Genomic DNA, 144,179 nt, shown 5'->3' on the forward strand with positions numbered 1-144,179 from the left:
TGCCCGGTATCTAAAGTGAAATTTATAGCTAATTTTAAGGTGACTTATTCAGTACAGATATTAAATGAATAAAATATTTAATTGATGTTACGAAAAGTGGAAATATCTAAGTTTTAGATAATAAGTTAAGGAAGGACCCCAAACCTCTAAGACAAAATTTGAATAGGCGTAATGTTAGCATATCTCGCGGTTAACTGAAACGATGACGATTTGACTGAAATAAAGTAGTCATAGTTGGGGCGCTGTGTAAGTGTTATTTCATATTTGTTTTTTTTTTTTAATTGAAATTTATTCGAACTGGGCATGAATAATTCCTGGCCGGACGGAGTAGCCGTGCGGTTCTAGGCGCTGCAGTCCGGAGCCGAGCGACCGCTACGGTCGCAGGTTTGAATCCTGCCTCGGGCATGGATGTGTGTGATGCCCTTAGGTTAGTAAGGTTTAATTAGTTCTAAGTTCTAGGTGACTGATGACCTCAGAAGTAAAGTCGCATAGTGCTCAGAGCCATTTGAACCATTTGAACCAATAATTCCCGAATTTCTTAAAAAATCATGAATTCCCGTTTTAAAGTAGGAAAATTTAAATGCAAGCATATTAAGAGCCAATGGAATAGAGTAATACACGCAAACTAACAAAGGATTTATTCAAAGAGTTTTTTACGAACGTTCCGTTTGTTTCACAACTTATATATGAAAACAATGAACGAATTCTTAACGTCTTTAGCATCTGGAAGTCTTTAGAGTCTTTAACATATGGGAGTCTTTGTGTCCGAGATTTTAGTGTCGGAGATTTTAGAATATGGGTCCTGAGTATTCGTGTCTCTTAAGTTCATGTGCCTGTCACTGCTTGAAATAGTAAACATCATTGGAAGCCAGGCTACTGAAAAGTAAGCCTCTGTTAGTTTAACTGTCAAATGTTAGAAAACTGATAGAACTGGGACAACGCTAGCACCCAGCGAAAATTTCAATCGATAAATGATCGGTATCATTAATTCCAATTTAAGAACTTGGGTTGTTAGAGAACCTACTATTCAAATTCGCGTCGCAACTTGACATTCGATTATAGACCTGTTTGGACATTTATTATCGAGCTAAGGTGTGACCATTCACAGTAGTGAATCATATAAAAGAAACTGCGTTAATGAAAACCGAGTTAAGGAAAAACTATAATGTCCTACGATTTTGAACAGAGTATCAGAAGAAGTGAGCCGTGTATCGGATTATCTCTGGACAATAATAATAATAATAATAGTAATAATAGTAGTAGTAAAAATAGTTGAAAAGGGAATAATTTCCAAGGGACAAAGTGTTTTGCTGTGTTAAATGAACCCAGAGTCTTTTGAAGAACTAAATCTGTGTACATGTGCTATGCTAATCAAAGATATCAATTCATTTAGAAACGCGAATCGGCCGCCTAGTACCTCTTAATGAGTATCTTTGGTGCAACCGCTAACCAATGCGGCTAGCCGATAGTAATAATCTGAAGCTTAACTTAGCAACGGAAGAGACTTGAAAAAATTTGCGTAAACTCGGATATAGACTCAAATTACACAAAAGAGAGGACATTATCAACAAATACTGACTGCAATAACAAATATTGTTGCGTCGCCTCGCTTTCACATTTCTCGACGAGCTGAAGAATATCGGATGGGCATGGAAAAAGGTCGTCACACTTTCGCTGATCGTGGAAGTGCCAGTAGGTAGCAATAGGAGACGTCATAGTATTATTTTGCCAAACATACTGTGACAATTCGTTACACGGTAATGGCTGTCCGATTTGCCTCAAGAAGTACATTCCGATTGAGGAAATATACTAAACGCACCCTGTGTCACGAGCTTAGAGAACGCTTGACAGAGGAACGATTTGTACTTCGATAACATTCCCGTACCTATTTTAGAGTACCATATGTAAAATATACTTCACATTCTCTTTCCAGTAGACTTTCTGCCAAACACAAAAATTTATGTTATAAATCGCAGAATTTTAGATCCGACAAGAATGGATTTCTTAATGCACATACTTTTTGTCAGGAGGTTTTATTAGTAATTTAGACTTTCTGTATAACGAAAATTCATTTGTATACTCTCTAAAAGTTTCCATTTAAAATTTATTTTAAAATACGTCGTTAGACTTTTTAAAATTTCTTATTGGCATGAAGGAGAATTTTTTGGATTACATACTCCCATAGGAAATGAGATGAATATTAGGTAAACACCTTACCACTGAATCGCTTCCATAGGCATCCATTTCCAAAATTTATATGTTGCTTACGCCAACTTGAAATAATTCGTTTTGTGACTGGACTGATTGTTAATGGGTGTATTTGTGATTGTGGGTTCAAGTATATTTAATAACTACGTATGCTGTTCTTTCTGTATGCTTCGATGTGCAGATGATTGAATTCTGTGTCTGCTACTATGTCACTGATCACCTGCAATAGCTAGGCACGTGTTACATCTAGCAAAATCATGAGAAATCTACATAGCTCCACAAGTATACAGATTTGTACTGTTTTGATTTACACTTTCATTAAATATTCTGTTTTCAATGTATTTAAGAAATATATTGGCAAGTAGGGCACTGATGAGTGCGCGCATTGCTAGCACTTCCTTTGTAAATAGAATTGTTTGTCAAACAAGAAGTCATGCCATTACTTTTAGAATGGCTATAAATTCTTATGTGTGTGCAGCTATGGTCTTCCCTTGTTTCTGCATCTGATCATCAATGATGTTATCTGTTTCTCCAGTTTGCACATTTGTTTAGATAGATGTGCAGTCAGATGGTGTTAAGTATGATGCTGATGGCTTAATTACATTTACCTTTGCCATTAGTTTGTTGGTGTTCTATTGGTTCCTATTGTTTGCAAGTGTGTAACAGTCATGTAGCATCGAATGGTTGGTTATTTGAGTTTTTAGTGGGGGGGGGGTTGCATGTTTGAGCAGTTTTTAATGCATTTACAGTACTAACTGAAGTGCTGTGTTTGTTTATCTTTGATGGGCAGTTAAGGTTGTGTGATTTGGAGTTTTTAGGTGTTTCTGCGACACCTCGTTGTGCTGCACTGTTCTCATATAACTAATCTTAGCATTGTTGATGTATTCTGTATCACTCACATGAGTTAGTGTGTTTCTTTTATCTGTTTTGGTGCCATCTGTAGGGAACGAGAGAGCTTTAAGACGCTTAGGGTACAGCGGGGCTATTCCGCCCATTTCAGCTGTAAGCCCTATACAATATTACATAAAAATGTCCAAATAATCTATCAGTGTGATACAGCTATCGTATTGTCATTGTGAATACATTCCAGTGCATAAATGGTCAAAATTCCTTAACAGGAACAAACTATTATACGAACAAATCTCATTATATAACAATGGTGAGGCTGTTCCGCCCAGCCAAGAGGCTATTCCACCCTGTGTATTTCAGTGTCAATATTACAAGCGCTTACCACAAGTAAAAATGTTTTGTCCTTTGGCACTTACACACTACGAAAAATCAGATAGCACATTGCTGGTACTTTTTGCAGAGGAACAGCCTATAACAGTTGTTATTGCTTGTTTCATATCTTCCTTGGACCATGAAGCACCTTGCTTTTTCCTTTTGTATTCATGTACCATTTCAAAAGAAACCAAGAAAACGTATTGTCTACAACATTGCAGTAAAACATCAATTACACTAATAATTTGACTGAGCAGAAATATCGCCAGGTGCAGACGTTTCGAGAAACGTCTCAAATCAGACCTTTGTGGAAAAAGTCAGCAATATTTGTTGATACACACACTGCATAACCTGTGCTTTTATACAAGTATAAACAAAAGTTTAAAATCACACTTTATTGTGCATGGCATATGTAAATTTTAATGTTATAATAAAAAATCCATCACAATTCGCTTACCTCTAGAGATTGTTCTTGTGTTCTGTCAATAAAGTAACAGAAAAAACCCGTACTACACCCACATGCAGCGACACAAGGGTACTGGCTCACACTGAAGGCAAAACGACCTTGACTCTGTGACGAACTGGGGCACAGTTGTAAAATTTGTTATTTTAGGCGGGTCATCCCTGTTAGCGGAATAGCCCCACTGTTCCCTAAGAGCACTTTCTGAGAGTCTAAGCCTGTGGTTATCAGACTTTTTGAGCTTCGAGCGCATTTAAAAGGCCGGAAAAAATTGTGGGCGCACTATATATACATTTATGAGGAATAGTTTTTACAATATATCAAATAAGTTACTGTGTTGGCCACACCGAACTTTACCATGGATAAAGTGTTACATTTATAAATACAGTTACATTCATTATTAAATGAATTTATCACTCTCAGCACTGCATATTGTTATGACTGTAATAATGTGACAATTATCTGACAATTCTGTTTCTCCAGACCGCAGCATTCTGCCATCCGACAAATCATTTTTCTCGCCACACTGAGAATTACACTTTCAATAGAATTTTAAACTTCTCGGTGGTGTAAGGGGTGACCTCTATGGGCCAGCAATGGCTTTATCATCTCTCATTATTTTGAAGTATCTTTGCCCAGCTCCCAAACATCTGCTACTGTTAGACAACTAAGATTAGTAGCAATGGAGGAGAGAAGACAGTTGGCATAAACTTTCCGAATACTGCGACAGTACAAGGAGAAAAAACCACCTTCTTTCCTTAACCAAGCTGAACTATTCGACAACAGTTAAGGACTTGTTCCGTATTATCTGTCGTGAAAGAGATAAAATTGAGTAGCTATATGTTCTTTTATACGGCCATATGTTTGGCCATATGTTTTGCTAAAATACTACAGGGCGCACCCGTAAATGTTGTAGAGTGCACAAGTGCGCCCTGGCTCTCAGCCAAGTACTCTGGCTGTAGCTTACGACAGACTCTAATGCTGCCGACAGGATAGGCGACTCTGGAGACAGCGGATGCATAGTAGAAACTAGTTTTTAAATGTAGTTGCCTGTGTACGAATAAAATAATGACTTCATTAATGTAAAACTAATCATGTGTACACGTCCTGTAAAGTGACTCGTTCAATACCATTTCGATAAAAGAACCGTTCAAATGATCTACAGAACATATAACTTACTAACTAAATGGCAAATAATTCTGAACACCAGCAACCGACAAGTACGTAGACACAATACACCATAAATAGCAGAAAGCACGAGGTCCTAGTACAACTTGAAGTCAAAGTACAATTTACACGTGATCAGAAAGTGCTGTGGAACATTCTCGAGGAGCCACAAATATGTGGAGTTTTAGATGTGACACAGGAAACGCACGTGATTAGAGGGTATTTATACTGGGCGTTGCAACGACCCAGACAACCTTAAAGTCCACTCTTCAGTGTCTGCAGTAACTGTAAGTATTAGGGAGCTGTCTCCGTGTCGCTTTGTTTGATGGTGTGGGAATAGGTGATAGACGCAGTTCGTAGCGAGCCTCAGATGGTCTTCCTGTTAACACTTCACCTTCTCCACCCATTTGACCTCCATCCCGTGCATGTAACCTGCCGAGTTCCTTAACTTACAATACCTATCAGTAGTTGCTTGTTGTCTTCGTCGTTCAGTGTTTTAGCAACCTGTGACGGAAACAGGAATTCTCCACACAAATCTGGTGTTGGAGGTGACTAAAGTTTTCAGCTCCCTCTACAGGACGCGATGTTGGTGTTCATTACCCATTCCCTTTTGGGTTCTTATTTATTTTTACAACTTTTTTACTTATCTTATGAAGTACGGCAGTTCTAATCCCCATCTGGACTTCCTGATTTACTTTTCCTGTGATTGTCATAAACTGCTGAAGAAAAATTCCATTGGAATAATGGCTCTCAGCACAATGGGACTTAACAGCTATGGTCATCAGTCCCCTAGAACTTAGAACTACTTAAACCTAACTAACCTAAGGACATCACACAACACCCAGGCATCACGAGGTAGAGAAAATCCCTGACCCCGCCGGGAATCGAACCCGGGAACCCGGGCGCGGGAAGCGAGAACGCTACCGCACGACCACGAGCTGCGGCCCCATTGGAATAGCTCATCCAATTGCCTTTCTCATGTTCTTCAGTTCAAACTTGTGCCCCATCTTCAAAGACTTCGTTATCGTCGAGAAATTGAATACAAATCATTCTTTACTTTTGTTGTGCTATATTTGTTTGGAAATTGATGTGTCTCATGTTTTCTAAGGTTACATAGTTTATCTATTTTAACGCCAGATCCGTTGTTAAATTGGTATTGTAGGTTTCCGAAGACTTCTGTTGTTTTATTGTGTGTTCTCTTTCTGTGATGAAGTTCTCTGTTGTTTTATGTGACGTTTTTGTCTTCATGATTGTGGTAGGTCGCTTTCAAGCATTATTTGAACTAGTAATTAAATGTTTGTTTTATGCGACTGGACATGGAGCAACTGTATTTCAGAGTATAAAGTGTGAATTCCTGCTTCAGCCAGTGAATTTCTGAGCTTTGTTTTACTCCATGGATAAAAAAAGGAACATTATGAACATTACGTTCAGCAGCAGGCGAAGTTCCTACAATCCAAATATTCACATTTTTTGATTTTATAAAGTCGTTTATATATCTACATGCACATCTACATACGTACTCAGCAAGCAATCATACGATGTGTGGCGAGGGTATCCTATACCACTAATACTTATTTCATTTTCTGTTCCACTCACAAATATTGGGAGGAAAAGACGACTTTGTAAGAGCCCTAATCTATCTGATCTTATCTTCATGCTCCTTATGCGAAATGTAAGTTGGCGGCAGTTGAATCGTTCTGCAGCCAGCTCTCTTATGTTTTCTCAATACTGCTCCTCAAAAAGATTGTCACGTTCCCTCAAACGGTTCCCGACGGAGTTTCAGAAGCACCTCAGTAATAATTGCATGTTGCTCTAATGCACCAGTAACAAACCTAGCGGGTCGCCTCTGAATTGCTTCAACGTCTCCCCTTAATCCGACCTGGCGCAGATACCAAGCATTCGAACAGCACCCAACAAAGGGTCGCACTAGTATTCTATAAGCGGTCCTCTTTACACATGAACCGCAATTTTATAAAATTCTCCCAATAAACCAAACTTGACAATTCGCCTTCCCTACTACAATCCTTACATGCTCATTCAATTTCATATTGCTTTCCAAAGTTACGCCTAGATATTTAATCGACGTGGCTGCCAAACGTCACATTAATAATGCCTTATTCGAATATTATGGATTTGTTTCTCCTATTCACCTGCATTCTCTACATTTATGGCTAACTGCCAATCATCACACCAGCTATAAAGTTTTTTTCTAAGTGCTCTTGTATCCTCCAACACTCACTCAACTTTGACACAAGCCCGTACATCTACATCTACATGACTACTCTGCAATTCACATTTAAGTGCTTGGCAGAGGGTTCGTCGAACCACAATCATACTACCTCTCTACCATTCCACTCCCGAACAGCGCGCGGGAAAAACGAACACCTAAACCTTTCTGTTCGAGCTCTGAATTCTCTTATTTTATTTTGATGATCATTCCTACCTATGTAGGTTGGGCTCAACAAAATATTTTCGCATTCGGAAGAGAAAGTTGGTGACAGAAATTTCGTAAGTAGATCTCGCCGCGACGAAAAACGTCTTTGCTTTAATGACTTCCATCCCAATTCGCGTATCATATCTGCCACACTCTCTCCCCTACTACGTGATAATACAAAACGAGCAGACCTTTTTTGCACCCTTTCGATGTCCTCCGTCAATCCCACCTGGTAAGGATCCCACACCGCGCAGCAGTATTCTAACAGAGGACGAACGAGTGTAGTGTAGTGTAGTGTAAGCTGTCTCTTTAGTGGACTTGTTGCATCTTCTAAGTGTCCTGCCAATGAAACGCAACCTTTGGCTCGCCTTGCCCACAATATTATCTACATGGTCTTTCCAACTGAAGTTGTTCGTAATCTCAACACCCAGGTACTTAGCTGAATTGACAGCCTTGAGAATTGTACTATTTATCGAGTAATCGCATTCCAACGCATTTCTTTTGGAACTCATGTGGGTCACCTCACACTTTTCGTTATTTAGCGTCAACTGCCACCTGCCACACCATACAGCAATCTTTTCTAAATCGCTTTGCAACTGATACTGGTCTTCGGATGACCTTACTAGACGGTAAATTACAGCATCAACTGCGAACAACCTAAGAGAACTGCTCAGATTGTCACCCAGGTCATTTATATAGATCAGGAACAGCAGAGGTCCCAGGACGCTTCCCTGGGGAACACGTGATATCACTTCAGTTTTACCCGATGATTTGCCGTCTATTACTACGAACTGCGACCTTCTTGACAGGAAATCACGAATCCAGTCGCACAACTGAGACGATACCCCACAGGCCCGCAGCTTGATTAGAAGTCACTTGTGAGGAACGGTGTCAAAAGCTTTCCGGAAATCTAGAAATACGGAATCAATTTGAGATCCCCTGTCGATAGTGGCCATTACTTCGTGCGAATAAAGAGCTAGCTGCGTTGCACAAGAACGATGTTTTCTGAAACCATGCTGATTACGAATCAATAGATCGTTCCCTTCGAGGTGATTCATAACGTTTGAATACAGTATACGCTCCAAAACCCTACTGCAAACCGACGTCAATGATATAGGTCTGTAGTTAGATGGATTACTCCTACTACCCTTCTTAAACACTGGTGCGACCTGCGCAATTTTCCAATCTGTAGGTACAGATCTATCGGTGAGCGAGAGGTTGTATATGAGTGCTAAGTAGGGAGCTATTGTATCAGCGTAATCTGAAAGGAACCTAATCGGTATACAATCTGGACCTGAAGACTTGCCCGTATCAAGCGATTTGAGTTGCTTCGCAACCCCTAAGGTATCTACTTCTAAGAAACTCATGGTAGCAGCTGTTCGTGTTTCAAATTCTGGAATATTCCATTCATCTTCCCTGGTGAAGGAATTTCGGAAAACTGCGTTCAATAACTCCGCTTTAGCGGCACAGTCGTCGGTAACAGTACCATCGGCACTGCGCAGCGAAGGTATTGACTGCGTCTTGCCGCTTGTGTACTTTACATACGACCAGAATTTCTTCGGATTTTCTACCAAATTTCGAGACAATGTTTCGTTGTGGAACCTATTAAAGGCATCTCGCATTGAAGTCCGTGCCAAATTTCGCGCGTCTGTAAATTTTAGCCAATCTTCGGGATTTCGCGTTCTTCCGAACTTCGCATGCTTTTTCCGTTGCCTCTGCAACAGCGTTCGGACCTGTTTTGTGTACCATTGGGGATCAGTTCCATCTCTTACCAATTTATGAGGTATGAATCTCTCAATTGCTGTTGCTACTATATCTTTGAATTAGAGCCACATCTCGTCTACATTTGCATAGTCAGTTCGGAAGGAATGGAGATTGTCTCTTAGGAAGGCTTCTAGTGACACTTTATCCCCTTTTTTTAAATAAAATTATTTTGCGTTTGTACGCCACAGAGTCATCAGCAAGACCTACCGCTCTGATTTTCCAAGTCATTTTCAGTTTCTGACAGGATTAAACGAAGTGACAAAACCCTAAGAATTAATTTCTTCTCCCTGATGTTTAATTCTCATTTCTCCTGGATTTATATTATTGCTTGCTCAGTGTACAGATTGAAGAACATGGCGAATAATCTATAACCTTGTTTCTCTCCATTGTCAGTTACTAGCTCCCATTCTTGGCCTTCAATGTGCAATGTCCACGGCTTTCGCTGAGATCGTAACAAACTTCATCACTGCCATGGTCGACAATTTGCCTGCATACCAGCTCCTCTGGGACACTTACTCTTGTAGACCTCATAACAACAGTACCACAAGCCCAGCGTATGTACCATAACAAGCTATAGGGTGTGGCAAATAAAAGTGGTCAGGAGAAGAGAATTCCAGGTTGCAAAGAAACAGCAGAGGACAGGAAATACAGTAATAACCTGACTATAGCAGATGTTGAAAGTCATCACCATTCATCTCTTGGCACTTCTGGGCTGCACTCAGCAAGTTACTGAAGGCGTATCAAAGCTGGACTGCTGGAATTGCTGCAGTTTCATCCGAAATGTTCTGCTGCAGTTCTCGAAGTCCATGAGGGTGGTTGAAATATACCTCAGACTTCAGAGCTCCCCACTGAGAGTAATCGCTCCCTGACAGTTCTGATGACCTGGGTGGCCAGCTACTGCCGCGAGCCGACTGACCTCTGCTAACAAACAGGTCAGTCGTGAAGACTGAGTAAATGTGCCCTAAGGTTCAGTAGGCTGTATGGAGAGTTGCTCCATTCTGTTGGATGGACTGTAGGTCTTTTCTTCGTCCGTTAATCTTGCCACAAATGGTTTCAAAATGTTGGCAATGTCAGCGTCTGATGAATGATGGTGGGGCCAGTAATGTAACTTGCAGACACTGTAAACCAAAGCCCAACGTTCTGATCATGCAATGGTGTTTTTTTCCAAAATGCTGAGGATATTTCGACTGCGACATACGTCTTACAATCAGGTAATAACCATGGACTGATGTGCCAAAACATTATGACCACCTGCTTGATAGCCGGCCGGAGTGGCCGAGCGGTTCTAGGCGCTACAGTCTGACTCGGGCATGGATGTGTGTGACGTCCTTAGGTTAGTTAGGTTTACGTAGTTCTAAGTTCTAGGGGACTGATGACCGCAGCAGTTAAGTGCCATAGTACTCAGAGCCATTTGAACCATTTTTGAACCACCTGCTTGATAGCTTGTTTTTCCGTCTTTGGAACGAAATACGTCACTGATTCTGCATATCAGGGATCTGACAATTTGTTGGTAGGTCTCTGGAGGTATATGGCATTAGATTTCTACGCACAGGTCATGTAATTTCCGTAAATAACCTGCTGTGGGTTTGTGTCCAAAAGCAACCCAAGTGGATTCCTTAAGAAGGCACCCGTGGTCTAGGAGTAGCGTCTTTCATTAGTAATTAATACGTCCTTGATCCGGCGTTCTAATCCTTCAGCATTAAATTTTTGATTAATAAATAACATTGGTGGTCGAACACTTCCGGCATAAGAAGTCACCCTCATTCCCAACGTCCTTGTCAGAGCACTCTCTTGCTCTTGGAGTGGGAAACTGCCCCTAAAGACGTAAGAATCAGCAATGATCAACGGCATGAGGATGCAGAAGGCAATGGAAACCATTGCATTAAGGACACATAACCTATATCCACAGGATATGTGGCCTGCAGTTGAAAAAGTGTCATGATGATCTCTCCATTGGCAAAATATTCCAGAATAGTCCCTCATTCGGATCTTCGGGATGGAACTACTAAAGGGGAGGTGATCATGAGAGACAGATTGAATGACCGAAGAAAGGATAATGTTCTGCAAGTCAGGGCGTGGAATGTCAGAAGCTTGAACGTGGTAGGGAAGCTAGAAAATTTGAAAAGGGAAATGCAGAGGTCCAATCTAGATATGGTAGGGGTCAGTGAAGCTGAAGGGAAAGATAATAACGATTTCTGCTCAGCTCAGAAAATTGTATAACAGGAATAGGATTCGTTATGAGTAGGAAGATATGGCAGAGTGTGTGTTACTGTGAACAGTTCAGTGATAGGCTTGTTCTTATGAGAATCGACAGCAAATTAACACCGACAACGGTATTTCAGGTACACATGCCGACGTCAGACGCTGAAGACGAAGTCATAAATTACGTGAGGATACTGAGAGGGTAATACAGTACGTAAGGGAAGATGAATGTGTAGCAGACATGGGGGACTGGAATGCAGTTGTAGGGGAAAGAGTAACAGAAAAGGTTACAGGAGAATAACGGCTTGGGTCAAGGAATGAGAGAGGCGCAATACTAGTTGAGTTCTGTAATAAATTTCAGATAGTAATAGTGAACAGTCAGTTCAAGAATCACAAGAGGAGGAGATATACTAGGAAATGGCTGAATGACACAGGAACATTTTAGTTAGCTTACATCATGGTCAGACAGATTCGAAGTTAGATACTGGATTTTAAGGCGTACCTAGGAGCATATATAGACTCAGACCACAATGAAGAATTAATGCAGAGTAGGCTGAAGTTTAAGAGGTTACTCAGGAAGAATCAATATGCAAAGAAGTGGGATACAGAAGTGCAAAGGAACGACGAGATAAGCTTCAAGTTCACTAAGGCTATAGATATAGTAATAAGGGATAGGTCAGTAGGAACTACAGTTGAAGAGGGATGGACATATCTGAGAAGGGCGATAACAGAAGTTGGAAAGGTAAACGTAGGTACAAAGAAAGTAACTGCGAAGAAACCATGGATAACGGAAAAAATACTTCAGTTGATCCATGAAAGAAGGAAGTACTAAAATGTTCAGGGAAATTCAGGAGTAGAGAAGTACAAGTCACTGGGGAATGAAATAAACGGAAGTGCAGGGAAGCTAAGGCGAAATGGTAGCATAAAAATGTTAAGAAATCTAAAAAGAAATGACTGATGGAAGGACTGACTCAGCATATAGCAAAGTCAAAATAATCTCCGGTGAAATTCAAAGCAAGGGTGGTATCATTAACAGTGCAACGGGAATTCCACTGTTAAATACAGTGGAGAGAGCGCATACGTGGAGAGACTACTTTGAAGGCCTGTATGAAGGGTAAGACTTGTCTGATCTGATAGAGGAAGAAAAAGGAGTTGATTTAGGAGAGATAAGGGATCCAGTATTAGAATCAAAATTTAAGAGAGCTTTGGAGGACCTAAGATCAAATAAGGCAGAAAGGACAGATATCATTCCATCGGAATTTTTAAAGTCATTGAGTGAAGTGGCAACAAAACTATTCATGTTGGTGTGTAGATTGTATGAGTCTGCCGACATACGATCTGAGTTTCAGAAAAATATCATCCACACAATTCCGAAGACTGGATTGCAAGAGCTGAAAAGTGCAAGAATTGTCGCACAATCAGCTTAAAAGCTAATGCATCCAAATTTCTGACAAGAACAATGTACAGAAGAGTGGGAAAGAAAATTGGTGCTGTGTTAGTTGACGACTAGTTTAGCTTTAGTAAAGGTAAAGGCACGAGACAGGCAATTCTGACGTTGCGGTTGGTAATGGAAAGAAGACTAAAGAAAAATAAACACATGTTCATAGGATTTGTCGATCTGGAATAAGCGTTCGTGTATGTAAAATGGTGAAAGATATTCGAAATTCTGAGAAACGTAGGGTTAGCTATAGGGAGAGACGGCTAATATACAATATGCACAAGAGCCAAGAGGGAATAATAATAGTGGACGACCAGGAACGAAGTGCTCGGATAAAAAAGGGTGTGAGGCAAGGATGCATTCTTTTGCCCCTATTGTTCAATCTTTACATCGAAGAAGCAACGATGGAAATAAAAGGAAGGTTCAGGAGCGGAATTAAAATTCAAGGTGAAAGGATATTATTGATACGATTCGCTGATGACATTGCTATTCTGAGTGATAGTGAAAAAGAATTACATGATCATGATCTGTTGAATGGAATGAACAATCTGATGCGTACAGTATACGGATTGAGAGTAGATCGAAGAAAGACGTAGGTAATGAGAGGTAGCAGAAATGAGAACAGCGAGAAACTTAACATCAGGATTGATGGTCACGAAATAGATGACACAGAAGAATTCTGCTACCTAGGCAGCAAAATAACCTATGACGGACGGGGGAAGGAGGACATCAAAATCATACCACGACTGGAAAAAGGGTATTCCCGGCAAAGAGAAGTCTACTAATATCAAAAGTAGGGCTTCAATTGAGGAAGAAATTTTTGAGAATGTACCTTTGGAGCACATCGTTATATGATACTGAAACGTGGACTGTGGGAAAACGGGAACAGAAGAGAATCGAAGCATTTGAGAAATGGTGCAACAGACGAATGCTGGAAATTAAGCGGGCTGGTAAGGTAATAAATGAGGAGGTATTGCTCAGAATGGGAGAGGAAAGGAATATGAGGAAAACACAGACATAGAGAAGGGACAGGGTGATAAGACATCTTTTGAGTCATCATGGAATGACTTCCATAGTACCAGAAGAAGCTGCAGACGCCAAAAAGTGTAGAGGAAGACAGAGACTGGAATACAACGAGCAAATAATTGAGGATGTAGGTTGGAAGTGCTACTCTGAGATGAAGAGGTTGGCACAGGGGAGAGGGATTCCTAGCGGCCGCATCAAACCAGTCATAAGAATGACGACTCAACATCAACGGAAGGTAACCATGTTGTTGTTGTCGTGGTCTTCAGTCCAGAGACTGGTTTGATGCAGCTCTCCATGCTACTCTATCCTGTGCAAGCTTCTTCATTTCCCAGTACCTACTGCAACCTACATCCTTCTGAATCTGTTTAGTGTATTCATCTCTTGGTCTCCCTCTACGATTTTTACCGTCCACGCTGCCCTCCAATACTAAATTGGTGATCCCTTGATGCCTCAGAATATGCCCTACCAATTCTATTCAATACCTCAAGGTAACCATAAGCTCCTCGAATCATTGTAGCACGGTTCTGGCTCCGAGACACAGACAAGCACAGTTCTGAAAGATGAAATAGTCGTCGGGGAAGACATTAAGGATAAAGGGATGCAGGTGGTTCGCAGTTCTCAGCGTGTCTTCAGTTGCTATCACAGGTCCCACGTAAGCGCAGGAGAATTTCTCTCAAAGTTTAATACTGCTCCCACCAGTTCGCGCCCGTGGCGCGCTGCACGTTTCGAGCCACCGTGTACCTTGATGGCGGCGTTTTTGGAGACGACCATCGACCTAGTGTAGCAAAAGCGTGATTCATCTGAAGAGCCGACACGTTTCCACTGACGGACTGTCGAATCCCAATTGTTCCATGCAATAGTAAGTTGCGATGTCGCTGGGTCAACAAGTGAACCCGTAAGGGTGGTGTGCTGCAGAGCTCCATATTCAACAATTTATGATGCACGGTGTGCTCCGAAACACTTTTGCTTACAGCAGCGTTGTGCTCTTCCGACAGAAATGCCGCAGATCAAATGGTTCAAATGGCTCTGAGCACTGTGCGACTTAACACCTGGGGTAATCTGTCCCATAGAACTTAGAACTACTTAAACCTAATTAACCTAGGGACTTCACACACATCCATGCCCGAGGTAGGATTCGAACCTGCGACCGTAGCGGATGCAGGGTTTCAGACTGAAGCGCCTAGAACCACTGGGCCGCACCGGCCGCCTGCCACAGATCATCATCCATCGTACTTTACATAGCAGGCAAGCCTCAAAACCCCAAGTTCTGTGAAGAGTTGAGGACGCGCAATCATTTAGCGCCTAGTGGAAGTCTCAGTCTCTTTCCTCTTTCCGTAGATGCTCACGACAGAAGCACGTCAACATTCGGTCCGATTCATCGTTTTCGAGATACACGTTCACGGGTTCAGCGTAATAATAATCTGGTTTTTGTCAAAGTCGCTTATCTCGATGGATTTACCCAGTTGCGGCCCGTCTGTGTCAGCTCTGCTTACATATTTTTGATAACGCGTCACGTGCCCGCAACTCCACCATGCGGCAGCCAACGTCACGGTGGGCGGTGGTCGTAATATATTGGCCTATGATTGTATGGGTCTCTAGTGGAAAGAATGAAACCGTATTGCACATCACATCACCTTATTTAATTTGTCCATAAACGGGGATTCAGCGAGAACAGTGGTTGTGTGACGGATACACTTGCGATTTATCTAGTGTGGTCAGTGCCAGGCGTGTTGCCGCTACTCCCAGCGCCGGCTGCGGCTGCTGCTGGAGCTGCTGCTGTAGGACTCGTACTCGGAGTCGCTGTAGTCGGTCTGGGCGGCCTCGCCCGTGTAGAAGAGCACGGCGCGCGGCACCAGGCTGCTCTGCAGGTGCAGCCCCACGTCCACGTCGCGCTCCCACGCGTCCAGCTCGTCGTCGTCGCTGGTGCCCGCAGGCGCGTCCCTGCCACCAGGGCACAGGGCATACCGTGAGCCACATACTTACCCTCATGGTCCTCGACGCACAACGCTACCAAGCATACATACCAGGTAGTTATACACCACTGGCCATTAAAATTGCTACACCAAGAAGAAATAGAGACGATAAACGGGTAGTCATTGCATAAATATATTATACCAGAACTGACATGTGATTACATTTTCACGCAATTTGGGTGCATAGGTCCTGAAAATCAGTACCCAGAACAACCACCTCTGGCCGTAACAACGGCCTTGATACGCCTGGGCAATGAGTCAAACAGGGCTTGGGTGGCGTGTACACGTACAGCTGCCCATACAGCTTCAACACGATGCTACAGTTCATCAAGAGCAATGACTTTCGTATTGTGACGAGCCAGTTGCTCAGACAACACTGACCAGACGTTTTCAATTTGTGAGACGTCTGGAGAATGTGCTGGTCAGGACAGCAGTCGAACATTTTCTGTATCCAGAAAGGCCCGTACAGGACCTGCAACATGTGGTCGTGCATTATCCTACTGAAATTTAGGGTTTCGTAGAGATCGAATGAAGGGTAGAGCCACAGGTCGTAACACATCTGAAATGTAACGTCCACTGTTCAAAGTGCCCTCAATGCGAATAAGAGGTGACCGAGACGTGTTACCAATGGCATGGTCGGGTGATACGCCAGTACGGCGATGACGAATACACGCTTCCAATGTGCGTCGGTCACCGCGATGCCGCCAAACACGGATGCGACCATCATGATGCAGTAAACAGAACCTGGATTCATCCGAAAAAATGACGTTTTGCCATTCGTGGATTCACGATCCGTTACAGCCATGCGGATAAGATGCCTGTCATCTCGACTCGTAGTGATACGAGGCCGTTGGCATCCAGCACGGCGTTCCGTATTACCCTCCTGAACCCACCTATTCCATATTCTGCTAACAGTCATTGCATCTTGACCAACGCGAGCAGCAATAACGCGATACGATAAACCACAATCGCGATTGACTACAATCCGACCTTTATCAAAGTCGGAAACGTGATGGTACGCATTTCTCCTCCTTACACGAGGCATCACAACAACGTTTCACCAGACAACGCCGGTCAACTGCTGCTTGTGCATGAGAAATCGATTGGAAACTTTCCTCATGTCAGCACGTTGTAGGTGTCACCACCGGCGCCAACCTTGTGTGAATGCTCTGAAAAGCTAATCATTTGCATATTACAGCATCTTCTTCCTGCCGGTTAAATTTCACGTCTGTAGCACGTCATCTTCGCGGTGTAGCAATTTTAATGGCCAGTAGTGTACAACCACCCAATAAATAAATGCAAAGTCGGTTCCATTCACATTAGAACTGTGGCTATGAATAATGAAAGTCATAGATTACGTTAAAAAAATCATTATATTTATTCAAAAAAGTCTCCTCCTGAATCAGAACACAGCTGAAATCGTTTTAAAAAGTCTTGAAGTAGACCCCATAGTCTTTTTTTGGAGTCGTGTTTAGTACTGCAGTACAGTTTTCTTGCATGTCCTTAACTACGTCATAGCAGTGTATCTTCTTTGCCAACCTCGATTTGGGGAACAGCCAAAAGACGTGTGGTTGCCACATCCGACGAATGCGGTGTGTGATACAGGACTATGGTTCCATTTTCTGGGCAAAAACTCGTGTACAATCTTCGCTTGGGGGCTGGAGTATGGCCGTAGAAGAGCAACCATGAACCTGGCTAGCGGTATTCGGGTCGAATTCGACGAATTATCACCCACAAACGCTGGCGAACTCAAAAATCGTGATGTTGTCTCACTGCTCCAGTACCAATATCCGACGAATGTCAGACACATAGTATTACAATTGCGACTAAGATTCCTGCTACACTAGATAGCATTGCGGTTAGGAATTTCACACAAGAAGTCAAAGCGGTCTAGGACACACTGTGTACATTTTAAAAACATACTGATACATACACAAAGACTCACATACATGCATATATGTGTATGCTCTTGCACCAACATACGTATGTACAAGCACATAATCAAAATTTAATTTCGGTCTATGACTATGAACAATAATGTCTCACAAATGAAGTAGAAAACATTTTTGGGTCTGACCAGTGTTTTCTGGAGGTTTCCCTTGGATGTAAGGCAAATCCCCGAACAGGAAAACTCCTTCCTCTTTGATTCACTTCCAGTTAGCCTGGTACTTCACTGAAATGTCCCTGACGGTATAATGGGCCATTATTTGAACAGCCCGCTCTGGCTACAGAGTGAAAAAAAAAAAAAAGAATGAAGGTCCTCTTAGGGTCAATTGCATCACCTGCGTTTGGCAGCGGCAGACGCACATCACAAGTCGTCGACCTCACACGAACGTGGTGTACTGTCTCAGCGGAACGGAACTACTAAATTTTATTTTATACTAGGATCTCGATTGTATGGTCTGCAGAAAGTCTGTTTTTGTTTGTTTTTCTTTAACAAATTTTTCCGTTGTTTACGAACTGCATCACCTAAACTTTTAACGCTAACTAAGGCCATAGAAGCATGATTTTTTTTCCAAATGTACTTCTGACCCAAAAAGCGAATCTCGTAGTCGGAGGTTTTTGTTAATGCTGCCTTTTGAGTTCTTGTGGTGATATTTCCACGGACACTTTCGCCACTTAACAATTATTTCCTTATTTCTAGCCGAGAAATGAAATGCCAGTTTTGACAGATTAAGCTTTAAAAATATTTTAATGCGACGAAATATTTTTTATCCCCTATGTCACTCATTCAGGAGTAGAATTTGGAAAAACAAAACCATATTTTTTTAATTTCCAACCTACCACTGAAATAAAAATATTCCTAGGTGCACCTTTAAAAATGCTTTCATAATAATATCTTCATATAAATTTTCATTCTCTTTTTGACCTCCTTAAGGGTTGAATTTCCTACAGTTCAAACACCATTTTCCATAAACGTAGCTTTAAAATGTTTAATAGTTCTTTAATAATAATTTATTTAAGAAATTAACTCACTATTTCACTTCTCTAGGCGTTAACTTTCTAAAAATGCTGACCCAGAGAGCAAATATAGATTATCACTGTTCTAACTTCAAAATTTCCTTAATAGTGTCATTTTTCGAAAAGCCTTTGCTCTCGTATTTCACCACCTTAGGGGTGGAAATTCTAAAAATCCATTCGTAAACGAAGCCTACAGTCTAATATCAACACCCCCTCCAAGCGTCAAGGTTGGCCTCTGCGGTGATCGAGGCAGCCAGTCAAGACATTTTATTTCATGTATAGAGATTTCATCCTCGGCTTATACAAACAGTCGGAAAACGTTTCGATTTATTATCAAGTCACCATCAGATCTCTGTTCAAAAAGAATGAAAGTGATCTACAGAGCTACGGCATCATGGTTTTGTGGAGACAGCACAGTGATCTCCTTATTCAAATCGTCAGAATAACTAAGACTAGCCCACGGTTTATTTTTTCCTCGGTTATTGGTTTCGGACAGTACAGGTAATCTTCGGATTTCTAAATAAATGATAAAAATTGAAATTATCTATGTGCTACATACATTAAATGTATCGTTCAATAAATTAAATGAAGCATACTTTGGCTGAACGTATCTGCTTCCCTTCGTCAAAGCAACCATCGGACACCATCAGCTTTGCTATTAATGGCACCTGAATGCATAAATGACGATACTGCAAGGTGTCACTCGCATCGCAGAAACAGTGAATGCAAAGCTGTGTCTCTATTGAAATCTTCTTCTTTACCACCGGTACACAGTTAAACGTGGAAGATTGAGACAATTATGACTTGTAGGGTTAAAAATTTGTATGTAAATAAAACACACAAAGTTCTTGCACTTCGGAAGGTTTGTAGCGTAGACTAAAATATTAAAATTATGAAAAACAGATAACACCCTTGCCACGTTAGAAATACCGGTTCTCACGCGATGCGCGAAATTAAACAACGTCGTGTGCGGTTAACATTAGGCTGGCTGGCTGCCCGCATGTCAACGCGTCTGTGCTCCGAGCACACGCCGCGCGAAAGAGTTTTTTACTTCGACACTCGCAATCGTATGGCTTTGCGGCGACTTCACTAAACGCAGCTTCGAAATTTTACACTATAATGAACTTTCAACAGAAGTTTTGACTCCAACAGGACTTGATTCGTTACGTTTTGCGTTTGCCGAGAGATGAAGTACTCAGCATGTAGTTAGGCTTCTTCCTGTGTTCGTGCTTTCTCAAACCACGATATCTGTGGAAGGCTAGCGTCGGAAAGAAAGGTAATCTGAAACTTCAAGCACAGTGACAGCAGTACAAGTAACACTACTGTGCAACACGCAGTATGTGGCATTGGAACTGGGTAGGTTTGAACACACCTTTCGAATACCCCAACTAGAAAAAAATTAATGCCTTACATTTGTACGGATATGTTCTTAGTGTATCAAATGAAAAATGATATAGTGTATGGTACTATCAAGTACATAGCGATGTTAGATCTGTCCTAACTGACTTACACAAGCACATCCCGGCGTAGATGTTCATCGGCGGATTTCGGTGATTATATCATACAGCGGAAAACTGCATACATGCGGGATTTGTAAGTTGGTGGTCCACCTCCGTAATGACCGTCCCAATAAAGTCGGCTCCATTTAAACCTACCAAGAAAGAGCTCGGATGTCGACAGAAAAACGTCCCCTGTTAGGTGAAGCAGTCAAAGGTATTGCTGCAAAAACTTCACAACCACCAGTTGTTCCGCTGGTGGAAGTACACTACTGGCCATTAAAATTGCTACACCAAGAAGAATTGCAGATGATAAATGGGTATTCATTGGACATATATATTACACTAGAGTTGCCATGTGATTACACTTTCACGCAGTTTGGGTGCATGGATCCTGAGAAATCAGTACCCAGAACAACTACCTCTGGCCGTAATAACGGTCTTGATACGCCTGGGCATTGAGTCAAACAGAGCTTGGATGGCGTGTACAGGTACAGCTGCCCATGCAGCTACAACACGATACCACAGTTCATCAACAGTAGTGACTGGCGCATTGTGACGAGCCAATTGCTCGGCCACCATTGACTAGACGTTTTCAGTTGGTGAGATATCTGGAGAATGTGCTGGCCAGGGCAGCAGTCGAACATTTTCTGTATCCAGAAAGGCCCGTACAGGACCTGCAACATGCGATCGTGCATTATCCTGCTAAAATGTAGGGTTTCGCTGGGATCGAATCAAGGGTAGAGCCACGGGTCGCAACACATCTGAAATGTAACGTCCACTGTTCAAAGCGCCGTCAATGCGAACAAGAGGTGACCGAGACGTGTAACCAATGGCACCCCATACCATCACACCGGGTGATACGCCAGTATGGCGATGACGAATACACGTTTCCAATGTGCGTTCACCGCGATGTTGCCAAACACGGATGCGACCATCATGATGCTGTAAATACAACCAGGATTCATCCGAAAAAATGACGTTTTGCCATTCGTGCACCCAGGGTCGTCGTTGAGTACACCATCGCAAACGCTCCTGTCTGTGATGCAGCGTCAAGGGTAACCGCAGCCATGGTCTCCGAGCTGATAGTCCATGCTGCTGCAAACGTCGTCGAACTGTTCGTGCAGATGGTTGTTGTCTTGCAAACATCCCCATCTGTTCACTCAGGGATCGAAACGTTGCTGCACCATCCGTTACAGCCATGCGGATAAGACGCCTGTCATCTCGACTGCTAGTGATACGACGCTGTTGGGATCCACCAGGGGGTCCTGTATTACCCTCCTGAACCCACCGGTTCCATATTCTGCCAACAGTCATTGGATCTCGACCAACGCGACCAGTAATGTCGCGGTAAGATAAACCGCAATCGCGATAGGCTACAATCCGACCTGCCCGCATCTCGTGGTCGTGCGGTAGCGTTCTCGCTTCCCACGCCCGGGTTCCCGGGTTCGATTCCCGGCGGGGTCAGGGATTTTCTCTGCCTCGTGATGGCTGGGTGTTGTGTGCTGTCCTTAGGTTAGTTAGGTTTAAGTAGTTCTAAGTTCTAGGGGACTTATGACCACAGCAGTTGAGTCCCATAGTGCTCAGAGCCATTTGAACCATACAATCCGACCTCTATCGAAGTCGGAAACGTGATGGTACGCATTTCTCCTCCTTACACGAGGCATGTCAACAACATTTCACCAGGCAACGCTGTCAACTGCTGTTTGTGTATGAGAAATCGGTTGGAAACATTCCTCATGTCAGCACGTTGTAGGTGTCGCCACCGGCGTTCAGGAATCACTGTTGGGCTTTGCCCCCCAGCAGATGTTTCGGGTGACATCAAACAAAAATCTCGAAAACTAAAAATGATTCCCCAGAGTAAAGCCAATAAGCACATTGAAGGCTGTAGGAATGAGAGCGACCAACATTCCTCTTGCCCTACACAGTTTACAAAACCAGTGGACCAACAGTTCAGGCGCGAACAAATGGAACAGCAAATCTTGCAGAAAGCCCCATGCGAGGAAAAGCTACATCTATAAAGCAGAGACTGCGCGGCGGTCCACGCCAGCGCTTGCGCCGTTACTCGCACTGCGATGGACCGCAGGAAACCCTGCTGGCTGCTGCAATCCCCAAACTACACTGACGGGAAAAGAATCGCAGCACCAAAAAGCAGTTAATGTACACTAATGAAATTTATCGAATACATTGGTCCAAGTAGGATGTTTAAGTGATAAAATTCGCAAAATCACAGGTTAATGTAAGCGCGACGTAAGTAACTGCAAATGTGAATGTCTGGTACATTTATAACCGGTGTAACCGGCAGGATGTTGAATGCAATCATGGAAACGTGCATATGTTGTCTTGTACATGTGCCAGATGTAAGTTTGCGGTAGGGATGTCCATGCCTGTTGCACTTGGTAGATCAATACAGGGACGGTTAATGCTGTTTGTGGATGACACTGGAGTTGTCGTCCGATGATTTCCCATATGAGTTCTAATGGAGGCAGATCTGGTAATCGAGCAACCCAAGCAACATATCGACACTCTGCAGAGCAAGTTGGGTAACAACAGCGATTTGTGGGCGAGCGTTATCGTGCTGGAAAACACTCCTTTCAATGCCGTTCACGAATGGCAGCTCAGCAGGTAGAATCGCCAGATTGAGGCATAAATTAACAGTTAAGGTGTTTGAGAGTATCACGAGAGTGCACCTGCTGTCAAATACAATCGCAGCCCAGACCGTAACTCCAGGTGTCGGTCCAGTGCTTCCAGCACGAAGACAGGTTGGTTGCAGGCCTTCAACCAGCCTCCTTCTAAAGAGCTCACAGGCATCATTGACACCGATGCACAACCAGCTTTCATCATAAAGCAAAACAGACCTCCACGTAGTTCTCCAATGAACTCTTGCTTGACACCACCGAAGTAGCATGTCACTGCTTTGCGGTCAGTGGAAGGGCGTTTGCCTCTGAGATGTCCTTGAAGTAACCGATTTGTAACAGCTAGTTCTGTCACTGCGGTGCCAACTGCTGCTCAAATTGCTGCTGTAGATTCCGTACGACGTGTCAGAGCCATACGCCGAACACAATGGTCGTCCCTTTCGGTAGTGCCACGTGGCCACACAGAATCCGGTCTTCTTGTGAACGTACGTTCTCATGACGACTGCTGCCAGCAATCATGTACAGTGGCTACATTCCTGCCAAGTCCTTACGCAGTATCGCCGAAGAAATGTCCAACTTACCTTAGCCCCGTTACACAACGTCGTCCAAACTCAGTGGCGTGTTGATAACCGCGCGTTTGTCTCCTTAAAGGCATTCTTGACTAACATCAACTCACCACGTCCAGTTTTACAGGTAACTAACGCTCAAGATCGTTATAGCATGAGAGTGAAGCAAACCTGATTTGCATATTCGTCGTGGCGCTGATGCTGAACAGACTTCATCGTTGAGATGTACACTCCTAGCAAGTTTCGTCTATATGCCTAACAGCTCGTTCTTGGTGTTGCTTTTTATTAACGTCGGTGTAGAAAACCTCACTACCGCAGATTCGGTGGAAGAAGTGGAGAAGTTTCTTTGGAGGGGGAGGGTTGTGGCGCTGCGGGGTGGGGGGGGGGGGGGGGGGAATGGCGGTTTCGAGGAGCAGATATTGAATTTTAACATCATTTTGTCAGCTTGTTTTACTTATATTTTCCATCGTACATCGAATCCATTTATTGTTGAGGCTCTGACCATCAGCAAAATTGAATATTCCATTAAATTAAGGTATTTGAGAGCTTTATTTTAAATAATAATAAAACAGATGTAGCCCTCCTGCAAGACATCCGCAACAATAAAATCGGGTACAGGCCAGGTTTTCAGATACTTTTAAATGTCGACTCGCAATACAAGTGCAGCATCGCAATTTTTGTCACTCACTCATTAGTTTTTAAAAATGTCTCAGGATTACCGAATGGAAACGTCTGCCTGTATGATGGAAGACGTTTTCTTTGTTGGTGTTTACACTTCTTCAGGAAAGACAGCAGAAGTATGCGTCGTCACTTACTTATTACTGCTTCAGTTCTGTAACAGACGACGCAGACCAACAGCAGAGATCGTAACAGGTGCCAAGGACTAAAGACGTTAATAGGTAGCCTCCATTTAGCAGACACTTGGAGGTATCTCAATCCCAACCAACGATATTTACTCATCACTACGCGACAGGGCAGAGTAGAATTGACCGAATCTACCTGACAAGAAATTGCGCACGTGATATCGTGAGAATTAAGAAGAACATCTCACATTCTCCTATTGCTGTGCTTACACGTGCTCCCTAAGACAGCCGCACATAGCGAAACAGAAGTACACCTAAAACTGGAGAGAAAATATCCAACATCTGCAGGCCGTTGCACTACGATTCTAACTCCAGCAGACCAAGAAACAGTCTCTCGACCAACGCGTTAACTTCCCAAGCGCCATAAAATGGTGGATCACTAGAGGGCTTGGAAATCGGTCCTGGAAACGTACAGTGCAAAGATAGCGTTTTCGCGTAAATCTATGGCTGAATTCTTTCTCTAGCGCATACACAATGCCGTAAAATCCTATCTCAGACGCTCATCCGCCGTTTGCGGCATTTCTCGAGACTGAAACGCCTTTAGGTGGAGTGTCTCACTGTTCAAAGTGCTCAAGCGGAAGGCAAGATTGTTAGAAGCCAACCAATGTGCTATATTCACAATATATTATGCTAGAACACAAGCGCCGCCGCCAACGTAGCCTCGAAGAACTAAAAGGGGAAAACGGACATCTTACCGGCCAAGCTGCGATGTTTTCGGAAGCATATATATACTTCACCAACTTATTTGAGCAAAAGGAAATAGATAACGTAGTCGTGAACAGTCTTGTTCAAGGAATACCAAACACTTTCTTCAGAACGTGTTTGGCACATCTTTACCAAAGTTTCACGAAAGTTCAAGTTCTCGATGGTATATATACAGGGTGTAGCGGGTATAAATGCAGATATTTTTGTATGTTGTATCTTAATGGCTATACACATCAGTCTGTTACTTGGTTTTCCTTTTTGTCGAGTAATCTTCCCATAAATATGTCACAAACTTTGTAAACTGATGCTTTCTGCACAGATGTAACTACATTAGTAAGTGGACTACGCTCTCAGTTTACACTAACCGTTCTGGCTGCACTCGTCCACACAACACCTGAACTGCTGCCCAGGGAAAAATAAACATTAATGGCGTGCTCTAGCCACATGTGCTTGGAGGTGCTAACCAACCTCAAAACATAATACTTGTAGTAGCTATGATTATTAGTCTGCAAACGACGTAAGTACCACTGACGTTCTGTTGTAAGTCGCTACGGACTATAAGACGCACCTTAATTTTTAAAAACTTAAAAAAATATTTCAACTCTTTTTGCCAACCCAGACTAGAAAAAAAATTCTAAGTTTATAAAACCGATCTGACTATTAAAATCTCTGAAAATAGGCATCCGAACTTTCTTCTTCTTCTTCTTCTTCTTTTCTGCTTCCCATTCGTTCGCATCGTTGCCTCTTCGTATGTAGGATGGTCTTTGTTGCCATCGAGAGCGTTTTTTTACGCCGCACTTCTTGAAAGATTTAACAATGTCTGCTCTTACTCTAGAACGGTGCTCTTACTCTAGACCAGGACTGTTTTATTCACTGCCACACTTGATTGCAGGTCTCTTTAAAACTGCCTTTGGTGTGAATTCACGTTCGATTTCATCTACCGACCATTTGTTTCATTTTTCTTTCATATACATGTTGAATGGTTTATTTATCGAGACATCAAGAGTTTAAATTGTGGAGTAAGTCCTCTCAAAATAAAAGTAAGCTCTGTATTTCCCTGTCTCAATTTCAGTTTCACAGAATGTTTTAAATGACTACCAAATTGATCAAGCACACGAATAAAGCACCTTTCCTTCTCTCCCTCACTTTATTACTACACAATTTCATAGCAGCATCGTCTATCCAACCCTTGTCATGTACGTGAACGACACCTGACGGTATTTCAGAAAATTTTGGCATTGTTTTATGCTTAAAAATGATGATTGGATTAAGTTTAGGACCTTCGGCACAATATGAAAAGACAGCACTGAAGCGCATTTTTGTATGTTCACTTCTTACTTACAGAGTTAGCACCTTTCATGGCAGCAATTCTGTTACTAGGCACATCAAACGTCACAGGAGTTTCTTCAATATTCGCTGTTTGGCTTAGTTGCACAATGGTTTTCTTTCGATATTGAATAATAAAGCGAAGGAAAGATAATATTTTCTCTTCGTACCCTTGTGGCATTTTCTGAGATATTTTGGTTTTGACGTAAGTCCATGACGCTTCATAAACCTGTAGAACCAAGCAACTTAACCTTTAAGGTCTGATAAGTTCCATTGTAGGGCTAGCTTGCGAGCGTGTATTTGAATCATTTTTGTACTAATTCCAATGCCATTTTGAAGGTGTCCTTAAGCCTATTTCAACACGTCCTCCTAGTTTTGGCCATTTTGCATTCATTCCTCTGTTTCCACGTTTAGTCTTCGTCTATTTTTCAGTTCCTCTTTACTTGCCCGCCAATCGCCAACGATTTTTTACTGTTGGTGGAGGGCCGAAATGCCTTTCAGCGGCTCTGTTTCAATGTTCTTCGGCGTATTTTATTCCTTTTAATTTATACATCGCATCATTTGAAAACCTTTTATTTTTTCTATTACGAAACTAGCTAATAACAAAAATTATGTAATGTTACCGATAACAGAAATCACTTAGTTCAAGTTCACTGGCACCGTAGATAGCTATGGCGCATTATAAGCTAGACAGTATTCCGGGTTTATGATGGCGGCTTGGAAGGGAGACAGTGTTAGCAGGCTTGTGAATCCCCGCAACTCATGTGCGTCGCATCGCTACACTGATGCTGCCAGTTGAACCCAATGTTGCCAGAGATAAGTTTCCTGCGGCATCGAATATGTAGCCATTTTTAAGACTGGCCGGAATTTTAAACAAACACTAAAGATTTTGATATTAAGTTAGAGTATAAGACGCACCTGAATTTTGGAAGCAATTTTTCTAACAAGGGAACCTCCCCATCACACTCCCCTCAGATTTGGTTATAAGTTGGCACAGCGGATAGGCCTTGTAAAACTGAACCCAGATCAATCGATAAAACAGGAAGAAGTTGTGTGGAACTATGAAAAAATAAACAAAATATACAAACTGAGTACTCCATGCGCAAGATAAGCAACAACAAGGAAAGAGTAAGCTCCGGAGTGCCGTGGTCCTGTGGTTACCGTGAGCAGAGGTCCTTGGTTCAAGCCTTCCATCGGATGAAAAGTTTAACTTTTTTTTTCATTTTATGTGACAAACGCTCATGTTTTCATCACTTTTTTGGGAGTGATTATCACATCCACAAGGAAACCTAAATCGGGCAAGGTAGAAGAATCTTTTTACCCATTCGCCAAGTGTACAAGTTAGGTGGGTTGACAACATATTCCTGTCATGTGACGCACGTGCCGTCGCCAGTGTTGTATAGAATATATCAGACGTGTTTTCCTGTGGAGGAATCGGTTGACCTACGGCCTTGCGATCAAATGTTTTCGGTTCCCATTGGAGAGGCACGTCCTTTCGTCTACTAATCGCACAGTTTTGCGGTGCGGTCGCAAAACACTGACACTAAACTTATTACAGTGAACAGAGGCGTCAATGAGCGAACGGACAGATCATAACTATGCAAAAATAAAGAATGTGAACTTTTCACCCGAGGTAAGACTTGAACCAAGGACCTCTCATTCCGCAGCTGCTCACGCTGACCACGGGACCACGGCGCTCCTGAGCTCGCACGCTCCTTGATGTTGCCTATCTTGCAAATGGACTACTCAGTCTGTATATTTTGCTTATTTTTTCATAGTTCCACACAACTTCTTCCTGTTTTCTCGATTGATCTGTGTTTAGTTTTTCAAGGCCTATCCACTGTGCCAACTTATAGCTAAATCTGAGGGGGGTGCGATGGGGAGGTTCCCTTGTAAGAAAAAAGTGCGTCTTATAGTCTTTAAAATATGGTAAATATACTTATAATTGCTATAGCAAACACACCAGGGCATTCGGCCTATCGTATGAATCAATTCAACCTTCGATTCTGCGATACGCTTTCCGCAACGATAACAGAAGTACACACTGAATTAGTTGTAGGCATTTCAATTCCCGCAGCCTTTCTGGAAGGTATTGTAATTCTGCTATCGAAAGACACACGGTAACGGCAGAGAGAAAAAATTATGGTCAGTAATTTTATAGCCCTGCTGCTCGCCTAAAAACCGCCATGATGAAGGCGATTAGGGAGAATGAGTGAGCCGGTCATTGTGACCCAGCGGTTCTAGGTGCTTCAGTCTGGCACCACGCTGCTGCTGAGGTCGTAGGTTCGAATCCTGCCTCGGGCACTGATGTGTGTGTTGACCTTAGGTTAGTTAGGTTAAAGTAGTTCTAAGTCTAGGGGACTGATGACCTCAGATGTTAAGTCCCGTAGTGTTTAGAGCCATATGAACCATTTTTATTTGGGGAGAATGTGTGCTGCAGAATTTCGGATCGGACTATCTTAGACATTCTACTAACATACAGAGATGCAAACGCGGATGCCAGAACTAGACGGCCACAACAGGCGATCCTTTCAGGGTACTTTACCAAAGGGTTTCTTCAGAGTGAATCATAGTTACTTGAAGAAAACTGTCTTGCAATTTGGATTTGGCAGCAAGATTCCTAATGCCATCATCAATGTGTTGTCCAACTCAGATTCAAGAATCTCGAGTTCCGGGCGTCTGTAGGACTACATGAAGGTCCCACGTTCGGGAAAGCAGGGCTGTTCATTGCCCATATGGCTCTCTGCGACTTCGCTAGATCCTCTGTTGCGAAAACTGAGATCAGTGTGCCGGGCAATACTGGTTGACAACGTGTGGGTAGTCCGTCGTGCGTACGCAGTTGTAATCCCTGTCAGATTCTATACTGAATTTAAGGCCGAGTTAGCCTTCTCATAAGTACAATCCATCGTAGTTTCCTCGAACAAAAAAATCCGTACCCAGTATCGGAAGAAAGCACAGATTGCACCTGTTCACAAGAAAGGTGGAGGCGATCTTCAGAACTACCGTCCAGTATCCTTGGCGTCATTTTGCTGTGGAATCTTACGACACGTTCTGAACTCAAACGAAAAGAGGTACTTCGGACAGAATCACCTCGTCCAAGCCAAATCTCACTTTTCTCAGATGACATACTGAAATCTCTGGATAAAGGCAGTCAGGTAGATGCAGTGTATTTCGACTTACAAAAAGCATTTCATAGTACCACATGCACATTTATTATCAAATGTACAATCACATGGAGTATCAAGCGAAATTTGTGATTGGATTGAGGATTTATTGGTAGGGAGTGCAGACTGTCATCTCGGATGTAGAACTAACTTCGGGTGCGTCTCGGAGAAGTATGTTGGGACCCTTGCTGTTCGTGTTATGTATTAATGATCTTGAGGACAATATTAATAGTTACCTGAGGATTTTTGCAGATGATTCAGTCTTCTATAATGAAGTACTGTCTGAAAGAAGCTGCACGAATATCAAGTCAGATCTTGATAAGATTTAAAAGTGGTGCGAAGATTTGCATCTTACTGTAAGTGTTGAGAAATTAATACTGTGCACATAATGAAATGAAAGAAAACTAGCGTCTTATGACTATAATGTCAATGAGTCACAGCTGGAATCGGCCAATTCATATAAATATTTGGTTGTAACACTTTTGGGAATATGAAATGGGTGGACGCCTCAGACTCAGTCGTAGATAAAACAGGTGACAGACATCGTTTTGTTCGTAGAATACTAGAGGAAATGCGATAACGCTGTAAAGGACATTGGCGTAAGCCTTTCGTGAAACCCATCGCAGAATATTGCTCTAGTATGTGGGAGTCGTACCAAGTAGGACTAACAGGCGATATTGAACAATGCAGAGAAGGGCAGCACGAATGGTAAGAGGTTTGTTTGGCCAGAAGAGAATGTCACGGAGACGATGAAGCAACTGCACTGGCAGACTCATGGAGATAGACGTAAAGTACCCTGATAAAGCCTACTTACGAAGTTCCAAGAACATGCTGTAAATGATATTCCGCAACACGCTACATATCGTTCCCGAAAGGATACTAACGACAGGTTTACATTAATTACAGTCTACAGAGAGGCATTTAAGCAATCATTCTTTGCGCGATACATGCGTGATCGAAACGGAATGAAGTGCTAGGAAATGGTACCGTACAGTGCGATGTATCCTCCGCCATGCACTGCACGGTAGTTTATACAGGTGGATAAATACGTAGCTGTAAGTGGCCTCGACTTGCTTTTTAGTAACAGGGAAGATATCGATGAAGCATACTCTGTCTCACAAATGTGTAGGCGAGCATCAGAGTCCGATATCAACCAGAGTAACACGTTTGTGATCCCTACACTAATCAGTTCATATCAGATCGAAAGACCATGGTTTCAAATTAAAGATCAACAGAAAATAAGACGTGTCCGTTTCGAAGTAAACTTGGAGACTACGACAATCTATAATTGGCGTTTGATTATCAACTCCATAACGGTTCTGGCGGATATGCATTACGACAGGAAACTGGCACTAGCACAAAAAAGTCAAGAAATAAACTTCTTCTTCTTATCAAATGCCACTCTTTTAGCGCAAATTTTCAACGTACCCGAGAAAACAGGCAGTACTACAGTGCAAGCAGCTAACAGGATATTGTGGTGGGAGGAGATCTTTAAAGTGCACACTGCCATCGGAGAAGGAAGACTTAGGACTTACCGACCTGCTGGCCAAACCCGCTACAATCTTGGCGCACAGAACGATTGCCGTTTTATCAAACCATCCATACAGTGCCACAGCTGCACTGTTCAGGAAGTACTAACCGGCTTCTCAAGTGGCTCCCATAAACCGTTGATAGTCCCCTCGCAATTATTATTCGTATGACAAGTCTTCATGTAGAAGAACTGCATTCTACAGGAATACTTTGAGCCACGAATTAAAACGGCAAAGGAGCTCAATAACGCTATCAGAGGCAGGGTTATGAGGAAGTCCGGACGCTGCAGCGTCATTGGAAGGCAGTGTGGCAGAATATCACGGCCCGTTACCTCACACCACATCTGAAGGCCTCTTGGTATAATGTCATGTACGAAACCATACCAAGCAACAAACAGCCTTACACCGTCCAACTTGTGCCATACCTGTGGCGGGATAGACGCGTTAGAGCACCGCGTCACGTTCAGATTAATGTGAAATGCTGTCAGGGAAATGTTTGCGGATTCCAAATTTCATGACGATAAGTAGTACTGACGCCGCCACAGCGTTGGCACTGGTCATCGCCTCCTTTCATTATAACAAAAGAGCGACAACCAGTTGGATAGTTGCTAACGTTCCTTACACAATTTTTGGTCTGGAAATTACAGATCCAGTCCAGCACATGTATAATGTCAACAAGGAAGTAGGGAGGAGGTCGTCTTACGGTATGGGAGTGTTGTTCATTGTTAGGGTGTGGCCTCTTATTGCACTTAAGAAAACGCTAAACGCGGAAGCATTAGGAACACATTTTACAGAATGAGTGCTGTACCAGTCCGCTGGCGATGATGTATTGTATCAGTGTTACAGTGCAACTTGTCATAAGACAGCATCTGTGAGGCAGTGTTACATGGGCCGTAACATTCCTGAAACAATCTGGTCTGCCCAGAGTCCCATCGTGAATCCAAAGCAATTCTTTTCGGATGAATAACGTCGATCTCGCTCCATATGCCAGCGTCCAACATGACTACTTTCTCTGGTTTTAGCTCTTGAGGAAGAATGGGCTGCCATTCCTACACAGCCATTGAGACTCTAGCAGAGTGCAAAACGTCATGAAGGTGATGGGTGGACACACCGCCCACTGATATGTGTTCAGGTACTTTTGATTGCATGATGTACTTGAAGTCATCAAACATTGCACATGAGACACGTGCTTCCAACGATGAAAAATCAGAGGTGCTCACCTCCAGTTTACCAAGTTCCATTTTCTCTGAGAACCAGAGAAACAAGTTTGCGACTGTTTACAGTTACTCAATTGCAAACAAAAATAGCTTTCTATTCTGTCAGAGATACTGTATGTCGAGTTTCTGTCGACTACATAGTTTATGGAAATCGATTTCCGCGCTAAGCATCTCCTTCCAGGTATCGCCTGTAAACGAGGTTCTGTGGCTACGGGCCTCGACTTCCCCTTCTATTATTTTAAAATAACGGATGGCCTCGTGGCGTGGAGCGTCGCCGTGCATCAAGTGGTGTCTGGAGGGCCTCTCGAGGAAGCGGCTCCCTCATTTCGCTCCTGCCATAAAATTAATCGAGGGGCCAAGGTTTGGGGGTCGAGGTCGTGGAAGGTTAAGATTTTGAAACGCCTGAAAGCCGTTTCCTCATGTGGCACATGCTCGTCGTGGTTTCATAATACTAGGAGTCCGCCGCCTTCATGAAATTAGCGTTTTAGCTGAGCTTACAATTTACAAGGAAGGCCTCGACCTTTCTAACGCAGGTGGTATGGTTTGGTCACAAGCCATTCTCGGTATTAACTGTAAAATTAAATGCAGTTCTATGAATATATATTGATGAGTTATCTCAAATTTTGCATCGAGTTCTGCTAAGGAGTCATGACAAAGTACGTATCAGTTTCAAAATAAATATCCACTACAGTAGTGTTGCTGTGATATGTAAGTTCTGATGCTGGATGGGTAGTGGCAGGGAACGTCACGCAGGCAATAGTGAGGAGTAAGAAATGTTGATAGTTGCGAAGAATGGACGTTCCGTTATGGATCACTTATGAAATGGTTTCAGTGATATTATTTTGTGCGATTTTACCTTGCTTGGACAAGAGCGTACCTATTCTTTGATACCTCTTTATGAAGACTGAACCTCCCCTGTAAAATAGTTGAAATTATTTTCTTGTTTCTCAAAGAGAAGGATCGTACTTCCAAAAATATTCCCAGCTTTGGATGTCCGATGTCAACTACGTAAAATATTATTTGTGTGGCGGTGAACATGTTTCAGAAGATCCACGCATTACAAAGAACTGATCCAAAATGCTGGCTCAGTACCATGGGCATCGTGCACTTCGTTTATGGCACGGATGTTGGCCTCTTGTGAGCCTAGACCCGAACGTAAGAATGAAAATATTAATCATTCATCCAGTAATACATGTAACGATGCACGTAAAGAGCTCAGACTTTTCAAGTATCATCCAGAAAATAACTCAGAAACTCTGATTCCTGTTGTTTCAGGATTACCTGTTGGAGTAAGCAATGGTTTTCCTGGCCTGCATTTCATTTGTCGTAAGCTCTCTTCAAGAGTTTAGGGAACTGTGAAGTAGGAAGTAAGAGATGGTACTGCTAAGAAATGGGGTCACAGAACCATGCATGTACAGTGGAAGAGAATGACGAGCGGGTCGAATAATGTTGCTGTACGTCACTCAAGACACAAACAGTTGTGATTAGCAGGGACAAAAGGATGTCAGTATGCAACGCTTCCATTCGTTACAGGCAAGCGTATCGAAAACTGATAAAGCTGTCTAATGATATTCATGTTACTGACTGGAATTAGTGGTTGTCAAATTAATGTTCATAGTTATCTAAAGAATATAAGGAATGCTTACGGTAAATATGTATTTCACAGGTCAGGCTAGCGACATTTTTGTTGCACATAACGAAGAAGGGAAGCAAGCTTGACTTACTCGAAGATATAGAAATATCAGCTCACCGAGGCAGATTTCATAATATAATCAGTGTATAAAAGATGACTGAGCAGTAACGGATTATTCACGGGTAGAGTGACCTTTCTTTACTATAGTGGTAATACGATATAATGAGTATTTCTCACGGTTTACTATTGATAATGTTGTTTCTTCATGCCTCCTGCTTCATCTGTGGAATACAGTGACGCGATTGCTGTTCGTTATAGATAACTGGTGCCATGTATTTGAAGTTTAGGGAATATGCTAGTGTAAGGGAAGACAACTGGTGTAATTTTAAGGAGAGCCGATCGGTGGTATTGCTGTAAAGAAAAAAAACAATTTATCGAACGGACGATAGCATAATGAAGCAAAATAGACATTCAGCCAACCACTTAGCCCCCTGATGTGAAAAACTGCTCCTAAAGGAGGAAGAATATGCTGTTATCGACGGCATGAATATGAAGAAGGCAAGGTAAACCACTGCATTGAGGTAAAACAATATATATAATCAGCCAGTTTGGTCTGAGGATGAAAAAAGTGCATTGATGATTTCTTCATAAGCAAAACATTACGGATTAATTTCCCACTCGAAACTATGTGAGGGGCTGCTAAACGAGAGGTGGCCATGGGAAGAAGGTTGAGAAAACAAAAAAATTGTAATGTTACACGAGTATGAACGTGGTATATCAGAAACCTGGTTGCAGTAGGGACGCTAGAAAGTATAGAACTGGACATACAATGTCTCAGGATACACAGGGTGATTCAGAATAGTATACAAACTGACATGGAACATCTGGCATAATACAAGGATCATTGATCACATAGGAACCGTAGATCGCAAACGCCACGAGGGGCGCTACGGTCACGCGACCATAACTTCACACCAAGTGTCGTCTTCACCGATGAGGCTGAGTTCTCATTCGAGGGTGCGATGAACTTTCACAACCTGCATACATGGGCAAATGTGAATCCACATGCTACATCTACGCATATCTCACAACGCAAATTCACCCTTGACTTGTGGACTGGCATCGTCGGAGACTGTTTAATTGGGCCTTACATTCTGCCGGACCCATTTGATAGTCGCACGTATCTCGTACTCCTGCAAGAGATTCTGCCGGACATGCTGAATAATATTCACATGCCTATTTGTCTCCGCATTCGATTTCAGCCCGATGGACCCCCCGCGCATTCCAGCAGAGTCGTGAGGGCAAATCCGCAGGCAACCTTTCCGAGCCACTAGATTGGCCGCGGTGGGCTAGTCACATGGCCGCCATGGTTACGTGATCTGTCCCCAACAGATTTTTTTCCTGTGAGGGCATCTAAAGGGCCTTGTGTGAGAAACAACTGTTCCATTGCCGATCGACCTGGTGGGCAGGGTTGTTGTGGCAGCAGAATGCCTTCGAGATTACACCAGGTATCATGGAGTTGGTGCGCCAACAATGCAGCGTCGGTGTCAGGCGCTCCTGTTGTGGACGTCCACTTTTAGTACGTGACTATATGACAGCAACGGCATTTATTAGCCCCAGATGGCCTTCGTGACTCTCGGTTCCTATGTGATTACTGATCCTTGTTGTATGCCCGACGTGCATTGTCAGTTTGTGAACGCTTTTTTTAATCACCCTGCGTAATAAGAGTCGCTTCGGTGAAATATAAGCAAGACACGTATTTCTGGGCAGGCAAATGTGGGGTAATATCACTAACAGCAGACAATGGTACAACGGTAGTAGAATTCGAAATGAACTGGTATACAGACTACAGAATGAATTACTGTGTACCGTCCATATTCATACCAGAATAGTAAAAAAAGCTGTGCCAAGAAATGTCTGATTTATAGGTGCTGAAGTAATGAGTAAGACGATTCCGAGATAGCGACAGCACATAAGGGAGCTGAAAAGGTAGCTTAAAAAGTTTAGGGAATAACACAATTAAAAATGATAGAGGATGAGGGCGCTATAGTGTGGAAAGGAATAGAAAAGAGAATGGAGGCGACATAACAGTAATGAGAGAGTTAAGCCTCCTTGTATTCTGCAATACATTTCATATAGTAATATCAAATGCATGATGGAAGAATCAGAAGAGTAGAAGGTAAGCGTGGAAAAGCTCTGAATGCACCGGAAGACACCTATTGGATCACATCATGATGAGACAGAGATTTCGAAATCAGATATAGCATTGAAAGGTACACCCAACATAACGTAGAGACTAAAAGCACAATTTCGTATCCATGAAAAGGTGGTAAAATTTGCGGAAGCCTTCAGGGAGAACCATTATGTAAGGAAGTATCCAATACTGAAGTACTGAGGAATGGTGATGTACGCTTGAAATTATTTGAGCCTGTAGGTGCTGCAATAATGAATATCACAGTAGTCTATTCGGTATAAGAAAGACAAACAGCACTAATAAGGGCATCATAGAAGTTGGAAAGACAAATATAGGTGCATGGAGGTAACTGAAAAGAAACTTGGGTAAGAGAATAATTACTTCGGTTCATCAACGAAGGATGGGAATACAAAAAAATTCAAGTACAGAAGTGAATTAAAAAATGTAAGGCACATAGTAATGAACTCAAAAGGAAGTACAAATAAACGAAAGCCAAGTGGTTGCATGGAATACATGACAGTATCAAGATGGAAATGGTCGACAGAAGGAGTTATAAAGAAACAGCGTTTTAAGATCTTAAAATGAGAAGGATTCAAATTAAAAGTGAAAAGGTAATGACATCGTTAAAGGAAGAGAATGAAAAGGTTGTTGATAATATCAGCAGCAAGTTACACAAAAGAAATATCTAGTGCCCTTCTTCAGAAGATTAGCAGTTGCGACTACAGCAATACATCTGTTTATTTTGTACTCTCGTTAATAATGCATTAATTCCATTCTTCTGAAGAAGGCCAGTAGATGCCTGAAACCGGTCAAGAAATATAATTTCTTTTGTGCAAAGTTTTCAGGTTTTTCCAACGATTATTCTTACAGATGCTGAGGATGTATAGAGTACGAAGAATGAATGGGATTAGTCGGAAGGTTACACCGACGATATCAATGAAGAGAGAAATTTTCTACTGTCTTGAGAGCAGATGATATATGTGTCTGTTAGTGACGTACAAGATGCAGTGTTTGACTCAGGAGTGTCAGAGCCTTGCGGCCAGAGAAGGCTTTAGGCATTGAACGGTCCACCCCAATATTTTAAATGATTAGAGGAACCAAATAGTTACTCAAGTTAGTGGCTAGATTCTATGAAAATACCGACATATCATTATACAGCAAACAAAAAGGCAGATAAAATGAAGAACTATTGCACCGTCACCTTGACAACTAAGGTACTTTAGATGATTATCAATTTGGATTTAGAAAGATAAATGTAACAAAGAGACTGTTCTGACGCTGTGCATGACAATGTAAGAAAGACGCGAGAACAATAGTTAGGATCTGTCGACATACGAAAAGTGTTCGGCAGTGTAAAAGGTGACGAGTTGTTTGAATTTACCACAAAAATAAGGAATGAGGGTGTTGAAGGAAATATTGAGATGTAGTAGTAATATTCTAGGTGAAACGATATCAGTGATAGGATTCACTGATGATAGTGGCTTCAACTGTGAATGTGAGGTAGAATAACAACGCCTATTCAATGAAAGGAACAGCATACGGAGTATATAATAAGGTTTGAGCAAGCCTAGGAAAGACCATAAGTTTGAGGACTAGCAGAAATGACATTAACTCGAAACTTAACCACAAATTTGGGGTCCATGTAGTAGACGAAGAGAAGGAATTCTAATGCCGTGGCAGTAAAATAATGAGTGACCGGTGGAACAAAGAGAGCAGAAAGCTATCAGCACAGGTAAATAGAATATTCCTCGATAAAAGTTATCTACTCGTATCAGGCATGGGCCTTTGATTCACGAAGAAATTTCTGAGAACGCAGTACTATATGGATGTGACTGTGAGTAAACCACAGAACAAGGTAATCGAAGACGTTGAGTGTGGTATTACAGAACATCGCAAAAGTTAAATGGTATTTGCAGGTTCTCCTCGGAATTGGCGAGGAAATTAATTTGTTGAAAACACTGTCAGGAAGAAAGGTCAGGATGATAAAGTGTATGTTACGATACTAGAGAAATCTGTAGGTGGAAAAAATTTGAGGAGACTGCACTGACTGGAATGTATCCAAAAAGTAAATAAGGACATTCGTGTAAGTGTTAGTCTTTGATGAGGTGTCTGGTATAAGAAAAAAATCGTGGTGGGCAGTATCAAGCTGGCATGAAGACTGTAGTTCACATTCACAAATATTATTGTTTGTGCCATTATTGTATTGAGGGGAGTAGGGTGAATTTGAAGAACTGCAGTGCCTTTGACTGAAAAACTAGTGACAGTGCGTAAAATACGTCATCTGTAACGAAAACGCACCACCGTTACACACACAACTTGTAGTAAAATTCCTGTACTGTTCACTTCAGACCTCAGCGCTGTTTAGTCACTTGTAAATCGAATACTGTTTGTAAGCTTAGTAAAATACGGGAAACCATATAACAAAAGTGGCTAGATTTATGGTCCCGTGGACTAGGAGTTGCATCTGGTTAGTAACCAAAGCGACCTGAGTCCCCGGTTGGAACCCAGACAAAGCTTAAATTTTGAATAAACATCTTCTGCAATAGAAGCTGAAGACTTCCAGCACAAGAAGTCAGCCCCGGTCTGCCAGCGGCCTTCTGAAATAGGATGGAGGAGCGGACAAGAGGTTCAGGGAGCTCTCTTGTCCTTGGGGTGGGAAACTGCCCCTAAAAGGTGGAAAAATCAGAAATGATCATTGACATAAGAATACAGATGGCAGTGGGAATTACTGCATTGACATATAATTGGTATCCACAGACATGTGCCCTGTAACTGAAAAAATGTCATGACAATCTCTCAATTTGGAAAATCATTCAGGATTAGTCCCGCATTTGGATCTCCGTGAAGGGGCTGCCCAAGGGGAGGTGGAAAAAAAAGACTGAATAAACAATGGAGGGATGGCATCCTACTAGTCGGAGCTTGGAATGTCAGAAGTTTCCACGTAGAAGGAAAGCAAGATCATTTGTAATGGTTGTAAGTAGGCTGTTCAGGTTTTTATGTTCGTAACGCCACATAGCGCTCTATATGAAAATCACTGACTGTGCTGTGTGAAGTCTGTGGCTGGTTGGCATTGTTGGAATTGTCGCTATTGTAGTGTAGGGCAGTTGGATGTGAACAGTTCTTAGCGTTGCGTAGTTGGAGGTGAGCCGCCAGCAGTGGTGGATGTGGGAGGTGAGATGGCGGAGTTTTGAGAACGGATGATCTGGACGTATGTGCATCAGAGAGAGTAAATTTGTAATACTGGATGTCATGAACTGATATATATTTTGACTTTTGAACGCTATTAAGGTAAATACATTGTTTGTTCTCTATCAAAATTTTTCATTTGCTAACTATGCCTATCAGTAGTTAGTGCCTTCAGTAGTTAGAATCTTTTATTTAGCTGGCGGTATTGGCGCTCGCTGTATTGCAGTAGTTCGAGTAACGAAGATTTTTGTGAGGTAAGTGATTCATGAAAGGTATAGGTTATTGTTAGTCAGGGCCATTCTTTTGTATGGATTATTGAAAGTCAGACTGTGTTGCGCAAAAAAAATATTGTGTGTCAGTTTAGTGATGATCAGAGTAAGTAAAGAGAGAAATGTCTGAGTACGTTCAGTTTTGCTCAGCTGTTTGAAAATCAAATAATGTAAGAGGTTTATCAGCACAGTCATTCATAAATTTTTCAAAGGGGATGTTTCAACGTCAGCGCATAGGCTCAATTTAGATATAGTGGGGATCTGTGAAGCGAAATGAAAAGAATGTAAGAATTTCTGGTTAAAAGAATAAATGGAAATAACAAAAACAGCAGAAAATAGGGTACGGGATTAGGACTTGTTACGGATAGGAACGTGAGCAGATCAGTGACAGGGTTGTTCTTATCAGACTCGACAGCAAACCAATCCCGACAACAACAGCTCTTATATATATGCCGACGTCGCAAACAGAAGATGAAGATATGAAGAAAGTATATAAGAGTATTCAACGCGTAATTCTGTATGAAAGGGAGATGAAAATAAAATAATCATGGAGGGCTGAAATTCCGTTATGTGCGGAAGAGAAGAAAGAATCACTGGACAACATGCGCTTAGCAATAGGAATAAGAGAGGAGGAAGACTGGCTGAGTACGAAATACATTTCAGACGGTAACAGCAAATTCTCTGTTCATTAATCACAAGAGAATGAGGAGATACACTTTAAAAAGTCCGGAAACGGAAAGATTCCGGCTTGAATGTATGAGGAACAGACAGTGATTCTCAAGTCAAATACTGGAATGTAAGGCGTTTCCAGCAAGAGGCATATACTTAGATATAGAAATGATGAAAGAGTAGACTGGCGTTTAAGAGTATCGTCCTGAAGAATCGATGCGGAAGGAAGAGGGATACTGAAGTGCTGAGGTATGATGAGACTCATTTGAAGATTGCTAAGGATGTGGATAGTACGATAAGGAAAACTGTATTAAGCAGTTCAGTTGAAAAGTTAATATCTCTAAAAAGAGCAATAACATATGTCTGACAGATAAATGTGTGTACAGGGAAATTAACTACGAAGAAATGCCGCGAGGAGTGGCCGCGCGGTTAGAGGTGCCATGTCACCAATTGTGCGGCCCTTCCCGCCGGAGGTTCGAGTCCTCCCTCGGGCATGGGTGCCAGTGTTGTCCTTAGCGTTAAGTTAGTTTAAATAATGTGTAAGTCTAGGGACCGATGACCTCAGCAGTTTGGTCCCTTAGGAATTCAAGCACATTTGAACATACGAGGAAATCTTGGGTAACCGTAGAAATACTTCAACTGATCGACGAAAGAAGGATATACAGAAATGCACAAGGAAATAAAGGTATACGGCAATACAAGTCACTTAGGTATGAAATAGATAGGAAGCGCATGGTAGCCAAGGCAAAACGGCTGCTGGAAAATTGTAAAATTTGAAATGAAACTATCGTCGGAAGGACTGACTCAGTGTGCAGAAAAGACGAAACAAAGTTCAGTGAAAATAAAATAAAAGTTGGTGGAACGGGAACTCCGTTGTTGAACGCAGAGGAGAGATATGATTGATGGAAAGAGTACAATGAAGCGGGAGAATGTATCTGATGATGTGATAGAAGAAGAAAAAGCAGCACTAGATATGGAAGACATAGGGAATCCACTAATAGATTCGGAATTTAAAAGATGTTTTGAAGACTTGAGATCGAATAAGCTAGAAGGGACAGATAACATTTCATTGTAATTTCGAAAATCATTGGGGGAAGTGGTATCAAACGACTATTCAAGTTGGTGTGTATAGTCTATGAGACTGGCGACGTTCCATCAGACTTTTAAAAAAAATATCAGCCACACAATCCTCAAGATATCAAGACCAGAGAAGTGCAAGATTATCTCACCATCGGATTAACAGCTCATGCATCAAACTGACTGACAAAAACAATGTACAGAATGTACAGAAGTAATTTGAGGACCTGTTCGATAGCAATTAGTTCGGTTTTAGGAAAGGTAAAGGCGTCAGAGAGGCTGTTCCGACTTTGCACTTGGTAATGGAAGAAGGAGTGAAAAAAATTCAAGACACGTCCATAATATTTGTCAACTTGGAAAAAGCGCTCTACATTGTACATGGTACAAGATATTAGAAATTTTTAGAAAAATAGGAGTAATTCGCAGAGAAACGCTGGTGATATAGAATGTGTACAAGAATAGAGTTTGAAACGTAAGACTGGAAGACCAAGAACGAAGTTCACGAGGAGAGATCTGGAATGTACCGGGGATACGTCAGCTCTCCACAGCGAAACTTCTATTGCATGCTCGAAACAACCTTGACATGCGAGTTACATGATTTTGGAGGCCCGGAGAAAAGAATTCATGGTTGACTATTTGCTTGAGATGAAGAGGTGCACGCCTGGGTACCATCATGTTCCTGTATGCTACCGCAAACATTTTTCCACGGAGGCATTGACCATCTTTTCTCTCAATGGGACAAATTTATTAACAGCTTTCACTCTCCAGCTGTCTCGTTTTCATTTGACTGCCTCTTATACATGCAGTGAGAGGTTTCGTTCATGGGACAAGAGCACTGCTTCTTTATTTGTCTTTGTTCTGTGAGTGAAAAAACTGTTAACGCTTTAGCCGATCTGTGTATTCAAGTATTTCATGTAGACAGTCGTTACTGCAACATAAATTCACTTAAGTGGCTGCACCAGTGGGAGTATAGCTCAAGTAATGAATACTCAGCAAATCACAGAGACACAACTTCAGATGCTGGAATGAAACAAATATCTGACACATGCTTGAGTTGGCAAGTACATTAGTTCCCTACAAAGAGAAGAACGTATGTTTTAATGAAGTTCACAATAATAATCGGTAAGACCGCTATGTGAAGCACGTTTCACTTATATCGATGTCTGATCTGAAGCTTGTTAGGAAGAGTGTACATAACAGAAAAATCAAATCAGGATCTGTGACGGTTGGTGTTTGCAATAACTGTTAAAAACAGAAACCACGAATAAAATGTAAATGCAATCTATTTGTCAATGTTGCTCACTTAATATATAACAGTATGTGATGTAATATGTCTTTACGACAGTAACAATGTTTTGACTACTCAGCCACATAAGTTTTTATAAATGTGGCCACCCACATTCGAAAGTTTTGAATTGCAATAAAATATTGCGGGTCAAGTAGTTTTTAAGGCACTAGATTCGTATTGCGGAGGACGGCTTTTCAAATCCTCTGCTAGCCCTATAATTTAAAATTTTGTATATTTTTCATAAATAACTAAAGGTGGTTCATTTAAGTAAGAGATGGCCTATTTCCTTCACCATCAATTTCCAGTCTGCGCTTTGGCTTCATAATTTTCCTCTCAGTGACTGGACATTAAACCTTATCTTCCTTCCAGTAAACTACTGACATAGGCGAGGAAAATACTTGAAATTTCACTGGTTTTCAGTTGCTAGGGAGCAATAAGATATCCACATATATCTATAAGACTTTAAAAATAGAGTGTCAGCAAGCGGTCAGCTCCAATGGTACACGAAGCAATAGTGTAAGAGCACAATTTAGCGCATCTGACGAAATTTGCAGTAGACAATGTGAAGACCATAGCCCAAGAGGAGATATGCAGGTAAAAGCTGTCAGATGCATCATTTTATAATAGAACACACATGACGGGATTCGCTCAGGTGCAAGGCAGAACACGAGTACTCTTCACTAACATGACTTGGAGACATTTGTACAAAAAGCAGATTCCTACATACAACCGATGTAGCACCCGAACAGGAGAGAGGTGACAAGGTTAGAAACTTCAAAATTTTTGACGTGCATATTCATTAAAAGTTGAACTGGAAGAGGGAAGTTCTGAGTGGCTCAAACTATTAAGTTGAGTTGCTCTTGCTCTATCCATAATAGCTATCCTTGGAAATAAACGAATCAACGTCCTAACATATTTTGTTTATCTCCACAAAATAATACCCTATGGAATACTTTTCCAATTTATCACTTAAAAAGTGGTGGATGCAGCAAAGCAGACAGTAAGGATGGTCTGTAGGCTGTACTCTTCGGAGTATTTGGCATTTTAACTGCACCTTCACAATACCAGGTGGTTATAATTAAAGTGCAGTTACTGACAAAGGTCCTGTGTGGGCTACGAAACGTGGTAGATAAGCGAACGTGTTAATTCGGAACCGAATTGCACTAGAAAAGCATTAGTTCCAATTTTGGCCACCAGCTGCAAATCTGGCGCTCTTACTACAACAAAGGAATATGTAAGTGTTTCCATATGTAATGGATTAGCAACGGGACAAGGGCAGAAATGTCAAATAAGTGCTTTGTTCAACACGAGCATCGGAGACGTCAAAGAGATGCTGCGTCCCTAAAACGATGTGATCAATAGTAGCTCATAGCTATTCCGGTGAAATGTGAGCAACGTGTTTCTACGCACTGGATTTCAGATCAGGCAGAGACCGTAAACGTCCCCGATAAACGCGTTCTTTTAGGTATCCGTAGAGCCAAAAGTCACATCGACTCAGATCAGGTGGCCTTACAGGCCATGCATATGGAAAACCTCTGAAGATAAAATGTTCGTGGAAAGTTGCGTGCAGGCCGGGTTGGCCGTACGGTTCTAGGCGCTACAGTCTGGAACCGCGTGACCGCTACGGTCGCAGGTTCGAATCCTGTCTCGGGCATGGATGTGTGTGATGTCCTTAGGTTAGTTAGGTCTAAGTAGTTCTGAGTTCTAGGAGACTGATGACCTCAGAAGTTAAGTCCCATAGTGCTCGGACCCGTTTCTTCCAAAGTAGCGTTAAGGAGATCTTTCACTGGGCGGGCGATATAAGGTGTTGCTCCGAAGTATAGAAAACAGTAGTTTCGACACAGGGCGCTCTTCGAAACCAGGAGTCGCGTGCTGTCCAACATGCAGACGTCACGGTGCACACACACACAAAAATAAAAGGTTCAAATGACTCTAAGCACTATGGGACTTAACATCTGACGTCATCAGCCCCATAGACTTACAACAACGTAAACCTAACTAACCTAAGGACATCACACACATCCATGCCCGAGGCAGGATTCGAACCTGCGACCGTAGCAGCAGCGCGGTTACGGACTGAAGCCCCTAGAACCACTCGGCCACAGCGGCCAGCCACACGGTACACCAGACAGGAACTTTGGGTGTATTCTTTTCAAAGAAGAGCGAACCGAATGTACCACATATTCGGCAGTTCTGTGCATTCAGTGCACCATGGAGCGTAAAATACGCCTCGTCACTGCGTAGAATATTATCTGGCTACGTTTCATCATCTTCGATCCGTGTCAGAAATGTAAGAACAAATACTCAACGTTGCTGTGGAACATGAGATTTCAGTCGACCGAGCGGTCTAAGGCACTGCAGTCACGGACTGTGCGGCTGGTCACGGCGGAGGTTCGAGTCCTCCCTCGGGCATGGGTGTGTGTGTTTGTCCTTAGGATAATTTAGGTTAAATAGTGTGTAAGCTTAGGGACTGATGACCATAGCAGTTAAGTCCAATAAGATTTCACACACATTTATTTCAGTTGATACACCGTCTGGATCTTGGATGGATTGTACATTAAACCGCAAAACTTTTCGTATTGTTGATCATGAAATGGACAATTCACGTGACACTGCACGAGCACTAGTACTACCCGTGGCACGTGCTGCATTGTCAATTACAGCAACGGCCACCTCTTCAGTAACCTCTACTGGGATGGGTCGCCATCCTCTTCCAGGTGGCACACCAAGCTCACCCTTGCCTTCAAATTTCGTTCTCGTATTATTTTAACCATTTAATGACATCGGGTCTCACCTCAGACCTTTCAGTCGGTCATACTCTCTAAATGCTGCTCTGTGATCGCTTCCGTTCACATCAAAAAGTTTCGCTAGCAGCGGATGGACTTTCTTCTCAATAACCATACTCATCACTCACGTTATGGCTTGTCAAACGACAGCGTGGACGTGATAGCGTCATAAAAAGAGTGTACAGCGCCAGATTTGCACCTGGTGGCCAATACAGGAAATAATTTTTTGAATGTAAATCAGTTCCGCATTAACGCATTAGCATATATATGAAGTTTGGTTGGCGTGCGATAGTTACAGCCCGTACTGGACCTCTGTGGGTAGCTGCCCTTTAATTATAACCAGCCAGCAGACAGAATGATTCCATGACGACGTGTAGGAAACATGGGCTCTAAAATGCATACCTCAGTAGCTATGAGCACTCGCTCATGTTGGACACTGGGAAATACACTTTTTCCACTGAACAAGTGCTCATAGCTTTTAAGCTATGCTTTTTTTTAGCCCATGTTTACTGGGCGTTTTTTTTTCTTTTTCTTTTCCCCTGTAGTACCAACTCTGAATGTTGCCTGCCCTATAATCCGGTGTATGCATTCCATTATCAGAGGTATCAGAACGGTTTTCAGCTATAAGTATCGGCTCCGTCTTTTCCAGACCAGTGTTCCTTATCTCAAACTGACAAAATTTACCCTTCTTCATGATCTCTGAAAGTTTTTAACATAATCTCGGAATCCTCCTGCATATAACCGCTGTACGTATTCGTCACAAATGTAAATGAAAAGCGCTAACTGTGGATGCTTGACAGCATTGCATACGTTCTTGACTTTATGGTGATATAATTTGGCACTATTTTTAGTTGCAAACACCCTTTGTTAAACCAGATTCGCTGTGTTGAGTTTGATTATTCTTTTAAAGTTCAACCGCAAAAAGAATAAATAAAAACCAGATAAATGTGGCACAGAACATCAAGTTAACTATCAGTCGCTTCCTGAGAGAATAACTTGATAATTATGAATGACAAAACTTTCGACACAATTCAAGAAGAATAACGAAGTCCATATTTACAACACTAGAAGAAAGAATGACTTTGAATACTCATTTTTGAAGCTAGTAGTGGCTCAAAATGGTTCACTTTGCGTCAACGAAAAAAATTTGACCATTTATCGAATAAAATAAAACGCCCGACATGTAATAATGCAGTCTTAAGTTGAACCAAAAATAATTCCATCCAGACAACTCCTTCCATTCCATGGGTGAAGTTTTACTGGAAAACTGGTAGGGTGTAAAGAAAACAAAACTTTGTTTTAAATGTGCGCATGACGACAAACCGGGAGGAAGCTGAAAGCCTGGCAACTGAGCAAGTTCGCTGGGGCAAACGTGTCGCCCGATATGCCACCTAGCCTTAGACGAACTAACAAGAGGACCTTACGAACTTCCCCGCGCCGATTTGATTCGTGTTGATAGGTTGTGTAAGGCACAACTGGATTTTCAACATACGTAAACGAAGACACGCATTTCTCAACCCACTTCGAGAAAACCAAGTTTGAAGATTTTGAGGAGTGCTTATATACTTCCTATGGTTCCTAGCACTCAAGAAGTCCACAGTCAAACGAGAAAAGAAAAAAGGAGAGAAGAAAAGTAAGCAAACCCCCACCCTCTGGTTTCCTCCTTCCTGTCCACCCCTCGCCCGTTGCCGCGCCTCTATCGCTGTATCCCTCCCTCTCTCCACCTCCACACCCTCCATCTCCTTCATCAGGGCAATTTCCAACGCCTCCCCCTCCCGGATGACGAACTTTGCCGTGACATATACCCTTCCTTCCAACTATAACCCGGCCTTGTTCCCCCCCCCCCCCCCCGCCCCAGGGCCCCTTCTCCTCTTTCCTCCTTCTCCCAGAGCGGATTTTCCTCCATCCCCCCCTCCCCTGAGACCCTGCACCCCATACTTGCCTCTCTCCTTCCCACATCCCTCCCTACCTGGCACTCTTCCGAGCGCCCCCCATTCCCCTCCCCCATCTCTTCCCCACCCTCCCTTCTTCAGGTCTCCCTCATCTCCTTGAACCTGGCAGATCCTCTGTCTTGATCATCATCAGTGTGCCACGTCAATGTTGTGTTTAGTGCTGTTTTCTCGTGTGCGTCAAGAGGTGTGATTTTCATTGTGTACTGCCGTGAGGTTCGCCGTGAGTGTTACGTTGTGTGCTATGCCATCCGTCAACACCTTTATGCTCCAGTCATACTGTGCCTTGTGTTCTTTTAATCGTCGCAATGTGTGGCTTTTTGTGTGTGCTACTTTTAAACAGTTTTTTATCTCCATTTTACAGTCACCCCGTTTTTTGTATATTGCCTTCCATGATGTTCTCCCTTTTTTATATCTATGTTCGCCTTCTTCTCTCCTTTGCTGTTTTTAAATGTCTTCTCTTGTTTTGTTCTATGTCTTTCGGCTGAAGAGCAGCGCATGTGCTGCTGCCAGCCCGCCCCGATGGGGAATTGAAATACAATAAAGAAAAAAAAAAAAAAAGTAAGCAATTAGTTTCATTATTGCAAGGTGTCTGGACCTAATCTTGGTTCCGGCGCTTTTTCTTTCATTACCTGTAATTCTAACAACAGATGTATGTAGTACGAAACGAAGTTGTTTGCTGACGGAGAATCGTTTATGAATGTAAACTAAGTTTGTTTTGCAAGAGGCCTATTGGAAAAAACATGCCCCTGCAGAAATTTGGCTTTCTTCGCATACGCTGTATGTCGCAATAATTATTGTTTTCCATGCTTCTGTGATCAATATCAACCTCATTCGTGCAGCACTCCCTAGTTTACTTTTCCCAAATGTACATACATTAATATAAATAAAATGGCTATACTGAATTGACTGATAGTTGTTGTGTATCATGTTATTATATCGAAACTACTCACGAAAAGCTGGCCGGAGTGGCCGTGCGAATCTAGGCGCTACAGTCTGGAACAGAGTGACCGCTACGGTCGTAGGTTCGAATCCTGCCTCGGGCATGGATGTGTGTGATGTCCTTAGGTTAGTTAGGTTTAATTAGTTCGAAGTTCTAGGCGACTGATGACCTCAGAAGTTAAGTCGCATAGTGCTCAAGCCATTTGAACCTACTCACGAAAAGAAATCTCCTTTGTCCAAGAGAAAAATTTTGGAAATAACAAATGAATCGATAGGTTGCAGTAATTCGGAGAGTGTTGCTAGAATGATGTGGGAATACAATTGAAGATGTACCGGCAATGAGTCTTTATCCAGATATCTCGCACTTATGAAACTAAGTGCTTCTTCGCTCGGCTCTGGGCTCCATAATTAAAAGCGATCACACAAACTGTACAGCAAGCCTAAACATTTGAAGCTTTTTTTTTGCTTGAAAACGTGTAACATATGCTGAGGTCCTAGTGGTGCCCTGCACACCGAGCCAATACAAATCAAATAAGTGAGGGTAAGTTTCTATGTTCCTCTTGTAAGAGTATGTATGTGTATACGTGTAGCAGAACAAAGAACTGATCCAGATCCGCCAGTAAACCGTTCCTATAAAAACCACGAAGCAATATGTAGCGTAATTAGTGTCGCCCAACGCACGTCGAAGGGGTCTGGCAGCGGCCGCGATTGGATTTTCGCCCAACGCTGCGGAAGTTCCGAGGATGCACGAGAAGGAAAACGTTTCAGTTTACTTCCTAACGCTGCTAAAATGAGGTGACAAGAGTCATGGGATACCTTCTAAAATCGTGTAGGACCTCTTTTTGCCCGGCGCGGTGGAGCAGCTCGACGTGTCATGGACTGAACAAATCGCTGGAAGTGTCCTGCAGAAATATTGTGCAATGCTGCCTCTATAGTCATCCACAGTTACGAAAGTGTTGAGGGGACAGGATTTTGTTCACGGACTGACCTCTCAGTTATGTCTCATAAATGTTCGATGGTATTCATGTCCGGCGGCCTGGATGGCAAAATCATTCGCTCGAATTGTTCAGAATATTCTTCGAATCAGTCGCCGACATCTGTGGCCTGGTGACACAGTATTGAAGACCATGACCGGCTGAAAATAGTCTCTAAATAGCCGAACATATCATTTTTAGTCAATGATCGGTTTACACGGACCAGAAGACCCAGTCCATTCCATGCAAACACAGCTCAGATCGTTGCACTGCCTTGTTGAAAACGTGGATCCATGGGTTCGTGGGGTCTGCGCCACACTCGAACCATACCATCAGGTCTTATCAACAGAAATCGGGACTCATCTGACCAGACAACAGTTTTCTAGTGGTCTAGGGACCAATCGATAAGGTTTCGAGCCTAGGAGAGGAGCTGCAGGCGATATTGTGCAGTTAGTAATGGCACTCCCGTCGGTTGTCTACTGCCGTAGCCCATTAACGGCGACTTTCGCCGCTGTGTCCTAACGAATCCGTTCGTCGTACTTCCCACATTGATTTCTGCGGTTATTTCACGCAGTGTTGCTTGTGTGTGAGCACTGGTAACGCTACCTAGTAGATAGTGTCGGAACTTCCACGCGGCTTTTCGCGGATGATGCTGTAGTATACAGAGAAGTTGCAGCATTAGAAAATTGCAGCGAAACGCAGGAAGATCTGCAGCGGATAGGGACTTGGTGCGGGGAGTAGCAACTGACTCTTAACATAGACAAATGTAATGAATTGCGAATAGGTAGAAAGAAGGATTGTATGATTATATGATAGCGCAACAAACACTGATAGTTACTTCTGTAAAATATCTGGGAGTATGCGTACGGAACGACTTGAAGTGGAATTATCATATAAAACTAATTCTTGGTAAGGCGAGTGGTTCAAATGGTTCAAATGGCTCTGAGCACTATGGGACTCAACTGCTGAGGTCATTAGTCCCCTAGAACTTAGAACTAGTTAAACCTAACTAACCTAAGGACATCACAAACATCCATGCCCGAGGCAGGATTCGAACCTGCGACCGTAGCGGTCTTGCGGTTCCAGACTGCAGCGCCTTTAACCGCACGGCCACTTCGGCCGGCGTAAGGCGAGTGCCAGGTTGAGATTCATTGGGACAGTCCTTAGAAAATGTAGTCCATCAACAAAGGAGGTGGGTTACAAAACACTCGTTCGACCTATACTTGAGTATTGCTCATCAGTGTGGGATGCGTACCAGGTCGGGTTTACAGAGGAGATAGAGAAGATCCAAAGAAGAGCGGCGCGTTTCGTCACAGGATTATTTCGTAAGCGTGATAGCGTTACGGAGATGTTTAGCAAACTCAAGTGGCAGACTCTGCAAGAGAGGCGCTCTGCATCGCGGTGTAGCTTCCTGTCCAGGTTTAGAGAGGGTGCGTTTCTGGATGAGGTATCGAATATATTGCTTCCTCCTACTTATACCTCCCGAGGAGATCACGAATGTAAAATCAGAGAGATTCGAGCGCGCACGGAGGCTTTCCGGCAGTCGTTCTTCCCGCGAACCATACGCGACTGGAACAGCAAAGGGAGGTAATGACAGTGGCACGTAAAGTGCCCTCCGCCACACACCGTTGGGTGGCTTGCGGAGTATAAATGTAGATTGTCCGTAGTAAGAGGTAATGCTTGCAATCTGGTAATCCCGGCACACGCCGGACACTGTGGATCTCGCAGTAGTGGTTTCCCTAACGATTTCGGAAACGCATTGTCCCATGCGTCTAGCTCCAAGTATCAATCATCGTCCAAAGTCTGTTAATTCCCGTCGTGCGACCGTAATCACGTCGGAAACCGTTCCACGTGAATAACCCGAGTGCAAATGACAGTTCCGCCAATGCACTGTCCTTTTATACCTTGTGCAAGCGATATTACCGCCATCTGTATATGTGCATATCGCTATCCCATGACTTTTGTCACCTCAGTATATTCTGGTGGCCTGGCATGAGCTGAAGAAGACATGGCCGGTGCAAGCTTACCGGGCGAAGAAGTGGAAGCAGGAGTCGCAGGTCCTGCCCGAGCGCGGGTGCCGCGTCACGTCGGCCTCCGGCGACTTCCAGGTGACGCCGCTGCCTCGCATCGCGACGATGCGCATGCCGCCGCCGCACAGCGGGTCCTCCGGCTCCGGGTCGAAGCTCACGTCGAACTCCTTGGTGAGCACCGAGTCCGCGATGTAGTCGTTGGGCGCGAAGTGAAACTCCAGCCGGAAGCTGGGCTGCTCGCGGTCCTCCATGACGACGCGAATGTCGACCAGGTGGCGCAGCACCTCGGCGTCGCGCTCAGTGATCAGCGGGCCCACCGTCAGCGAGTTCCTCAGCGCCCGCAGCCAGAAGTTGGGGATGCCTGCGGACCAAAGTATTCGTTTGCGCAAGAAGAGGTTGCGCCAGCAATCTCAGAGCTCAAAAACAAGAAAGCACCTGGACCAGATGGTATCCACTCGGAAACACTGAAAAAACTAGCACCGCAGATCACCCCGTTCCTAACAACGTTACTGAACGATGCCTTACGGCTGGGTAGTGTACCTACAGTATAGAAGACTTCCAAAGCAGTCATTATTAAGAAATCAGCGGACAGGGATCCTTCAGATCCAAAGACTTACGGGCCAATATGCCTAATAAACATCCCAGCAAAGGCATGAGATTTTCACTCTGCAGCGGAGCGTGCGCTGATATGAAATTTCCTGGCAGATTAAAAGTGTGTGCCGGACCGAGACTCGAACTTGATACCTTTTCCTTTCGCGGGCAAGTGCTCTACCATCTGAGCTACCCAAGCACGGCTCACGCCCCGGCGGGCCGAAGTGGCCAAACGGTCCTAGGCGCTTCAGTCAGGAACCGCGCGACCGCTACGATCGCAGGTTCGAATCCTGCTTCGGGCTTGGATCTGTGTGATGTCCTTAGGTTAGTTACGTTTAAGTAGTTCTAAGTTCTAGAGGACTGATGACCTCAGCATTTAAGTCCCATACTGCTCAGAGCCATTTGAACCATTTGAACTCACGCCCCGTCCTCACAGCTTCAATTCTGCCAGTACCTCCCGAGTTCAAGCCTCGGTCCGGTACACAGTTTTAATCTGCCTGGAAGTTTCACCCTAGCAAAGATTCAGGAGAAGCTATTGTGTAAGCGCGTGCAAACACACAGAGCTCTCAGGGGTATGAGTCAACACCAGTTCGGCTTCAGAACTGGCAGATCAATAGATGATGCCATCAACCAGGCACTGCACTTAGTTAACACCACAAAACAGAAATACGCCATGGCAATAATGATTGACATTGCCTGAGCGTTTGATAATCTCTGGTGGCCCGCACTGTTTCAGAGCCTAAGACATCTGGAGGTACCGCAGTCACTGTACAACAGTTTTCTAGACTACTGCAAAGACCGAGCAGTCAAATGGCAGATGGACACCGGGAAAGTAATTAAAAGAATTACCGAAGGCTGTCCTCAAGGGTCGATCTGCGGTCCCATCTTCTGGGACATAACAATCGAACCCCTCTTACAACTTCTGGATGGGGATGACATGTCAGACGGAATTGTCGCCTACGCAGATGATCTATTAGTTTTAGTCACTGCAAACAACAGAGCCCAGTTAGAAGAGAAAGCCAGTGGAATACTACAAACAATTACTCAGTGGTGTCACAACAACAAACTCAGGATAGCCGAAAACAAAACAACATACACTTTACTGAAAGCATCACTCCAAAGGAATCCTTCGGTTAAAATTGGGGGCACAAACATCAAATGAGCACACGTTACGCGCTATCTTGGGGTACACATAGAAGAAAAATTGAATTTACACGAACACATAAAGCTAACAATAGACAAAGCAGAAAAAATACTACACAAACTGGTGAGGCTAAATTCAAAACAGTACAGACTACCTCTGCCAGTCATACGGACATACCACTGTGCGCTCTTGGAATCAGTACTCAGCTTTGCAGCTAGCACGTCGGCACACAGACTGAAAGTGGTCACCAAGAAAGCATCAGTCAGACGAGGGCAGAGAAGTTTCCTACTGAGGCTATCTGGAGCCTTCGGTACCACCTCAGCGGATGCACTGTCTGTGGTGCTCGGAATGTGCCCCATAGACATCACCATCAAATGCAGAGCTGCAAGGTACTGGTTAAAGGTGGGGAGACTAGATAAGGTACACACAATAACCGGTGTGCCCATAGAGACGATACGTCACCTTAAAAGTTGGCGTGTGGATACACTGCACGACTTCCTCCCTGACATAAGGGAGCGGTTGAGAATGAGACATATGGATTCAAGCCGCGGTATGGTACATTTCTTAACCGGACACGTACCTTATCCCACGCACTTAGTCCGCGTGAGTCTGAGGCAGACACCTACATGCACATACGGGGAAGAAGGTTCCCCAGAACACACTGTCTTTTCCTGCTGGCAATACGCGAACAATAGACATACACTACACTTAGACTACACAGATACAGACATAGATATATACACAGCAATAAGAGACGAAGAACAATGGGCACAATTAAACGCACTGACAAACAGTATTTCAAAAACAACACATGAAGAGTACATGCGGACACGACATTACAGACATGCCTATGTGCAGCGTAACAACAATCTCCAGAGGGTGGACTGCTATACCTACAGTGACAGCGCAAATAGTGACATTGAGGACGAACAGGAGGAGGAAGCTGAGATGTGACAGTAAATAAGCATAAGTTGCTGGCGATCTAGCCAAGACATCGTCAAATGCTGTACATGGATGGGCACCTAAAGTAGTTAATACATAGGATTAGTAATAAATATTATAAGCAATATTGTTCCTCCACTAATAACCATGTGTGTGTGTGTGTGTGTGTGTGTGTGTGTGTGTGTGTGTGTGTGTGTGTGTGTGTGTGTATGCGACTGGTGGTCAACGGCTCGAAGAAACCATTCCGAGGTATTCACCGTCAGTCACATTCGGTGATGGTACTAACAAATTTCTTCGCTATTTTATCATCTTTTTATATTCTTCTTAAAAAAACAACAAAATTTTGTTTATATTTCAACCTTAAATTATAGTTATTTTGAAAAGTATCCTTCTTTGTAAATGCTGTAGATAAAACAAAACAAAAGAAAACTGTAAAATGATGAAAAACGAATATTGTAAGATGTACGACCTGTTTTGAACATCAGTAACAGGTCTACAATTCGGAAATAAATAAATAAAATAAAATAAATAAATTCCTTACCACGTCCTGTTAACTATAAAAAGAATTACACGGCACACTACATTTTTAAATCGATGTTTTATGGAATTTTATCCGACCACGGCGACTGCGTTGTAATTTACACTGATGATTATAAGCATGGACAATTCCATCAGCTGCACTAAATGACAACGTTGTGGTCTATAATTCACAATATGAGAGCACCTTTAACTATCACTTTCTAAATGTAGCAGTAAAAATAGGGTTAAATGGTTCGGTTGAAGAAGTAAGAGAATATACTAAGAATAATATTCCACAGAACTTTCAGCAACTAGAAGTAGCACCAAAATCCTTCACTGAAACTAACGGAATTAGAAAAAATTCTAAAAAGCAAAAGTTCATGCGATGTTAACGGAATTTCAAAGAGAATTCTGAAAAATTTTCCAGTTTGAAAAGTAAATTCCTTAGCGATCTATTCAGTGCCTCACTGGCACGGCGAATTCTTCCAGACAGGTGTAAACACGCAGTTGTTGAACGTCTTGATAAGGAAGGTGATAAGACAGACTAAAACCATTTTCGCCCAGTTTCGTTATTTACATATTTTTCCGAAGTATTTGAAAAAATGGTGCACTTAAGAGTAGTCTTACACTTAAGTGTAAACAGTCTGCTTAGCATATCGCGGTTTTGATTACAGAAGGGTTCGTCGACTGAGAATGATGTTTATGTATTGACGCATCAAATAATACTAGCCTTAAATAATAATATATCGCCAGTTGATATTTTTGTGATCTTTGCAAGGCACTTGATTGTGAAGATCATCTTACTCTCTTAGAAAACTCAAGTTTTTGGAATTCATGGTTTTACGCTTAGCTGGTTTGAATCATACGTAAACTACAGAACGTAAAAGGTAGCGCTGAACAATTCAAAGATTGTAAGAATGTTAGAAAATTTTAGATGCTGAGCAGATACTGCAAATGGAGTTCCATAGGATTCAATTTAGGGTCCACTACTATTCCTTATGTGCATGAACGACTTCTCATTTGACATTGAACAAACAGAATCGGCACTTATGCAAACACGAAAGTTCTGTATGTAAATACTGATGAAAATTTGAATTGTAAGTAGCTTATTACTGAGCTTCTCAAACGAATAATTTCAGGTACTTTTGCTCTGTATATAATTCCTAATATTGAAAAAAAGTATCAACCTTCTGACATATTTAGCACTTTTCCACTCAATAATGTCTTACGGAATAATTTTCTGTGGGAAATCATCTCTTAGAAAGAAAGTATTCATTGGAAAAAAGTGAGCAATATGAATAATGTGTGTTGTTCACCCACCGGTGAAATGTAGCTAACTCTTCAAGAAGCTAAACATCATAACTGAGCTGTCGCAATACATACATTCGCTAATGAATTTCGTCATGATTAATCCATCACAATTTGAGAAGAAGAATGATATCCAGACCTACAAAATTATAGCTTTAAAGCACATTATTAAGGCCGTCCGTTGTTCAGAAACGAGTTCAATATGAGGCAAAAAATTAAAAAAGAACTTACTTTTGAGTACAGTCGCATGAGTAGGAGTAATTTAATAATGTTTTCATCAATTTTAACATCAGTCATGTACACATGTCCTATAAACTGACTCGTTTCGCATAATTTCGATAAAATAATCGTTAGAATTATCCACCGAATATGTAGCTGACTACGGCACTGTGTTATTTCCAAAATATACTCTCATGATTCGCTTTCCTAACACGTTCCTAGTGTATAACGTTGGGTATATTCGATCTTGAGAGCGCTGGAGCAGGAGCAGTGTAATCATGATGCCGAATCCCTCATCCGTCTTCCGACCAGATGTCACCAAAAACATTAAGGAAACCTCAAGACCACTATTAAGTCCGCCCCCGCAGTTAGTGGTCAGCATAGAGAGCTGCCATGTGGATGGCCTGTGTTCGATTCTTAGTACTGGCAAGGGTTTATGCTTGCTGGGAGGACTGTTACGGGGTGCAATTAGCCTCGTGATGCCAATTGAGGACCTATTTGATTCTGAAATAGCGGCTCTAAGGTCTGGAATGTCAGAAAAACGGCCGGGAGAACGGTCTGCTGACTACATGCCTCTCCATACGTTATCTTCATGGCGTTGTATGGCAGAGAATGACATGGATTCCGCAAACAGTGTTCTTTCGAAACTCAGGTCGCTCTGTTTCTCCATGAGATCCATAGCGCTGTGGACGATGGCATTCAGGCTGCTGACGCGTTTCTTGACTTCAGGAAGGCATTTGACACCGTTCCGCACTGTCGTTTAGTGAAAAAGAAGTAAGAGCTTAGCGACTATCGGACCATATTTCAGACTGCATGCAAGACTTCCTTGCAGACAGAACTCAACACGTCGTTCTTAATTTCCGGAGCACCCCAAGGAAGTGTGACAGGATCGTTACTGTTAACAGAGTACATAAATGATGCACTGGAGAGTATCAGAAGCTGTTTAAGATTGTACGCAGATGATTTCGTTATCTACAACAAAGCAGCAAGTCAGAAGATAGTATCAGTTTTCAGAATGACCTACATATGGTTGATGAGTTGTGCAGGCTGTGACACCTGGCCCTGAACGTAAATAAATGTAGCATATTGCGCAGACATGGGAAAAGAAATGCACCCCTTTACAACTACACTATTGACGACAAATTACTGAAAACAATATCTTGCATAAAATATCTAGGAATATCTATTTAGAGCGACCTTAAATGAAAAGAAAAGCAATTGACAGACTGAGATTCACAGGAATAGTCATAAGGAAATGTAACTCATCCAAAGAGTAAGTAGATTACAAGGCTCTTGTTCCACCGATTCTTGAGTATTTTTCATCAACACGGGACCCTTACCAGTTGTAACTGATGGAAGAGATGGAGACGATCCCATGAAGAGCAGCGTATTTCGTCACGGGGTCGTTTAGTTGGTGCGAGAGTGTTACATAGTTGCCCAAGAAACTTAGGTGGCGGACGCTGATGATTTCGGTGTTGGGAGCCATGTTTGTTTGTTTGTTGTGGTCTTCAGTCCTGAGACTGGTTTGATGCAGCTCTCCATGCTACTCTATCCTGTGCAAGCTTCTTCATCTCCCAGTACCTACTGCAACCTACATCCTTCTGAATCTGCTTAGTGTATTCATCTCTTGGTCTCCCCCTATGATTTTTACCCTCCACGCTGCTCTCCAATACTAAATTGGTGATCCCTTGATGCCTCAGAACATGTCCTACCAACCGATCCCTTCTTCTGGTCAAGTTGTGCCACAAACTTCTCTTCTCCCCAATTCTATTCAATACTTCATCATTAGTTATGTGATCTACCCATCTAATCTTCATCATTCTTCTGTAGCACCACATTTCAAAAGCTTCTATTCTCTTCTTGTCCAAACTATTTACCGTCCATGTTTCACTTCCATACATGGCTACACTCCATACAAATACTTTCAGAAATAACTTCCTGACACTTAAATCAATACTGGATGTTAACAAATTTCTCTTCTTCAGAAACGCTTTCCTTGCCATTGCCAGTCTACATTTTATATCCTCTCTACTTCGTCCATCATCAGTTATTTTGCTCCCCAAATAGCAAAACTCCTTTACTACTTTAAGTGTCTCATTTCCTAATCTAATACCCTCAGCATCACCCGACTTAACTCGACTACATTCCATTATCCTCGTTTTGCTTTTGTTGATGTTCATCTTATATCCTCCCTTCAAGACACTATCCATTCCGTTCAACTGCTCTTCCAAGTCCTTTGCTGTCTCTGACAGAATTACAATGTCATCGGGGAACCTTAAAGTTTTTATTTCTTCTCCATGGATTTTAATACCTACTCCAAATTTTTCTTTTGTTTCCTTTACTGCTTGCTCAATATACAGATTGAATAACATCGGGGAGAGGCTACAACCCTGTCTTACTCCATTCCCAACCACTGCTTCCCTTTCATGTCCCTCAACTCTTATAACTGCCATCTGGTTTCTGTACAAGTTGTAAATAGCCTTTCGCTCCCTGTATTTTACCCCTACCACCTTTAGAATTTGAAAGAGAGTATTCCAGTCAACATTGTCAAAAGCTTTCTCTAAGTCTACAAATGCTAGAAACGTAGGTTTGCCTTTCCTTAATCTTTCTTCTAAGATAAGTCGTAAGGTCAGTATTGCCTCACGTGTTCCAGTATTTCTACGGAATCCAAACTGATCTTCCCCGAGGTCGGCTTCTACTAGTTTTTCCATTCGTCTGTAAAGAATTCGTGTTAGTACTTTGCAGCTGTGGCTTATTAAACTGATGGTTCGGTAATTTTCACATCTGTCAACACCTGCTTTCTTTGGGATTGGAATTATTATATTCTTCTTGAAGTCTGAGGCTATTTCGCCTGTTTCGTACATCTTGCTCAACAGATGGTAGAGTTTTGTCAGGACTGGCTCTCCCAAGGCCGTCAGTAGTTCCAATGGAATTTTGTCTACTCCGGGGGCCTTGTTTCGACTCAGGTCCTTCAGTGCTCTGTCAAACTCTTCACGCAGTATCGTATCTCCCATTTCATCTTCATCTACATCCTCTTCCATTTCCATAATATTGTCCTCAAGTGCATTGCCCTTGTATAGACCCTCTATATACTCCTTCCACCTTTCTGCTTTCCCTTCTTTGCTTAGAACTGGGTTTCCATCTGACCTCTTGATGTTCAGACATGTGGTTCTCTTATCTCCAAAGGTCTCATTAATTTTCCTGTAGGCAGTATCTATCTTACCCCTAGTGAGATAAGCCTCTACATCCTTACATTTGTCCTCTAGCCATCCCTGCTTAGCCATTTTGCACTTCCTGTCGATCTCATTTTTGAGACGTTTGTATTCCTTTTTGCCTGCTTCATTTACTGCATTTTTATATTTTCTCCTTTCATCAATTAAATTCAATATTTCTTCTGTTACCCAAGGATTTCTACTAACCCTCTTCTTTTTACCTAGTTGATCGTCTGCTGCCTTCACTACTTCATCCCTCAGAGCTACCCATTCTTCTTCTACTGTATTTCTTTCCCCCATTCCTTTCAATTGTTCCCTTATGCTCTCCCTGAAACTCTGTACAACCTCTGGTTCTTTCAGTTTATCCAGGTCCCATCTCCTTAAATTCCCACCTTTTTGCAGTTTCTTCAGTTTTGATCTAGAGGTCATAACCAACAGATTGTGGCCAGAGTCCACATTTGCCCCTGGAAATGCCTTACAATTTAAAACCTGGTTCCTAAATCTCTGTCTTACCATTATATAATCTATCTGATACCTTTTAGTATCTCCAGGGTTCTTCCATGTATACAACCTTCTATCATGATTCTTAAACCAAGTGTTAGCTATGATTAAGTTGTGCTCTGTGCAAAATTCTATCAGGCGGCTTCCTCTTTCATTTCTTAGCCCCAATCCATATTCACCTACTACGTTTCCTTCTCTCCCTTTTCCTACACTCGAATTACAGTCACCCATGACTATTAAATTTTCGTCTCCCTTCACAATCTGAATAATTTCTTTTATTTCATCATACATTTCTTCAATTTCTTCGTCATCTGCAGAGCTAGTTGGCATATAAACTTGTACTACTGTAGTAGGTGTGGGCTTCGTATCTATCTTGGCCACAATAATGCGTTCACTATGCTGTTTGTAGTAGCTTACCCGCATTCCTATTTTCCTATTCATTATTAAACCTACTCCTGCATTACCCCTATTTGACTTTGTATTTATAACCCTGTAGTCACCTGACCAGAAGTCTTGTTCCTCCTGCCACCGAACTTCACTAATTCCCACTATATCTAACTTTAACCTATCCATTTCCCTTTTTAAATTTTCTAACCTACCTGCCCGATTAAGGGATCTGACATTCCACGCTCCGATCCGTAGAACGCCAGTTTTCTTTCTCCTGATAACGACTTCCTCTTGAGTAGTCCCCGCCCGGAGATCCGAATGGGGGACTATTTTACCTCCGGAATATTTTACCCAAGAGGACGCCATCATCATTTAATCATACAGTAAAGCTGCATGCCCTCGGGAAAAATTACGGCCGTAGTTTCCCCTTGCTTTCAGCCGTTCGCAGTACCAGCACAGCAAGGCCGTTTTGGTTATTGTTACAAGGCCAGATCAGTCAATCATCCAGACTGTTGCCCTTGCAACTACTGAAAAGGCTGCTGCCCCTCTTCAGGAACCACACGTTTGTCTGGCCTCTCAACAGATACCCCTCCGTTGTGGTTGTACCTACGGTACGGCTATCTGTATCGCTGAGGCACGCAAGCCTCCCCACCAACGGCAAGGTCCATGGTTCATGGGGGGGGGGGGGGGGGGAGCCCTGTATATGCTTGTAATACCAGTACCAGTTAGGACACAAGTCTTACCCAGTAACGCTAAGTTACATGTGAGGCCTATTACGATTCAGTCTATTCACTATGTTCCAGGAAATGGCCGACAATGTATTAGATACGCTTAACGAGGAGCAAGCTTTCATGTGAAACGTACAGGACGATTCAGCTAAGCTGTTCACTTCAGATATTTCCTGAACCGTTTAAGACATCATAATTCCGTTTTCATTCAAATTAAGTGTGAAAAATCTTCTCACAGAATTACACACAGATTATCTTAGTAGCTCTAATAATTACAAAAATATCTACATGAATTTCGCATTTCAGATGAACTATAATATTTTCGTTGCTAGTATCTACTGTGGGCCGAACCGCACAATAACCCTAGGTTTGGTGTGGGGCGGCGGTGAGGTGGGTGGACTGCTGTGGCCTGTTGTGGGGTTGTGAACCACTGAGGGCTACGGCGGGACGAAGACTATCCGTTGTTTCTAGGTCCCCGGTTCAATACACACACATGGTGTAGTTAAAATCCCTGAGTTCTAAACAGAACTTTAAACTGAGCTCGATACTATTTTTTGGTTATTTGTTTTTATAGGCCATTTTTTAGTTTGAAAACCGTATTCATATTTTTTTCCTTTTGTTTCACAGTAAAGAAATCTGTCGTTAGGAACCGAGTGAATGCCTTGTGACTAACAGACTCTGAATATTAGACACTGATCACAGGTTCAAATGGCTCTAAGCACTGTGGGACTCAACATCTGAGGTCATCAGTCCCCTAGACTTAGAACTACTTAAACCTAACTAACCTATGGACATCACACACATCCATGCCCGAGGCAGGATTCGAACCTGCGACCATAGCATCAGCGCTCTTCCGGAATGAAGCGCCTAGATCCGCTCGGTCACAGTTGCCGGCCCCATTAGCGTTGCTGTGTTGAGGGAAGCCTACGCATGGAGCGGTAATTCTCCACTCTGCTGCTGTTCTCCGACCAATATCACGGGGTAACATGAAACGTTGGAGGGGTCAGTTTCCTGTTCTCGAATGGCAGGCGCAGATGTGAAGGACTTACGTCGTGCTTGGTGCACAATACGCGGATCCTCTCTCTTGATGGTCAGCTTGGTCGGCCGGCACCTTGACAAAAAGTATGCCTGCTCTCCCTCACGTCCATATGCAGTACAGCATCGACCCACTGTAGCATTGGAATACCTCACAAATCTGGGTACTGACCAGCCATCCAGTTGTAGAGTCGCAGCGAGGTCCCTTTCAAACTCTGTCAGTTGCTGATAACGCTGTCTCACTCTAGTAATCGGCGTCTCCGTCTCGTTCAGAGTGACCAGCCAACATCGTAAGCTGTTCACGTCCCTTAAGTACCCTACCACGCTTGGTAACAACACCAAACACGAACGCTAATGAACTCTGTCGACCGCTCTAACCGTCACACAGAACTGCTGCTCCAATGATTTCCATACCCGCCAACACTGACATTTGACCATGTCTTGTGCGTACTTCACTTTTTTTTTTTTTGTTGTTGTTAGAAACTCGGCACGCTCAACGCTAACGTTCGAATGCGCGGTTTGTGTGCCGACGGCTTCATGGTCGCACAAATTCAACAATGTTATCTGAACGATATGCTCCGAAATACTCTAGCACGTCCACCAGGATTGTGGTCTACCGTCAGACCTGCCACGGGTCGCTTCCTAACGTGATCTACAGCGTGTGCAAACCTCCGAGCTCCAAGTTCTGTGAAAAGGGGTGGATTACATAGTTCACGCCCCCCACTCGTGGTAACACCGTCATTGAACCACATTCCGTAGTTGCTCACGACAGAAGCACACGAACAGCCGACTAACTTCGTTGTTTGCGAGATGTACGCTTCTAGGTGCCCTCCACTTTGTCGAAGTAGCTTGCAGCAAGGAATTTCGCCACTAGACTGATTCACCATTCGTCTCCGCTCCGATTGTGTAATTTCCTTACCGCGTCACGTGACTGAATATTCATCAGGTGTCATTCAGTCTCGCGGTGTGGAGTGGTCGTAACACGGTGCGTGATAGAGGTGAAGCCCGCAAAACACCTGGTCGAATATCAAAGTAACATCGTAATCGTACCCACCGTCGGTAGGTGTGTAATTATTTAGAGTTGTTATTCACTGTGAAAAATAGAGCGTCCCACATACTATATTCGTGTTGCTCGAATTTTCTGTTGTAACCAGGAGGTGCAGCGTACGATTCTGAGAGATCGTTGTGAAGGAAAGGGAAATGTAGCTTATTCGTATGAGAGAGCGCTATCAGGACCTTACAGAATGACCTCGTTGTTGATCTCAATCCTTACAGAATGACGTCATTGTTTATCTCCGCCGGCCAGTGTGGCCGAGCGGTTCTAGGCGCTTCAGTCTGGAACCGCGCGACCGCTACGGTCGCAGGTTCGAATCCTGCCTCGAGCATGGATGTGTGTGATGTCCTTAGGTTAGTTAGGTTTAAGTAGTTCTAAGTTCTAGGGGACTGATGACCTCAGATGTTAAGTCGCATAGTGCTCAGAGCCATTTGAACCATTTGTTGATTTCCATTTGCCGCACGGTCGAATCGTGCAACACTTAGAAATTTGGGCTATTCGGATGTGGCGGTGACCCTGTGTTGGACTGCATAGGAATGTAAGGGTAGGTATACTCGTAGCCAACGTTCCAGAGGAACATGTCTGACCACCACAAGGGATGATTGCTGTATGGTGGAACACATCGGCGCCCGCCATCCGAGAAGAAGTAATTGTACCCCTGCAAAGTACTGTCTCGTCATGGACAAGTGGTCGGAGGCTGGGAGCATCTGAACCTAGGCATTTAACGTCCCATACGCAGGCTGTCGTTAGCACCACGTCAGAAACGGCTGCATTTAGAGTGGTGTCATGACCTGGAAGCATGGAGTATTGATGAATGCGTCGCAAAGAGTTCAGCTATGAATCGCGGTTCTGCACTACCCTCGATGACTCTCGCCGGCAAGTATGGGGCGACCTGGGGACAGTCCCCGTTCTTCCAGTATGTTCCGAGAGGCACGGCGGTGATTCTGCTGATGTCGTGGGGTGGGAAGTCTTTGGTTTGACTGCGAGTCACAGCTGGTAGTGATTCTAACCATGAAGTTTCATTTAATTTCCTTCCACCCCCCCCCCCCCCCCACCCCCCCACCCGATCGCCTTCTTCACCTTTCCCTTTGCGTGCTTCTTTTTCTTTGTCAAGCAGTTTATTCACATCAGGGTACAAATAAGCTAGTATCATGTTTTACTTTTCCTGTGAAAGTTGAAACTTCTTTATTTAAATGTGTGTGTCTGTACTTAAACTGCTGAATGACTGAGAAGATGGAACTCCTACGTTATTTGATTCTGAAACAGCTGAGGAAAACTGAACGTACTGAGCCTACTTTCTCTTTACTTTTTCTTATCATGTCAACACTGACCCAAAATATTCTAGCGCAACGCAGTCTGACTGCTCAAAAAAATTACAGCCTGCCTTGAGATAATTAATACAAAAGAATGGCCCTGAATAAGAAGAAATCCTGACGATAACCTATATATTTCATTAATTACTTACCTCACAAAAATCTTCATTACGCGAACTACTGTAATAGAGCGAGCGTCAATACTGCCAGCTAAATAAAAGATTCTAACTACTAAAGCCGCTAACTACTAATAGGCATGTGGTTAGCAAAGGAAAGATTTTTTGCAAACCAAATTATGTATTTTTTTTTTACCTTAATAATGTGACATCTAGTTCAAACACGAATATAAATCGTCAATGACATCCCACAATCTCCAAGTCGGATACTTGCAGATCGTTAGCCTACGTTATCACTCCAGACCTCTAACCTCCATCAGTGCTAACTTCTCACCTCTAACACCCATCACTGCTGGCTGTTCACCTCCAACTGCCCAACAGTACTTCCATCACTGCTAGCGACTAACTTCCAACAACCCAACACTACTGGCGATTAATTCCAACAACGAGTCCAACCAGCCTCGGAGTCTCTTACAAAGAAAGCGCAGACAGAGATCCAATACAAAGCGCTTCACAGCGCTGCCAACATAGAAGCAGCCAACTTACAAAGTCTGTTAAATTATTTTTGGAGTATCTGGTTACACGGAAGAAAGCAGTATTTGGTATGCAGACCAAACCCTAATATCCCTAACGAGGAAGAACTTGATTCTATAACACCTAATACGTGGGGTATAATATAATTGCCACTGAAACATAGCTAAAAATATATGGTAATAGAAGCAAAACGTTCGATTCGTACGCACCGTTTTGAGATTATTGGGAACGTCAGGATACGATCAGCCACTTACTTTACTACGTAATATTGTCCTAGTCAGTACATATAAATTAGGAATGCAAATTTTTTCGATTTAGTCCCAACCGAATTGTCCTCAAATTTCACCCAAGGCCTACCTTAACGAGAAATATACATGTTCCCTACAAATTAATGTGACCACCAACTATGTTCGCGGTCTATGTGCTAAACAACTAACAGACGGCTGGTAGTAGCCCTAGCAGTACAAAGTATACTAAGTGTGTCAGGGGGACGCGGTAAACGGTGCAGTCGTTGTCGTAATGCGGAAACGAAGCGACATGCCTTACGTCCAAACGTACATAATCATTGTTTTTCGAGCCAAGGCTGGAAGCATTTCCGAAACGGCTAAGTTTGTAAGCCGTTCGCGTGCTCCGTAGTTGAAGAATACCATGCATGCCAAATTGGCGCTATCCAAAGCCAGCGCCAAGGCAACTGCAGTGCACCCTCGCCCTTAGTTGACGGGGTGGAAGACAGCTGCGAAGCCTTGTTCGGGCGAACAGAACTGCTACTGTTGAGCGATAGACCGTCAAGATGAACCATAGGGCTACCAACAGTCTCTCCTCAATAACCGGTCAGAGGACGTTGCTGCGTATTGGCCTCTGCAGCAGATGCCTGGTTCGTGCACCCATGCTGACTGCTCTTCATCGGCGATGAAGCCTGGAATTTGCACGCCACTGAGCGGCGACAGGAGGACTTTTGAGATGAGTTACGTTTCACTCCCATCAAACTGAGACCAAACACCCTGCAACAGTCGTCGGGAGGCTAGGTCACAGGAATGAGCGTTATGATTTGGAGAATATTGTCATGGCCGTTGAAATCTTAGTTTCGCAGGGCAGAGCAGATCAGGGTTATAGGTGTGGAAAGGGGCCAAGGTCAGTTACTGTTAGTTGCAGAAACACACAAACTTTATTTGATAAAAATACTTAATCAGACATGAGCTTAGAATCGTTCATAAACAACGTGGCTGAACGCTCGAATACAGGTTAGTAAAATTATCTTAAGGAATACACGCTGCTGAAGGTCTTAGTTACCAAACTTTTACATAAATACTCTGCTGAAGGCCACATCTTAAAATATTTCACATAGAGTTACACTGAAGGCCATATACTGAACATAGAACCACTCAAGGCTTAAGGCCTGGACAACAAAAATTCAGATCCAAGAAAATTCTCAAGGTTTAAACAACGGATTTTTCATATTTTAATTTACGACAGCTGAAGGCCTTATGTTAAAATATTTCACGTAGACGTTCGGCTGATGGCCGCATACTGAACATTAAAACTAACTGATACACGGTTGAAGGCGTCGCACAGGACTTGAGACTAAAAGAAAATCACAATCCAAAACAACAGAACAGTGGTGCTCATAAGTGCTTCAAGGGTCCGCATGCGGAAGTAACTGTAACTTAAGTTTAGGTGAGACAGGCAGCCAAGCGTAATACTAAATAAACGGACGGCAACACGACCCAGGGACGGCGGAAGGCCCGACCAACAACCTAACCAATTCCCTTCAGCCGACCAACGGCACGACAACCGAACATGTCAGCGAGGGCGAAGATACCAGCAGCACCACGTCTTCAAACATAGGCGTCTAAATACAGTCAAGGCACAATAACCACTGACAAATATGAAAAAAGACAGGACTCTTGAACTACACTCCGTGCCAGATAGCATCAACACGGCCAGGAAACATACACACGCTATTCTTTGTCGCAACCGACCGACTGGCTACTCCAGTACACAGACAGCATTGTTCTGCTCAGTGGAAATCACAGATGCTACACACAGTTGCACGTAAACACTTGCACCCAGAACTCGACAATCCCAAAACCAATCACCGTGGAACAACAAGTAGAAATGACAAATCGACACACCCAAGTTTCCATAAGCGGTCCGAAGACCAAATACACGTCGCCCGATGAGACGACCAACTGAACGACTAACCAACAGTCGTTCCAACCATGGTCGTCCCCACTCAACTTACGTGTGTTGGCAACAGTCAAGTGAGTCTCGGCTGTCCGGAGCTCACTGCACCTCAGATGACCAATTTAAGTGGCCCAGAAGCGGTCGGAAGACCAAATACACGTCGCTCGATGAGACGACCAACCGAACGACTAACCAACGGTCGTTCCAACCAAGGTCATACCCACTCAACTTACGTGTGTTGGCAACAGTCAAGTGAGTCTCGGCTGCACCTCAGATGACCAATTGAAGGGGCCCAGAGGCAGTCAGAAGACCAAATACACGTCGCCCGATGAGACGACCAACCGATCGACTAACCAACGGTCGTTCCAACCAAGATCGTCCCCACTCAACTTACGTGTGTTGGCAACAGTCATGTGAGTCTCGGCTGTCCGGAGCTCACTGCACCTCAGATGACCAATTGAAGGGGCCCAGAGGCGGTCGGAAGGCCAAATACACGTCGCCCGATGAGACGACCAAACGAACGACTAACCAACGGTCGTTTGAACCGATTGGACTGTTGGCGCCATCGATCCTCAATCGAAAAACCTAGCACTGCTGACCACGACACTGGACTCATCATGACTGCACACCAGTGTCCGTACCTTCCAGAACCTCACTGACTCTCTGCGTGCACGTCTCCCAACAGTTCGCGTTGCAGTCAGTCGCTGTTCAGGCTTTTGACAGGTGATGTGACTGAACAATGCTGTATTCCTTTAGCACGTTAAGTGTTGCTAATTACTATTGACACGTACGCTTTCAAAGAAGTGTTCCAAATGTCACATGCATTCCTTTCTGCTGTGAGCACTAAATTCCTTAGAACAGCCACTGATCATCTGATAAATCTAGGCTCGATTTTAATTTTTTTAGACATCCTCAGACCAAATAAGTCCACAGGATTGAGATCAGCTGATCTTGGAGGTCCTGCTCAACCTGTCCGTCTTCAACCATACTGGTGTGTTAGATGTCGTCTTACATCAGCAGATAACTGTGCCGGTGTCCCAGCCATTGGCCATGGGTTATATTTAGGGTCAATTAGATGGGGACTTAATCAAAAAAATTGCATTGAAAATACATTTGTAGTAACTAGGACAATATCTCGTACTGAAATCAATGGCGGATTGTAAATCCACATTGTTAATTATTACGCAAACGTTTAATGGAACGTTTTTGCTTTTATTACCATATACATTAAGTCGTGCCAGTTTTCAATATAAATTATGGTACACTTTACATAGACTGGAATCTGCAAGTCAGGCTAAGTTGTCACTCAGTAGGCTAAAGATACTTATTTCAAACAATATCTTTTAACAAACGTAACTACGACGTTTGTCCGGCGGAATATGAACGCTATTCGCTCTGCAGCAATTCAGGCAGAGATTGACGCTAGACTGCCATATCCTAATCCAGTAGTGCTTCCGTGGCGCGCTACCACATTCACGTAAATGTGGTCAGAGAGAGACTTTTATCTACCTCATTGAATTTTACTGCTGGGTATCAACGCTCACAGCAATTTAGGTGGACCAACCAGGTCACACCCTAAACACAAAATCCACAAAATCCTACAGCTACTCGTCCCACTCCCAGTAATTTAATTTCATCCCAGCGTTATCGTGCAATCGGGATACGCTGCATTTTCAAACCTGTGCTGTCAGAAAGAGATGGCACTAGCCAAGCGGAATTCCGTTTCTACGACACGGCAATCAACATTTTGCGACGTTCCAGAAGATAACTACTGCAGTAGAAGGGATGAGATACCTTGAGATTTTTTTCTATTAGACACGCAGTTGTAATACACTGCCCTTTCTCCGGTTGCTCAATGTTGCCACTTAGAGGAGCATTTACATTGTCCTCTCTCTCTCTCTCTTTTTTTTTTTTTTATAAAGCATCTAGTGTAACATCGAATATTGCAATGACGGTGTAAGTCGGATGTGAGACATCTTAAACTCGTTTCTGCTAATGAACATAGTAAGAAGAAGTGGGTGTGTAATAGGCTTAGGTCATTTGCACCAAACAGCATGCCTGTCATCTCATTCGTATAAATCCATACTGACAATCAATAAATTTAATATTGCTCTTAGAGTTCTTTGGAAGAATCTAGAAGTGTCTATGACCACACGCATTACCACATTTTTCAGCTTCGTTGTAGTTCCAGAAGGGAGCAATAAGACCAACTAATTCGAAAAAGGAAACAAAAACCACTATCTATGACAGATTGGAAAAAAGTAAACAGTTTAGATTGTCTGTTGGCTCCAATATTGCCAGAAGATGGAGGGTTGTATAGCGTGTGGCACATCGAACAATATAACATGCAAACGTTTGCTTGTAGTGCATGTTTAGGATGGGTAGTACTGACAGAGAACCATGTGAAATAGTTCTAAGTTCCTTACCGAAAATTAGCTGAGGCAGTTAATCAGAGAACCGACTAGTGAAAATAATATCTTAGACCTTCTGGTTACAAACAGAACCGAACTTTTCGACTCTGCACAGAACTGGGAGTCAGCGATCATAGGGCCGTTACAGCATCGATCAACACGGCTGTTAAGTTGGTGTGCAAAGAAATGTAGGAAGAGCTGTCTATTTAGCAACAGTGACAAGAGACAGATTACCTGTCAAGTCATCACGGAAATTTCATGTCCAACACTGACAATGTTGAGTATCAGTGGACAAAATTCAAAAGCATCGTACACTACGCTTTAAAAAAGTATGACACGAGTAAAACTGTGAGGGATGGAAAATACCACCCTGATTCGACAACCGAAAGCAAAGAGAGCTTCACTGCAAATTTCAAACTAGCCAAAACCTCACAGACAAACAAAAATTAGACGAGGCCAAAATTAGCGTAAGGAGGGCTACGCGTGAAGCGTTCAACGAATTCTAAGGTAGAACTCTAGCTACAAACTTAACAGAAAATCGCAAGAAGTTCCGGTCTGATGTTAAATGAGTAAAAGGGCCGATGGCATCTCTACAGACTCTCTGTTTGCATAATGGCTTTGAAACAGAGAATGACACAGAAAATCCCGAAATACTTAACGTCTTTTCTCAAAACTGTTTCACAGAGGAAGCTCACACTTTGGTTCGTCCTGTAAGTAGTTGCACGAACAACAAAATGATAAATATTGAAATAAGTGAGCATCAATAGAAAAGCAACTGCAATTACCTTATAGTGGAAACGCCATTGAACCTGAAAGGATACCCATTCGATTCTAAGCAGAGTATGCGCAGGAACTTGCCCCTCTTCGAGCAGCTGTGTACCGTAGGTCTTTTGAGAAGGAAAGCGTCCCTAATGAGTGGAAAAATCATTTCCGTTTTCAAGAAGTGTCGTCGAACTGATGCACAAAATTATAGGCCTATATATCTGACGTTGGTGTGTTGAAAAATTTTCAGACGTGTCTTAAGCTCGCATATTATGACATTTCTGGAGACTGAAAATCTCCTCTGTAGGAATCAAAATCGTCTGAAACCGAGTTCTTTCTGTCCGTCCACGAGACACAGAGCGGGCGCACGGGTAGATGTTACACTACTGGCCGTTAAAATTGCTACACCACGAAGATGACGTGCTACAGACGCGAAATTTAGCCGACAGGAAGAAGATCCTGTGATATGCAAATGATGAGCTTTTCAGAGTATTCACACAAGGTTGACGCCGGTGGCGACACCTACAACATGCTGACATGAGGAAAGTTTCCAACCGATTTCTCATGCACAAACAGCAGTTGACCGGCGCTGCTTGGTGAAACGTTGTTGTGATGCCACGTGTAAGGAGGAGAAATGTGTACCATCACGTTTCCGACTTTGATAAAGGTCGGATTGTAGCCTATCGCGATTTCGGTGTTTCGTATCGCGACATTGCTGCTCGCGTTGGTCGGTATCCAATGACTGTTAGCAGAATATGGAATCGGTGGGTTCAGGAGGGTTATACGGAACGCCGTGCTGGATCTCAACGGCGTCGTATCACTAGCAGCCGAGATTACAGGCATCTTATCCGCATTTCTGTAACGGATCGTGCAGCCACTTCTCGATCCCTGAGTCAACAGATGGGGACGTTTGCAAGACAACAACCATCTGCACGAACAGTTTGACGATGCTCGCAGCAGCATGGACTATCAGCTCGGAGACCATGGCTGCGGTTACCCTTGGCGCTGCATCACAGACAGGAGCGTTTGCGATGGTGTACTCGACGACGAACCTGGGTGCATGAATGACAAAACTGCATTTTTTCGGATGAATGCAGGTTCTGTTTACAGCAACATGATGGTCGCATCCGTGTTTGGCGACATCGGGGTGAACGCACGTTGGAAGCGTGTATTCGTCATCGCCATACTGGCCTATCACCCGGCGTGATGGTATGGGGTGCCATTGCTTGCACGTCTCAGTCACCTCTTGTTCGTATTGACGGCACTTTGAACAGTGGACGTTACATTGCAGATGTGTTACGACCCGTGGCTCTACCCTTGATTCGATCCCTGCGAAACCCTACATTTCCGCATGATAATGCATGGCCGCATGTTGCAGGTCCTGTACGGGCCTTTGGGGATACAGAAAATGTTCGACTGCAGCCCTGGCCAGCACATTCTCCAGATCTCTCACTAATCGAAAACGTCTAGTCAATGGTGGCCGAGCAACTGGCTCGTCACAATACGCCAGTCACTACTCTTGATGAACTGTGGTATCGTGTTGAAGCTGCATGGGCAGCTGTACCTGTACACGCCATCCAAGCTCTGTTTGACTCAATGCCCAGGCGTATCAAGGCCGTTATTACGGCAAAAACGTGGTTGTTCTGGGTGAAAATGTAATCACATGTCATTTCTGGTATAATATATTTGCGAAATGAATACCGGTTTATCATCTGCATTTCTTATTGGTGTAGCAATTTTAATGGCCAGTAGTGTATTTTGAATTGGAACCATGTCCGGAAACGTGTCATTTCTCCTCTACGGCGGTTTCAGTTCAGATGTTTTAACTCATCTACTTCTACCTGGGAAACTGAAGTAGGCTTGATGCTGTACGGTTATTGGATAGCAAATCGAAAGGAAACGTAGCGATTTATCCATTTATGATTTGAGCACATTTGCTTGTATTTACACTTAAACATTATGTGTTTATATTATTTTTTAAATAAAAAATAGTAAAAAATATAAACAGCATACTGCACGTTCAGAACAGTACTGAAGCATTGCAATAGCTGCTCCATGTGGCGACCACCAACGTTGCTTCAGATATTGTGGCCACAATGGATGTTCTGGACACGCTCTCCATCCCAGTTGATGTTTCTTCAATTTCTAATGCAGTGGCCACAGCTCGTGCCAGCAGATCTCCTCTGTCTCTACAGGAGCCTCGTAAATTAAACTTTGCATACAATCCCACAGAAGTGGTCCATAGGGGTTAAATCCGGCTACTGCATATCAGGACAAGCAACTCCAAGACATTTTATTCCCTCGACGGACGTGGACGCGCTACACTTGAAGCCATCGTAGAACTGAAATTATGTGTTTCCTAAGAAGGGTTGCTATTCAAAATATTACATACTCCCTCTCCTCTAGAAGTCCTAGAAGTTTGTAATGCGAATTTCCGAACACCCTGTGTACATCACAGATGGTTACCGTTGCCAATTTGATTTCCGTTAGGACCAATAACGAAAATTAGCCTCGGAAAGCAAATACTATTATGTGAATGCGCGTATCTGTCCGAAATGTATATAATTATATGCGTATAACTATAAGTATATAATGTTTCGCAGCTGCAGATTATGAATGGTGTCTATTCTTTCGGACAGCCACCGCACATTCGTACAACTGCTAAGCCTTGCTGGGCAATGGATCCCCCTCCTTCAAGTGCGAATGTACAAATACGCACGACCTCCTGTCTGAATCTCTGAGAAGCAAACAAGTGTATAGCGCACTGGGACGGCGGACAGGTGGCTATCGGCGGAGGGTAATTTCCAAGAATGATTGCGTATCGAAGTCGCGGGCTCCAAACGATTCATATCGAACGTGCGATTGTAAATCGATCATGCGAGTCTCGTGGCGGGCGTTATGATCTATTATTTGTTCTGGTCATTTTTATCTGTTTTCCGTCGTTCCTTTAGTTCGTCTACATTACATTCCCACCCTAATTATTTGTGACCTGATTGGGAAACACAGTCTGTTTCTGTCGATAATTAGTGTAGTGTCTGGTGTTTCTGACGTTTCATGTGCGAATTCTCTGACGTGGAAAACTCTAACTCCATTTGTATTCAGCATAGAGAGTTGTTTGGCATTTTGCCGCAAATATGGAGATCTGCTGGACGGGGGAAGGAGGGACTGTGTTGACTGTGGTGCTGCAAAGTCTGTAAAACTTCGTAAGAGGAGTGTCGATGCAGAAATACCGTCGCAATTTCATTGCGGACAGTGCGGAAAACGAACGAGTGTCAGGAAAAATACGTGGTTCGACTCTTCCAAGTTATAGATTCAGACGAGCGTAATTCTTGTATCGTGCTGGATTTGAGGCTACACGTTGCAAGCAACAGCATCGGAAACAGAGTTATCTGCAAATATCGTGTGTGACTACTTCTGGTTTTGCCGAGAGTTACGTGGTAGTGACAAATGATAGTGTACCAATTGGTGGAGCGAATAAAGTTGTAGAAGTAGACGAATCTCATATAGATAGACGAAAAAACCAGAGATGACAACCTTCGAAAAGTGGAATAGATCACATTTGGGTATTCGGTAGAATAGAAAGAGAGTCTCGGAAGTGTTTCGTCGTGAGAGTACTGTCCCAAGACAAGCACTTTAGTGTGTCCATTAAACACTTCATATTGCCTGGTACTAAAGTTATTACAGACGGGTTTCAGTCTTACAAGACTCTGAAAGCTGAAGGGTTCGACCACGAATTCATCAACCATTGTGCGAAGTTCGTGTCTTCGGACGACCCCAGTGTCCACACCCAGAATATTGAGCGGCAGTGGAAATCTGTTAAATCTACAACAAAAAGGGAGGGCGTCCCGGACAAAGGGACGACCTATACTTCTTTCAGTATCTATACTTCCACAACTTGCGTCTGCAAGGGAAAGTTAATGCACGCGACAATCTGCCGATATTCTTGCGCGAGTTGGTCGGAGTGGCCGAGCAGTTCTAGGCGCTACAGTCAGGAACCGCATGACCGCTACGGTCGCAGGTTCTAATCCTGCGTCGGGCATGGATGTGTGTGCTGTCCTTCGGTTCGTTAGGTTTAAGTAGTTCTAAGTTCTAGGGGACTGATGACCTCAGAAGTTAAGCCCCATAGTGCTCAGAGCCATTTGAACCATTTGTGATATACTTGCGTGATATTGGCAGAGTTTACCCTGGATATGGGAAAAAGGGAACTGTCCCTGTAGCATATACATCACATGGACTGCCACATGACGGTAACATCGACGACGTATAAGGTAAAGAGTCTCATTTGAAATTACAAGTATTTTTGTAACTTCTTTCTTTTGTCGTTACTGCAGTGACCACTTTAAACATACTCACAACGCTCGCAACGATACTCGCATGATCGATTTATAATTGCACGTTCGATATGTATCGTTTGGACCCCCGACTTCGATAGGCAATCATTCTTGGAAATTACCCAGCGGAGTGTGAGTCAGTGCAGTTGTGATACCTCTGTGGCCCGCATGGTGCAATAGAAACGGCACCTACCTGGTATGCAGGGGATCCCAGGTTCAAATCCCGGACCGCTACACATTTTCCTCCAGCGCCGCTGATTTTGCTTAATGTCCCGCTGCAGCTGACAGCAGTGATCTTCCTTTAATGTACATACAGGCTGTAGCAAAAAGGTACGGCGAAACTTTGAGGAAACATCCCTAACACCCAAAGAAAGGAAATATGTAATGTGGACATGTGTCCAGAAACGGTTACTTTCCATGTTAGAGCTCATTTTATTACTTCTCTTCAAATCACATTAATCATGCAATGGAAACACACAGCAACACAACGTACCAGCGTGACTTCAAACACTTTGTTGCAGGAAATGTTCAAAATGTCCTCCGACCGCATGGAATCCCTGATGCGCTGATGCAGCCCTGGTGAATGGCGTATTGTATCACAGCCGTCCACAATACGTGCACGAAGAGTCTCTACATTTGGTGCCGGGGTTGCGTAGACAAGAGCTTTCAAATGCCCCCATAAATGAAAGTCAAGAGGGTTGAGGTCAGGAGAGCGTGGAGGCCACGGAATTGGTCCATCTCCAGCAATCCATCGGTCACCGAAACTGTCATTGAGAACCGTACGAACACTTCGACTGAAATGTGCAGGAGCTCGATCGTGCATGAACCACATGTTGTGTCGTACTTGTAAAGGCACATATTCTAGCAGCACAGGTAGACTATCCCCTATGAAATCATGATAACGTGCTCCATTGAGCGTAGGTGGAAGAACATACTGACGAAACTGAAATGAGCTCTAACATGGAAATTAAGCGTTTCCGGTCACTTGTCCACATAACATCTTTTCTTTATTTGTGTGTGAGGAATGTTTCCTGAAAGTTTGGCCGTACCTTTTTGTAACACCCTGTATAAAGCAAATACATCCTGCCTTTCCCACAGGCGCAGCAGACCAGCAGCCGCGGTGCCGGCAGCTCACTCACCGCTGACCGGCGGCGCTTCGGCGTCCTCGGCGGCGGCGCCGGCGCACTCCTCGGCGGTGGGCTCGGCCAGGCCGGCGGCGATGAGGCGGCGGCGCTCGCGCAGCGGCTGCAGCAGGGCGTGGTAGCGGCGCTGCAGCTGGAACACCTCCTTGTCGAAGGCGGCCCGCAGGTAGGCCAGCCCCAGCTGCAGGTAGCGCAGGTGGCGCACGCGGCGCCGCACCGCCCCCGGCGTCGCCTCCTCGCTCTCGGCCATGCGGCGCTCCGTGTCTCGCAGCAGCCGCAGCACGCGCCGCCGGAACGCCGCCGGGTCCGGCGCCGACTCGGCCAGCCGCGCCAGCGCCGCGTCCACCTCCGCGTCCTCCTCTCCCGGCGACGCCGACGCTCTGCCCCTCTGCGCCGCGTCTCCGGACACGACGCCCGCCGGCTTTGCAGCCGCTTCCTCGTCGCCGAGCTTCTCCGCAGCCTCCGGTGTCTCGACCCGTTCCGCAGCGCCGGTGCTCTCTCGCCTGCTGTCCTCGGGCGGTACTTTCTCGGCGGTGTTCTTATCTCCCGCGCCCTTCAGAGCGTCGACTTCTTCTTTTACTCGATCCATCGTCAAATTTCTTCCTCGCGACTGAGTTCTCGGAACCAAACAGTGCCCTACCCAATTTCGATTGGCCGCAGATAGCTCTGTTGCGGAGAGTGTTTCCGTAGAAACGGTCGAGCTGCAGACGGTGCACAAATCGTTGACAAATGAACGACGACTCATTGACAATGAGCACGCTCACAATCTTCTTCGGTATACATGAAATTTCGGTTACTATACATTTGGCGTTCATATCGCATACAAACGAGAACTGACATACTTTATTCTTAGACTAGCACTACTATTTTCGGACAAAACACCATTCACAGAATCAAAAGATAGCAAAGCCGTCGAAGTACGAGAACTACTGCACAATCAGCTTAAAATTTCACGCATCCTCGTCGCTGATGGCTCTGAGCACTATGGGACTTAACTTCTAAGGTCATAAGTCCCCTAGAACTTAGAACTACTTAAACCTAATTAACCTATGGACATCACACACATCCATGCCCGAGGCAGGATTCGAACCTGCGACCGTAGCGGTCGCTCGGTTCCAGACTGTAGCCCCTAGAACCACTCGACCACTCCGGCCGGCCTCGTCGCTGACCGGAATAATATATTAGAAGAATAGAAAAGGAAATAGGGAATGTGTTAGAAGACGATCAGTTTCGCTTTACAAAAGGCAAAGACATCTGCGAGGCAGTGCTGACGTTACATTTGATGGAGCCTTTGGTAGCTGAGTGGTCAGCGAGACGGAATGTCATACCTAACGGCCCGGGTTCAATTCCCGGCTGGGTCGGGGATTTTCTCCTTATCATAATCATTTCATCCCCATCTACCCGCAAGTCGCCGTAGTGTCGTCAACACGAAAGACTTGCACCAAGCGAATGGTCTACCCGACGGGAGGCTCTGACTCCACGGTACTTGATAATAAAAGCAAGACTGAAGAAAAATAGAGACACGTTCATAGGATTTGTCGACCTAGAAAAAGCGTCGTCTGACAGTGTAAAATGGTTCAAAATGTTCAAATTTCAGAGAACAGTTTGAGTACCTTAAAGCGAAAGATGGGTAACAAACAACATTTACAAAAACCTAGAGGGAGCAATACGACTGGAAGACCAAGAACTAAATGCTCGGGTTAAAAAGCTGTTAGAAAGGATGTAGTCTTTCTCATCTACTGCTGAATATGTACGTCGAAGAAACAGTGACGCAAATGAAACGAATTTCAAGGGTGGGGTTAAACACTCATGATGAAAGGATATCAACGATAAGATTCGCTGCGGAGACAGATATACTCAATGAAGCTGAAAGGATTTGTTGGATGGAATGACTACAGAATATGGATTGAGAGTAGACCGAACAAAGACGAAAGTAATGAGAAGTAGGAAAAATGAGACATGGGTGTGTGTGCTTGTCCTTAGGATAATTTAGGTTAAGTATTGTGTAAGCTTAGGGACTGATGACCTTAGCATTTAAGTCCCATAACATTTCATACACATTTGAACATTTTTGAAAAATGAGAATAGCAAAAATTTCCGTTATCTTGGAGGCAAAATTACCCAAGACGGACGAAGCAAGGAACCCATCAAAAGCAGACTAGCTGAGCGGAAAGAGCATTCCTGGCCAAAACAACCCTAATATAACTGAACGTACGCCTTGATTTAAGGAAGAAATCTATGAGAATGCACGTCTGGTGCACATCATTGTATGATAGTGAATCATGGACACTGGCAAAACCAGAAGAGAACAGAATAGTAGCGTTTGAGATGTGGTGCTACAGAGAAATGTTGAAAATTCGTTGCATTGGTAAGGAATGAAAAGTCTCTTCTCTGAATCGACCAAAAATGGACTATATGGAGAACATTGAAAAGGAGAAGGGATTAGATTATAGGACTTGCGATAGGACAAATGGCTCTGAGCACTATGCGACTTAACATCTGAGGTCATCAGTCCCCTAGAACTTAGAACTACTTAAACCTAACTAACCTAAGGACATCACACACATCCATTCCCGAGGCAGGATTGGAACCTGCGACCGTAGCGGTCGCTCGGTTCCAGACTGTAGCGCCTAGAACTGCAAGGCCACTCCAGCCGGCTGTGGTAGGACATCCGCGGTACAAGAGGGATACATAGATTGCAACACATGGTACTAAAGGGATACATAGCTGGGAACACTAACAGACGGTCGTTGTGGCCGAGCGGTTCTAGGCGCTTCAGTCTGGAACCGTGCGACCGCTACGGTCGCAGGTTCGAATCTTGCCTCAGTCATGGATGTGTGTGATGTCCTTACATTAGTTAGGTTTAAGTAGTTCGAAGTTCTAGGGGACTGATGACCTCAGATGTTGTCCCATAGTGCTCAGAGCTATTTGAACCATTTTTTGAACACTAACAACAAATAATTGAGGACTGGTACAATAACGTTTGAAGATGAAATTCTGTAGTAACCTGCTTACAGTCTACTTTTATTAAAGATGATTACCGATTTCGGTTTTACCCGGCCAGATATCAATACCTGATAAAATGCTGCTTCCGGGTCGGGGAGGTGCACCGATCCCAGATAGAATTCTCCCGGCGGATTACGGACGAGGTGTGCCCCCCGTTCCAGCTTACAGCACTTCTGCCAGATGCTCCCCTGGTACGCCGTTAAGAACCGTTTCTGCAGCTGCCGCCATGGAGAAATTTCTCGCTAACTCCCCCATGTACGCTGCACCCACCACCATTTAGTAGCACTAGGTAAACTCTCTCTCATCACCTCTATCTAAACGAAAAACCCCTTTCCTCAGTGAGCGGAAATTGTCTGAGGCGGCAAAGAAATTAACCAGGACTAACACACATGGGTGGCCGTGAAATGATACATTACAGTGCCATTCGATCATCCTATTTCATACAGAGCGGCGTACAGCAACCACCCAGTGATTTAAAAAGCGTTGAATGCTCTCACAAATCACGAAATATGAGGAAACAGTGTATAATTAGATGACGGATAAAGTGGAAATTGACAATAGCCATAAGATTTGACCAGTGCTCTAGTGAACATGCGTGAGCCGTCGTAAGCATGACTACAACTTATATCCTTGTCCATACTTTAATACCTGAAGAAGACGGTCGGCTTTGATTACTAGAAGTTACTGTACCCGGAAAATGAGTATTTCAAGTTAGAACAATCAGTGACACATATAGCCTATAACAGAAACGTTTACTGGAAACAAAACTAAAGGAGTATCACAAAAGAAGCCTTACAGCTATAACAGATTTCACGACTCATAGTGCGAACCCGGCCGGTGTGGCCGAGCGGTTCTAGGCGCGACAGTCTGGAACCGCGCGACCGCTACGGTCGCAGGTTCGAATCCACATTCAGGCATGGATGTGTGTGGTGTCCTTAGGTTGGTTAGGTTTAAGTAGTTCTAAGTTCTAGGGGACTGATGACCTCAGATGTTAAGTCCCATAGTGCTCAGAGCCATTTGAACGATAGTGCGAACTGACACAACAAAAGAACATATTTGTCGTAGACTGTGCCGTGCCCTCAAGTTTTCAGGCAAGGCGCCACGATCGGTCGATCGAGTGCCTTTTACTGGTTTTGGCCTATGAATTTGCCGAGTTTTGAAGGCCGTGAGCTGCCAAAAAGGCGGATGTAGGGGCTCGCGCAGTATGAGAAGAGTTGAGCTGTGTTTACGTTTGGAGACAGTGTGGAGCCGTGTTATGATGTGTTGGTCAGGGCGCGGCGCTACTGATATGGAATACGCCGTTGTCGCTCGTTGGCGGTCACGATGGACAGCCATTTGAGACTGCACAGACGGCGACTGACCGTTAATATGTGGATCATACTACAGTCTGGATCCTTCGGTGAGCATCTCAGCGCCTGGTCATTTAAGTAGATTTTGATGTTTTAGCCGTGGAGGCACTTGTGTTGTTTTCGTTTGTGTGCGGGTTAGGCTAAGGAATTATCACAAGCATACTGAAATTTTATACAGTGTGGTCAGAATTAATGTATTGGCAGATCACACATGTTTAACTCCAATCCGATGAGAGTTCGGATGTGTATTTTGTAATTGTTTTTATATATCAATTTTCTGGTAGCTGGAGGGAGTAGTTAACGCTTAAAATTGTCTTTACGTGTGGGCTGTTTTATGGCGGTGGCAGTTCACACGTAATTTTTTGTACCGTGTGCATTCGGATTTGTATTTTGTAATTATTGTGATACATAAATTTTGTGGTAGCTGGAGGGAGTATTTAACCCTTAAAATTGTCCTATGGTCTGGTGACGATGTTACTTCGAAACCGTTTGGGCTCATTTACGACCGTGGCAGTTCACACGTAATTTTTTTCGGCGTGGTTATTTGGATTTGTACATTGTCCTACGGAAATTTCATGTTCTGCCTGTTTTTGTTGTAGGCTGACTCTGTGCCTGTTATTGTTTCTATAGTATAGCTTGTAGCTGCATGTGGGTCGCGCCATTGAATTTGGCTACCTGTATTACGTCTGTTATTCAAAGATTTTTGGTGCAAATTGTGATCGAACAAGGTAACAGATTAAAGAGTTCTTAAGTTCCTGTACTCGAAACAAAGCCTTAACTGTTAGACAGTATGGTTTTAAACAGTTGCTTTTGATTTTACAAATTTGTACCGATGTATTCTGGATAGTTCAGTAATTGCTGTGTTGTATGCTTCAGTTAAGGGTGAGTTGTTTTAAACGTGCTAAGGTAGACCACTGTCTTGGGGTTGGGGTTTGATTACCCAAGTCGTGTGAATCTGAGAGGGTATAAAAATTAGTTTCACAGAGTGCTAGCATGTGGGCAATAGGTATATTTGTTAGTCCACTAGTTTAAGCTCTTTATCAGCAAAATGATTCGTTGTGTTGTGGGCGCGAAATCAATTACTACTGAGACCTGGCGCCTTTGGGCGTGCCCATTTGATATGTTTTATCGGAACTTTCCACCGGTTTATCACGTGTCTGTGTTATATAGTAAATTGAGACATTAACTGTCATTTAGAATTGACTGGATTGTCACGATTTTTGGTACCGAACTGTAACTTGAAATTGTCTCATGGTCCAAGCACTGTAAAATTTCACTGATTTCAGACTGTTTGAATAATTGTCTTGGTACAGTTATCTGAAAAACCTAAGGAGTATAAGCTCTTTTGTGGGTTGTTAGGCCTGAAGCAGCTGTTGCTACCAAAATTACTCATGTAGAGCGTCTCCATATTGTTCATTCAGTGATTTTGATTTTGTGTTCTATTCATGTAGTAAATTTTTTGCTATTTGTTGCTATGTTATGAATTTCTTTGACTACAAGCCTGATGTAAATTTTGGAGCTTGCGTCAAGTGTATATTTCTGAAGCCTTTTAAATTTTCTAAGCTTCGTCCAATTTCACTTAACGATTCTTTCAGTTATTTGACAAATTATTTTATCTTCTTTTAATTTAACTGAATGCATGTTTTGGTGTAAAGTTTAAAGCAGCCGCTACTGTTGATCTCTGAAGTTTAGTAGTCTTTACTTGATGACCTTAGAGTAATAAGTACAGTTAAATTTTGTTAAGGTGTGATTGGCTACGATTCGTGTGTCATAGAAAATTATTTAATTACAGACTTCTGTATTTTGTCTATATATATAAATTGTGTTTGATAAATCCATATTGTGTACTAGATTGTTTCTGCTGTGCACCAGCACTTTATCGCTCCAACCTTGCTCCCTAACGCCTAATAAGCAAATAGAAATTAGTACTGAAAAAAACGCTTAAGCTATATTTCACAAGCGGACAGTGTGAAACGCGGATTACGAGTACGTGTTTGCATAAGTAGCGTACAGAAACGGTTGCTACGATGTTGTATTACGTGATCAATAATTCTGTTTACTACATCACTTACATGACACAAGTAAAAAGTAAGTTCCCGTTTTTCACTATACATTCGGTTCCGTAACTTTGGACATAGTCATTTCCGTTCCTCGTCTGCTGCAGATAATTTGCCTTTAGCTGTAATACTGGAAAGTTTGTACCATTACTGCGGAAACACCTTGTATAAAAATTACTCCACCGTCCATGTTTCATTCACGACACATTCATCGCTAACAGAAACTCAGAGCTCACTTCCAGGCTTTACGTTAAAAGCTTAATTAAATTTGAGAGAGTCGAGGCAGGAAAAGCTCTCGCAGACTCAGAGAGCCCGCTACCGGGTATTGCCAGCCACCGCCAACTTGTCAGAGCTGCAGGGTAGAGCTGTCTAACTGCAAGGCTAACAGAGGCAGCCGGAGGAACGGAAGCTCCTGATGGTACGCAGTAGGAGAAAGATCGCATGTGCCGTGTATGCGAGAATTTGACGAGGCGCTAACGCAATTGCAATCTCTGGAGCGCGCAGTTTCGCCAGGTCATGTGAGTCACAGAAGATGGACACAAGGTGCTAACCAGCTTAACGCACCATTTTTATTTCAGTATCAACCCCTCCTGTCTTCATTATTAACACAAATCGACCCCATACCCAAAAACTACAAAAAAATACTTTCGTATTCCTTTTCGTTGATAAGGTTCTAGCAGCGATGGGCCTATCGAGTGATAGGAGTGAGAGTTGTTGTGGGTCGTAATGTTCTTTTAATTAGACCCACGAATCTGTTGCGCATAAGACAGTTGGTAGCTAAACAAATGCACCATCTTATAAGAACCATCCCGACACCCCCATATAATGCGAAATGGACCACTAGATATCACTAGAGACGAATCCCCTAGGATAAGGGAATATTGCGTTTCTAATAAGACTGATCGTATTTTGCGGGTATATGATGTGAAATTTGTTTTCCAACCTCCATAAAAGACTAAGATTTTTATGTTCCAAAAACGATGATCTTGGTTTGAGTAAGATGCGGGTACACCGTATTACCTGCAGTTGTGGCATGTGATATATGGATCACACCATCAGGACTCTGGAAGACCGTTGCACTGAAGAGGCGAACACTGCGAGTGACATCATTCGAGTTTCCAGAAACTTTACTCAGTTGGAGAGGAGTCAAAATAAGGAAACACGTATCTCGACTTATGCTTAAATTTTCAACCGTTTATGAGATAAGGATAAAGTTTTCGAAGTACTCTGTGTTCCTCTCAGCGAGCAAGCAATTCAGCCGAAGCGCTGGGAGAGTGGCTAGTAACGCGGGTTCCCACTTTTACGCCCCGTGTTCGAAACCAGATTACTACTTTTATTTTTGTATTTCATTTATCTACCGATATCCGTACAAGATTACTACTGAATGTTGTGTAATGTACATCGCAAAAATGTTGACCTTAATCGTCTACACATTATATGTCTGGTGAGTGAATTAAAAAAGTTAATTAACTAATTAATTAATGTAAAAAATATTTGAAATTGTTTCCCGTGGAATTTTTGGAATGTATCCTTACTCACGATCAGTTGTAAGCACCAGTTTTCGGAAAAGTGATCCCTTTTGCGTGGTTTGCCGAGAAATTATTGTCAGCGATTGAAATCTTCAGTGTTAACGAAGTTCCTTCGCCGAGTGAGATTCATACGAAGAAACATCACTGTTGCAAACCTGCCTTCGCGCGATTCTCGTGGTGTTCGAAACTTCTGTATTTCGAATAATTCTACTATCGGTATTATTCAGCGGAATGTACCAAACGTCCCTGAAGAGTAAACATAAAAATAAAATGCACACATCAAAAAAAGTATTGCATCACCACGGTTTCCAGAACTCCTGAAGATAGATGTTTACTGTGGGTATTGTACCACAGACACAGACTCTTTGACTGTTTAGAGATATCACTACAGAGATAACTCGCCCAAACATGTAAACAACCATGCATGAGCATGGCCTATTAGACGGAAGGGGTCCGACAGCCGATCGGTTCCAGTCATTCCACCAGGTCGTCTTGTCTGTAACTCAACTATGCTTAAACGGTCAACACCACGGTTCGATCGCGTCCGCATTGTTACTTTGTGCCAGGAAGGGCTCTCAGCAAGGGAAGTGTCCATGCGTCTCGGAGTGAACCAAAGCGATGTTGTTCGCACATGCAGGAGATACAGAGAGACAGGAACTGTCGACGACATGCCTCATTCAGGCCGCCCAAGGGCTACTACTGCAGTGGATGACCGCTACCTACGGATTATGGCTCGGGAGAACCCTGACAGCAACGCCAACATGTTGAATAATGGTTTCTGTGCAGCGATAGGTCTTGGTGTTACGACTAAAACTGTGCGCAATAGGCTGCATGATGCGCAACTTCACTCCCGACGTCCATGGCGAGGTCCATCTTTGCAAGCATGACACCATGCAGCACAGTACACATGGGCCCAACGACATGCGGAATCGGCCGCGCGGGATTGGAATCACTTTCTCTTCACCGATGAGTGTCACATATGCCTTCAACCAGACAATCGTCGGAGACGTGTTTACAGACAACCTGGTCAGGCTGAACGCCTTAAAATGGTTCAAAAGACTCTGACCACTATGGGACTTAACATCTGAGGTCATCAGTCCCCTACACACAAAAGTGACCTAGACATTTTTTGTCTTCCGATGTATCAGGAACATCTTAAAAACCTTACTACATTGAACTCCAAGAGCAGATCCACTGATAAAGAAGCCCCTGCCAATTTGTATGAATATTAAATTCAGCTATCTAACATGTGTCGTGCTGAAATATGTACATCACGAGCACCACACATTTTAGAGTCCTCTACCCAAAGCAGGAAGCCATGCATCGACGGATTAGTTTTTCTTCATGTTAAGAGTTCATTATGCGTGATTGAGAGGAAAAATGTATGCCAAAACCGAGTATATGACTCCTTATCCAAGCATCCTTCTTGAGATGATTAACAGCAAACATAGATGGATAATACAGTCGCCAACAAGATTCGCTGTACGTGCCTCATATCAAAAGCGCCACGTCTAAATGTGGTGCCAAGTGTACATTCACCGTAAGAAGGGAATAAATAATGAATAAAAAAACTATGAGGCAATCGTATATCCATTGACACATTTCCTTTACACATTCGTGTTAAATCTACAGTTTTCATGAAATCAGTTGAATAACAAATGAACGAACCTGCGCTAGAAACACGAAGTTCACTGTTATAATGTGACATTATTAAGAATATAAAAGCGTTTTCGTGTGGCACCATTACGAGCATGCTATAAAGCGAGCAGACTTTGCGAGTGATGTGGAGGTACTTGCTATTTAACTACCGCAATTCTGTCAGAACACGATGTCTGCAAAAAGTGGCTACCTAGCAACAAATAATCGTATAAGACTACCTGTGCGCGTTCATCAGAAACACAGAAACGATTCTACACAGTACTAGACCAATTATACGGTTTTGTAGGGTGACTCTTCGCTGTTAAGGTTTATCTGTCAACAAGAAGGCTCTCATGGAATAATTTTACTGAGCGATAGTTGTAAATCTCAGACGAAGAATGCTATATAAATCATTTGCTCATACGATTGTAATGTTTGTCGCCGCTTACTGAAACCTGTTATCGCCTTCCTTCCCCAGCAGTGCGTCATTTGTAGCTTCTAGGAGCTCAACACAACATAGACTAACCGAAGCAAACTACTTCATATAAGGGGAATTATCTTAATGCTTTACGCAGATGTATACCTGTTTTCATATCATAGTAATTATCAATTGCCTTTGCGGTATCGCTAAGTGTTAACAATGGTGATAAAACTGAATTAATTTAGTTTGTGTTTTCTTCATACATGGTACATAATAACGTTTATCTTTGCACAGGTTCCAGAGTTTAACAGTAATGTGAAATCAAATTAATGTTTTCAATCTTGCAAATATGAAATATCAAGAACGTTGTATGCAATCGAAATCACCTACTTCTTCTGAAGATCGAATTACGTTGTTATTTATTAATAAATTTCTTGAACATTCATCCGAATGATGTCAAAATTTTGTTGCAAATTTGGAAACTTTAGAAGAAACAGTAACTATCTCTGATGATTCTGTGAATTGTGGTTCTAACGACGACCGATGTGCTACTTAAAGTGCTCAACAAAAACTGAGTACCGTTCTAGCCCAAAGAAAACATGTACAGCAAGAACTTGCAGTGACAAAGACAACATAAATACTTAGTGAATTACGGAGAAAACGCAGTGTTCCTTTCGTAAAATCGAAACGTGAATTATATAAATGGAAGAAAGATTTGCATCACGTTCGAAAACCAGCAAAAGTGTGTGAAAGATAAAGTATTTTAAAGAACCGTTCTGGAGAGTCAATGCGAGTTGCTGAGGGAGATTTGCTAGACTGGATCCTCTGAATTGCAAGTGAGATGAACATTACTGATTTCCAGGCTTCCACGGTCTGGTTAAACATACCCACTAAATTAGGCCGAAAAATAAGTCGCAAAATTACGAAGTTTACTTCAAGTAAGCGTGTAGAGGAAAATGGTTCAAATGGCTCTGAGCACTATGGGACTTAACATCCGTGGTCATCAGTCCCCTAGAACTAAGAACTACTTAAACCTAACTAACCTAAGGACATCACACACATCCATGCCCGAGGCAGGATTCGAACCTGCGACCGTAGCGGTCACGCGGTTCCAGACTGAAGCGCCTAGAACCGCTCGGTCACACCGGCCGGCCGTGTAGAGGAGATGTGATATCGTGCAAACGACATTTTATCGTTTCAAGTGTAAAAGACAGAATCTTTTGTACAAACTATGGATGCTGCAACATAATTGGTATACAGTATACTCCCCAAACCACAGTAGGGTGCATTTCGGAGGGTGCTTTTTACCTCTACTAGTCATTACCTTTCATGTTTCACTCGCAAATAAAGCGAGGAGAAAACAACTGTCTAATAGCCTCCGCACGAAGCCTTATTTCTCGCATCGTATTTTCGTGGTCCTTAAGCGAAGTGTACGTTGGTGGCAATAGAATTGTTTTGCAGACGGCCTCAAATCACGGTTTTCTAAATTTGCGCAGTAGTACCGTACGATCTAGTGGGGACCCCAACGACTTGAACAGTACTCAAAAATGGGCCGGAATGGCGTTCTATACACCGTTTCTCTTTTGAATGAGCTACACTTACCCAAAATTCTTCCAATGAAACGAAGTCGAGCATTCCCCTTCTATTTTACCAAATTAACGCTCTGATTCAATTTCCTGTCGCTCTGGAATGATATGCTTAGATATTTAATTGGAGTGACTGTGTCAAGCTGCCCCCTCCTGACGCTGTATTCGAACGTTACAGGAATGTTTTTAGCCATCTGCATTACGTTTTTCTCGATTTAGAGCATGAAGCCATAATGGTATGTAGTTTAAAAAGGATTAGAAGTCTTAACCTAAGTGGAATACACTTTCTTGATACTGATCTTTCAAAACGAAGGTAAAATATAATTTTTACTCTCAAGTTAATCATGTTTAAGTACTTGAAATACATAAATTCTCATTCACTGGACAACATAAACATGTCAGTGTCAGAACCTGCCATCGCTCAGTCTGTCTCAGTTTGTCTCTAATTTTAGCCATGTCTCAGGTGTAACCGCGTCTAGGTTCCAATCAAGTTTCTTTGTTGATCTGACATTAGTAGTGTAGAGTACCTTAACTCCTCGTTCCAGTTACCATCTGAAGGCATTTTGCAAACTAGACAGGTCAATCTGTGCAGTATAATCTGCACGGGAAATATTGTGACTTTGTGTATGTGTGGACTTTCGACATCCTTTGTGCACCCAGGTACTGCTGAATGCCTCAAGTATCCTCGAGACACTACAGCGAGCAGTCGTATGTCTCCACCTGTCATGGGCTGCAGCTCACGCGCAACTTGTAAAGTATTACCGAATATCACATTGTGCTCTCTGTGAAGTAAAATGGTATAAATTAATTTTGTACAGTATAACCAGTTGCGTTCCGTGTAATTCTAAAGCAGAAATAAGGGGAGGTGAGGGCATCCTCTCATACTACACACTGCAAACTTAAATGTACCAGTGGTTCAAATGGCTCTGAGCACTATGGGACTCAACTGCTGTGGTCATAAGTCCCCTAGAACTTAGAACTAATTAAACCTAACTAACCTAAGGACATCACACACATCCATGCCCGAGGCAGGATTCGAACCTGCGACCGTAGCGGTCGTGCGGTTCCAGACTGTAGCGCCTTTAACCGTTCGGCCACTCCGGCCGGCAAAATGTACCAGTGCATGACCAGAGAGGCCTACAGGTGAACTGCGTATAAATAGCATATCACTTTGTCTGAATTTCTTTTTTTTTTTTTTTTTTTTTTTTTAGATTTCGCTCGAAAAGTTACAGGAAACATGTAATGCCAAATGGAAGTATTCAACTGACTACTACACTTAATTACAAGAATAATCGCTAAGAAAGAACTGAGTTACACTACCCAACAATAATTATACACCGAAATATGATTTAGTTGTGTCGCGTTAACAATCAATTCTTTTGATTCTCGATGACGTACATTGAAAATGCGTTCTAATGAAATCATCTGCATTGTTTTCAGTGTCGATATTTTGCATACAAGTATATGGTTACCTCACAAGCACTCATCAGATTACATGTTGTCACTGGAGCTTTATAGTCTTCAAGACTTCTGTTTGAGGTGTAAGTGTGAAGCAGGAGCTGTTATAGAAAGTAATGAGACATGGCCTAGGTTGCGCACTGCTCAAAGCGATCATGTTATTTTAAAAACCGAGCATATATGAATTGATGCTTGGTACTAAGTGTACGCAAAGCTCCAAGTACGAGAAGATATGGTTCAATTCTTAAAGCTGTGTTTAATTAATACGATAGCCAAACATTTTAGGTATTGGAGATATATATTCAGTGTCTTATTTGCATGCTAATAAGGGTAATTAATATCGACGTTCGACTTCCTCTGAAAAGTGATCGATAGTGGAACGCATAAAATATTCCGTTTGTCGCAGTTGTGCTTATTTCAGACTGCCGTATTTATAATCTGTATTTTGCCTGCGCTGTTTGACGAACAGTGTTGTTGTTTTTTTTGTATACTTAATCTTTTTGCCATCGGTTACGTTGTTGGACATATTTCACTTTGTATCTGCGATCAGGACAACCCAGCAACACCATTAGATTGACACAAAAAGATGTTACCTGGATGCCATCTACGTTAAGGTAATTTTAATACCGCATTAAAGAAATCGTATTGCAGATCTTATAATTTGAATGCGTCCGACAACATCCCGCAAATTCAAATGACTGCACGTCGCTTGTGGTAAGAGGATTCGAAGAAAACGCAATAGCGTAGATGCTGTCAAGACTATAATCTATGGTACCACGTGGTTTACGGATTTGATGTGTAACAGACTGCATACTACGTTCATCATAAAGCTGTGCTTTAATCATAAGTTACCCATTCACCTCCATAGAATAGGCGACTTAGATTTTTCAGCTTATTACTCGTAGTCGTCACATATTCAAGAGTGCTGTTATCCCAAAACTGTATATTCAGTTAAATAAACGTCACTCCAGGAGCTGATATTTACTAATTCCGCGATTGGTTTCGACCGTCACATCGTTTTTAAATGGATGTGATGACTGTGCTGTTGTGAAGTAACGTCAGATGATTATCATCCCGCGTTTCGCCAAGTTCGCTACACACCTCTCTGTAACATACTGCCACATGTTCTAAAAGTGCTGTTACCCCGAAACTGTATATTCAGTTAAAGAAATGACGCTTCAGGTGTTGATTTGCACTCTGTTTTAATAATTCCACGATTGATTTGGGCCTTCACATCGATTTTCAAGTGGACCTAATGACTGTGCTGTTGTGAAGCAACGGCAAATGATTATCATCCTGCGTTCAAAGTTGGTTATCTCTCGACTTCGCTAAACACCTCTCTGTAACATACTGGTCAGGTATCATGTCTAGACTCCAGCCATATGACGCAGCTACATCAGTTTTTGACCGTCTTACACGCCACATATAAAAATGATACAACTTCCTGTGACTTTCGTTCACTCGGTGTATTTTGAAATGTAGGTTGCCCATCGGAGAAGTAACATATCTGCCCTCGTATCTGCTTGATAGTCCTCACTTCAGGTGTAAATTAAAAAAAAAGTTTTGAACTGAACAACAAAAGCCCTACTAAGCTCCGTATTAACACTGAACTGTAGTTTCGTTGCGAATATGGCAACCACTCAAGAAATGTTCTTCAGACTGATATTACGTCCTTACCAGCAATTTGAACAATTGATATCAGAAGTTGCTGTTACCCGAGATTAAACGTAGCTCTACCTACAACGAGTGACACCCGCTTTTTGCGTGCCAGCAGTAGCACTTGGCTTCCAGTACAATACCTCAATGACAACGTAGGTCATGGTGACCTTCCCCCCCCCCCCCCCCCCCCCCTCCACCCAATGCACACGGAAGACGTCGGTTCTGCAATTTCGCTAGCGACGACAAAGGACCCCAGAACAATACTCCGGACGGGAGGAAGAGGACAAGACGGCGCGGATGTACGGCTTTGGTGTGGCGACCGGAATGAGGCGGAAGCCGGCCAAGTGTGATGGCGGAGGGCGGCGTGGGCAGCGTCTGCGGCCCGTCTGTGCTGGCCGCGGCTGTGGACAAAGGCCTGCGCGAAGGGTCCGGTCTCCACCCTGTTCTTAGCGACTCTCACTCCGGGCACCTGCTCTGTATGGCTGAACGTGTGGATCACTGCGAAATCACTGCGAATAAGCAAGTACACCGGTATCTGTCCAGTTGTGAATGCTCCCTCTTTAGTATATTATTGCCTACTCTCCAGCTACTGGTATGATCCGTTCTAATGGATCAAAAAATATACAAGATGTTCCAAATCTGTACGGCAGAAATTATACAGACGCTGCTCTTAGAAAAGGATCAGAGGGGTACTTCCTAGGTCCGAGAACTCTATAGTATCAAGTTTTCCATAAGCTTTTTAATACAATTTCCTAGTTTTCGCCCCTCCTTTAATAGCATAATGACTGGTTCTTATGCTCTACGGAACCATTTCAGCAGGCCTGTGTGAGCGAGGACATGCCATACGGTAGGTCGCAACGTGTCATTTGACTTGAATGTAAAAATATCTCCGTTAACATTTTTTGAAGGCTTTTCAACACTCTTTCAACAATAAATTCCATGAAAAAAATATGTGTTTCATTACACTGAATGGCATTTGAGTTTAACTATAGTGTAGCCTAACAAGACTCGCAGCGAGTTGACTAATGGGAGTAGCTGCGCCGATTGATATCGATAGTCGCCAAACGACGTTGAATCATTGGCTTATCACTATCAACGTCAAACAGCAGACTACACTGTGTTTAATGGGTATAAATAGTAATAACTAATCTAATTCGGAAATGAATTACACCTGACATTTCACCGAGCGTTAATCCGGCATACAGCCGCGCGGGTTTAGCCGAGCGGTCTTAGGTGCTGCAGTCATGGACAGTGCGGCTGGTCCCGGCGGAGGTTCGAGTCCTCCCTCGGGCATGGGTGTGTGTGTTTGTCCTTAGGATAATTTAGATTAAGTAGTGTGTAAGCTTAGGGACTGATGACCTTGGAGTTAAGTCTGATAAGATTTCACACACATTTCAACATTTTAAATTCAGCATACAACTTCTGTTCTCGCACGCGCATGTGTACTAAACAGTTTTCTCTGCTACTTAACGTCAACGGTGGTCGATCACAGTATGCATGCGACAGCATGCTTGCATAATATGTGCTCATACTGCGGGTTCAATTTGTAATAAAAAGATCGTGTTAAGTGTTTTCGATAGATCTTGGGCAAGGAACCATTTGTATACCCAACAGAATGATCATCTTAAAGTCACTATCTTACAGACAAAGCGTGAATATTACACTTTTCTTCCTGCTTAGGCAAGTTGAGCAAATCAGTTGGTTCTTTCTGCATTTGATGTGGTGTACTGCGGTCTTGTTGGAACTTACATTGAGGCGCAAAAGAGACTTCTATAGGCATGCGTATTCAAAAACAGAGATATTAAATAGGCAGAATACGGAGATACCGTCAGCAACGCCTATATAAGATAACAAGTGTCTGGTGCAGTTGTTACATCTGTTACTGCTGTTGCAATGCCAGGTTATCGAGATTTAAGTGAGTTTAAGCGTGGTGTTATAGTCATTGCACGAGCCATGTTACGCAGCATGTCCGAGGTAGCGATGAAGTGAGGATTTTCCCGTTCGACCGTTCCGCGAGTGTACCATGAATATCAGGAATTCGGTAAAACATCAAATCTCCGACGTCGCTGGGGCCGGAAAAAGATCCTGCAAGAACGGGACCAACGACGACTGAAGACAATCGTTCAACGTGACAGAAGTGCAGTTGCTACAGATTTCAATGCTGGGGCATTAACAAGTGTCTGCCTGCGAACCATTCTACGAAACATCATCGATATGGCCTTTCAGAGGAGCCGAAGGCCTACTCGTGTACCTTGATGACTGCACAATAGAGAGCTTTACGCGTCACCTAGGCCCGTCAACATTGACATTGAACTGTTGATGACTGGAAACATGTTGCCTCGTCGGACGAGTCTCGTTTCTAATTGTATCGAGCGGATGGACGTGTAAGGGTATGGAGGCAACCTAATGAATCCATGGACCCTGCCTGACAGCAGAGGACTGTTCAAGTAGGTGGAGGCTCTGTAATGGAGACGGGTGTGCGCAGTTGAAGTGATATGGGACACCTAATACGTCTAGATACGACTCTGATAGTTTACACGTACGTAAGCATCCTGTCTGACCACCTGCCGCCATTCACGTCCATTGTCATTCTGACGGACTTGGGCAATTCCAGCAGGACAATGCGAGACCCCGAACGTCCAGAATTGCTGCAGGACTGTTTCAGGAACACTCTTCTGAGTTTAAACACTTCCACTGGCCACATAATTCCCCAGACATGAACATCATTGAGCATATCTGGGATGTCTTGGAACGTTCTGTTTAGAAGAGATGTTCACTCCCCGTTCTCTTGCGGATTTATGGACAGCTATGCCGTGTTCAAAGTGTCACCTCCCTCCATCACTATTTCAGACATTAGTGGAGTCCATACCAGGTCGTGTTGCGGCATTTCTGCGTGCTCGCAGGGGCCCTACACGGTAATAGGCAGGTGTACCAGTTTCTTTGGCTCTTCAGTGTATGGAGGCACCGTTAGCTCATGAGCGGTTCCTCGGAAAATCTGACATAAAGGGTATTATATTTTCGCCGTCGCCAGCTGACCAAAACCCAGCCGAGGTCTCCAAGATGGATATGCACAGCTGACGTGTGAAGCTTGCAATATGTTCCTAAGATCCTGATATTGAAAGACCTTGGAAATTTACTTGAAACCTTTACCCGTTTCAAGATACAGAGGTTCAATTGCATCTTGCTTCTGCACGTAAAATCCGGTATGAAGCAAAATCTAAACAATAAATAACAGCAACAAATTGGTTAAAACTTAACTTTCTGGCATTAACTAGACTAGCCATCACCTACTTTCAAAAATATTTATCCGCTATCGAGAAACAGCCGACAAACTTTATTTTTGGGTACTAACACCCAGTCACACATACCGATACGGCTATGCATAGCATATGGCTGTAATATTTAAGATGTGTTCTTAAAATAATAACGATCTCCAACAGCCTAACGGTATTCGTCAAACATACACCTAAAATCCGGCGTGAGGCGAATACGTTTATAAAGTGAGGTAGCACGGAGAAATAAGCTGTAAAGCGTCTCCGTTATCACCTAGGAACCTCATGTTGTAGTACCGAAGCACATGCACATTTTTAGCGGGAAATCCGGTCTGAGGTGTAAGTAAGCTATCTAAATATTACTGACCAATACATTTCTTTTCGAGTGAGTTACATGCCCTGCTGTAGCTGGGAAAAGATAGGAACCAGCGAAAAAATGCTCCTACCGGAGCACAAGGAATGAGGTATATTTGCCTGTTCATTTAAAAGACTATGACTGAAAAGAGGGGTACCAGCTGCCTCATTCTAGACTCCACAACACCTTTAAATATTTTCCCAAAAATTTTGGCATGTGAACATGTTCACGCTATTTATTCAGAGAGAGAAGAAGACAGTGGCAGTGGCAAAGAGATAAGTAATAAATACTGAAAGATAATAGACTATGGTTGTGTTACAGGAAGAGCGAAGAAGACTATGTCCGTGTGAGAGTGGTAATGAGCGAGTATGTAACAGTGAGAACGACGAAGGGAGAAATAGTGATAGTGAGAAGAGACAGCAGCAGTAGGAACGAAGGAACGAGATATTAGCAGGAAAAGGGAGCAAGAGGGAGCCATTGAGGATACTGTGGTAGTAGGATAGAACGTAGGGGACCATGGCTTTGACACAGAGATACCGACAGTGAGTTGGGCTGAATGAGTGAGCGAAAATAGCAACTGGGAGTGGACGTATATGAGCGACTTACAGCGTTGGACTAAAGGGTATGAGTGAGTTACAGTTAGGGGAACTTGTGGAAATTTATGATAAACTGCACGTTAAAAAAGGTGCGAATATGTTTGAATGCTAAAATTTTTGGGAAACTTTTAAAGGTGCTGAGGAAGACAACGAGGCATCTGGAGCCGCACTTTTCAAGAGTCCACTAAATAAATAGAAACTTGTTCGCATTTTTTGTTCTCCGACAGAAGCATTTTTTTGCTGGTCAATTCATACAGGTCAGTGTTCCATCAGCCAACTTCCTAAGAGTCTTTCTAGAGTACGCATGCAGTAAAATGTGCACAGCAAAAAACTCAGTTTAGAAAAACATGTAGAATGTAGGCCTACACTATGTTCCATAGCATGACGTTGCAATTAGTAGTAAGAAAAATGTGATAACCCCAACAGTCGGGATGATCCACGTAGTCGATTACAATATGTCGTAGTAGAGAACGCTGTTAGTCGGCATGACACGAAAGAGAAACTTCATTCCGCCTTTCTTTGTTGCGCAGTACAGCTGCGAATTCAAAAACGTAAAACTGAGGCTCGGAAAGGACAACACCAACTCTCCATGATCTAATGCCTTGCTTTGTCATTGTCTACTACAATTTCCATAAATTGAATCTTAAAATAAATAATATCGCCGTTTTTTACGCTTAAACTCAAAAAATATCAAATGGTGCTGTTAAGCGGGCAATATTTTACAGCACTGTGTGGCCCTGGTGCTCCAATGTGGCTGCAATGAACAGCATTGTTGCTGTATCGTGTGGCTAGAATGCTGGTACATTAGCCTACTGCCGGTAAGTCTAGATATGGCAGAGACGTATCCTATATTGTCCACCTCGGTGAGGAATATGTTGTGTGTCCGGGCCATATCTGTCTTTACCTTTGTTTGTATAATATGTTTCACTCTCACTCTTAGCCTTGCTTTCTCTTTCTTACACAGACAGTGCAGAAATTCCGCTATCATGGATCAAGTTAAGAGCGAATACTTTGCAGAGATTTATATCTGCCGGTGTGACGACAGGAGTCCAAAGATAGCATACAGCTGGGGATTTAGGATTCCGGGCGGTATTCTTTTTTACTCGTTAGAATAATGAAAGACATAAGAAACGATATTCATATATAAAAAATCTCCCGCAGTCACTAAAGTTCAAGGAAGCAATAGCACGTTAAAGGTGCTGTGCTTGTATCATTTACTTATGAATAAATGAATTTTAACTGAACTTAATTGCATCAGATTACATAGCTGCTTAAATCCCAGTCATTCACTGGAGATGGGTCAAGAAGTCATACAGGAAACAAGCGACCATATTACATAGTTGGAACAGTACTGGAAAAATGCTGACATTAGCATTATTAAAGATAAGCCATTGTCAGATATAAGATACATCGAGTTGTAAAGATGAACTCAAGTTATCTGTTACTTATGTGCCTCTGACAGTTATATATATACCATATAGCTTCAGTCCATCTGTACAACTCGATGTATCTGATATCCGATCATGGGTTATCCCGAAACGCATAACACTGAAGTCATTCAATCACCAGCTGAAGACGTTAAACTATTTTACCCATTCAGCATTTTGTGCAGCAGTGATCCAATTACTCATGTTATAGATGAAATAATTAATTTACGGTTTTGAATAATTAGAAAAAGACCGTGAGAGGAATGTCAGTTGGTTTCATACACTGTAACGGATTCTATCTGGTGGTTTCAATTATTAAATCAGTGTACTACTATTATCTTCCTGTCGCGACATCGAACTTGCACTACGAAGTGGAAGTTGTTTGCGAAGATTAATTTCATTTGAGGATTACGATGGAGTCAGTTTTATTTACGAATATTAGCACCAGATAGGACAAGCTGAATATTAACGAACGTGACATTCTGCTTAGTTAATGGGTGGCAAATTATATCAAATCAAGTTAGGCAATCTGTGCGGTGAAACAGCACTACTTAACTTCAGTTCGAAACTTGGCACGCTTACATAGAACTCCATTTTTTTGCCATCTACAGGAATGTAGAAGTGGTCAACCAAGGAATCCATGTATTTCGTGAATGTGATACCTACGTTTATGGGTGATGATATGAAACATAGAAACTCATATAAAAACATTTCGCAGTCTGAAAAATTGCATTCTCACAGCTGTCACCGTTCTAAGAGATCTGTATCAATCAGCGATAGTTGTATTCTATGTAGGTTAAGGCGGCTAAACTTCTTAAATCTTCACCTCCTGTGTTTTCATGTTGTTGGGAAGCAACTTGCCAAATGTCCTGTTTTTGTCCACTGGTTTTATTTAGCTTATATTCCACATTTCATAACTGGTCGCGTATTTATGACGTTTATGAAATTCTCTCACTGTACTGATGAATAATAAAAATTAACATAGATGTTTGGTTCTTATTTCAGACTTAATGAATTACTTGAGTCCTGTCTACAAAGAGTTGCAAATGTCTAGTAGCAAAAGCCATATCGACGGAAGTGCAACGGTCTCCTAATTAAAGGAGGCCTAGTAAATGCGCTTTAAAGACGTACATCAAGTTCATGTAAAATAATGATTCGAATATCGAAAACAGTCCTATTTGACAATAAAGTAATCATAAATTCATATCAGGCATCAACAAAACACGTGTATTGGGTTGATCTTCATGCCTTGCCACCGGTTAATTGATAATATTATTTCGAGTTCTGCCACGTTACAGAACGTACGGTTTCTGTTATCGCGTACCGTAACTCCACGCAAGCAAATGTAAATTTCTGCGTAAATACTGGAGAATACATTACTCTCTTATTACATAAGCAGAATACCACTGGAAACAGTCGTAACGATAAGATAACGATAAGATTTTCGGTCACGTGCAGGGGGAATATTACAGGAAACAGTCATAACCGTAAAACTGTCAGTTACATGAGTCTAGAGTTACGGAAGTTGTTAACAGGGTATAGGAAATGTATTCATTGCAAGAATACTAATTAAATATACATCATCTACAAAATGTCTAATGAATGTTGACTATTCCTCCATAGTCACGGACCTGACTGTTTAGGATTAAGAGATACGGGATACTGAAAGGAGTAACACATTTCGTCATGAATTCGTTAAGTTAGCGTGAGAGATTCATGGAAATCCATATCTATTTTCAGTGGAAAGAGAGGCATACTGTTGAATTTCCGACACTGCGCGTTTCAGGAAGAGACGAGCAAGATATAACACTTCATGAAGAGTCCATAGCAGTAAATACCAAGAAATTCGATGACATAAGAAGAGTTACCATTAGCTATTCTTCCCGTGCACCATTCGCGAATGGAAGAGGTGGTGAGCGGAGGGGAGGGGGGGTGTAGCGAGCAATGAACCGGACGGCAGTGTTGTTTGCATACGTCTCAGCTCCGTCACTGTGGACAGGAATGTTATGTGACCAGAACGGAGCAGAAAACCAGCTGATCCTAGCAGGTTTTCTCGTAATGAAAATCGTCAGTTTCCAAACTTCAGTAGCAGCTGAGCAGCGATTAAGTACAGTAGAGTGGAAATTTCAAGGAGTGTCTCCTGCCGTAAAGGACTAATCGATCCGATGAAAACGTAATGAGCTAATTTTGTGTTAAAATGGATAGTAATTGAATACATTACAAAATTAATAACTACCAAAAGAAATCATTCAGAGAACAGAGGTGTCAGAGGATCGCGATCGTCAAGCGCTACAGTAACTGTGGCCAATGTTTAACTTAATTCATTATTTCTGAAGCAATCAAGAATAGAGACAAACACATGAAACATCATGTAGTAGCGTTAATTCTTAGTAGTAGTAGTAGTAGTACTTGAAAGTTTCTTCGGGTCTGCTGCCGGATCCTAAAATCAACTTGACTCGATATTTCGGCGATCCAACTGTTCGCCATCTTCAGGAAATGCTGCTTCTGCTGATGAGTCCCGCTGAGAACTGACGCAAGATTGCAATTCGACGTCCTATATAGGCCACCGTTCAGTACACGGCGCATGCGCCGCCCATCACAGTTTCTGGCTTCCAAAACAGGGAGGTGGCGCCGCCCTTAGTGAAACACTGCTGGAAACGATATATCGCAATCAAGGCCGCACCGAAGAACGTTCAGTTTTGATGCGAGATAATACAGGATTCCACGTTTTGCTAAGAGGAAACCCATTGTCTCTGTGTGATGGGACGCTTCCATTTTTAGACGTCATCATCATCAGTTATCTGCTATATTAGCAGGTCCTTTGCCTCTCAATTTTCTGCGATCCATTGATTCCTTCTTAAGGCTGCTGTATGTTGTACCGTCCATCATGTCATCCAGTAACTGGAATCTCTTCCTTGCTCGCTTATAAAAAACCAGATGGAACTTTGGGACACAGTGTTCACCGAAAGCCGACACACACTGATTGGTATCTGCACCCTAAGAGTTGTCATCCACCACACCAACGTAGTGGCGTCTTTAGGACTTTGGTACGGAGAGCGTATGCCATTTCCGACGCAGACAGCTTAACCCAAGAACTTGAGCATTTGATGACTGTTTTTAAGGAAAATGGATACACCGAGAAACAGATTCGTCGGGCTATGGGATTTGCACCGTCTCCGGAGGTGTTCGAAGAGGAACATAGATCTGTGGCCTTTCTTCCTTATGCTGGAGGCTTATCGTTTAAGATTGGACGAATTTTAAGGAATTTTAACATTAAGAGTGTGTTCCGTCCACCTTCTAAGATTAGGGCTCTGCTCGGCTCTGTTAAGGATGATTTGGGACTTAGGAAACCCGGGGTGTACAAAATCCCGTGTTAATGTGGGAAAGCTTACGTTGGCCGTTCTATTCGCACAGTGAATGGCAGGTGTGTGGAACATCGCCGTCACACGAGGCTACACCAGCCGGAAAAATCGGCCGTAGCGGAACACTGCCTAAATGAGGGACACAAAATGAAATTTGAGGAAACTGTTGCGATTGCCAACATTTCCGGTTTTTGGAATAGTGTCTATAAAGAGGCGACTGAAATTAGGTTGGCTGATAATTTAATCAACAGAGACAATGGGTTTCCTCTTAGCAAAACGTGGAATCCTGTATTATCTCGCATCAAAACTGAACGTTCTTCGATGCGGCCTTGATTGCTATATATCGTTGCCAGCAGTGTTTCACTAAGGGCGGCGCCACCTCCCTGTTTTGTAAGGCAGAAACCGTGATGGGCGGCGCGTGCGCCGTGTACTGAACGGTGGCCTATATAGGACGTCGATTTGCAACCTGGCGTCAGTTCTCAGCGGGACTCATCAGCAGAAGCAGCATTTCCTGAAGGTGGCGAACAGTTGGATCGCCGAAATATCGAGTCAAGTTGATTTTAGGATCCGGCAACAGACCCGAAGAGACTTTCAAGACTTATTACGCCGGGAAAGCCTACGTATTCACAGTAGTAGTAATAATAATACAGCCTTACGCATATAGATTTGTATGTAAATTGAAGTGGCCTTCTCGCTTCCGTCTGTATGTACAGGCTAACATCAGGAATTGAAGCAGCGCTTTTGATCCCGTTTTGACTAACAGATGCACTGATTCACGAGGAAGGTTTTCCTATATAATTTATGAATACTGCGTACCAACTGTCTGAATTCTGATAAACTGAAGTTGGTAAACGACGCCATTGTCACCTAGCGAGCACTCGCCACAACTACAGAGAGAGAGGAGCAGTGACTTAAGAGAGCGGAAAGCGGCACCCTCTTAACTTCTGGGGTGGTGGTTTAGTGGACACAGCCTGCTTTAGGTGGGGGCGCGGCACGGACCTGTTGCCCCGGTCGTGGGCGCGCGTGAACGAGGAAGTGTGTACACCGCCGGTACTCGCGCGTGTTGTTGTCTGACTAGACCGCCATGGAACACAATTTTAGAAAGACTGCGCTCCAGTTTACGTTTGACACCGAATATGCCACACCAAAAACTTTCGAAATCGAGCGTTTTTTGAGGGAAGTAGTTCGTTTACCTGCTACAGACCTAATTGGAATAGTGTACGTCATGACCGATGAATCTGCGTGTGAAAGAAGTCTCGCCGCTGCTCAAAGAGAATTTAAATTTCGACACTGTGATGGCCGCATCAGCGATGTAACAGTAGCTCCATCAGGCTTGGGTATGAGGGTCATTCGGACCTCTGAATTGCCGTTTCAGGTACCAGAATCGATGGTTGCTGAATCGCTGCGACCATATGGAGCGGTACTCAGTCTATGAAACGTCCCCTTAGAAAAATTGTACATGACTGTGCTTAAACTGACACACAATATTTTTAGCGCAACGCAATCTGACTTTCAAAAATCCCTACAAAAAAATGGCCCTGACTAACATTAACCTATGCGTTTCACAAATCGCTTACCTCACAAAAATCTTGGTTACTCGAACTACTGCAATACAGCGAGCGCCACTACTGCCAGCTAAATAAAAGATTCAAACTACTGAAGGCACTAACTACCGATAGGCATAGTTAGCAAATGAAAGATTTTGATAGAGAACAAACAATGTATTTACCTCAATAGTGTTCAAAAGTCGTAATGTATATAGCAGTTCATGACATCCAGTCTAACAAATTTCCAAACTCCGCCATTTCTCTCCCCACATCCACCACTGCTGGCGGCTCATCTCCAACTGCCCAGCGCTACGCGCTGTTAACATCCAGCTGCCCAACACTACAATGGCAGGCAACAATCCAAACTAGCCACAGACTGCACACAGCACAGCCAGTGATTCTCATACAAAGTGCTAAGTGGCGTTACCAATATAAAAACCTAAACAGCCTACTTACATAGCCCCCATGCTCAACACAAAAAATTTTTCAAATTGTTTTGGGCAGTGGCCAATACAGATTTGAAAATATTTTTCATAATTACAATAACAAAGAAATCAAATGCACATACTTATTGATACAATGTTGGTCAAAAGCTAAAATTTTCTCACAGTGCATAAAGACAGTCCTGATCGTTCATCACAGTAAAATAGCAGTGTTTTTCTCAAAGTCTGAGCAGTAGAAGAAAATACACACGGAAGTAGTGGATTTCCATGCAGTCTTGAAGAAGTAGTGTTGTCCTTCCAACGAAGAGACAGTGCCGACTCTTGACATGCAGACAGGTAATGGGCCTCAACAGAGCAAACCCACAACAGAGTCATTCGAAGTTTTGAAGACTATTGGTAGGTAGGTCATCACAGAGCAGACCCACTGTAGTCCTGGTAGAGATTGTGGTATTGCTGGGCTACCAGAGGTGCGGACCCACTGTAGTCCTTGTAGAAATAATGGTATTGATGAATCATCAAAGGTGTAGACCCACTGTAGTCCTTGTAGAGATGGCCAGCAGCCATCTGCTGCGACTGTGGAGGTGCACAATCACCATCGAAGAGTCTTGCGGACAATATAGCAAGTCCATAACCACCACTTGTGCACTCACAAAGTTTTTGGAATTGTCCTTAGAACCAGCAATGCTGTTATCCAGTCCCTTGCTGAATTATTAACACACGTGCAAACACTAACAGTCCCTACTTCTCACATATTGTCCATATACTATGACCAACAGAAACGTGTGCAGTGAAATGGAACTTACAAGTTAATAATATGAAGAACTGGTGTCAATTACAATTTTACAACATAAGAATGCAATTACAAAGGTACAAAATACATCATTAAAGAACATAACAATACAGATAACATTTGTAGTACAGGCTTTACAAAAGAATCGAAATAACATATACATTAACGTTACAGGAATTATGACATGACTACATACAATAAAAGATCAGAATATCTTTCGAAACATCAACTTCACACATGAGCATTAAAACAGAATGGAATACATAATGCCTAAACATCTTTACAAAGAAAATAACATATTATCAGAACAATTCTACAACATAACTCTTATTAGCTAAACACATTAAGACAGGAAAAACACAAATTCACATAGTGTAATAACACAAAAATACAGGACAGGGTTTGTTTTCAGTGTGACATTTGGTACTGCAGTCCACCCCAAAACTTCATTCCATATATCTTTCCTCTTATTTCAACATTTGTTTCCATCAAAAAAATTCTATCCAAGCATGCTTTCTGTATTTATCTGTTCACATATTTCTTACCTCATTATTTATTTTCCATTATCTTACCTCATCATTTATTTCCAAGAAAATCCTACGTAAACCTGTTGTCCCTAAACCCTACTTTTTTGCTCATATCCTCTTTCAAAATATTTTTTTTTTTTTGGCCAAACCATTTTCTTATAGCTTCTCCATGCATTTCCTCCAATTCATCACAACTCATTCTCTTATATAGTCTACCCCATCTTAAGCTAACTTAAATCTACTGAGCTCAGATGCTAAACTAAGGAACGAGGCAATGCAGCAGCACAAAACAATTAACACACACAGCAATGATAAAAAATACAAATGGCAAAGCAAGCAGCATAAATTAGCAAAGCAAAAGCAATATTACAACTAATATAAGGCAATGCACAGCAAACAAGAAAAATAAATCAGTAGTAAAACTAGATTAACAGAGTAATACAAAGTGAAATTTAATAACACTATGCCTGGCAAACAGCAGCAGCAAATGCAATAACTTATATCTAATCATGAAAAAGCTCAAGCAGAAAAAATATTACAGTAAAGATGACCATGTCTAATACCTAAGTACATCTTAACACTAGAGTGATGCATCACTGTAACTTGCTCTAGCAGACAAGTTACCAAGTCACTGACAAAAATTATGTATGCAATTCCTGTGAAGTGGAAATGTCTTTTTGTGCTCCCTCATTTTTTTGGAGTACATCCATGATAAAGTTATTTTTTACAGGATCTGTAGGCATAAAATATTTATATTAGTACATCTATAAAATTTTATTTTAACCAATGCTGCAGTGCAGCTAGGAACTAGATATTAAACAAAATAGGCAAAGCAAGGCGTGAAACGTCATTCACTAGCAATATGGCATTTCATAATGTAGTAAACAATCTTTCAACTAGCAAGACAATAGACATGAAATGTTTCTCATTATTTCATTTCAGTAAATATCATAAATTAAGAACTCTACAGTGTAATCATGTTTTCAAGTTTGAGGGTGTCATATTTACGATGCTTTCTACAAAGGAATGTTAAAAGCGAGAATAATGGCCTCCCTCTTTTTTTTCACCTGTGCCTCTGAAAAGGCACACACTAATGACTTTTTCTCCAGGCATCTGACACAGCTGGCCACTCAAGAGGAATTACGTCAAGGTCACTTGGCTTTCTTACCGAAATATTTACGACACCAGTTTGCACTACTGTGACAGTCTCATATAAAAATTTCACGGTTCGAGAATTTGCGTTGCAAATCTTTAGAAACAAAATCCCATAAATATAACAGTGTCCAAAAAATATTCGTCGGCATTGTGATACATTCATGCATTTTGACACATTTCATAACTCTTAAAGTACGATTCTTGGTTTCCAACATCCTTTTTCACAAGTCAGAGTCCCTAACCACTACTCATCATTCCTTACCTTATTACACATATACATATTCGTCGACACTTCTTCAATATTTCATCATAATAAATACGTAGCATAATCAAAATCCTCATATAGCATCAGCTTATTGATCATAAACATACCGCAACAGCGTAATACACATCGTCATCATAACATCATGAAACCTCAGCCAAATATCAAAATCGTCGTAGCTTCCTTCAATAATTTCAAAACCTAAAAAAAATTCTCTGCTCATGTCAAAAGTGTCATCTACCTCAAACTTACTTTAAAAATCATGATCCCATACCAAATACATCATTCAAAGCTCTCGTAGTATCACAATGGTTCCGAAAAAATATCAACAGTTCACAAAATACAGACGAAATACAATTTCATAAGTGTGAAGCTATCCAACTGTGTAATTGCTAAACATCTGTCACTGACGTAGTAAAAATTGTTTGTTTCTCTGTTTAAATAATCAGATAGCTGTGTATTTTATGTGTTAGAGAAATATGGTACCGATGTGTAAAGTTGTATAAGCAAATACCATATTAGCTAGGGCTCCTTGTGCTTGACAAACACATGGTACACAAAGTAAGCATGTACCCCACTGAGGATTAATGTAATTATACCCTCAGGTGCTACAGATTACAGCAATGGAATGAAATGTATCACGGAAAACCCTTGTATCATTGTACTTCAAATAACCTTAAAAAATAAATGTTTTAAGTGCGAAATTAATCACTCAAATACACTCCTGGAAATTGAAATAAGAACACCGTGAATTCATTGTCCCAGGAAGGGGAAACTTTATTGAGACATTCCTGGGGTCAGATACATCACATGATCACACTGACAGAACCACAGGCGCATAGACACAGGCAACAGAGCATGCACAATGTCGGCACTAGTACAGTGTATATCCACCTTTCGCAGCAATGCAGGCTGCTATTCTCCCATGGAGACGATCATAGAGGTGCTGGATGTAGTCCTGTGGAACGGCTTGCCATGCCATTTCCACCTGGCGCCTCAGTTGGACCAGCGTCCGTGCTGGACATGCAGACCACGTGAGACGACGCTTCATCCAGTCCCAAACATGCTCAATGGGGGACAGATCCGGAGATCTTGCTGGCCAGGGTAGTTGACTTACACCTTCTAGAGCACGTTGGGTGGCACGGGATACATGCGAACGTGCATTGTCCTTTGGAACACCAAGTTCCCTTGCCGGTCTAGGAATGGTAGAACGATGGGTTCGATGACGGTTTGGATGTACCGTGCACTATTCAGTGTCCCCTCGACGATCACCAGTGGTGTACGGCCAGTGTAGGAGATCGCTCCCCACACCATGAAGCTGGGTGTTGGCCCTGTGTGCCTCGGTCGTATGCAGTCCTGATTGTGGCGCTCACCTGCACGGCGCCAAACACGCATACGACCATCATTGGCACCGAGGCAGAAGCGACTCTCATCGCTGAAGACGACACGTCTCCATTCGTCCCTCCATTCACGCCTGTCGCGACACCACTGGAGGCGGGCTGCACGATGTTGGGGCGTGAGCGGAAGACGGCCTAACGGTGTGCGGGACCGTATCCCAGCTTCATGGAGACCGTTGCGAATGGTCCTCGCCGATACCCCAGGAGCAACAGTGTCCCTAATTTGCTGGGAAGTGGCGGTGCGGTCCCCTACGGCACTGCGTAGGATCCTACGGTCTTGGCGTGCATCCGTGCGTCGCTGCGGTCCGGTCCCAGGTCGACGGGCACGTGCACCTCCCGCCGACCACTGGCGACAACATCGATGTACTGTGGAGACCTCACGCCCCACGTGTTGAGCAATTCGGCAGTACGTCCACCCGGCCTCCCGCATGCCCACTATACGCCCTCGCTCAAAGTCCGTCAACTGCACATACGGTTCACGTCCATGCTGTCGCGGCATGCTACCAGTGTTAAAGACTGCGATGGAGCTCCGTATGCCACGGCAAACTGGCTGACACTGACGGCGGCGGTGCACAAATGCTGCGCAGCTAGCGCCATTCGACGGCCAACACCGCGGTTCCTGGTGTGTCCGCTGTGCCGTGCATGTGATCATTGCTTGTACAGCCCTCTCGCAGTGTCCGGAGCAAGCATGGTGGGTCTGGCACACCGGTGTCAATGTGTTCTTTTTTCCATTTCCAGGAGTGTATGTGTACTGTAGCGCTAAACTGTGCGTCATGTTGTAAGATAATCTCTGTGGAAGTCTCGTAGTTATCGTCCTCTGAAAGCTAAGTTCTGGTTGGTTGTTCCGGGGAAGGAGACCAGACAGCGAAGTCATCGGTCTCATCGGATTAGGGAAGGACGGGGAAGGAAGTCGGCCGTGCCCTTTGAAAGGAACCATCCCGGCATTTGCCTGGAGCGATTTAGGGAAATCACGGAAAACCTAAATCAGGATGGCCGGACGCGGGATTGAACCGTCGTCCTCCCGAATGCGAGTCCAGTGTCTAACCACTGCGCCACCTCGCTCGGTGCTAAGTTCTGCAGAAGTCAATGTACTTACCTCATGATAAACAAAAGTGAAATGCTTTGTGTATAGATATCGTAGTTGTTACACTTATTGTTGTGATGAAGAAAGTACTGTACTGTAACGTATTGTTGTGCTACAGAAAACGCTGTCTCATTGTAGCTATACCACAAAAGTTACTACAAAAACATGTTTTACTTTCCAGAATAAAACAGAAAACTGTGCAGATATATAACAGAAACACTGCAAAAGCAACATTGTAAATTGTCACTCATTAGTAGCGTCGTGATAAAATCGTGTAGCTGTCACATAAACTAACCACTATGTCATCTGGTATCTCACTGAAAGTACTTTAAATCCAGAATGTATTTTCAAGTAAACCAAAATGTTGCTTTAAAATCTCATTAGCAGTACTGGTAAATGTTCTAAGTATGTGAGCCTTATAGTCGTTACGTAATCATGCAACTAACAAGCAAGAATGTACAGACACAACAACACTGTGTCGTCTGTTCACAATAATAATGCATTCGTAATTTCTGTTTAAATAAGTTCTCTTGGTTCTTGACTGGATATTTAACTTCAAACATTGTTGCTTGTTAACAGATTCTAAGTCTGACAAGGCATACTAGTAATGTAAAGTGAAAAGTTGTATGGCAAAGACAAAGTTAAAAAGCAGATTATCTTTCAATAAACGGTTATACATGTGAAACGTGGTGTAAACCTTTACTCTTCCTAGTATGCAGAGTTTCAACTTCAACGCAATTATCATGTGGTATACAGTATTTCGGTAAGGAATGTTAAAATTTTTGTCAAGGTTAGCATCTATGTAATTTTACCCTGAGCCAGCCGGCGCACGTGGCTGCCTGCGGTGCGAGTCATTGTCTGTCTCTTTGTTGGCGTGCGTCGTTATTGGGATTAGGAGACCTAACTTCTACAAATTCACCTTGTCGAGAGTGCCCTGCTCTGTTTGAATCCCGCCAGTTCTGATGGAATTCAGGTCTGTCGTTTTGTCGGTAGTTTACATAGTTTCTTGTTTGTCGGTCATGTGGTGGAGAATTTCTCCCAGAATCGTAACTGCGCGCTGAACTGTTGTGTCTGAAGTTATTCTGTCTCCCTTGATAATAATTGTTTTTGTTCCCATATTGTCTGTTTCTATGGTAATCTCTGTCATAGTCATAACCGCGGAGAGGTTATCTTTCCCTGTAATTATTACTACTCTGCCAACGGTTGTCATACGGGTGGTTTCTGTTTTGGTCACGATTTGTGGTGTGAGAATAGCCATGTCGCGTCCAGTTATTGTTTCTGTCGTCATGGAATTGTGACGGATGTGACCTGTAGTGATTGTTTTCCTGTTTTCGCATCCCGCGACTGTCTGTGTCAATATCTAATTCTTGTAAGAGTCCCTGAAAAGCTTCAATGTCGTCTTTGCAACGTCCTGCCAAAATAATATGTCGTAAATGTTCAGGTAATTTGATTAAGCAAATGCGGATGAGTTCTGAGGGGCTGTATGGGTTTGACAGGTACTGATTCTTGTACAAAATGTCTTCAAAATATTTCACAAGACTAGAAAATTCAGATTGTTCGAAATGTTTCATCATTATGATGCTATGTTTTACTCGGTCTTGTGTAGCTTGAGACCAATATGCTGAGAGGAAGGCATGGTAAAATTCTCCTTCACTGTGACAACCGTGAATGAAAATTCTAATCTGTGCTCTAATGACCAGTTGGGAGGAAAACAATAAGAGAATTGATGGAGCCATGCTTGTGGTTGAATGTCGTTGCCAGAATTCTTAAATGTTTTGAATTTACGTGTAGTAATGAACAGCTTATAGTCAAAATCATCATGTCGGCGAATCACATGTCGGTCATTGTTACGTCGTTCCGGCGGTTCCATCTCAAAATTCGGTGTGCCTTGACAATTTCTTTCATAATTTCCGAAGTGTCCTGTGTTATTATTTTGTGGTTGTTCCGTATTTCTAAGTCCCTCTTCCCATGTTGGAGCGCGAGTGTCCTCTGAAATATGTAATTTTTGTATTACTTGTGTCAGCTGATCTTGTACTTCCCGGATTTCTCTTTGATGTTGCGTATTAATTTGATTCTAATTTTGTTTGAATTTCCTAATTTGTTCGCACTCTTCTGTGTCATTAAAGACTACCGGTTTTGTGTCATTCAGATTATCATCTGCCTTCGTAGATAAATTATTTAGCTGATCCGAGAGTTCAACTACTTTCTCTGATAATGAACTAATTTCCTCCATGTGTCTTTCTACTGTGTCCTTTAAGTTTTCCTGAGTTTTTGCAAGTTGCGTAACCGAATCGGTAGATGCAACTGAGTCAATTTTAGCTTGCAAGGTCTCATGATTTCATGAACAATAATTTGCAGTTCTTTTATGGCTGCTTCGTGATTCTGTAATGCATTTTCATGCCGCGAAAAAATAGGTTGAAAATGCTCACAAATTTGTGTTTTTACGTCGTTACAGACTTTTTGACATTTCGATTCGATTTTATGTAACTCAGTAGTTAAATCTTCACATGTTTGTTCAAGCGTCGTGTGAAGATTTTGTTCCATTGCGTCTAACTGTTGCTGTGTTTGTCTCTGGTGTTGTTCCATTGTGCCTAACTTTGGAAGATTTAGTTCAATTGTGTCTAACTTTTGAAGCTTTTGCTGTGTTTGTCTCTGATTTTGTTCCATTGTGTCTAACTTTTGAAGCTTTTGTCCCATTTGTTGCATTAATTGTAATAACAATGCACTGGTGTCTGAAATATGTCCCTGAGTGCTTTTCGGCAGTGAATTTGCACCGGCAACATTCACATTTTGACAAGCGGAAAATGTGTCTTGACTCATTTGAGAAAACGGTGAGAACCCAAAACCTGAGTCAAAGGATTTGCAATATTGTGTTCTGTCATTCCCGATTCCTGAGGCGAGCTGTTGCCGACCGATCGATCGATAATGCTTCCCTGTTCACTACCTGTTTCACTGTCTACACCATTATTTGACGCCCGCTCCATTTCCCTGTGCACAGTTACCAAATTACTACTTTGAATGTCTGTTAATTCATTACACAGCGGTGCTGGTAAGCTACCCTTGTCGTCAGTATTATTTCTCTGTTTACTTTGGAGCCTAGTGTTACGTTTTTCACACGCCATTATTGTCACAACATTTCACACGATAACACAGAAAATAAGAGAACACATTAACATAGCGCTGAAAATAATATCTAGTTAATTGCAAGCTGCGAAATACTTGGTGCAAATTTACATGCGTGCCACACCTGTTTTACTGTACAACAATGAAAGACTGCAACTACAAAGAAGATTCTCTCTACAATTACGCGCTAGCAATAAACAAAATCTACACTAATTACACAAACTACAAGAAAAAATCTGAAGATTCCAGTGAGGTATCCTCGGCTAAGGGTCGACACATGAAAAGTCCCCTTTTGAAAAATTGTACAAGACTGTGCTTAAACTGACACACAATATTTTTAGCGCAACGCAATTTGACTTTCAAAAATCCCTACAAAAAATGGCCCTGACTAACATTAACCTATGCGTTTCACAAATCGCTTACCTCACAAAATCTTGGTTACTCGAACTACTGCAATACAGCGAGCGCCACTACTGCCAGCTAAATAAAAGATTCAAACTACTGAAGGCACTAACTACTGATAGGCATAGTTAGCAAATGAAAGATTTTGATAGAGAGCAAACAATGTATTTACCTCAATAGTGTTCAAAAGTCATAATGTATACAGCAGTTTATGACATCCAGTCTAACAAATTTCCAATCTCCGCCATTTCTCTCCCCACATCCACCACTGCTGGCGGCTCATCTCCAACTGCCCAGCGCTACGCGCCGTTAACATCCAGCTGCCCAACACTACAATGGCAGACAACAATGCAAACTAGCCACAGACTGCACACAGCACAGCCAGTGATTTTCATACAAAGCGCTACGTGGCGTTACCAATATAAAAATCTAAACAGCCTACTTACAAGTCATACGCCTGAATGCTGGGCTAGTTTTAGCACCCATCCCGTGCTAAACGGCGTCCAAAAGGTGCGGATCGTCCTTAACAAACATATTCCATCTTATTTATACATTGGAGGATGTAGAGCTATTGTCATTTACGATGGCCAGCCACGCACATGTTCTGGCTGTGGTGGAGAAGGACATACCCGCTCGGAGTGCATACAATGCCGCGTCATGCAACTGCCACATGGAGAAGCGTCACAGCGAGAAGTTCCCACTCAACTGCCGATGACGTACGTGTCGGTAGCCCGACGGGAGGTGTGCCAAGTTCGGTGCGTGACGAGGACGTGTTGATGCCAGTGCAGACCGAATTAGCGGAGCATGGAGGTGATACTGACAGTGCCCCTAGACCCACGTCATGTCAGATGAGGGAGGAACCTTTGCGCCCTCAGATGTCGCACGCGGCGTGGAAGTAGAGGTCGAGACAGTGGCGCCGGCAAAGGACCAACTAAAGATGGACGAACACAGTGAGGCGTCGCTTACGGCATCATAGGACAGGGCACGCAAACAGCGATCGTCAAAGCATCGCAAAAAGCGTCGCCACAGTTCGGATGACACGTCCCCCCCCCCCCCCCCTAGCCTAGGGGACGCGGAATTTATACTAGCAGAAGAACTATCTGACACGAACACGTGCCTGTAAAGGACGCTGACAGGATTCCTTCAGGTGGTGAGTGGATGTCCTGCCTTTCAGACGGTACCTCTTCACTGACACCGACTGACCCAGCACTGCCGACGGAGGAGTCAGGGCCAATGTCACGGCAGCCTCATCGAACTACATCAGAGGTCGTTTCTGGGACTGATGACCACTGCGACTGGGCGGACCCAGTCGAAGAGGTACAGGAATTCTCACCCCAACTGATGACAACTAACTTTTTTTTTTTTTTTTTTTTTTTTGTCATCAGTCTACTGACTGGTTTGATGCGGCCCGCCACGAATTCCTTTCCTGTGCTAACCTCTTCATCTCAGAGTAGCACTTGCAACCTACGTCCTCAATTATTTGCTTGACATATTCCAATCTCTGTCTTCCTCTACAGTTTTTGCCCTCTACAGCTCCCTCTAGTACCATGGAAGTCATTCCCTCATGTCTTAGCAGATGTCCTATCGTCCTGTCCCTTCTCCTTATCAGTGTTTTCCACATATTCCTTTCCTTTCCGATTCTGCGTAGAACCTCCTCATTCCTTACCTTATCAGTCCACCTAATTTTCAACATTCATCTATAGCATCACATCTCAAATGCTTCGATTCTCTTCTGCTCCGGTTTTCCCACAGTCCATGTTTCACTACCATACAATGCTGTACTCCAGACGTACATCCTCAGAAATTTCTTCCTCAAATTAAGGCCGGTATTTGATATTAGTAGACTTCTCTTGGCCAGAAATGCCTTTTTTGCCATAGCGAGTCTGCTTTTGATGTCCTGCTTGCTCCGTCCGTCATTGGTTATTTTACTGCCTAGGTAGCAGAATTCCTTAACTTCATTGACTTCGTGACCATCAATCCTGATCTTAAGTTTCTCGCTGTTCTCATCTCTACCACTTCTCATTACCTTCGTCTTTCTCCGATTTACTCTCAAACCATACTGTGTACTCATTAGACTGTTCATTCCGTTCAGCAGATCATTTAATCCTTCTTCACTTTCACTCAGGATAGCAATGTCATCAGCGAATCGTATCATTGATATCCTTTCACCTTGTATTTTAATTCCACTCCTGAGCCTTTCTTTTATTTCCATCATTGCTTCCTTGATGTACAGATTAAAGAGTAGGGGCGAAAGGCTACAGCCTTGTCTTACACCCTTCTTAATACGAGCACTTCGTTCTTGATCGTCCACTCTTATTATTCCCTCTTGGTTGTTGTACATATTGTATACTACCCGTCTCTCCCTATAGCTTACCCCTACTTTTTTCAGAATCTCGAACAGCTTGCACCATTTTATATTGTCGAAAGCTTTTTCCAGGTCGACAAATCCTATGAAAGTGTCTTGATTTTTCTTTAGCCTTGCTTCCATTATTAGCCGTAAAGTCAGAATTGCCTCTCTCGTCCCTTTACTTTTCCTAAAGCCAAACTGATCGTCACCTAGCGCATTCTCAATTTTCTTTTCCATTCTTCTGTATATTATTCTTGTAAGCAACTTCGATGCATGAGCTGTTAAGCTGATTGTGCGATAATTATCGCACTTGTCAGCTCTTGCCGTCTTCGGAATTTTCCGAAAGTCAGATGGTATATCGCCAGACTCATATATTCTACACACCAACGTGAATAGTCGTTTTGTTGCTACTTCCCCCAATGATTTTAGAAATTCTGATGGAATGTTATCTATCCCTTCTGCCTTATTTGACCGTAAGTCCTGCAAAGCTCTTTTAAATTCCGATTCTAATACTGGATCCCCTAGCTCTTCTAAATCGACTCCTGTTTCTTCTTCTATCACATCAGACAAATCTTCACCCTCATAGAGGCTTTCAATGTATTCTTCCCACCTATCTGCTCTCTCCTCCGCATTTAACAGTGGAATTCCCGTTGCACTCTTAATGTTACCACCGTTGCTTTTAATGTCACCAAAGGTTGTTTTGACTTTTCTGTACGCTGAGTCTGTCCTTCCGACAATCATATCTTTTTCGATGTCTTCACATTTTTCCTGCAGCCATGTCGTCTTAGCTTCCCTGCACTTCCTATTTATTTCATTCCTCAGCGACTTGTGTTTCTGTATTCCTGATTTTCCCGGAACATGTTTGTACTTCCTCCTTTCATCAATCAACTGAAGTATTTCTTCTGTTACCCATGGTTTCTTCGCAGCTACCTTCTTTGTACCTATTTTTACCTTCCCAACTTCTGTTATGGCCCTTTTTAGAGATGTCCATCCCTCTTCAACTGTATTGCCTACTGCGCTATTCCTTATTGCTGTATCTATAGCGTTAGAGAACTTCAAACGTATCTCGTCATTCCTTAGTACTTCCGTATCCCACTTCTTTGCGTATTGATTCTTCCTGACTAATGTCTTGAACTTCAGCCTACTCTTCATCACTACTATATTGTGATCTGAGTCTATATCTGCTCCTGGGTACGCCTTACAATCCAGTATCTGATTTCGGAATCTCTGTCTGACCATGATGTAATCTAATTGAAATCTTCCCGTATCTCCCGGCCTTTTCCAAGTATACCTTCTCCTCCTGTGATTCTTGAACAGGGTATTCGCTATTACTAGCTGAAACTTGTTACAGAACTCAATTAATCTTTCTCCTCTTTCATTCCTTGTCCCAAGCCCATATTCTCCTGTAACCTTTCCTTCTACTGCTTCCCCTACAACTGCATTCCAGTCGCCCATGACTATTAGATTTTCGTCCCCCTTTACATACTGCATTACCCTTTCAATATCCTCATACACTTTCTCTATCTGTTCATCTTCAGCTTGCGACGTCGGCATGTATACCTGAACTATCGTTGTCGGTGTTGGTCTACTGTCGATTCTGATTAGAGCAACCCGGTCACTGAACTATTCATAACGAATCCTACACCTGTTATACCATTTCCTCCTGCTGTTGATATTACCCGATACTCATCTGACCAGAAATCCTTGTCTTCCTTCCACTTCACTTCACTGACCCCTACTGTATCTAGATTGAGCCTTTGCATTTCCCTTTCCAGATTTTCTAGTTTCCCTACCACGTTCAATCTTCTGACATTCCACGCCCCGACTCGTAGAACGTTGTCCTTTCGTTGATTATTCAATCTTTTTCTCATGGTAACTTCCCCCTTGGCAGTCCCCTTCCAGAGATCCGAATGAGGGACTATTCCGGAATCCTTTGCCAATGGAGAGATCATCATGACACTTCTTCAATTACAGGCCACATGTCCTGTGGATACACGTTACGTGTCTTTAATGCAGTGGTTTCCATTGCCTTCTGCATCCTCATGTCGTTGATCATTGCTGATTCTTCCGCCTTTAGGGGCAATTTCCCACCCCTAGGACAAGAGAGTGCCCTGAACCTCTATCCGCTCCTTCGCCCTCTTTGACAAGGCCGTTGGCGGAATGAGGCTGACTTCTTATGCCGGAAGTCTTCGGCCGCCAATGCTGATTATTTATCAAAATTTAGACAGTGGCAGGGATCGAACCCGGGACCGAAGACGTTTTGATTATGAATCAAAGACGCTACCCCTAGACCACGGGTGATAGGATGCAAACCAAGGAACGAAAACAACGGAGGGCAACCCGTTGGCGGGCACCCCTCTGAGCACGAATAGTGGACTAAAGTCTTTGGAGTTCACAATGACATGACACGAGCATGACAACGACAACGGACCGAGCGTATAAGGTGGGAACAGTGAACATTAACACCGCACGTTCGCTTGCAAAGATGCAGCTTATCCGGGATATGATTTACGCCACAGACGTGGATATTCTGCTGGTGCAGGAAACCTGCAATTCTGCATTTCCCGACGTGCGTGGTTACAACACTTATCTAGCGCCGACTCCAGACGGAGGCCGTGGCACAGCGATATTAGTCCGGGAAGGGATTCCGATGTGTGACCTCGATTACCTACCTTCGGTTCGGGGTTTGGCTATGATCGTGAACGGCATCCGTATTATCAACATCTATGCACCCTCCGGATCTGACAATCGACTGGCGCGAGGACGATTCTGCTAGGAGGAGATTGCCCCCCTATTCCATGGCAGATATGATCACATCTTGGTAGAAGGGATTTTAACTGCGTTCTCACACCGAGGGATCAAACTCCTAATTTCAGCTCCTGCCACTCATTGCACACGATCTGCCGGGACATGGCCACTCGACGAGCAGGCTGGATCGGATTTATGTTTCTGACGGTTTAAGGGATCACGTGTTGGCTGCTGAACGTTGGCCTACAGCTTTTACGGATCACCTTGCATATTTATGCACGTTAACCATCCCACGGCAGCTGGTGTGGCGGAGCCTTAGTTGATGGAAACTAAATCCATCCTTATTGGTGGATCTCGAATGCCGCCAGCTGAAACTTCCCCTTTGAACAATTATACAAGACTGTGCTTAACCTGACACACAATATTTTTTAGCGCAACGCAATCTGACTATCAAAAAATCCCTACGAAAGAATGGCCCTGACTAATATTAACCTATACGTTTCACAAATCACTTACCTCACAAAAATCTTCGCTACTCAAGCTACTGCAATACAGCGAGCGCCACTACTGCCAGCTAAATAAAAGATTCAAACTACTGAAGGCACTAACTACTGATAGGGATAGTTAGCAAATGAAAGATATTAATAGAGAACAAGCAATGTATTTACCTTGATATCATCATATATAAATATAGCAGTTCATGACAAATTTCAAAACTCCGCCATCTCTCTCCCCACATCCACCACTGCTGGCGGCTCACCTCCAACTGCGCAACGCTACGCGCTGTTCACAGCCAGCTGCCTAACACTACAATGGCGAGTATTACAACAATGCAAAGCAGCCACAGACTGCACACAGCACAGCCAGTGATTTTCATACAGAGGTGGCGTTACCAATAAAAAAACCTAAACAGCCTACTTACACAGCGGATCGAAGAAACATGGCAGACATGCAGACGCCGTCTGCCGATGCACCGTACGGTTCTTTCATGGTGGCTGCAATGTGCAAAACCGGCGATACGACGAGCTCTCATTACGTATGGCAAGGAAAAAGCGAAATGGCTCCGAGATACACTTGATTATTACTACATGGGGCTCCGTGACCTGTCCTTCAGGGCCCCATCGTTCGAGCGTCAAGCGGAAGTCCATCGCATTCAGCCGTGCATTTTATCGATCACGAGACGTCGACTGGAGGGACTTTCGATTCGTGCTCGGTGCTTGGACAACGTCGATGGAAAACGTATTAGCATGCATCATGTGTCCAAGGGACATGCACCTAATCGCCTATCCTTGATCACAGTGCTCCATGATTATGATGGTCGGCCCTTGACGTCACAACAGGACATTGCTTCTGCGTTTCTGGAGCATTACCGCCTCCTTTTCACTGGGACCCCGACGGACAATCGGATAAGAGAAGAAATTTTGTGACAGATGCAAACGGAGGTGGATGATGTGGATGCGGAGGCGCTATTGGAACCCCTAACGGAAGATGACATACGGAGGTCACTCACCAAGGGTGCGGTGTACAAGTCCCCTGGGCCAGATGCGTTGACACTCGAATTTTACCGCGCATTTGCGGATTTCATAATGTCCCAATTGGTGTTGATGTACAATGCGTTATTGAGCCCTGACGCTGACGTTGCCTCGCAGTTCATGGCAGGAGCGGCCATCAATTTAGACCGCTCACATTGCTCAATACTGACTATAAGATCTTCGCGCTGATGTTGGCTGCAAGGCTCAAGACAGTAATATCGAAGACAATACCACCAGACGAGGCTTGTCCAGGGGTTCGGAGCAACATCCATTCTATCCTAGGCGAATACCGTGACATAATTTCCTTGACGGAAGCTCATCGCATGCGAGCGGCGTTGGTATCAGTGGATTTTGATCGTGCCTTTGACAGGTTCAACCATGATTTCCTTGACTCGACTAAGCGACGCATGGCAGTAACTTATGATTTTATTACCGTTTTCCTTCGCGGCGCTTCTTCGACGGTGAGAGTCAGTGGCAGGGAGATAGGAACGATTCCTGTTTGCAGCTCAGTTAGGCAAGGATGTTCCTTGTCGATGATGCTGTTTGCAGTAGCGCTCGAACCATTGATGCAGACTCTTAGACGGACTCTTACAGGCGTCCTTCTCCGTGCGAGTTCCTTCACGTGTCGTGCATATGCCGACGACTTGATTATACTTGTCCAGTCAGAGAACGAAGTACGTAAAGTGGTTACCCGTCTTAATACGTATGGAGTAGCTGCGGGAAGCAGGTTCATCATGAATACAACCAAGATTATGCACACCGGACGAGGGCTGGACGCTCTGCACAGTCCTTTTACGACGGTGGATGTCGTTCGATGCTTAGGTGTATTGTTCACCCGATCGATACGGCAATCAGCGGCAGCGAGCTACCGACGTCTCCTCCACACGTCCGACTGCACATACGCAACTGTTGTGGGTTGACAGGAGAGCCAACACCGTTTTAAGAGAGGAGGCCGGAAGGCACGCGTTTTAGCTCACGCAGGCTGGCGTTAGGTCTGGAACAGGACAAGGAAATTAGAATTTAGAAAAACGGACGTAGCTGGTGGAATACTTAACTTTAATCCATTAATGGTGAACGTCGGTCTGACGGTACATGAATCACTAGATCAATAGCAACTGGTAATGGCGCCTTGCTAGGTCGTAGCAAACGACGTAGCTGAAGGCTATGCTAACTATCGTCTCGGCAATTGAGAGCGTATGTATTTTGTCAGTGAACCATCGCTAGCAAAGTCGGTTGTACAACTGGGCGAGTGCTAGGAAGTCTCTCTAGACCTGTCGGTGGCGGCGCTGGGTCTGCAATCACTGATAGTGGTGACACGCGCGTCCGACGTATACTAACGGACCGCGGCCGATTTACAGGCTACCACCTAGCAAGTGTGGTGTCTGGCGGTGACACCACACGCAACAATTCACTCCGAACCCATGACCTGCTCCAAAGGGAATACACTTATGTTCATCTGGCCTCGCGACTGCCGCACCTGGCACAGGTACTGCCAATGCCACATGGTATTGCTCACCGATTAATGGTGTCCTTTGGATACTATGTCAGCCAAGGGATGTTGTTTAAGATCAAATACGAGACTTTAACTCTCCCACATCATTCTGGAGGACTTAATCTCACAAATGTGCGGAACAAGGCTCTAGCTCTATACCTGCGAGCGACGCTGCGAATATGGAACCAACGGCAACACCCCATCACATCGGCGATCCTGGACGTGCTTCTTCCCGTCCGGCGGTAGCCACAATGTCGCCTTCTTTTTCTCGCCTCGCGCGATTATTTGTTAATTTTAGTTATGTTCAGTTACAGATACCTTCTACGAGAATCCCCACTACCCGTGAGATATATCGATACCTGAGGCGTCATCATGGCAGTAATGTTGTCGAACTTAAACACCCAGCGCGGGATTGGCGACAGATTTGGCGAGGTGTCCATACGCCTCTCCTCACCACGGCAGCGAGATCGTCTTGGTATACATTACTCAACCGCAAGACAGTCAACCGCCAACTATTGCACGACATTCGCATGCTAGATTCCCCGCTCTGCCTTATATGTGGCATGCAGGACACCGACGAACATTCTGTGCAGTGCGGTGAGGCAAAGGATGTTTGGCGGCTGACGCAACGCATCATGGCACTCCTCCGACTCACCGAAGAATCCAATATCACTACGGACGCTTTATTTTTCCCTGACGCTATCTCTTTCCCCTCACAGAAAACATCGGCAATCGCTGGATTGGAGGACACGCATCGCACTACGTCCTCTCCCGGACCTTGATACCGGGCATGGACTGTTGGCATTATCTACCAAAACAACACGAAATCATCCGACTCCACTCTAAATATAAAGCACTCTACGAACATTCTACAGCATGTTTCATGACCTCATGACCCCCCTCCCCCCCCCCCCCCCCCGAAGCGGTAGGTAGTCCCAGGTTTACGCAGTTTTGAGGGAAGTGACGAGGATGTCATTTTGGCCCTATATTTCTTTCCTTTCTTTTTCATATATGATTTTTCCTCTGCTACATTAAAGTTAAATAAATAAATGAAACAAATAAATAAAAACTAAAAAAACGGTCAGCGCGTTGGAATGCCACGCACGGGGGCCCGAGTTCGATTCCCGGATGGTGTGGGATATTTTCTCCCCTTTATAAAAAAAAGGGGGTAAAGTGTCTGGCTAGAAACCGACAGGTTGTTGGACAGAATCTCGGGTGGCTCACTTTCTTTCAGACGCCTTTTAAACTGGCATTCAATACTCAACAATGCGGAGATTCGCCATAAACGAAACGTGGCTCGGGTTCCACGTTATTCTGCACCTTTCCTTTTTAACGGTTGTGTAGCAGCGTCGGGAAATGAAAAGAAAGTGTGGTTTTCAATTCCGAATGCAAAAAGTAAAACGCAGCATTCCTTTATGCACAGCAAGTTTTACAGCAGCGCAACGTATGACTCAACTTTCAGCTTCCTGACCCGTGACTCATAGACCTATCGCAGTTCTCTATGTGGTAGGGCGAAAGATTTTATTTGTTTGGACACTTTCAAATTATACTGAAGACTGATAAACTAATCTCCATTGCCGAGAAATCGATTCAGAGCGTTTCCAGATAATAAAGGCAGTCTTCCTGAATGGGATTCCATAATTTCTTGAGGATGGATACTCGACATTTCGAAATAATTCTACAGATGTCTGAGGGACGCATTTCCAAATATGACAACAGTTTCAGAGTGCCAACTTCCGCGTCCCTCACATTAGCAATCGAAATTCGTACGGTAATTTTAAATCACTGCAAATTCCTTCACAATGTGCTGCGAGTCGCTCAACTCTGAGGTATGCTAATGAACGTGACCAATAACGAAAGGTAACTTCATCACCAGGCTGTAATGTGAGACTTACAACTTGAAATAATGAAATATTTTTAACCAGCCACTCCTTGCAATCGATTGAGAACAACTGAATACCGAAAAAACGTACGAATCCAAGAATGTGGAGTTTAATTTTGCATGGCTGAAGAGAAACGTTTTCCGGAAAACTACTTCAGCAACTTTGATACGTTTACATGCAGTACGCCCTTTCAGCAGCGCAGTGGAGTCTCAACTTCTAGTTTTCTGCTTTGCTGAAATCAAAACTAGATGTGGACTGGTTTCCTTGCATGGCACGACGAAGAGGGCTGCCATAAAGAATTAAAGCTGCCATAAAGAGTCCACTTCAAAGAATTGCGCCACTGAATCTCAACAGCATCACAGTGCGCACTGAGCTTCACAACAAGTGTGCCGCAAGACGACCCCAAACATCTACACAAGGATGTTTTTTTTCATTTTTTTCTTTTACTTGTGTCACCTCTGCTAACCTCTATACAGACTGAATCACTCACACACACATATCCCATGATTTGCATTCAGTATTTACATTGGTTACAAACATATTACTTGCATTTATATGTGCTCCCATCATTGTTATGAGATGTCACTCCAAACGCCAATTCTATATGGAACAAAACATCCATGCCTCTAGACAACTTCGTGCCGTGATCTACTTACGTGGCGTAGGTTACATGAAAGAAACAACACACAATTACTTAACGTTGTCCTCTGAAAAATTTTATTCATGACCAGCAAACAAATGATGCTACCCCAGTCAGACCGTCTGGCCACAGATACTTAACGCTACCGGTGCGAAGTCGAGTCGGATCGATTTCAGATCTATACAGGGTGAAGACAAAATGTCTGAACCGCTTGTTGGTATGTTGTAGGGTACGTCCAACTGAGACATTACTGTTAAAAAAAATTCAATACGTTGTGCCGTTTCCAGGTTATTGAGCACTGAAATTAGCCAGTCGGGGCATCGCACGATCACACGCAAACAGCCTGCCAGGGCCGGTGTTGGCAAACGAGTGCTTTGTTTGGTTAGCTGAAACTTGAATCTGCGTGCCCGATGACCTGGTTGGCTAATTTCAATGCTATATAACATATAACAGCACGATGTATCGGACTTTTTCCTTTACATTTATGTCTCAGTACAACCTGCCCTATAACATCCCCACAAGCAAGTTTGTTTGCGTTGCCATCCTCCGCAGCAAGCACAGAAACAGAACATTTAAACCAAAACTCAAATCAGATGACCACCAAAGCTTTCAGCCACTCTCTGACAGCTATTACATTCACACTCAACACTCTACAAGTCAAACCACAAAGAACCCCCTCCCAACCCCCTTTCCCCCCCCCCACACACATACACTCAAAAAAAAAAAAAAAAAAAAAAAAAAGAAGAAACACTTTTCAGCTCTTTCTCTCTCTCTCTCTCTCTCTCACACACACAGACGCACACACACACACACACACACACACACACACACACACACACACACAGATATAAACATCATGAATAGATGTTAGTTTACAACATGTACTTCGTTAGGTTGGCAACATGCAGGTAAACAAACCAAATAGGAGGAAACACACATTGAACTCATAATATTTACGTCATGAAAAGCACAGCATTCAATAAATAGGTGTAAATAGTGGCTAAAGAACAACAACGCACAAACAACGAAAAGGAACGAGAAACATGGTGAACAGTGTGAAAGAAAAAGTTCGGAATTCAAAATAGTGCTTATGTTTCGAAAATGAAGTGGCAGTACGATCTCCAGAGCAGATAAGAGGAAACACAGATGCCAACAAACCGTAAATAATTATTTATTTACATAATAAACGCGACGTCAACTGTTCCACAATCTAAAAATAAGAAAACTGTAACGTTCTAGATCCCACTGAAGATCCCTCAGAGTAAGAAAAAGGCGAAACGCGTCTGAGAAACATAAATGAAGTTGTAGCAAGAAAAGGCACAAAACAAGTATATCTACAAGCGTATCAGGCATTTTCTGACCACCCTGTATATATCTGATAAGATTACTGACAGTCGATAACTTTTGACATTAATTTCCTTGATGATGGTGAAATGGTGCGCACACATTAAGAAAAGTAATGAAATACCGTTCTAGACTAAACAGTTTCTTTTTGCTTTATTCTATGTGAGAATTCATGACGAACAGTAAAACTTGTAATCATTAGTTGCTGTGCACCAATTTTGTGAGGATCCTGTGTCGTCAAATGTCAAGATATTTGCTGTTATATGTAGCATTTGGACTTCGTTGCAGCTACTTCCGGTTGACAAGAGAGAATTCCACAGTAATCGTTGCCCGCTGACAATGTTTTGAATAAGCCCTGATTGTTGTTTCAGGGCGATAGTGTAGTGTTGGCAGAAGAGCCAACACTGTGTTTCTAGAGGAGGCCGAAATGCACGCGTTTAATTACACGCTGACTGGCGTGAGGTCTGGAACAGGACAATATCTTGAGAATTGCAAATAAAGTAAGTAGTTGATATAATACTTAACTTTAATCCACAATTGTAGAACATCGCTCTTGATGATACATGCTTCACATAATAATTATCAATTGAATACGGCGCCTTGCTAGGTCGTAGCAAATGTAGCTGAAGGCTATGCTAACTATCGTCTCGGCAAATGAGAGCGTAGTTGTCAGTGAACCATTGCTATGAACGTCGGCTGTACAACTGGGGCGAGTGCTAGTACGTCTCTCTAGACCTGCCGTGTGGTGGCGCTCGGTCAGCTATCACTGGCAGTGGCGACACGCGGGTCCGACGTATTCTAATGGACCGCGGCCGATTTAAAGGCTACCACCTAGCAAGTGTGGTGTCTGGCGGTGACACCACAGATAGCACGTAGCGTGGTAGAATGGCAAATGCCATGCGGTGGAGTTGAGGCGATGCGTGAGCCGACACTATTCGAATGAAACTGTTCATTGTTTGGGAAAAGATTACCCGCGCCTCGTTTGTTCCGCTGCGAGTTTCTGTGTGGAAAGATCGATGTATGGTGACACGTGGGTGCCAAACTGTGCGCAGTTAAAAGTGTTTCCTGAGAATAGTTCTTTGGACTGTAAATTTTGCTGTTCATGACCTGCTAACAATAACTGTTCTGAAACCGAACGACAGCATCCGCTTTCCTAACTTATCGGTCATTGGAATAAATGTGGAGAGAGGCGGCAGTTCGTAGTAATGTAACACGCACTCTGCTGTAATGTTACACACTGATCAGCGAGAATACCATAACCACGGACCTATTGCGGTATAAACCCGTCCTGGTAATAGCAGCGTTACCTGGCGAAGAATGACACATGCAAGGTGCACGTGAATGTGCTGATCGTCTATAGAATGGGGAAGGCGCGTGATCTACATGAGTTCGACCGAGAGCAGATGGCGATGGCCAGGAGGCTCGGCACGAGCTTTTCGGAAACTGCACGACTTCTTGAGTGTTAGAAGCCTGGTGTGGTGTCTTCAACACGTGGGCGAGCCCAAGGTGAAAATACGTCCAGACGTCGTGGGGTTGGGCGGCCATCCCTCATTATAGATGTCGGGCGCCATAGGAGGGGAAGACTGGTAAAACAGGACAGGCGGCGAACTGTGGCGACACTAACATCAGACTTTAATGCTGGGTAGAGTACAAGTGTGTCTGAACACATAGTGTACTGAACACTCCTAACGACGGGCCACCACAGCCGACGACCCAAGCATGTGTTAGTGTTAACATCACGACATCGGCAACTACGACTGAAATGGGCACATGACCGTCTGCACTGGGCTGATGAATCCCGATACATTCTTCATCACGCCGATGGGAGGACGCAAACCTCTCGCCTTCCAGGAGAACAGATCCTCAGCACCCATACTGTGGGACGGAGACAAGTTGGCGGCGGTTCGGTTATGCTCTTTGGATCATTCTCATGGGCATCCACGGGTCCAGGTGAGCTCTTCCAAGGCACCATGACGGGCAAGTAGTATCGTACACTGGTTGCGGACCAAGTACACCCTTTAAATACGATCATGTTTTCCGACGGCAGTGGAAATTTTCGTCAAAATAATGCGCCATCTCGCAGAGGAAGGAGTGTGATGGAGAGGTTCTAGGAATGCAGCGACGAGTTCCAATTGATTTGCTTGCCTTCCAACTCGCCGGATCGGAATCCGATCGAACACATCTGGGCGTAATTGAACGTGACGTCAGAGGTCATCATCGCCCTTCCCGGAATTTAAGGCTATTAGATGACTTGTGTGTGCTTATGTGGTGCCAGCTGCCTCCAGAGACCTACCAAGGCCTCATTGCTTACATGCCACAACGCGTCGTCGCTGTTATCCGTGCCAGAGTTGGACATTTCAGCTATTAGGTACGAGGTCATAATGTTCTGTCTGATAAGGGTATATGGAGACCGATGATACAGACTTCGCATCCTGCAAGAATCTTCTGGTCAGGTGCCCAGCTGCCTGTGTCAAGGCATGGTTAGTTAATTTGCCATCTTCAGCGGTGCTGCGATTTTCAAGCAACTTTGGACAGGAAGAGGTACGTAAAACTGTGGACAGCTAGTTTGAATGTAAATTACGCGTGCAGTACTTACTTGAATAACAATGGCTTGTCAGATTGACAATATTCAAGTTATTAATGAAGAAATAGTGCTAATCAGGGCAGTGTTGCTGTGCAGTTTATTAATGAGTCGGAACTAATTAACAGAATTCAAAATATGAAGGCAACGGAAAATAAAATTTCAAATTTGGACATAAATGTTAATCGACGTGAGGCTGTGATAGATACCAATCGTGTTGTTGCTATGGGAAGAGAGGATGGTCTAACGCAGTTGTTGCAAAATTATAACTTGATGCCTACGATAAAAAGAGTCTATGATAATGATCAAAAGTTGAGCGCAGATTTGAAGAAAAACTTCGCGATACTGACAAAAAACTCGATGATTATGAGGAAAATCTGAACACAAAACTCTAGGTTCAAAAGGCGGTAGATATTCGTAATGACTTCCTAGAATTGTTCACAGACTTGAGAGACAAGGTTGTAGTACTGAAGAAAATATTCTGAAGATACTCGTGACAGTAAGTATCACGACGAAGAGAAAGAATCCGAGGTGGTTGAAGCATATTCTCATCTTATCTTACAACAAGAAGAAATTCGACAGTCTACCGAATCTAATGCAGTAATTGATGTTGGAATTTTTGTTACGGGATAGACAGCTGACGAAAGTAATGACTATGGAAGCCAAGTTGATTTTTGATATACGACAACATTCCTCTAAGTCTGAAATTTATGCTAATGGGCTCTACCAATATACCAATGCCATATACAAATGCCAGCCGCTGGTGGCCGAGCGGTTCTAGGCGCTTCAGTCTGGAACCGCGCGACCGCTACGGTCGCAGGTTCTAATCCTGCCTCGGGCATGGATGTGTGTGATGTCCTTAGGTTAGTTAGATTTAAGTAGTTCTAAGTTCTAGGGGACTGATGACCTGAGATGTTAAGTCCCATAGTGCTCAGAGACATTTGAACCATTTTTGAACCAAATACAAATGTAATGCTGAGAGTGATCGAAATTTAGCAGGAGAGAATCTTAGTTTGTTGATGCAAGGACTTTACGATGACGACTGTTATTTTGAAAGTGATGAACGACGACTTTGATATTAACAGATAGTATGAAGTCATACATCCATGAAATCCAGTTGATGCAAATAGGATTGCCTTTTTTGCACAGAAAATTTATATTTGTGTCTGTAGAGAAGGATGTTCAACGTGGAAGATTTTACGACATCCGTGCAGTTTAAAATAGCATTCTGAAGTGTATATTTGTGCAAGGATTGATAGAACAATGTGTGTAATTTATTACAGCACGGCGAGTATGGAAAGAAACACGATCAGAGCTTCACTGAAGATATGAAAAGGAATTTTAGCTGGAAAAGTAGACTGAAGAACAACTTGTGAAGAAGAAAAGGAAGCGACTTGTACAATTACGTCGTACAGAAGAAACGAAGAAACCACTTGAAAGGGAAGAGGAAGAGATTTCGTGTTTACTTTCGAGTGATAACAACTAGTGGCGACTTTCAAAATTGTGACTTGTGTAGGAACTTAATAATGTGTATTTAAAGGTAGGTCATTGCACTGCTTTAAACAACGATTTTGCAAGTACCTGTCAACTTTACGATGCGATGGAGTTATTCTCCCATCTGTTTTCATTCTACTTTCGCGAGCTGCTGACCGGCAAGCTACGTCATCGTTACGTCTGGCCGTCCAAGGAGGAAGCTTATGGAAGGTGATCGACGTCACAACAGACAAGGCGAGGCCTACGAGAAAGACAGACCCCGGCGCTTACGTTGCAGTACGTGATACTGCAGACCCACGAGTGCCAGCAGCCGTCTCCAGCGGTAAGCAAGTAACCGTTTCAGACGACTTTAATAATTCTTAATTGCGTGTTTAAACGCATGCAAGCTGTTGGTAGTACATGACACAGTGAAGACCTTTAGTGGGTAGCTTTCCGCTGACCTACGAGGTGCGACGATAAAATAATTGGACTGATGCGAAAAAAAATGTTGCTTACCGTTTTAATCAAGTTTAGTGCTGTCTCGTTCAAAGTAGCTTCCTTCTCATTGCACACACTTTTTCCAGTGCCTCTGCCATTGATGGTAACATTCCTGGAACTCATCTTCTGTAATATCCTCCAAGACTCTCGTCACAGCTTTTTGGACATCTTGTGTTGTTTGACAATGGTGTCCCTTGACCGCCGTTTTGACTCTTGGAAACAGAAAAAAGTGGCACGGGACGATATCTGGTTAAAAGGTGGCTGTGGTAGTACTGAAATTTGTTTCGAGGTTAAAAACTGATGTACTGACAGAGCAATATGTGATGGCGCATTATCGTGATGCATAATCCAACTATCAGCAATGTTGGCACGGACACGAAGAACTCTTTTACGAAGTCTATCTAAAATTTCTTTTTAGTAATACTGGTTACCTGTTTGTCCAGGAGGCACCCACTCTTTATGAACAATTCCCTTGGAATCAAAGAAGCACACAAGCATGCATTTCATTTTTGACTTTGACATGCGAGCTTTCTTTGGTCTGGATGATCCCTTTGAGCACGTTTTGTCTCTGGATCGTACTGAAAAAACTAACTTTCATCACCAGTGATAACACGGCTCATCAATTCTGGAATGATTTCCGTTTGCTTTGACAGATCGGCTGCTACATTTTTCCGTGTTTCCCGCTGTGGTGGTGTGAGATTTTTGGGGACAATTTTTGCACAAGTCTTTCTCATACCAAGATCTTCAGTTATTATTAGACGAACCGTTTCTCGATTGATGTTCAGTTCTTCTGAAATCAATTTCAAGGATCATCTTCGATCAGATAGTACGAGTTCACGCACCCTGGCCAAGTTGACATCCCTCCGTGAGGTTGATGGTTGTCCACTGCGGTCTTCATCTTCAACATTCGTTCTGTCTTCACTAAACATTTTATGCCAACGAAAAATGTGTGTGCAGTCTTATGGGACTTAATTGCTAAGGTCATCAGTCCCCAAGCTTACACACTACGTAATCTAAACTATCCTAAGGACAAACACACACACCCATGCCCAAGGGAGGACTCGAACCTCCGCCGGGACCAGCCGTACAGTCCTGACTGCAGCACCAACGATTAACTTGAGCTCTTGACATAACCTCCTCTCCAAAAGCCTTCTGAAGGTTACTGTAAGTTGTTGTCGCGTTTTCACCCAATTTAACGCAAAGAGAATTGGCATACCGTTGGGCAATATTATGCTGTTCCATTTACGTGACGAGAGACACAAACACGTGCTAACTTCTTACAGCACAACTCACGACCGAGCAGTTGCATCGATGTGCCGCTTGGCCTAGAAGCAGCCTGTAGACCAAGGAAAAAGGCATTGTGCCTACGCTAGCCTGCAGGGTTGAAACGTCTTGCAAAGAGAATCAGGCTCATTACTTTCTTGTAGCATCTTGCACATATTTCCTGTGGGCCCTGCCTGGAGCCGAGTGCTCCCGAATTATGGCACACAAGTTGACCAGTGTAACGTCACAAGTTCATTGCGGGGGTGCGGGGCCCGAATTACTCGTGGGCCACGACAAAATGTTAGCAGTTGTCATACGGGCCCATGCGGCATACAACGGAGACACATGTGGCTGCGCTGCGTGAACTGGCTGTGCACTCTCGTCTTCCCCAGCCGCCAGGCTGGTGGTTGTTTATCAACATAGCCACGTCAGTCAATGCGTCGGAGCGAAGACGCGAGTCTTCGAGTTCGTGTGACATATTTATAGTGTCGGTTACGTTACAGCAAAACAAGCAGAGCACCCGCGAGAGCGGTGTAAGAGTATTAGGCCAGCATTACACGGAGCTGTGCCAGTACTTTTTTATGTAAGAGCAGATATATTCGCAGTTTTTATTGAGGTAAGAATTTTTGCTTTTTTTATTCAGAGTACAGGGCCGAGGCGCAGAGTTGCTGTCGTCATAAAATTTACCAGGTTACTGAATTTTTTATTATTTTTGGGTTTAGGAATTTTTCTGTCTCGAACTTAACATTAAATGAGAAAAGAATTTTGTGGGAACATTAAATGTGATTGCATTTCTGCACAGAGATTATCAATGGGAACCAATTTTGTTCAGAGGTTACAATATTTAAAATTCATTTAATTTAAATATTTTTGTGGGGAGGTTACACTTGGTTCATGGTTCATATTTTTAATTTAAATATTTTTGTGGGGAGGTTACAACACGAATGTGAAAATTTATTCTCCTTGATGTAAAATTTTTTGATCTTCGCTAAACTTCCTTAAGGAATGAGGGTCAAATGAGAATAAATCGTGCTGCTAAGTTCTTCTGTGAAAAAATATTTAATTGTAATTAATTAATTCGTCATTAATTAATATCCATGTGTCACTGAGCCGCTAACTATTCTTCTTCTAAATTAAAATATTCATTACTTTTAATGAAGATAAGAGAGAGAATTGAGCACTGAAAATGTGCCTGTTAACATGGCTCTGAGCGCTATACGACTTAACATCTAAGGTCATCAGTCGCCTAGAACTTAGAACTAATTAAACCTAAGGACATCACACGAATCCATGCCCGAGGCAGGATTCGAACCTGCGACCGTAGCGGTCGCTCGGTTCCAGACTGTAGCGCCTAGAACCGCACGGCCACTCCGGCCGGCTGCCTGTTAACAGACTTACATTTAGCGTTGTTTGTCACAGACATCTACGGTCAATAGTTTTGTTTTTACCTTTCTCCACCAATATTTTCATATTCGTAATACAAAAAGTTTGTTAGTAATGCTACGGAAACCCTAACTCTGAATGTATTTTTGTATGGTTTCAGAAATGCAGTGTGAATAGTTTAAAAGCCTGTTAATTTAATTGTATATACTCTTGTTTCCTTTTGTCTTTCCTGTCTACTGGGACCCTTTATGAAGTGATCAGTTTCGCATTGAATATGAAGCCAAATTTCTAGGTAAAATTTGTTTTTTAAGATCCGGGGATACGCGAGCAACCTCTGTCGCTACATGCGAAGACACCTGCTGTTTTTTGTCACATTGGAGTGTAAATTTCCCGATCTCCTTAACAGCAGTGACTACGTTGCCGCTACCTCTGGTTTTGCCTAGGTAGAATTCCACTGTAATCAGAGCCTGCTAACAATGTTTTCAATGAATCCTGATGTTGTTGCTATTAACTGAGCACTTAGGACGTCAGACTAGCAAGGATACGGTCTGAAGGTCAGTGTCGAGCGGTTGGGTTGAGACGATGCGCGGGCCGGCACTGTTCGTATCAAATTGTTCGTTGTCTGGAAAATGATTATCCGTGGTCGTATTTGTTTATTTCGGAGTTTGTCTGAAAAGATCGATGTCGTATGGTGACATATGGAACAATATTAAACTGTGTACATATAAAAGTATTTGAAACGAGTAATACTTTAGACAGTAAATCGTGTTGTTCTTGCTCTGTTAACAACAGCTGTTCCTAATCAGATCCTACATTAGTGGAGACAGGCGGCAGTATTGTCGTAATGTACCATCCACCCAGCGGTCGTGTTATAAACTGGTCAGTTGCCAGTAACAGTTGTCAGCCTTGCCTGCGGGCATACACTGTCTTCAAGATCTTGCGACGCCTCATGCTAATTCAGACACAAAATTTTGTTTGCATAGATTGTAATTATAAAGTAGATCATTCTTCTTTTTTATATCATAATTCTTATGATTGGTATTAAGTGGTCCGCCATTACTCTCCTGCCAAACTTTTCATCTCAGAGTACCTTCTGACACTTAACGTCTTCTATTATTTGTCAGATTCATTCTTCTGTCTGTCTTCTCCTAGAGTTTGTTTTCTGCTGTACGGCTCGTCAATCACTTTCACAGCGTCTCTCCTTCCGCTCAGTGTTTTCCACACAATCCACTACTCAAAAATTCTTCGTGAGAACCTTCCATTTTTTATCTTGTGACTACACTCAATTTTCAGTATCCTTCTGTAATATCACGTCATAAACGTTTTAATTCTTCTTTTCTCGCAGTCCGTGATTCACTCCCTTGGAGTACTGTACTCCAGATGTTGTAATATATCAAATCCGAAGTTAAGTGCTGTGGGGCAAGGCTAGCATTTGGATGGGTGACCGTTCGGTCTGCCGAGCGCTGGAGGCAAGCGGGTTGCACTCAGCCTTTGTGAGGCAACCTGAGGAGCTGCTTGACTGAGAAGTAGCGGCTCCGGTCTCGTAAACTGACACGGTCGGGAGAACGGTGTGCTGACCACATGTCCCCCCCCCCCCCCCCCACTCCCCGACCAACCCCACATCTTCATCCAGTGACGCCTGTGGGCTGAGGGTGACACGGTGGCGTGTCAGTACCGTTGAGCTTTCATGACCTGCTCGGGAGGAATTTAGTTTAGTTATACTGGTGTATAAATAAAAAATTCAGTGGTCGCAACTAAAGGCCAGAGCCATTGTAACTTAAACAGTGCTTATGTGGAGTGTACCAGAGTCACATGTGTACTAACTGCAGTAACACTGTAAATGACTGACTCTAGCATCTAATAGGCAGAAACACTTGCTATCATAACTAATACATTAAGTTAAACGGCTTCCAGACATGACTTTTATGTAGCTACTAGTGACGACCCATGACTTTTCAAGGGTAACACTAAATATCTATAGACAGACAACTTGTGTGGCATAGTGGTAATTTAGTTGATGGGGCACCTTGTCGAAATAAGGATAAATTTCAGAGAAGAAAATTAGGTAACTGAGCATCATAACTTTTAAGTAACTTAAATGGCTTAGGCAGCATATGCCAAGCAAGTTCTCAAGAGGCCCGAATATTATCTGTTGCATATTTAACTGGCATTAATAGTGTCACCCCAAGAGAGTGCAGGAAACTGTGAGCTACCGTCCCATCCAGTCCACCACTTTGCAGCGCCAGTTCAATAATGAAGTCCAGCATCCAGTACAGCAGCCAACATTGATGGATATTTCATGGGTCTACCAATACGGCTCCAGTGCTGGACAAGAGCCGACCTAAAAACTCGATCTGAAGCCACTTACTTGCCGCCTGAGTGCAGCACCAGTACAGCACGGTCCTCCAGAATTAAGAGGACTTCTGCACGAACTATGGCCACTTGCCGGCTGTACGCCCTCGACCGCTCCGGCGCAAGCTAGAAAAAAAAAAAAAATTTCAAATGGCTCTGAGCACTATGCGACTTAACTTCTGAGGTCATCAGTCGCTTAGAACTTAGAACTAATTAAACCTAACTAACCTAAGGACATCACACACATCCATGCCCGAGGCAGGATTCGAACCTGCGTCCGTAGCGGTCGCTCGGTTCCAGACTGTAGCGCCTAGAACCGCACGGCCACTCCGGCCGGCCGCAAGCTAGACCTTCTGTGTGACTTCTTACCTCATTTCCCCGCACATCACTTAAATTTTAATTCTGTTCCAAAGAAAATGCTCTCTTCAGCTTAATACACGACCTGCATCGCAGGTCATTTTGGATGTCAGCTTTAGCTTTCACTGGGCTCCCAGAGGAGTTAGCTTATGCCCTCCTGGCAACTACTGTAGGACGGCTTCACGCCCATCTCCAGTGCATACAATCCACCCTCTTGAATCGTAGTGAACGTAAGTGAGAACCGTATCAAAAGCCCTAGCGCTAGGTTCTCAGCTTCATATACAGACGGCAAGACGCAGTGAGGGACCTTAATTTACGAGCGCTATTTAGAAAGTAAGGTCCGATCGACCGCGAAACGGAAACCGCAGTGAAAATCCGATGAAGCTTTGCATAGCTGTATTCGAAAGCGTCTCTACTATAGCCGTCGATCGCGCCAAGTCGCTCTATTTAGTCCTAGCGCACAGTGAACACGTAAAGACGCATTGAAGATAGTCTCTGTCGCCAAAGATGAGCGCCTGTGAGAGATTTCACCAGACTTCGAGCAGTCTACACAACGTTACTGTCACGCATTTCCTTCTTCATGACAATTCTCGGCCGCACACAGCAGAAAGAATGAGGACAGGACGCTCCTGCAGCGTTTTCGATGTGAACTGTTTCATCACCCACCATACAGCTCGAAATTCGATTCGTCTAATTTTCGTCTCTGGTTCAAATGGCTCTGAGCACTATGGGACTCAACTGCTGTGGTCATAAGTCCCCTAGAACTTAGAACTACTTAAACCTAACTAACCTAAGGACAGCACACAACACCCAGCCATCACGAGGCAGAGAAAATCCCTGACCCCGCCGGGAATCGAACCCGGGAACCCGGGCGTGGGAAGCGAGAACGCTACCGCACGACCACGAGATGCGGGCTTTCGTCTCTGATTATATGAATCGTCAGCTATGAAGACAACATTTTGGCACAGTCAACAAGCCGCAGATCAGCATAGGGAATTGGCAGAAAGTACAGTCGGCTGTCTTTTATGACGAGTGTATGGGAAAACTGGTACAATGCTATTAGAAATGTCTCCGTCGGAACTGCGACTATGTAGAGAAGAGCTGGATGGTGTAGCCAACTGTTGCAAATAAAACAGTTTTGATTTTCGCTGTTTCCATTTTGTGACTGATCGAATCTTACTTTCAGATTAGCCCTCGTACATTATGTATGAATGTTTCAAACGAGTTCTGCGACATCGGTTTCATGGGCACAGATTGACATTGCCTGTAAGTGCCCTACAATACTTATCATCGATTATTGTGCTCAGAAACTAATGCATTTTACTTGGAAAGAAAGATCTGCATACGTAATGTAGCAAAAGCGATAAGGAACGAAACTACTCGTAAAGACGCGTAAGGATACACGCAATATGGATGGTATGTGTGGTGTCGAACTGCGTCTGTATTGTAGTCACCAGTTCTGTATTGTGTGTTAAACTGCCTCAGCACGAAATTTCGCATCAGTAGCATACGCAGTCTTTGATCGCTCGCTATTATTTACAAAAAGGAGATAATTATAAATGTTTCTACTGTGAATGAGGCTTTACTACGTTATCTGCCATGTACTACCAGAAACAAGTTGCAAGTAAACAAGTTTCAAGCAAACATGGATGTGTTCTGTATTAGATACACGAGGGACGTTCAATAAGTAATGCAACACATGTTTCCTCGGAAAATTTCGGTTAAAAAAAATGCAGAATTCGTTTCGAGATTTCGTGGAATATTTTCGCTTCAACTCCTGTAGTTTCACGAAGTTCCGATAGGTGGCAGCGCTACACCTAGCCTTCAAAATGACGTCTGTAAGGGAGATGCTTTCATTGCACAGAATTGTCATTTAGTTTCTTTTGACGGAAAAACAGAGCATCGCAAATATTCATAGGCGCTTGCAGAATGTCGACGGAGACCTGGCAGTCAACAAAAGCATAGTGAGTCGGGAATCTGTCCGATCTCCCATGTGCCGGCCGGCGTACTCACCTGCGACTCCTGTAATGCTGGAGCGTGCGGACACTCATTCTTGATGATCGACATATCACAATCAGACTCCTCGCTGCACAACTGGACGTCTCTGTTGGTACTACTGACATACTTGTCCACCTGTTAGGGTACTCAAAGTTATGCGCTTACTAGGTTGCTCTTAGCCCAAAAGAAAAAAGTAAAGAGCAACGTAGGACTGTCTGTGCGGAATTGTTTGCGCGTTACGACGGTGATAGTGACAAATTTTTGTCGAACTTCGCCACAGGCGATGAAACATGGGTTCATCAGTTCGAACCGGAAACAAAACTGCAATCCACGGACTGGCACCATACCACTTCTTCCTCGAAGAAAAATTTCAAAGCTGCAACCTCAGCCGGTAAGGTCATGGCGACGGTCTTCTATGTCTCTGAAGGTATAATTCTGTTTGATGCTGAGGAGAGGAGATTAGTGTATAATGTCCCACCGGCAATGAGGTCATTAGAGACGGAGCACAAGTTCGGACAGGTTAAGGATGGGGAAGGAAGTCGTTGGTGGTCACTCAAAGGAAACATCCCGGCATTTGCCCGAAGCGATTTAGAGAAATCACGGAAAACCTAAGTCTGGATGGACGGACGCTGGTTTGGGCCATCGTCCTCCAGAATGCGAGACCTGTGTGCTATTTACTGCGTCACCTCACTGGGTCTGTTAGATGTTCTCCCTCACGGTGCAACAATCAACTCTGAAGTGCTACGCTCAGGAAATCGAAGTAATGGCTTCAGCTTGTTCGTCGCTACAAAAATACAAATGAACTTCTCTTTTTCCACGACAACCCTAGGTCTCAGATAAGTCTGCGCATGCGAGAGGGCTCACAAAACTTCACTGGAATGTTTTTCCTCATCCATGCTGCAGCCTGTATCTCATGCCTTCCGACTTCAATCTGTTGGGCTCAATGAAGGATGCAATCCGCGGTACGCAGTACGCGGATGACGGGGAGGTTACTCATGTAGCAAGATGTTGGCTCCGACGTCGACCAGTGGAGTGGTACCATGATGGCATAAAGACTCTCCCAGTAAGTTGTCGTAATGCCGTCGTATTGAACGGAGATTATGCTGCAAAAATAGGATTTTGTAACCAAACACTGAGGAATAATATGGCGTATTGCAATATTTCCTGTAAGATTCTTACCACAAAATCTATCAGTAAGGATGAAATTTATCCTACTCAGATAAACAAAATCTGTCTGGTTTAGATACCGTTTTTATCAGTTATTACTTATGTACGCAGTGTGATAACATTCAGTACTTGTTAATAATGCTGAAAGCCCCTCCATGCTCCAAGTGGTTCTTCGTATTTGCCCTCAAACAAAATTTCACATCTCGAAATATCTGCAATGTCATGGCATTAAAAACAGTTGTATTTTGTACACTTAAAAACATTCAGGGTTTACTTTGGAAATCCATTTTCAACAGCAGTTTGGAACCATTGCGTGGGGTTTGGTGTGTGGTCGTTACGTATGACTTGTAATAAAGGCGTAGCTCTTACCTCCGTGTTACAGACTTGACATTTGGTATGTTTGTTAGATCAGATGTATGTACAGTTTTTGGCTTCCTGTTTAGTACAGTTTCAATAGTACTGCTAAACGTTCTGCTATAATTTATGTTTTTCAAGTCCATACGCTTTTTTTTCATCGCTCCCGAACGAAATATAGTTACTTATGAAAGGTTGCTCTTTGTGAGGCTGACTCAGTGACAGTTTGTAATTAGATTTGTTATATTATATGCGTATTTAACATACGTGAACAGAGAGAACTCTCCATTGAATAGTGGAGGGGAGATATAAAATGTAAAATATATTGGAAAACTGATCCAAAATTTGCTGCTTAAATAATTAAAAAGGAAAGTTTGAAAGAATGACTGAAAAAAATTGGGAGATACACATATCCTGAGTGAACTTTAACTGGCACTAATATAAACAGACCTTCAATATTCAATACATTTATTCAGCACTAAAATTTACGTACTTCTTACCGCCATCGTGCACAGAGCTTGGTATGACAATACTGGTTCCGGATCGCCATTCTACTCAAGCAAATTGTTCTTGTCTGCTTCGATCCTCTTGATGCAGGATTCTCGGTGCGTCGTGAATGTACGAATAAACTTTGCTATCTCGATAACTTCCCTTAATACTTTCTAATGCACAATTGGAATACAAACTTTTGGACGATACCAATGCGGCGGAACTCGTCACAAGTCCCCCTTCTGCCAGTTACAGAGACAGACAGATGAATCTTAAGCAATTAAAAAATTGAAGAGCATCTCTCTACCTCTTTTGATTCTATGCCAATGTAATCTATGGTACAAAATTATTATTATTTTGTACATATAAGAACGAGGGAGAAAAGAAAGAAGAAATAATAATAGGTTACAGATGGCAACCCAGTTCTAAGCAAAGAAGGGAAGGCAGAAAGGTGGAAGGAGTATATAGAGGGTTTATACAAGGGCGATGTACTTGAGGACAATACTATGGAAATGGAAGAGGATGTAGATGAAGACGAAATGGGAGATAAGATACTGCGTGAACAGTTTGACAGAGCACTCAAAGACCTGAGTCGAAACAAGGCCCCGGGAGTAGACAACATTCCATTAGAACTACTGATGGCGTTGGGAGAGCCAGTCATGACAAAGCTCTACCATCTGGTGAGCAAGATGTATGAGACAGGCGAAATACCCTCAGACTTCAAGAAGAATATAATAATTCCAATCCCAAAGAAAGCACGTGTTGACATATGTGAAAATTACTGAACTATCAGTTTAATAAGTCACAGCTGCAAAATACTAACGCGAATTCTTTACAGACGAATGGAAAAACTGGTAGAAGCGGACCTCGGAGAAGATCAGTTTGGATTCCGTAGAAATGTTGGAACACGTGAGGCAATACTAACCTTACGACTTTTCTTAGAAGAAAGATTAAGAAACGGCAAACCTACGTTTCTAGCATTTGTAGACTTAGAGAAAGCTTTTGACAATGTTAACTGGAATACTCTCTTTCAAATTCTGAAGGTGGCAGGGGTAAAATACAGGGAGCGAGAGGCTATTTACAATTTGTACAGAAACCAGATGGCAGTTATAAGAGTTGAGGGGCATGAAAGGGAAGCAGTGGTTGGGAAAGGAGTGAGACAGGGTTGTAGCCTCTCCCCGATGTTATTCAATCTGTATATTGAGCAAGCAGTAAAGGAAACAAAAGAAAAATTCGGAGTAGGTATTAAAATTCATGGAGAAGAAGTAAAAACTTTGAGGTTCGCCGATGACATTGTAATTCTGTCAGAGACAGCAAAGGACTTGGAAGAGCAGTTGAACGGAATGGACAGTGTCTTGAAAGGAGGATATAAGATCAACATCAACAAAGCAAAACGAGGATAATGGAATGTAGTCAAATTAAATCGGGTGATCCTGAGGGAATTAGATTAGGAAATGAGACCCTTAAAGTAGTAAAGGAGTTTTGCTATTTAGGGAGTAAAATAACTGATGATGGTCGAAGTAGAAAGGATATAAAATGTAGACTGGTAATGGCAAGGAAATCGTTTCTGAAGAAGAGAAATTTGTTAACATCGAGTATAGACTTAAGTGTCAGGAAGTCGTTTCTGAAAGTATTTGTATGGAGTGTAGCCATGTATGGAAGTGAAACATGGACGATAACTAGTTTGGACAAGAAGAGAATAGAAGCTTTCGAAATGTGGTGTTACAGAAGAATGCTGAAGATAAGGTGGGTAGATCACGTAAATAATGAGGAGGTATTGAACAGGATTGGAGAGAAGAGAGGTTTGTGGCACAACTTGACTAGAAGAAGAGATCGGTTGGTAGGACATGTTTTGAGGCATCAAGGGATCACAAATTTAGCACTGGAGGGCAGCGTGAAGGGTAAAAATCGTACAGGGAGACTAAGAGATGAATACACTAAGCAGATTCAGAAGGATGTAGGTTGCAGTAAGTACTGGGAGATGAAGGAGCTTGCACAGGATAGAGTAGCATGGAGAGCTGCATCAAACCAGTCTCAGGACTGAAGACCACAATAACAACGACAACATTACAAAATGTATCATAGAAAGTTTTTCGTTTCACGCTCGTAGTCTGGCTTTCTTGGTGGTCAAAGATGTTAAGTTGGTTTGGAATACCATGGAGGTATAGTATAGGGAGATAGCGCTAGACAGACTTTCCCTGTGCGTTGGTTTGTAGGTCGTGCCGCCATGTTAGATGCCGTAACTACTGTTTACGTCTGCTTCTTGTTCTATATTTCAGTCCTGTGTACGCAACAATTTCTTAATTAGAGAATTTTGGAATACTTTCGTTAATAATATAGTGTCAGGAATATACTTCCAGATATTTCTCTGGTCTGAGATGCTTATTTGATCCAATAATACGACGTTTTTCTCTTCGTTAATGTAACTTTCTTTTTGTTACAAAGTTCGAATAGTCAAGAAGAGAAGTATATGACATGAAAAAGCTGCTTTTGTAATCCTGAATTTTATAATGACTGACGAAACAGATGTTCGAACTGTGTCCTCTTTCCGTAAATGTTTTGCTGTGTTTGATCGGTTTTCAATCCTTCTTCCTCACAGCGTTCACCCAGAGAGCGTTTTGAGATTTTGAGTTGGGATTATAGGAAACTTAATGTCAAATGTCAGAAACAAGACCACGACAGTAAAACTAAACAGAGCAACCGAAAATGTCGCTAGCTTCATCTGCGTCTTTGTTTAATATAAGCTGTTGGCTGCGTCCTGGTGTGCCTGAAACAATTTAAAATTACCATATATGCTCGCATTGCTTGCACATTTTACTTACCTTGATTAACGAAGCCAGTTCTTATCGAATACGTAGGGCCGCACTCAGCTTTAGGTGAATTTAGAGGATATTGCAGCAATGGCGACCAACAATCAACGTACATCAGCTACAATGAAAATGGCAATAACTCGGAAGAAGGTGCTTTACACATATATATAGACATTCAATAAAATAATTTATTTTTATGTTAGAGAACAATAACTATATTCTGAGATAACAAACAGAAATTGTCACATCACAGACCTTTCCATCCACCTAATAAAACGTTAGCGTACCAGTTTGCGTCTTATTCTTCCAAGGACTCGAACAGAAGTAAGTTTTAATAGTATCACAGTCTTTACTCAGTGATAACAATGAACACTGTATTTCCTTTGATTTTGCTGCAGTGCAGATTCTGCTATTACCTTAATTTAATGGATTTTGAGCTTTTGTCACTTCATGGCTTTTCACACCCAAGAAGATATTTATTTAGCATTTTTTCCATTTCCAGGCGACAATACAATGCCCGCTGGAAAGGTTTGTCCATTAATGTCATTTTTATGGGTCAAACATTTACACATTGTTACTGAAAAATTAAAGTATTATATAATCAAGTTTCAATAAACACTTCTCACAAACACATCAGTACAAAAAAAATTGAGTTGACGTTAGGCCAGTATTAGTCATTAAATATTCATTGACTAGTTGTGTAATCCTGTAATTCTCCGTGGTGTACTTTACTTTGTTTGTGTTTGTCAGCATGAATGCAGCTTGGGAATGACTCCGGATACGTCCTGGAAATTGTTTAAAATTAGCTCCCACATTTGGGTTCACAGGCTATGCAGACTTGGAGCAACACCAGCCTAGAGCTTTTAAACTGCGTCATCTGACTGCGTATATGACTATTAACTTCGTGACTTGTGTACCTTTAGTTGACTTTGATTTGCCAACAGTTAAAGTACTTCACACGTAAGGTAAAATTGACTGTTTAGAAACATACATTACAACTGAAAATAATTCGCTCAATTACATTATGACAGGTGACATAAAAAAGCTTGTTTTTTTCATATTGGTGTTCATGTCCTTTGCACTGTGAAATATTTTCAGTTCATATTGATGTTTGCTTCTTCCTTTAAACAATTTTACAATCTTCGCAATATTGATATATTATATTTGTGTACCTCGTCGTCGGCAAGTGGGAGTCGACCACGTGGCTGCAACCCAAGGCCGGCGGAAACGTACGACGGTGCAGCTGCGAGATGGTCATGGGTCGAAACTTGCGCTGTTCCACTTTCTGCTTTGTCCTGGCTCCAAGACTTCCCAGAACCGTATCTAGAAGGAAAGTAATGAAAACAACGAGTGGTATTAGTTGACCTGATTTATACTGTTATACCCTGCAAGCAAAAAGTTAGTCTTGTATCCATTCAAATTCCACCCGTACATAGTTTGTGGGTATCACTGTTTGTGCTCGCGTTGTGTTCTACAATAAATAGTGCCAGTCAACTCGCACAGGCTTGCTATTCAAACACTGAATCATGTATGCGGACGCTACGCACTAGGTTTTGCAAAAATGGTTCAAATGGCTCTGAGCACTATGGGACTTAACATCTGTGGTCATCAGTCCCCTAGAACTTAGAACTACTTAAACCTAACTAACCTAAGGACATCACACACATCCATGCCCGAGGCAGGATTCGAACCTGCGCCCGTAGCGGTCGCGCGGTTCCAGACTGTAGCGCCCAGAACCGCTCGGCCCCCCCAGCCGGCTAGGTTTTGCACTATTAAAAGCGTCCACCTAAATTCCAGCGCCGGCAGTTCATTTCTATCCCATTTTCCGGTGTTCCAGCTTCCGAGCGACCGCACCAACTATGTAATTGTTGCGCTCTGTGTAGGTTAAAGTCCGTTGCGCCACTTGTTGCACTATGTACACTCTGTTCACGATTCGTTTGGAAAGGGTCAGGGTCTTATTATTACTATATCTTTAAGCTACTGTACGGAGAACGTCCTTTCGTCCAACGTCAAGTTTTCAGCACTCTAAGAACTTCTTTAAGTTCACTGCTACACATCATTCAGCGTGGTTAGTCAATCACGTCTTTTCTTTTACACAAATTATTTGCGCAGCACTGTATAATACATAAATTGAGGTACACTTCAGTTTTTGAACTTCACTGTACACGCAGCACATATATGCGGATATTTTGTAGCCAGTTCATTTCATTATTTTGATCCTTCCACTGTATATATATTAGGAAGTTCCCACTGCAGATTTATTGTGTACAAGGATTCACTTACGTAGTTGTTCTGCAAAACAGCAACCTTCCTTGAGTTATTGTCAATTGACCATTACCGGACTACAAGCGCCGTGTACGTTTTACATTCATTCTCATTCATTCCGTTATTTAGGTTAGATACGATCTGAAGGAGGACCTGTGTGCATGTATCTTCGCCTTAGCTAAAAACAACAAACGCGAAATACGACAGAAATCGCTCTCTTACAGTGTCAAAAAAGCACTCACAACAAAAATTTGACTCAAAACGTCCTGGTATATGAAATTAAATTTCGTTCTAATTAAATGCGCGCATCAGTTAGCCTACCTGGGATGCAAGTATCTTACGGTTAAACTACGTCACTTTTATAGCTTTCTTATAAGAGCACATGTTGCACAATTTAAATGTGACATCACATATATACACTCACATTAAATAAACATTTATATAGTAAGAATAAATACTACAGCTCAGGGCAATTTTAAACAAGGGTTTTTATTCGTTGTACTTAATGTACTGTCAGAAACATGAAAAGAAGGGTACACCTATCACTACACACATACATCCAAAGTGACACAAAAAGGAATACTTAACGACTACTATGTACAAAGAAAAGTATTTAATTTCTTCTCTAGCAGAATGGTTCAATTTAGGTACAAATCTTTTAACTGTCAATGCGGGGGTGCAAACCTTATCTGACTTCATAACAATCAGTAACGGGCTACTACGTGCAAAATAATTTATCAGTGCCTGTTCCTGTTACATCCCAAGCCAGCAACTTTCTTATCTCCTTCATGACAGCATTTTTTTCGGGTCCACGGCATCGCGTAGGCAGCTCGATAATACGTTTGGTGCTCGTCAACTTGCATGCCATGTACGTATCCCCGAATAACACCCAGTTCCTGCGAGAATACGGCTTCATATTATTTCGGATAGGTGTGATATTTCGTGTGTGCCGGGCTTAAATACTGAGATTCCTTAACTTTCATTTCTGTTAAGTCAGGTATTTCCTGTGCTACTAGTGTATGATTATTCCCAATCTGGCAATAATCTTATTGTGACTGATTGTCGTCTACCCACAATAAGTTCGTTCAAATATGCCGGGCATGAACGCCTGACAAAACTTTCCATGACTTACTACGGTTTTCACCACCTCCAGTTCCAATTGTTCCAACCTTGAAGCTAATAAGAGCACGGGAGAAGTTAATTTCTGTGTCCCTAAATGGTTCGAATGGATCTGAGCACTATGGGACTTAACTTCTGAGGTCATCAGTCCCCTAGAACTTAGAACTATTTAAACCTAACTAACCTAAGGACATCACACACATCCATGCCCGAGGCAGGATTCGAACCTGCGACCGCAGCGGTCGCGCGGTTCCAGACTGTAGCGCCTAGAACCGCTCGGTCACTCCGGCCGGCTGTGTGTCCCTATCTTGTATAATATCCCAACCTAGGATGACAGGCACCGATAAATTATTCCCTAAGAGAAAGGTTCACAATACTGCTCCTTTTCCGAAATCACTTCGGCCTGCACCTGGTGCTTAATTATTTGACTCTCCACCCCAATGTCACCCCACTTTACAATTCTGTACCAGTAGGATGGGTAACTTTTTAACTTGGTTCATCCGTCTGTAGAAATTGCTATCCATTACCGAACCGATGCGCCGGTATCGATTACTAACTGCACTTGAGTACCATTTATACTGCCGATTATCAGAGCCTGTACCTTTTCGACACTACCCTTTTGGCATTTGCTGTTTCCCTCGGACAACTCTTGCCTGGGGTCTTGACCGTCATTATACCTAACCGTGATTACGAGATTATACTGTGTGCCTTGTCCGACCCCAGTAGCTGAGTGGTCAGCGCGAAAGAATGAAAATCCTCAGGGCTCGGGTTCTATTTCCGACTAGGTCGGAGATTTTCTCCGCTCAGGGACTGGGTGTTGAGTTGTCCTAATCATCCCCACCGACGCGAGGCACTGGTATCGTGGTGACATGTTCTAGGGGTACATTTCGTTGTTGTTGTGGTTGTTGTCTTGAATTAGGGTTCCAGCTACTGAGTCCGAGCTTCTGCCAGGACCCGTCTGAAGTGCACATGTTCCTACTACGGTTGGTATTAAATCCTTTGTCACCTCGCCTTTTGCGATTCGTATTGTTGTAGTTGAATTAGTAGTTACCATTATTAGGATTACCTGACTGTGGTCTACTGGTACTGTGATTGACGTAGTTGTTCGAATCATGGTTATAGTAACCGTTGTTCACACAGCTATTGTTGTCGTAAGGCTTCAAACTACCTCCTTTATGTGTAGCTGCCATCACTCCAAAGGTTATTGCGGTTTCCGCCCCCTTTCAAGTCACTGTGGTTCGATCCGATGTTTTCATTTGCCCTCTTAGCATCCTCCTGCATGAGGTCGAAGGGGTCTGTCACAGCAAGGAACTTTTCGAGATCTCTATCTGGCACATGCACTAATTTTTCTCTAATCGAGATAGACATATGTGTCTTCAGTATTCGCAACACATCTCTTCTCAATATCTTGACATATTTAGGTACTTCTAAATATATTTCATGAGACGGTTCTATATGTCTGGACTATATACCAGTTTACGTAAACGTTCTTGTGCAGAATTTTACCCAAATCGTCCTAGGAAACATTTTTTGAGCTCTGCGAAAATGTGACATCTTTCCGCAATTTGTAGTGCCCACAACGAGAATTCTCCCGTTATGTGCGGTATTGTAAACTATACTTTTTGCTGCTCGGTCCACGCCCGAGACAAAACACTAATGATGTTCTTCATAAGTACAAGAGGTGGGTTTGCCTTTATGTCCTCATTAAAAGTTTGGAATAGACGGCGCTTAATCAAGCTTTCCTCCTGCATCGGATTGGTCAAAGATGTACTACTGGGTCTACGCTAGTGGTTATTCTGTTTACGGGAAATAATGAACTCACACGACCTGCATCTCCGTGAAAAGCACAGTTT

General features: G+C 43.1%; 1 protein-coding gene across 1 annotated transcript; it reads right to left on the reverse strand.

Moving 5' to 3' along the window:
* Window positions 1-15,656: 15,656 nt before the first annotated feature.
* On the reverse strand, window positions 15,657-76,375 carry LOC126482008 (nucleosome assembly protein 1-like 4). Its single transcript, XM_050105975.1, has 3 exons — window positions 75,784-76,375; window positions 51,351-51,714; window positions 15,657-15,861 (listed from the first exon to the last, which is right to left on the reverse strand). Exons 1-3 carry the CDS (start codon window positions 76,373-76,375, stop codon window positions 15,657-15,659), a joined length of 1,161 nt encoding a protein of 386 aa, XP_049961932.1.
* Between the last annotated feature and the right edge of the window lie 67,804 nt (window positions 76,376-144,179).

This window comes from Schistocerca serialis, chromosome 5 (assembly GCF_023864345.2).
Source record: "Schistocerca serialis cubense isolate TAMUIC-IGC-003099 chromosome 5, iqSchSeri2.2, whole genome shotgun sequence".
Lineage (NCBI taxonomy): Eukaryota > Metazoa > Arthropoda > Insecta > Orthoptera > Acrididae > Schistocerca > Schistocerca serialis.

Bases quoted from the DNA above. Each gene is read 5' to 3' on its own strand.
- LOC126482008 (XM_050105975.1), bottom strand. From the start codon at position 76,375: ATGGATCGAGTAAAAGAAGAAGTCGACGCTCTGAAGGGCGCGGGAGAT. The intron at 51,715-75,783 runs GTGAGTGAGCTG...TTTGGTCCGCAG, and splicing joins CGAAGCGCCGCCGGTCAGCG to GCATCCCCAACTTCTGGCTG. The intron at 15,862-51,350 runs GTAAGCTTGCAC...CCCTGGTGGCAG, and splicing joins TGCTTCCACTTCTTCGCCCG to GGACGCGCCTGCGGGCACCA.